Here is a 144179-nt window from a genome sequence, read left to right as displayed (position 1 = left end):
CCCCTTCTCTCTTCTCTCTCAATAATAGTAATAATAATAATACTATTTAGCTGAATTATTACTGAGTTTCTCAGAAGGGGTCTATGACCATCTGGGTGGAGCAAGTCACAATCAAAGCCTGCGAAAGGCTCGGGAGCTGGGCGGAGGCCAAGGCCACGGGCCACCCCAGCAGCTCGGGCCCGGGAGGCAGCGTGAAGCATGCCTCCATGGTCATGTGAGATGGAGGAATGGCCCCCGGGGGGGGGGGGTGAGCCACTGAACTGGCGGAGGGGGACAGAATTTACATGGAGGTTATAAGAAGGTCACTGTCAAAATGTCTGTTCATTTCCTGACCCAAGGCATGAGTCACGAGGAGATAAGACTGTGCGGGGGAACAAGTCAGGAGATATTTACGTCGAATCGGGAGCTGGTCCAGAGAGTAGAAGAAATCTCGTTCCTCTTCCTCCTCCTCCTCCTCCTCCTCCTCCTCCTCCTCCTCCTCCTCCTCCTCCTCCTCCTCCTCCTCCTCCTCCTCCTCCTCCTCCTCCTGCTCCTCCTCCTCCTCCTCCTCCTCCTCCTCTTCCTCCTCCTCTTCCTCCTCCTCCCTCCCCTCCCCCTCCCCTTTCCCTCCTCTCCTCCTCCTCCTCCTCCCCCTCCTCCTCCTCCCCCTCCTCCTCCTCCCCCTCCTCATCCTCCTCTTCCTCCTTCTTCTCTTCCTCCCCGGACTCCTGTTCTCTCTGTCCTTGTCTGTCTTTTTTCAGAGGCGAGCCGGGTGTAGGACAGCTGTGTCATCAAGACCCCTGGGCAGATGTCCTTCCTTTCTCCCATAGACTCCCAAGCTTGTACACAGTTACAGAAAGCAGAGCCTCCTGTCTCCGGCACGGAGTGGACACGGACTGCTGAACTTGGCCCAGGGTGGTGAGAAGCCCACTTCAAGTTCAGCCTGGTCCTAAGCACTCATTTTCTGAACTCAGAGCCTTGTGCTTGCTAGGCAAGAGCTCTCCCACTTGAGCCATGCCGCCAGCCTTTTCTGCTTTAGTCGTGCTGGGTATAGGGCCTCAAGACTTTGTCTTGGGGTATCTCTGGATCTTGATCTTCTTCCTTGCCTCCCACGTGCTGGGGTTATAGGCAGACCCTGCTGTGCCTGACCGCTAAACATGGTTTGTTTTTAGTTATTGATGTTTGATTGAGGTTTGTCAGGGCTTTATGCTTGTCAGCAGGTACGCCAGCAGTTGAGCCACACCCTCAGCCCCTTTTGCTCCGGTTATTTCTGAGACAGAGTCTTGCTCTTCCTGGACCACAGTCCTCTTTTTTTATGATCCATGTGTAAGTAGGATGACAGGCACGGCCATGTGTCAACTGTTGCCTGAGATGGAGTCTAGTGAACTTTTTCATTGGGCAGGACTTGAACCATGATCCTTCCAGTCTCAGAGTCTCTCTCTCTCTCTCTCTCTCTCTCTCTCTCTCTCTCTCTCTCTCTCTCTCTCTCTCTCTCTCTCTCTCAAATAGTGTCATTCCTTAGGAAGGCAAAGGTCAACGAAATAAACACCAGGAAGTGGAGACTTGGAAGGGGTGGGGTGGGGTCAAAGGGGAAGGAGTAGATGAAGGAAGAGGAGAAGAGGGGGAGAATGCAGTCAATTCAATGTATATTCTACAAAATTAAGAAGAGTGAGGGAAGGGATGGGTAGAGCAGGGAGGAGGGAGAATGTTGAAAGGGGTGACATGATCAAGATGTATTATTCATCAATGATTTCATTAAATGGAAACTCCTTTATACAACTACTTAAAGATAATAATAAAAATGGCTTGAAAAAATGACTGTTTCTGGGGCTGGGGATATAGCCTAGTGGCAAGAGTGCCTGCCTCGGATACACAAGGCCCTAGGTTCGATTCCCCAGCACCACATATACAGAAAACGGCCAGAAGTGGCGCTGTGGCTCAAGTGGCAGAGTGCTAGCCTTGAGCAAAAAGAAGCCAGGGACAGTGCTCAGGCCCTGAGTCCAAGGCCCAGGACTGGCAAAAAAAAAAAAAAAAAAAAAAAAGACTGTTTCTACACACACACACACACACACACACACACACACGACTGGTTTCTTCCCCTGGGAATGCTGAATCTCGTAACTGGTACATTGTTCTTTCTGGGCTCCTACAGAACTCCTAAATATCTTCCTTCTATCTCAAGGTCCATTCTGGTACCTGATTTAGGTGAGTGATTTGCTAGTCCTTATTTGAAAAAGTCAAGGATTTCTTAGCCTAGATTTTGAAATTTAGTGTGCTGCATTTATGTGCTATAATGTTTGAACTTCTGACTTACTCTTTTCTGATGTTCATCTGTTGACAGGTAGGCAGCCCTGCTAAGCAGAGCCCTTGAGGACAACTGCTGTTGTGCTCAGCTCCTTTTCACAGGCCCTAGCTGAAATAGCGTGCCTTAAACACTCTTGTGGGTGGATGGAAGACTGGATCATTATTGGTGGTAGGAAGAAAAGACTCAAATCCTGGACTAGAGTGGAGAAAGTTTATACAGCGGCTGCTGCCTTGTGTACTGCTATGCACCTCTTTTGAAGGTCTGAATGGCTTTGTCCCAGGTAAACACAACTACTTACAGTGTTTCATACATTTGCAAGTGCGTGCTAGTCACAGCCTCAAGACAGCCATTCATGGTTAACAGAGCACAGGCTTCTGATGAAACCCAAGCGTTGTTGCATTGGTAGTATAGCCTGGAGCTGTGCTCTGATCAACGGGAGGCCAGGGAAGCTGGGCAGCTGGGTTTTGTTTGGTGTCAGCTTAAAATATTTACTAGTGGTTGGAGACAGATAAGGTACTCTGACTGCTCTCATTTCACACGTTTTAATTAAGAAGAACATAAGAAGGAAGGTGGACTCCATCCTGATCTTCTAGTCTTAACTTGACTGTGTCAATCATTCTTATTCTAGACTTTGAGAGCTTCCAGGGAGGTTAATGTCTCTACCTGCTCTTTACCCACAATCCCTTAAGAAAACAGTCATCAGATTTTCCTTTTTGGAAAAGAAAGTATTGTGTGTGTGGTTTGTTCTTCTTCCCTCTGAATTTGTCTTTGATCTCAAAAGTAATGCTCTAGCATACATAACTTGCATTGTCCATTCAGAAACAAAGCTGAGGTTTCTGTCTTATTTATTTATTTTTCAGTGGTACTAGCCCTCGAACTCAGGGCCTCATGCTTGCCAGACAGATGCTCTGCTACCTGCCAAACTGCCAACCCCCTTTTGCATTCATTATTTTTCAGATAGGATCGTGTGCTTTTACCCAGGCTAGCCAAAAGATCCAAGGCCAGCATCAGTCCATACTCCTCCTCCTCCCTTCAAAGCAGCTGGGCCCACAGGGGTGAACCATCCAGCCCAGTCAAGTTTTATTTCCACACAGTAGATTCTTCTCAATAGCTGAACCATTGTGTTACATAAGAGAAAATCCAAGTACAAAAGGAATGTGACAAAAACTGATTTATGTTCAATTCCTAGGACTTCTTGCCATTGAAAACAATCTCTTTGTCAAAGATGTTGAATAAGAATAGCCATTCTGGGATATTCAGTACGCACAAGGTCTGGCTGTCCTTTACCTACTAGTTCATTATATAAGTCTATTAGACACCAATCTACACGGCACATCTCCATCTGAAGACGCCTTCGGCCTTTCCCGAGCGGTGTCTGATGCCCCCGTGGACTCCACCGCTTTGTCAGGGTCCCTGCCCTGTGGGTAGTTGATCTGCCCTGCAAGGTGCCCCCATCGGAAGCCAGGCACCTCCTCTGCCTCCGCCTCCTCACAGGTAAGTGATGGATCTCTGCTCTTCCTCCTGCCTGTCTCTACCATGTCCCCTTCTTGCTACGCTGACCATCAGCTTAGTTCAGGCTGCCATCCCTACGGCTTCCATTGCCCTCACAGTGCCAGGACCATTTTACACACACAAGTAACAGGCATGCATGTACAGTGACTATTCATTAATTCATAACAAATCACTCTCAAACTTAGCAACTCAAACAACAGTACTTGACTCACCGCTTCAAGTCCTGGAATGACTTAGCTGAGTGGTTCTACCTCAGGATCTCTTCGGAGGTTATTATGGTCCGAGTGTTGACCCGGGCTACTCCTGCTTGGTTAGGGAACCGTTAGCCTCCAACGGTGGGAAGGCTGCTGTCTGGAGACAACAGTCCTTTGCGGTGTGCATCTTTCCCCAGGGAAAGCTCCTGGCATACTTTCAGAGTGAAGGCACAAGGGGAGACCCCGGGACAGGAGCCACGCCTTTCTATGAACTAGTCCCAGAATGACATATCAACACGTCCACCATCTTCTACTCATTAGAAGTAAGTAGGCAAATCCAGCCCACTTCCAAAAGAAGGGGTTCACCTAAGTTGTGACTCTCAGAGGAGAAGGTGATTGCCGGGGTCAACTTAGAGACGATCTCTTATGTAATTTCTTTGGAAACAGTGAGCATCAGCAGTTTCAGAACGTGGTCCCAAAGGCCACATTTCTAGTCCCAGGCATCATACTCTTTCCTCATCTCCTTCTTCAGGTGCACGTGTCAGCCAGGCCTCACCACTGTCTGCTCCTTTGACCTTCCAGACGGAAACACAGATATTTCTAAGAGCTCAGCATCCCGAGACACCGCTGGAAAAACAAAAGCATCTGTTCCTTTACAGGGCTAAGTAGCCATTTTTTCCCACTGCAGTTATAATGAGCTATACAGCCTTGCTAAGCTTGAGTTGTGTTAAATAACCCTTGTAGCAACGGGCACAATAAATATTGGTTACTAAGGAACTATATTTAGAGAGAGTAATCATAGAAAATGTGTGTTTATTACATGTACCCACACATATCAAAATGATATCATTACTGCCTCAATATGTAGGGCAATTTCCCCAATGGAGATTGGTGGTTTCTATCTCTTCATGTTCTTGTCTGACTTCTTTTCAGCTACAAAGTGACTTTAATCTCAGGAGTTCAGATTTTCATTCTAATATATCTCAGATTTCTCCTTTCACAGATGATGGAGAATGAGATGAAGAGTCAGTATTTGGAGAACAATGTGCACCATTTAATCCCCCATCCTCTCTCTCTCTCTCTCTCTCTCTCTCTCTCTCTCTCTCTCTCTCTCTCTCTCTCTCTCTCTCTCTCTCTCTCTCTCTCCCTCTTTTTCAGGGATCTGGAGAAGTTCTCCAGCTGAGAAATGTAGAAACAAATCTTGCTCATAGGCAAAATCTCGCGAAGGCAGCAGACGGTCTACCAGATGACTGGTAGCACAAGGCTCCTATCGACGTCCAGCTCTGATTTCCAGAAACTGGCCCAGTGGCTTCTGTCTCTCTGTCTTCCCCATGCCTCCCGCTTCCTGCATCCTCAAGCTGACTTTCCATGATGCTCTGGATCAGAGCATCTGCTTGTATCAGGCATCTTCTCACAGGAGGAGGGGGAAAGCAAGGACTATAGCCCAGTTCTACTCCTCAGGAATATGAAGACTACAAGAGGGACTGAGAGGAGGGACACAGAGCTCTTGAAGCTCATGCTTCTATAGCAAGCAATGTTAAGTGCCTGAATGAAAGTTCCAGAGACATTGTTTCTATCTTTTATTCTTTAAAAATCACTAAATCCAGCCTTCAGCAAGTTCCTTGCAACCAGAGTTGTGGCTAGTCATTCCTTCAACTTCTCCCCCTGCTCCCCCTCCCCCAGCTTCCAAAACCTCAGAGCTAGTGTATGGGGTATGTTTGATTTGGTTTAAATAGAGCATTACAAATCTTTCCCCTAATCTTTCTTGGCTTTTTGTCTTCTGTTTTCTTCTTGGAACTGCTGGTTCCAACATTCAGAAAACAGCTTATCCCTTTATCAAATACCATGGTTTGTAATTTTCCAAGTCTTCCTTTCAGGATCAACTAAATGCTGGTGTTTGTTAAGAATGATCATACTTCAGGGAATGCTTCACTTTGAGCTATAGGGATGGAGTTCTAGGCTCTGTTTGATCTGATATGAAGCAAAATGGGGGTCACTGTACAGGATATCTGAGATGTAGGAAAGTCTCCTATGATTTGGAAGGGGGATGATTGGAGTCAGTGCATCCTTAGGTTTTGCTATTATTTGAAGAAAGTTAAGGTATAACTTTAGACTTTGTTAATACTTTTTTTTTTTTTTTTTTTGCCAGTCCTGGGGCTTTGACTCAGGGCCTGAGCACTGTTCCTGGCTTCTTTTTGCTCAAGGCTGGCACTCTGCCACTTGAGCCACAGCGCCACTTCTGGCCGTTTTCTATATATATGGTGCTGGGGAATTGAACCCAGGGTTTCATGTATAGGAGGCAAGCACTCTTGCCACTAGGCCATATTCCCAGCTGTTAATACTTTTTTTTTTTTGGCCAGTCCTGGGCCATGAACTCAGGGCCTGAGCACTGTCCCTGGCTTCTTTTTTGCTCAAGGCTAGCACTCTGCCACTTGAGCCACAGCACCACTTCTGGCCATTTTCTGTATATGTGGTGCTGAGGAATCGAACCCAGGGCCTCATGTATACGACCCAAGCACTCTTGCCACTAGGCCATATTCCCAGCTGTTAATACTTTTTATCTCACAAGGTTGCAAAGATGAACTAACTTAATGTATTATAATACATTTAAGAACATGAGTCACCCTGGCATTTGTTAATATATCGTTATATATTTATTTACATACATACTCTTATTACTGTTGTTATTAATGTTGATGCTATTTATAGTAGGCAGCCATTAGAAGAAAACAAAGTATGGGACTTGCAGCTTTGTAAAGGGAAGGAAAAATAAGAAACACAGGACCAAAGAACAAATCCCTATTTGGAAGCGGGCATGTGCGAGCGCGCGCGCGCGCGCGCGCGCGTGTGTGTGTGTGTGTGTGTGTGTGTGTGTGTATGTGTAGCATAGAAATGAGATGGACACGAGGCACAAAGTTGGGAGATGGAGAATAAACCTGTGCCAGCAGTCATCATCAATGACATGCACTTTAATGATACATGCTAGAGACACGAGTATCAATGTCAATCGATGTGCAGCTAGGAACAAATACAAAAACAAGATCAGTATTTGTTACTTATAAAAAAAATACTACTAAAGCTTGAAGAAACGGAGAGACGGAAAAAGAAGATGAAAAAGCTAGAGCCTAGGCTCTATTTCAAAGCCATTAGCTCCCTAGCCACTCCAGCATGGTCCCAGGGGCCCGGTTATTCCCGAGTTGGCCTGGGACCATGGCATCTTATACACTTAGCTGATTTTGCAGGCATGAACAATGTATGGGTTACTGTGTCCTGAAGGCTGCTATGCAGATATCAAAGGAAAGCGTGTGTGTGTGTGTGTGTGTGTGTGTGTGTGTGTGTGTGTGAGAGAGAGAGAGAGAGAGGCAGCTCCCAAGTGGGTGATTCATGAAACTGTGAGCCTGAAGCTTCAGGGAGACCTCAAGAAGTGGGAGACGTCAGGAATGTGCACATGTGTATTGAGGACTGCGACCGGTAGTGGGTTGAGCCAGCTCCAGACAGTGGTCACGTGGGCTGCAGATGGCAAGGCCCTGGGGTCGGGGCCACCCCAAACCCTCTGGAGTTTGCTCAATGCTACCCCATGCCCTGGCATCATGGACAAGAAGCTATAGGACTTTCTATTTGCCCTGCTAGGATTCAGTCTTGCTTTGGTTTACTCATTCCTTCCTATGCCTTTACTGGAACCTTTTTGAAACGGGAAGGTGCTCTGTGCTACTGTGTATCGGAAGTAAGGAATTTGCTTTTTTTTTTTTTTTTTTACAAAGTTGACAGTGGCTCACTGGTAAACGTTTGCCTGGAGTCTCAGAAGAGGATTTGAAGTTGTACTTTTGGAAAATGCCAGTGCTGTTAGGATTGTGGGGACCCTTGGAGAGGAACCAAATGGGGTTTGCAAGGTGAGACAGACTTGAGTTTCAGGAGACCAAGGGTAGAATGTTATGGTGTGAATCTGAAATGTCCCCCAAGGGCTCTGTGCCGAAGGCCTGGCTGTCCGTCGATGGTGCTTTCTGGAAGTGACAGGACCAGAGGAGGCTGACTTCATCAACCACGTGCCTTTGAAGGGCAGGTTGTATCCCCAGCCCCCCTGTGTCTCCCGGCTGCCCTGTGCTGAGCAGCTCTGGTCCATCATACCCACTCTGTTGTGATGCTTTGCCCTGTCTCCAGTCAAAGGCAATGGGGCTTCTCAGTCCAACCACGGACTGAAACCTCTGAAACTATGATCTGCAGCAGTTCTGTTCCTCTTTGTAAACTGTTTCTCTCTGGTGTTGTCATGACAACAGAAAGATGGCTAACATAATGTCTGACAGATGTGCGAGAATTATATGAAGAAATGTTTTCAATATTATGCATGTATGGAAATACCACAGAGAACTCCCCTGTACAACTAATCGATGCTAATTAAAAGACACTGAACACACCCACACACCCACACACACACTCTCTCTCTCTCTCTCTCTCCCTCTCTCTTCATTCTCTCCTTCCTAGCCACCTGAGGTAAGTAGCTCTATTGTAAGCACCAAACATTCTTCACCATGATTTCCTACCTGACACAGGCCCAGAAATAATGAATCCCAATGACAATGAACTAAAATGTGAGACAGAATAAATTCTTCCTCCTTTAAGTTGCTATTCTCAGGGGGCTGTTTTATTTCATATCTTATTTTTACCATAGCTGACCAACAGAGTTTAAAGTCTATATAGTTAATGGTGAGAAGTGGTATGATAACTTTGGGAAATGATTTGGTATTATCATGCCATGAATCTCAATCCTATTAGCAGACTCTGTGGAGCCTTTGGGATTCACACTTCATAAAAACCGCTGGGAATGTAATGTCCCAGAAGCTCAAGGGGATGGACAGTGAAAGGTTTCACAGTCAGTTTCCTCCGTCCCCTCTCCACCCCAGGTTCAGGTCAGCTTGGCACCTGCTGCCCTGAGAGTTGGGGCTACAATGATTCATCATAATCACTTACAAAAACTAGGGCTGGGATTTTTCTCAGCTGTTGGCTAGGCTGGAAATTAATACTGAAATGTGCCATATTCAAACGAAGTGAACGGGCCCAGAAGGCCTTCAAAGGCTGTTGTACATGTGCGCAGGCCAACTTTCAACCGGGAATAATTCAGCAATTGGCAAATGCAGAAACTCATGACTGAGTTCATGAGACCAACTGGTAATAAACATGATTTAGTGAAAAGTGTTTTCTCCAGCCAAAGAGTCATTGAAAAAAAAAATCAAACTAAGAAAGTTAAGCTCAATACCTTGACGTTTTGGTGTCAGGGATACAGTCGGAGCATGTGAGCTCTGCAAAGGGACCCACAGCTAAGGCCAGACCAGAAACAGGCAACAGAGCGAGGCAGCCAGGGGCCTGGGAGTGGAAAGGTCCCCCAGGGCTATGGCTTCTGGGTCTTTCTATCTCAGCTTCTCAGGCTAACGTTCAACCATCTCAACCTCATTCCTGGATGTTGTGACTGGGAAAATGGGCCCATGGCGATGTGGTTAAGAGTGTGGGTTAGGGCTGGGGATATGGCCTAGTGGCAAGAGTGCTCACCTCGTATACATGAAGCCCTGGGTTCGATTCCCCAGCACCACATATACAGAAAATGGCCAGAAGTGGCGCTGTGGCTCAAGTGGCAGAGTGCTAGCCTTGAGCAAAAAGAAGCCAGGGACAGTGCTCAGGCCCTGAGTCCAAGCCCCAGGACTGGCCAAAAAAAACAAAACAAAAAAAAAAAGAGTGTGGGTTGCAGGCAGCTGGACACATTTCTCTGAATTTTCTGCTTCTGTGGCTTTGGAGAAGGCACTTAATCTTTCTGAGCTTTGGTTTCCTCATCTGTAAGATGAGAATAATCAAAGAACCTGCCTCCAGAAGGGAAGGCAGTCGTGAGGATTATTTTTCTTCATTAAAACAGTTAGCACAGGGCCTGATCATACTTGGAGCTTAGTACTGGTTAGCTTATTTTCGTAGTTGCTGACCCATGGAGCAACTTTATGCTTTCCTTCAACTAACATTTCTTCTGGAAAGGTAAACCAAACATTTCTATCTGTACTTGATTAAATCCACAACCGCTACCTTCACCAGTCAGTTTATATGCTTCTTTAGATGTTCCTGTTACTAACTAGAATCTTTTCACTTTAGTTGGAAGAATACCCTTTAGCATTGTTTTAATAAAATAGTGGTATTGAACGCCTTCAGGTTTTGTTTCTCTGGTATTCATCTGTCCTTCCTTTCTAAAGGACAGCTTTGCTGAGTTGTATATTCTTTTTCTTCTTTTTTCTTATAGCACTTTTAACACGTTATCCTTCTCTATCCTGGCCTACAAGGTTTCTGATATTCTCTTCCATGTGATGAGTGTCATTTCTCTGACTCCTTTTAAGCAATTCTTTGGTTATGAGGTGTCTGAATTTATTTATTTGAGAACCTTTAGTTCCACATACCTGGATGTTCCTGCTTCCAGTTAAAGGAATTTTTAAATCATTATTTATTCGAATAAGCTTTTCTCACTATTTTTCTGTGCTATAGCAAAGTACCTGGGCTGTATTCCATTTTGGAACACGAGGTCTCATACATTCTGCCTCTGGTGAACAGATGACATACCATTTAGGAACACGAGGTCTCATACTTTCTGCCTCTGGTGAAGGCTTTCGAACAGATGACATCACAGTGGTAGAAACATGCGAAAGAGTTCTTACAGAAAGGTCGGAAGCCAGAACAATTCCAGGACCTGTCTTGCTATTTTAATGTGCATCCCTGCCTGTGGGAAGTCACCAGGACCACCGCACGGTGCTTTCTAAAGGTAATTCCTCCTTCTCACCTTCCGCCAGACCCCGCCTCTTCAAGGATCTGCCTCTAGTTTATTAATTTTTGAGGAGGAACATACTCATTTCTAAGCCACAGTTAATTTATTTCCCTTAATCCCTGTCTTATTCTTGTTGGAATTTTATGATCTGTGTATTAGATCTCTTGATGTTATCCTGCAAGTTCTGTAGCTGTCTTCACCTTTTTTTCTTTTCTTCTTTTTAATCTTCTAATTTCAAATGATCTGTCTTGGCTTTCACACTGTCTTTGTTCTGCTTGGACTGATCCACTCTTTGCACTATTGCATCATTTCATTTCCTTCACCGAATTCTTTTCTGAATTGTCGGGTTATGATTTCCATCTCTTCATTAAGTCTTTTGTCTTCTTTGCTATTTTTGTGACATTTTTCATTTGTCTTATATGTATTTTTTTCTTGTAGCTTGTTGAGCTCCCTTATAATGACTAAGGCTTTTTGTCATTTTAAAGGAGAAAGCATATGTACTTTCTTTGGGATTGGTTACTGGAAAAGTATTGTGTTTCTTCAGTTTTGTAGCATTAGATCAAGGGAAAGGGAATATCAAAATGGAGAGACAAAGGATAAAAAGACAAACCAATGCCAAAGCAATACATACAAAACTATATGGTGTAAACCAACTGTACAACTCATGGGTAGGGGAGGAAATGGTGAGGGGGGAGGCGGCAGGGGGGAATGAGGGAGGAGGTAACAAGTTGGATAAGAAATGTACTCACTGCCTTATGTACGAAACTGTAACCCCTCTGTACATCACTTTAACGATAAAGAAATGAAAAAAAGAAGTTGCTAAAGGCCTGTGGAAATCCCCGGATATTTCCGGGTTCCCTCGTGCTGAAATCTCCCTGGGGTGTTTGATAAGAATGTCATAGACGGCAAATCGCCAGAGGAAATGTAGCATAGTTGTAGCTCATTGGAGAAGGCTCCTGAGTGAGGAGTGCGGCAGCAGCAGCTAAGTGGGGATGAGGCATAGCCATGCAACTTCCCGAGAGTTCACACGGGACTCCTCCACCCTACGTGAATGACCCGCGAATCAACTACAAGATAAGAACTCAGCAGCACACATTTTTGGGGAGTAACTTCTCTCCTCTGGAATGTTTGGGTGGCCCCAGCTCCCAGATGGCAGTAGCCTCATTTCTCAGCTATCCAAAGCCCCAGTGGACTGTCATGAGAGAGGCAGGCTATCCCATTTAGGCAGACCACGTGACTAATGTTAAAGAGTTTGTCCAGGAACAGAGTAAACACTGTCTCTTGCCATGGAGGATGGTCTTCATAGACATGAGTACTTGGGCTCAGAAGTTTGTGACCATTTAAGGCAATGGAGCTAAGTATTAGAAAGCAATGTTTGCTCTGAATTTTTTCAATGTGTGTTTTTAATACTTTCTGGGTTCCATGATAGGCAGTAAGCCCTGAAAGAATGTAGGTGGGATGAATAAATACATTTTCTAGCTTGGTAATCAGATATTATCTTCGTGACCTGTTGGGAAAATAGAATCCTTGACAGACGGAGTAACTTGTCCAACTCTAAGAGCTAGAAAGAGATAGTATACAAACCTGAACCCATATGTCTGTGTTTCAAACTATGATGCATTAAAAAGATAACTATGATGCTGTTCTAAATCTATAAAACATGCCAGTGAAACGAATTAATGACAGAATTTAAAGACAGCAATTCCACAAAATGCTAGCGGTGAACTTTTGAAAGCCTTCTCTCTTTCCTTCTGAACGAGGCGTAGAAAAGCAGGAACTTCTTGTACCAAGCTCAAGATCACCTAGCACACCAGCCGGTCTGACTGAGTGACTTCCAGGAGCAGAATGGGAGAGAGTAATAAAACTCATGCGCTTTAGAGAACCATCATCAGCTAAGAGTTCCATAATGACCTTGACCACGGCTATGACCTTGGCACAGTACAGAGCTAACCCATCCAATCACTCCATAAACAACTGGAGCTGTGCAGCTGGATAGTCGCCAGATTTCGGCTCCAAATTGACACTGGTAGAGTCGTTCTGGCCTTTCTCACTGTTGTACAAAGAGGCAGAGAGGGGATCAGGAAAGAGGGCTTGATCAGGACAGAGATGGCAGGTTCTGTCAGACTACAGAGTCCCAGCTCTGCTCTCCTCTGTCAGGTACTTGCATCCTCAATCCTGGTCCTGCACACAAGCCCTCTGCAGGCCCACGGTGACAGCGTTCACGCACCTCCACTGTCTCAGTGAACAGACTGTTGGTTTGGGTCCCTCCTCCACAACTTTCCATGGCCTCTCGCTCATCCCTCGTGTTTCTCCAAGACAATGGTGAGCAGGACACAGTGATCAAGTGCCACCTTTGGAGTTACAATATGATCATTTGTGTTTTTATAAGTAACGTAAATGCAATGATTGAAAAGGGTTTTCACCTGGGTGTGGTGGGTGAGGGTGAGAGTCCTGGTAGAGCCAGAAGCTCATGGAAGTTTTAGCACGAAGAGGAGAAGAATGCTTCTTTCAGACCTCATACGACAGCAGAGGTTGGCCAGACCTGAGCAGCTTGGACTATCATTAAATGAGAGACTTTACGAGAGGTGCTTTCAGTAGTCCGAGAGCTTGAAGTGCAGGCACAGAGGAAAGCTGCTGCTCTATTTGAGACACTGGAAGAAGTGTGACTTAAGAAGGACATAGCCGTTGACTTCAATGGCTAGAACTCTTTAAGGTGAGGGTGTGGCTGACACCCCAGTATACAGGACAGCCACCATCTTCCCTCTGGGAGTCACTCCCAGGCCTTCCAGGATGCTCCTGATGAAAGGTTCGCTTTTATGCTTCTATGGTCAAACCCAGGCTCTCTAAGGACAATCTAATGGGCCAGCCACATTTCCAACTGCAACCCAATAAGTGTAATAAACTTTTAAAAGAGTTCATGTCGAAAGGTCTTGTTAAGAAAATTTTAAAAAGACCCCATAAAGAAGCTGTGTTTGTTCTGCCAAGGACAATGGAGAAAGTCTACATTCTTGACACAAGGGAAAGGAAATGTCAGGTCCTGTGGTTCATTTATTTGCAGGTAATTTATTCAGCATTCAATATAAACTATATTTTTTCTTTTAAAATGCTAAGGCTTTGGGTCCAGGCAGGCTCCATGGAGCACCTGACCCTGAGTGGTATTTGGTAACAAAGCAATGGAAGACTCTTCCCTGGATGGTGGAGACTTAATAGGATTCGCTGGCCAGGAATGAGGTGGGAGTGTGGGATGTAGAAAGGTCCTCGCAGACCCCATGGGGGTGGCTAGACTTGGACTTTGGCATCAGATGCCTCCAGACCACCGTGTTCCCTCTGCCCCTGCGAAGGTTATCTTGGCCCTGTGGAGAAGAGCCTGCCCGCAGCACTCGGGCAGACTGGGCAGACCCACCTTCATCCGCTAACTAAGTAGATCTGCCAACAGCATGCCCATCAAAATGCTTATGTTGTCATGTCAACGAGACAGGGGCCAAAATGGCTCCGGGCAACAGATTCAAGCTGGAATTTCAGCGCCCAAGGCTTTGCCAAGGTGGAGAAGAGCCATTTCTTCCATGGAGGAAGGCTAGGAAGGCAGAGCTTCTCAGAGAGAAGCCCCCTGGCTAGTTGTTTACACCAACTCCTGCGCACAGTATGCTCCTGCCTTCCCGTGTGAAGTGAGCTTGCACGAGTGCGTGTCAAATCTGTGAACACAGCGTCATCAACCGGTGGCCAAGCACTGTTTGGTTAATTCGCTCAGTTCATGTGAAGTGGACACCAGTAGCTGTCTTGGCTGGATGGCTTTGCCGGCTACCCAGAACACGCAGGGACTCAGGCGGCTGCTCAGGTCACTAGCAGGGGCCTAACGGAAGGGAGACTGGTCAGCCTCGTGGGTTAGGGGCTCCCTGGGACGGCACTGGCCACCCTGCCTCCTCCCTCCAGCTTGTCGACAACACCTTTTTTCTCCTCTTGGCAGCATTCTGTCTGGCCTTTGGCTTAACGAAGCGGCTCCATCAATTACCTGCCCTGCCCTAGCCATGCTTGTGGAGTAATGGAAGCGATGAGGAGGAGGAGGAGGCTGGGGACCGTGGTTCCTTTGGCTGTGGGAACCTCGTGGTCTGTGTCCCACACTGGGGGAGAATGGGAGGAAGTCTCCGAAGCCAAACCACCTCGTGTGTGGGCCCGAGGCATCTGGGGTTCCTCCCCAGGGAACAAGCTAGAACCCCCAAAGTGAAGGAGCCTGCTCCACCATCTTAATCTGCAGTTTGTGCTGGGACTAGACTACAAAGCCAAAGCTGGCTGCACCAGCAGGGGGGGAGCCATGGCGGAGAGGTCAGCAGTGACCTCAGCTCGTGGCTCTGACTCTCCTGTCTGGGTCACGGGTTCTCGGGGCCTTGACCTGGCCGCCCTGAGCCGCTGAACCCTGGCTCAGGAATCCCCCTGCCCCCCGTCCTGGGCCTCCACGGAGGTCAGAGGTGGAAACTTTATTGACTCACTGTGGGACTTTCCAATTTGGAAGCCAGGATTTTCTTCCCGTATATTGCAATAATAAAAAATAATTACTGCTGCTATTGAATTTTTATGCTAACCACACCAGGTCCAGACATCTGCATTAAACTAAGTTGGAGAACCTTTCATGGAGATTTTTCCACAGCTGTAGGGCTCTGCAGAAACTAAGAAATGGCCAACAGCTGCTGCAGCCACAAAAGTATTACAAGAATGAAGATGTTTCAAATAGGAGAGAAGTGGAGGATTGTGCCTATCTGAAGGTCTGCGCGAATGGCAGTTTCTTTTGGACACCACAGAAATGGCGAATGAGCCCATCCGTGAGAAGGAGGAAGAGGAAAGTTCTCATGAATCACCTTAGCACTTGGGGGAGGTGGGCTGGGAAGGGTGTGTTTCCGGTTTGACCTGGAAGGCCGTGTTTCAATTGAGAGCAGCCTGGGGGCAGCTCGGCCGCCAGCTCCAGTGGAGGAGCACTCGAATCAGCACCCAGTGCGGCCGGGAGAGGCCACAACGACTGCTGGACCAAGCTGCCGTCGTTTTAGTAGCATCGATTAGCTGTACAAGGGCTTCTGGTTTGGATGTGCCCGTTTATGTACGCGGTGCATCTCGATCAGACTCACCGACGCTGTCGTTCTTCCTCCTCCTCCTACCTCCTTCCCCAAACCAGTCTCCGAGAGCTTTCTTGTTCCATTGTCATGCATATTCGTACACTGTTTTGACTCCGTTCCCTTCCTCCCCTTCTCCACTCACCTGTCGGCTTACTAGTGCCTACATCCCCTGACAGAACATGTTTCAGCTTCCTTTTGTCAAGGCCAAGTTGTTTGGTTGTTGGTGTTTTTTTTTTCCCCTGGTCCTGGGTCTTGAACTCAGGGCCAGGGCTTTGTCCCTGAGCCTCTTTGTGCTCAAGGCTAGTGCTCTAGCACTTGAGCCACAGCGCCACTTCCGGCCTTTTCTGTTTATGTGGTACTGAGAAATCGAACCGAAGGCTTCGTGCGCACTAGTCCAGCACTCTACCACTAAGCCACGTTCCCAGCCCAAGGCCAAGCTTTTGAAGAGCTAGCCTACTGTGGTTAGTTCTGCTCGTCACCATGCTCATCCCAGGTCTGGCCCCCATCAGCCCATCCACGCCGCCCTTGACCTGGTGTGTGTCATGGCTGACCTGGTGTGTGTCATGGCTGGGTTGGCAGGAGCTTCCCAGAGATCTAGGCTATTCCGTGAACAACCATGTCATCTCGGGAAGACTATGGCTCGATGTTACCCCAAATTTCCCTTCATCCAGTGAACCTTCCCATCATCTCCATCAGACTGGGATGGCTGGTCAGCCCACTACATAATTCTTACCATGAACACAGGGCCTACCGTACATCTCAGGGACAATCGTTTTCCTGTCGAATGGATTAATCGGTAGTCGTTTCCTAACTGGAACTGAATTTAAAGACGTTCAGAAGTTGCTCTCTATCCTTAGCTTCAAAAGCTTCCATGGTTTAGTTAGACAAGAAGCAATGCATTTTATCTGTGTCTTCTGCCCCAGATTCAATGTGTGCAGAGCGGAAAAGCGTGGGGGTGCCCTCGCCCCTGGCCCCTGGCCCCTCGCTGCCTGCCAGCCTTGCTCGGCAGTCCACATCTGCAGAAGAGGACGCGGCTCTGAGGTCGTCGGAGCCTCGGCAACCTCTTTGGGCCTCAGCTTCCTCGTTCTCCAGTAGAGGAACAAGGTGGCAGAGATCAGATGAGCAAGTGTTTGTGCCGCAAGCACTCTGTGAACTTGACATCACTGACCCATAGAGCACCCTGAGACACACATTAAATGCAGTCGTCCCATGGGTTGAAGACCAGACGCCCATCTGTCTTCGTGAGGCTCCGGGGGGCACCTGACTGGAGGCAGAAGCCGGCTCCTGCAGGACGAGGGCTCTGCTCTGCTACTTAGACCACAGCGGGCGCGAATGGGCGCGCGCGGGAGATGGAAATGGACGGCAGACGAGCAACTTTACAAACATGACCAAGACAAGCCTCCTTCCTCGGGTGAGTGACACACAGAAGTCCATATGGGAACCCCTCATCTGTAGGGGGCGGGCGAGATTCCCCCAAGATAGAAATCCACCCCCAAGGCCCGCCCCAGTCCTGCCTGGCATCAGGAGGAGGGGATCTGAGGGCTGGAGACAGCCGTTCCTTACAGCAAGCCCAGGACAGGAGGGAGCTTGCGAAGCCTCCTCATGAGCTCGGAAGACGGTTTTGCAAGATTCCCAAGCGCAGGAAGTATTTGGTGGGACTGGGTCAGCAAGGAGGAGTGTTGGAGACGTTTTGAAAAGCTGACCGAGCTCTCCTGCAGAGCCCCGGGCATGTTTATTCAGATGAAGATGGTACGAGGAGAAGGGCCAGAATCACTTGCTCTTGGTTCTTAATTAACTACTGAAGAAGGGATCTGGTGACCTTCAAGCTATGAGTGATTCAGAGAGCCCAAGGCTGGGTTAATCTCTTCCTACTCTCGGATTCGCCTTCACTTAAAAATTCTCTGCTATAAAACCCGACTTAATCTGAAACTTGGGGGAACATTGTGCGGTGTACTTCCCACTTCAAACATAATACCTACACCCGAAGTGACTGAAGCCACAGCGTGGTTTTTACGATAGCACAAGCTGCAAAGACAAGCGTCCAAGTTTGTGCTGAAGCCCCGGAACTGCCATCGGGGTAAAGATTCATTTTCCACTCTCTAGGGTATCATTTTTTTTCTTAATGCTTAGGCCTGCTCTTCAATATAGCAAACCAGCTGCCAGAGTTCCAACATCATGGGTAACGTTTGATATAGAAACAGAAAGAAGTCACCACAAAGAGACTTCTTTTTATAACAGCCTACACATGCACACACCACATACATGTATGCATGCACACACAGATTCTCACACACACACATACACACCCTTACTATCACATGACCATCTTTGTGGTAAACAGTCACTTCTAAATAAAAGGAGTCAAGCAAAAAGAAAATGGCCAAGGGAAGGAAAAAAAAAAAAGATCCTAAGTTGGCCAAACCAACGGTGAGTCATTGTCTGGAGCTGGTCACCTTGCCCCTCTCGTAAAATCCCAGTTTTCTTAGCTAGGCAGTAGGATAGAAACGACTTAGCGCACAGACTGTTTTGCCACCACTGCATTATGAAGACTTGAGATTGAAGTTCTGGTGAAGACGTCACTGTTTCCATTTGGCTACCGTTCAACTCAATGTAGGCCTGAGGGTTCCCCTGCGCTGTGACCCTTGGCATAACTGCTACACCGTTGCTAAGTTGTTCAGGCTAATGGGAAGCCCAACGTGGCAATGGCTGTGGCCGCCACAGGCTTCTGCTAGTTGCAGGCAGCAGCAGCCGCCAGTCAGGGGCAGCTGGCGTGGGAGTCCTCGGCTGTTTCTGACGGTCACTTCGGTTTCCTGCCCACCAATACTCTCTGACCTAATTGATGTCCCAGGGTCTTCGGAACCTAACTGGTTCCGAGGGCTGCCCCTGTTTGGCTCCGAGAACTGCCCGTTTCCAGAATTATGAGCCATAGCCAACCAAGATGTTTAAACTCAAGTTGTTGGCATGCTGGCTTTTGGCATGACCAAAAACTGTAAGTCCCAAAGGGCTAACTGATCTTACGAGAACTGACAACTGCGAGGGAAATGAATACTTATGACACTAATAGAGCTGGAAACACGAATAAAGGACATAGGATTGGAGCAATGGACAAACAATCAAAGAGGAATTTAGTAATCTGTGAATCAAGTATTTATCTATCCAGAGCCATGAGTCCAAACGAGTTACCATGTGCATCTCAGTCATTTGCTCCTTGTTCTTTTTATTGGCTGTGGTAACTGCAGTGATGGGCACAGTGTTTTGGACGAGTTTAGCCTCCTTTAGTGTACTTCCTTGGCCTTCTCCCTCTTCTCCCCCCATCCAAACAGGGTCCAGTGGGCTCTGCAGTGCTGTCTCCACACAGGTCTACGTAATATGCATCATCCTCTTCATCCTCATACCCTCCCCCTTTCCTCCTCCCCCCTCCTGCGGATCCACCCAGTCGTCTTTTACACACTGTGCACTGTAAAGAACATTTTAGGCCTAGATTCCACATACAGGTGAAAACACGGTGTATTTAGGTTTTGAGCTTTGGCTTGACAATCTCCAGTTCCACCCATTTTCCTGAAAAACAACATAATATCAGTTCTCCCCTATGGCTCCATAGAGGAGACATACCACACCACATTGGCTTTATCCATTTAGCAATTATTAAGCACTTAGGCTAATTCCACAGCCTGATTATAGAGAACAGTGCTGTGATGATTGTGGGTGTGCAGATATCTCCGGTTTATACTTCAGACGTGTACCCAAGAGGGGTGGAGCAGGGTCATAAAGAAATGTCTGGATACTTTTGCTTCACCGCCACACTGATTCCCACAGTGATTGTGTTAGCTCGTGTTTCCATTGACGGCATAGAAGGGCTTTCCCCTGAGCCTCCTCCCCCTTTGCTGCTGTTTCTGTTTCCAGTGATTGCATTCTGGCTGGGGTGAGATGGAATCTCGGTGCCATTTTATTTGCCCTTCCTGCATGGCTAAGGGTGGCGAACACTTCTTCATGTGCTTATTTTCCATTTGTATTCTTTTTGGGAACTGCCTTTCCAGTTGGGTTATTTATTCTTTTGATATTTAATTTTTTGAGCTCTTACATTCTGGATATCAATCTTTTTTATCCATTGAATAGCTGACAAAGATTTTTGTCACACGAATTCTCAATTAACAACATGGTTGTTTCCTTTGATGTGCAGAGCTTTTTTAGTTTGATATGATCCCTTTGTCAATTCTTGCTCTTATTTCCTTGGCAAGTGGAGTATTATTCTTTGCTTACCATAGTGATAAAAATCCTCTTTAAAATACTTGCTAATCAAATTCACAGCACAGCAAAAAGATTATATGACTGAATGTGTATCATTAGAGGTTTGCAAGGTGGTTCAAAAGTTAATATAGCACCTAAGCAGAATCATTGATCAGAGTTACTTGATCAGAAATTGATGCAGAAAAGGCTTTTTGAGTAAATTCAACATCATTTTATGATACCATCTCTGAAGAAACTACAAATGAAGACATTTATTACCCCATAATAGAGGTTATATATGACAAGCCCATAACCAACATTATAAAAATCTAGGGAAAAACTGACATCATGTCCTGTAAAGTCAAGAACAAGATAAGGAAATCCACTCTCTCTGCACCAATTCATTAAGGTACTAGAATTCCTAACCTGAGCGATAAGCCAAGAGAAAGAAGTAAAATGAATCCAAGTAGGAAAGGAAGAAGCCAAATAACCTCTAGTTTTAGATTATATGCCGTCATACATAAAGGATTCTAAAGGCTCTCACCACGAACTTCCAGATCTGATAAACACTTTCAGCAACATAACAGGACATAAAATGAGCATAAAAATTCAGCACATTTTCTGTATATCGACAATAAATCAATAGACTGAGAAGGAAAGCGAGAGAACAATCTCATATACAATAGCCTCAAAAACTATCTAGGAAAAAAGTAATCACTGAGGTAAAATTCCTGTACAGAAATGCATTGCTTGGAGGCAGCTAATGGTTGGGTCTTGTCAATGTCTTTTTATTGGAAAATTGAGATTATTAACATCCAGTTTAAAATATTGGAAGATGTGGAATTCCTATTATTTCTTCTTTTTATGCGATCTGTTTCTTTTCTAACCTTTATTTGATAAGCTTCTCATCTAATGGGGTTTACTTTTATCTTATTTTCCTGTTTGCTTGTATCTTCCTCTCTGTGAGTAAAATGATCAAGTATATTATATGCACATCATAATATCACAACAAAACCCTTTTGTGCAATTAACTACGATGTAATTTTTATTTTTATTTTTGCCAGTCCTGGGCCTCGAGCTCCGGGCCTGAGCACTGTCCCTGGCTTCTTTTTGCTCAAGGCTAGCACTCTGCTACTTGAGCCCCAGCACCACTTCTGGCTTCTATTTATGTGGTGCTGAGGAATCAAGCCCAGGGCTTCATGCATGCTAGGCAAGCACTCTACTACTAAGCCACAGTCCCAGGCCCCATGTACTTTTAAAAAAGAAATATTTCGCTCCTTTTCTGGCTTTGGCTTACGTGGGACCAACTCCATGGGTATGCAAACGATAGTCAGCCAGAGCCTCACTCTGCAATTCCTAATCGTTCCCATCCAGGGCGTGTTTACATTTGATTTTACACTGGGCTCTGTAAAAAAAAGTCTGTACCTAACCCCAGGTTTATGCGGAGCAACATAATAAAACATCGCACACAATACAGTTCCATAGAGAATTTAAATCTTATCTCCTAAATATCTTAAATCATTTGGTATCTGTTCATTCCTAAAACCCTGGGAAGTCAGATGATTTTTTTTTAAAGTGGAAAAAGTGAAGTCTCCAGATACGACATCCAAGCGTAGCCACAAGCCTAGTGAGGTTAAAATCCCCATTTCCTAAGCCTCGCACTGTATTTCTTCCATTTCTCTCCCCATCTTTCCCTTTTCTTTCCTGGATCATCACTGGGGATGTAACCGTGGCACGCACAGCTCTGATGTCCGTTTTTGTCCCTCATCTGGGTCTTAATCTAAATGTCCATCACCTTGGGACTTAGGTGGCACTGTACAATTGCAATCAGCACTGAGACTGGTCACGGTTCCCACCACGATGGCATATTTCTGCTGCTTCTCTCCTGGTGGTCGAGAACAGGAAGAAAAACAGGATGGACAAGTTGTGTGCATGAGGGGATGTGGCTGGAGAAGCCAGGCCCCCTGACTCTGGCCTGGTGCCCAGCAAGCTGGACCAGGCACCAGTACTCAGGAGCATCCCAGGTGAGACAGCTCGCAGCAGGAAGCTCACCCTGCCTGGCCGCTAGAGACCACAGGCTTCCCAGTGTTATTGTTCGGCCACTGTTTCTGATTATTGTTTGGTTTCTAAGGGCTCCTTTGATTGGCACTCACTGATTGGCAGATCTGTGCCTTGAGAACTCTGGGGATAAAACAAGTTATAGCATGCTGGGAATATGGCCTAGTGGCAAGAGTGCTTGCTTGGTATACATGAAGCCCTGGGTTCAATTCCCCAGCATCACATATATAGAAAACGGCCAGAAGTGGTGCTGTGGCTCAAGTGGCAGAGTGCTAGCCTTGAGCAGAAAGAAGCCAGGGACAGTGCTCAGGCCCTGAGTCCAAGGCCCAGAACTGGCAAAAACAAACAAACAAACAAACAAACAAGTTATAGCTTTCCCCTTCCAAACTTAGGTTAAGTCCTTGGTGGGAGCTGTTCTTCCATGGTGAGCTCCAAGCCCTAAAGCAAACATGAATCTCTAGGAATGAGGGACCAAAGGTGTCTCTAATTTGTGGGACTGGATAGGATTCAACCTATTTTTATCTTGTGTGCGTATTGTGTGTGTGTGTGTGTGTGTGTGTATGAGTGTGTAGATCAGAAGAGGTGCTCACAAAATATTTGCTGGACTAAAATCTATATCTTGATTCATCAGAAACACAGAGTAGCAAACACTGTTCTTGGATGGTTTGAGATAAATGGCCATCTGTTCGACTTAGGTATTATGTTCATCTGTGGCAGGTTTTATGCAGTTGTAACTTCTGACTGGGGAAGGGCTTCTTGTTTTCAAATGTGTGATGGGATTAAACTTGCATGAGCTATGACACGCATGTAGCATAATGATCATTTTAGGTGAACAACAAGGATTCTTATAATAATGCCTATTCTTTCAAGAATAGAACAACGATTTTCCTTTTTTTTCTCTTAATATAGAGCCCACAACTTTATCATACAACCCCCCACCTCAACTGTGAGTTATAACTGTTGTTTAAACATAAAAGGCAACGCATATGCCCAACCTGAAACTAACCCCTTTACATGTTTAATGCCTTAAACTCTGCTTCTTCATTCTCATTCTCAGACTTTGAAAACACTTCACAGATTTTTCATGGACGATGGAAAAATTGAACATTCCCCCCAAAGGGTGTAACCCATTTGTCATTTGCTTCCTACCCCTGCAACAGGAGGTCTGTGTCAGACCCGCAACTCCGGGCTTGTTTATCTTAGTGCAATTCATGGTGAGCTGGAGATCACTCGCTTTTTGGGTTCTGGGGAAGGGGGAAAGTAATGAGACCCACAGAGCAAGCGATGTGTCCTCAAAGGAATAAGTAAAACACTGTTCTGTTGTCTCTTTTCCTCCCCCAGTCTCTTGAAAGTCTGACTTCTTTAGAAAAGTCTTGCTATTATCCCAGGACGCCCCAGGGGAGCAAGCCCCAGAGCCCACTGCCAGTCCCATGCCAACATATGGAAGGCCATTTATTTACAAACAGTGGTAAATTCACAGCTGGCTCTGCCTTGGCCCTGTACCCCCACAGCTAATTAAGCTAGCATGGAAGACTTGTGGGCGTCTACCAAACACACTTTTTGTGAAGCCATTTATTCTCTTGACTGCTATTTGTGATGTCATCCATGGCCCTTTTGTTTTATTCCAGATGTCTAACACTAACACAAAACATTGGCGAACATCACCGTGTTGAGCTCCAAAAACATGAATCCTCTCCTTTCTGTAGCAAGTCTCCCAAATGGCCTGAACTTCTAAAGAAGGAGTTGGCCCCATGTCTAATCTTTAAAACAATATCATCACGGTCTCCAAAGAGTAGAAATGGACTCACCCCATCCTCGGACCCTCCCACCGCTAGACCCCTGAAAATATTATACATGCAAGGGTATGTCACATACTTAAAATAGCAGCTTGTGTAACTGGTATTATAGGTAAGTTAAAGAGCTTTGAAGGAAGTTATGGGATGATGGAGACATTTTCCTGGGCCTAAGATTCAGTGACGTAGGAGCCTCTCCATCACTCCTCCCATCTCCAGTAACCCCAAGAAAGTTAGTGTCTATCTATGCAAGCATCACTTTAGTGCAAGCCTCCTGGATCCTTTTAGCAAGATAGGCATCCCTCCGCTTGTGTTTCTCATGGGAGGAGCACTACACAGGCGTGTTGTTGCATAAGGAATGACCCCCACATGTAGTGGCTTGTGGGTCAGGAATTTAGACGGGGCCCAGCAGGGGTGGCTTCTCTCTGCTGGTGTCCCCTGAAGCAAGATTCTGAGTCAAGGTTTGGAACTCATCAGGAGACTCCCCAGTCGAACGCGTGGCTCATGGCTGGAGGCTCAGCTGAGGTCCTGGGTCAGGAGTCGTCTGCGGGGTCACCTGGGCTTCCTCAAGCGTAGGGGTCACCTGTAGAGAGAGCCCGGTGGAGCTGTGTGCGCGTCCTTCGCGAGCGCACCTTGGAAGTGGTTTCCAAGCTGCTTCGGGGGGCCTCTCGTGTGCCCCCCCTCCGCTCCTCTCCGCGGGCGCCTCCCTTCCGCCGCCCTGAGCCCGAGTCTCCCGTGTGCCTGCCCCCGCCTGGCCGTTCTTCGGGCGAGCCTGGGCCCGGCCTCTGCTGCCCCCGGGGGCAGCGGTCCACGCACTGCCACCTGGCCTGCTTCCAGGGACGTCCTCTCAGACCCGAAGCCCCCTGAGGACAGCTCGGTGTCATCGCTGGACTTCTCCTCCTCTGCCCGGGGTTTGTTCAGCCCCAGGAAGATCACTTGCTGACTGTGCTTTGAGTTCCAATAGGCGAATACCCAGATTCCGCGGAGGAGCCCCGCTGCTCTGCCCAGCAGCCTGGGGGCGGTGACCTCGTCTCAGGGTGACCTTGCTGGGTGACTTTGTGTATCTGTGTCCCCCATGGTTCCCCGGGGACGCTACCAGCCTCTGTGGAGGAAGCACATTCTCAGCACGGCAGGAGGGAGGTGAAGGACCGGGCAGGGGTGCGGCCTGGGGAGGCCTGTGCTCTTCTTGAATGGGGCAGCTGGCTGGGACCAGGCCTGGGGGGGTGGGGTGGGGGAGGGCTGCGGTCTGAAGCAAGCCTCCTGACCCGCCCAGTGTCACATGGGCAAGCAAAGGGGGCCCAGGTCCCCACGGCTGGCCGGCCGGCCTGCCTGCCTTCCCACGCGCCAACCCCGGCTCTGTTATTTCTGAGTTCTCCATCCTAGTCGTTAGCCCAGGCTTTCGCCAGGCCCGGGACTGAGGCGGCTCCACGGGTCACCCGCCAGGAATGTGAATGACTCCGGTCCCAACCAAACCGTGCCTAACCACACGCTCTGCTCTACCAATTCCGGGAGCGCATGTGGGCAGAAGCCCGGTTTTCCTTCTCATCCCTGTGCTGCTTTCTCCAAACAAACCCGGGGGAGACTGCAGCATCAGCAAGCTGACAATCTGCAGCTGGAGAGAGAGAGTGGGGAGCCCGGGGTTTCGCGTCGCCTCTGGCTGAAAGAAGCGAGAACGCTTTGAAGTGAATGGACGCGGGCCTGGCGGTCTCCTCACCCTTTCATTTTGCACAGACTAAGCTCAAGCAAGAAAAATTATTCTTTGACAGGGAGGTTCTGGGTCCTTTAAGATCTCGCACAGCTAGGACTGACCATCCAGGGTAACGTAGGTCCTCCCACCCCACCCGAGTCCACAGGGAGGGGCCCCTGCCTCCTCTTGCTCTTCCTTCCCATCCTGGCTCCACACAGAGTGTCCCACAGCAGCGGGCACCTGTCTCCCACGCTGGGGATGCAGGCAGGTGTGGGCTCACCCCGGGACTCCACCATCCGGGCTCCCTTTCGCCTCTCTGAGGGGTTCAGCGGGGGGCTGGGAGGGCTGACCTTTCTGGTCCGCTCCTGCCTGCGCTCCGTCTGTGTTTCAGAGCTGAATTTTCATCATTCTCTTATGTGGTTATTTTTTTTGTTAGAATTTTTTTTATTAGGAAACAATATTAACATTTTTTAATACAGAATTAGATTCAGATGAAAATATTCGCTTGGGAGGAGAAAAGCAGCAGCCGCGTAGTACGCGTTTGAAGGGCCCGTCGAAGAGCGGCGGTGGCTGCCACACACTGCTGTCCTCCCTGCTGAAGAGAACGGGATCTGACCCTCCTGCTGTCCTCCCTGCTGAAGAGAACGGGATCTGACCCTCCTGCTGTCCTCCCTGCTGAAGAGAACGGGATCTGACCCTCCTGCTGTCCTCCCTGCTGAAGAGAACGGGATCTGACCCTCCTGCTGTCCTCCCTGCTGAAGAGAACGGGATCTGACCCTCCTGCTGTCCTCCCTGCTGAAGAGAACGGGATCTGACCCTCCTGCTGTCCTCCCTGCTGAAGAGAACGGGATCTGACCCTCCTGCTGTCCTCCCTGCTGAAGAGAACGGGATCTGACCCTCCTGCTGTCCTCCCTGCTGAAGAGGCCGGGATCTCACCCGCCTGACAAGGCAGGCAGGAAGGAGGAAGGGGGGAGACTAGTTCTGGTCATTTCTTTGGATTCTTGTTGTTTGTGTTAAACGTGGACCTTGCTCGGGTGATTTGGAGCCGGCACAGGAGTACAAAGAGCGAGCGGCTCACCTGCGTCCCCAACCCTTCTGTGTGGCCCTGCTCTCCACAATGGATTCGGGGCCATTTCTAAAGCGACTCTGCCGCAGAGCTCAGGAAAGGCCGCTCAGCTCACACGATGCAAACATTCATTCATTTATTGTCAGGCGTGGGGCTGGAACTCAGGGCCTAGGCACTGTGTCTGAGCCTTTTTCGCTCAAGGTTAGCTCTATCGCTTTGAGCCTGTACAGCTCCATTTTCGTTTTTCTGGTGGTTAATTGGAGATGAGAGTCTCACAGACTCTCCTGTTCAGGCTGGCTTTGAACACATCCTCCTCAGATCTCAGCTAGGGTCTGAGTAGCTAGGATTACAGGCATGAGCGACCAGAGCCCGATGTGATATTTTAAATCAATAGATGGAAGGAAGAACCTGCCTGAAGAATGTAAACCTCAACTATTTCTACAATGTTGGAACCATTAAAACGTTGGCTGCTGAGAAGTACATGGTCTTATAATTCCACTGTTTTCATTCTTTATCCAGTGACTCGGGGTGTTGGGATTGGGCAAAATATCCAGCTCTGCCTGGCACTCTGGGGTGGCTGGCTGCAGACCAGCTCATGTCCAGCCTGCGGCCAGCCCGTTCCCAGCCTGGCCATTGAAAGATCATGACATAGATGAGGCTCAACCTTCAAACCTCAGGTCCTTCTCTCCCAGGGCCAAGCAAGTTGCTTGGGAAGGAAAGCCATGAAAGGTCCTCGGGGTTCTGTGACTCAATCTTTAGCCTGATGTCTTTGTTTGTAAACGTTCAGCTCCAGCACAAAAGGGAGCCGTCAGTAAATCCTTGTGCCAGCAAGAAGACATAGGTATTTGGCAGAACAGTTAGCCTTGAATGAGACTTGAGGGTTAAAATAGCTGATTCCGCCTCCGCCCATCGGGGCAGAACCACACCTCAGCCCCGGGGAGTGGGGAAAGCATTTGCCACTTAAGAATTTCCAAGCTAGGTGAGGTGGCAGACCCTAGAATACAGAGAACTAGGAAGCGGAGATCCGATCCTGGCTCAAGGCCAGCCCAGGCAAAACGTTCACGAGAGCCCAACAAACAAACTGGACGTGGCGGCCTGCATCTGTGATCTCAGCTACACGGGAGGTACAGGCAGGCAGCCTGAGGCTAGCCCAGAGCGAAAAGCGTGAGGACCTGTCTGAAAACTAACTACAGCTGAACGAGATGGAACTGCAGAAGATGGCCTAGCAAGCAAGCACAAGGCCCTTAGCTCCGAACCAAGGGCCCAAACCCAAAACAAACAAAAACCTCCCAACGCAGAAGATTCCAGAACCCACCCATTCATTTATTTAATGAACATTCATTTGGCATCCATAGCTGTCATCCCCCAGGGACTGGGGATGCAAAGAAAGGAGACGTCCCCTCATGGCTGGTGAGGAGGAAAGCCACGGAGGGTCAGCTCTGGCCAGACTGGGCCGTGCACGTTCAGCTCCAAGCACGTTGTGTTTGGCATACGCAAATTGTGCTACTGTGCTTTTAAAAGCTGCGGCACTCTTGTCAACACTGATAAGTGTAGAACATTCACAACTCCACCAGCCCACAGGTCCCAGAGGCTTTGTGGCCCCTGAGGCCATCTGGCCCGGTGAACTGTGGGTACAGCAGCTGAACGGCACACTCGAAGACCCAGCCTGGTATGCAGGCAACGTGTGCAGAATCATTTCCAACTAGCCACATTGAAAAGCAAACTGAAGGGCTGGGAATATGACCTAGTGGTACAGCGCTCGCCTCATATACATGAAGCCCTGGGTTCGATTCCTCAGCACCACATATATAGAAAAAGCCGGAAGTGGCGCTGTGGCTCAAGTGGTAGAGTGCTAGCCTTGAGCAAAAAAGAAGCCAGGGACAGTGCTCAGGCCCTGAGTTCAAGCCCCAGGACTGGCAAAAAAAAATAAATAAATAAATAAGCAACTGAAAGCAACAAGCACAATGAATTTTGATTATATATTATTACTTTATATATCAAACACATGATACAACGAATATAAGAGCTGTAATGCAATGTTTACTTTCTTAAACCAGAGCTTCAAAAGCGGGTATTTTGCTGTGATAGCATGACTCAGTTTACGCTTGTTTTACTTTTATTTATTTATTCAAGTTTGCTTTATTTTTGTATACCATCATGATCCCAATTTCATCCATTTTTCTGCAAGTGACATGTTTCTGTTCTTCTTATGGCTTCATAATATCTCACTGAGCATGTATGCCATATTCCTTTGATCCACTCACCCACCAATGGTCATTTAGGCTGGTTCCAGGATTTGGCTATTGTGAATAGTGTCATGATAAGCATAAGACATCTCTATTGTACACTATCTTTGATTCCTTTCTGTGCACACCTATGAGTGGCTTAGCTGGATCATATGCTAGTTCTATTGTTAGTTTGATTCTTCTTTTTCTCCTTCTCCTCTTCCTCTTTCCTTTTTCTTTCCCTTCTTTCCTTCCTTCCTTCCTTTTTCTCTCTCTTTCTTTGCTTGCTTGCCTTCCTTCCTTCCTTCCTTTCTTCCTTCCTTCCTTCCTTCCTTCCTTCCTTCCTTCCTTCCTTCCTTCCTTCCTTCCTTCCTTCCCCTCCTCCTCTCTCTCTTCTTTTTTTTCTTCTTTCTTCTCCTTCTGTAGTACTGGAGCCTTTTCTATACAGGGCCACATTTTAGTTTTTAAACAGTTCTTGTGGATAATGAGGACAGGCTCAGCAAGCAGAGGGTGACAGCCGGGCAAAGGTGGAAGTGTACAGAGCAAGGTTAGGATAGACAGGGAATGAGACCAAAGCCTAGTGACTTTTTACACTTCCTTTGGTTGAGAATTAGAGGCCACCAGAGATTCATTTTGGGGCTTCAGTCTTCTGCTTTTAAAGCTCATCATTTTAACTAACATTCTACCCATGACGCTCGAGACCCGTTTACTCGTGTATTGCCACGCTTGTGTGTGGAAGGAGCTTTTGCAAACTACCAAGCTGGCTTAGAGTACCAAGATTCCCAAGTGTGTTCACAGAGGACTGGTGGGTGGGAAACGGGACCTGGGTTGTTGCAATAACAATAGGAAGTCCTGCCCCAGTTTTATGTACAGGGCTGGATTTATAGGTATTTGCCATTTTTACGTGGAGACCCTGAAACACACACCTCCGTAGCCCCCGAGAACTGGTAAAAATAACTGCCTCTGTGCTGGCTGTCTGAGCACTTGGAGAGTTTCCCATCCCCTGCATACATGGCTGTGGATCATTTAATTGCCCATTACCCTGGGTGGCCTGGTAGAAGCTGGGGACTAGGTATGGCTGTACATTGCACAAAAGGGACCTTTTAAAAAATTGTCATGCACAATGCTTTATAAAGCTAAAGGGGTTATTTACTCACTATGTAACTCCAGCAATCTCATGTTTAGTTAGTAATTGTGGATTTGATTGTACGATTATAATCTGTTTTAAATTACTGCTAAGCCCCACTTTTTATTGGAAAAATCAGGACAACATCTTCTGTAGAAACAATTTTTTTGGAAAAGAGGAAATTGACTGTGAAGAAAGAATTTACCCCTCAATCCTCCAACCAAAGTGACCAAGCTTATTCAAGCCCACCCCCAACTCTTTTTGTAAGTTGATCTCTTAGAAAAGAAATAAAGGCTTTCTCCCCCACGACTTCTATGGAACAAGGAGACGCGTCTCTCTGCCTCTAGACTGGGACATCTCTGACTTTCTGGTGGTGTGCGGCTCACTTGTTCCATGTGGTTGAGGATGGAATTTGCTGGAGGAACGTCCTTCTCCACTGCCTGCAGCCTCCTTGGAAGTGTATTTGCCTACACAGCACAGCCGCCTGCCCCCTGTTTTGCCTCCTTCTCTTCGCTTGCTTTCCTTTTCATTGGTAAGTGATCATTCTTTACCTGCCTGGCCACTCCAACCACAACTTCATAGGAGATCTTCAAGTGAATCTGTTCCATAGGAATCTTTTATGCCCAGAAAAAAGTCTGGAACAGACCCACCCCACCCCAAAACCCCAGAAATATTTGCAAAGGAATTCCCCAGGGTGTGTTCAGTTAAAGGGTTGTATTACAGCCTTGTGTGAACTCCATTATATCCGTCTCTCTCGTGTCTGGAAAGGCAAAAAGGGAAGCCAGATGGGCCATAGGGCAGTGGCGGGGGCTGGGAGGGGGGCAGGCTTGAACTCAGAAGACTCTAGATGGGCCAGAGTTCCACAGAGAGGCTCTGCCCCTCAAACCAGCACGTACACACTTGGCCACTCATCCCATTGAGTGCATTGACTACCAAACCCAGGGATTTGAACCCACAGCACCCAGTGCTAGAGAATTCATTCTGGAGCAAAGTATGGGGTGGACGTGCTCACTCGTGCTCATGTGCATGTGTGTGGGCGTGCATGTGTGTGCGTGTGTGCATGTGTGTGTGAGAGTGAGAGACCCATCCACTCCAATCACTTAGCTCTTTTTCAGAAAAGATCTTTTTCCTCCCTCCCTCCCTCCCTCCCTTCTTTCTTTCTCTTTTCTTTCGAGATAGGCTTGAAGCAATTCTACATGACATACAAAAGGAAACCATTTGCACACTTCACTACTTTAATATCAGCCTACCACATTCCTTCCAGATTCTGGCACCTTCTTTCTGCTCTTGGCATTCACCAAGCTCTGTCCTCTCCCAGGACCTTTGCACATGCCAGTCCTTCTGCCAGCTGACTCAACACCTCCCTCGACGGCTGTATTTCCTTTCTGTCTCATAGAGGTGACTCGGTGTTAGGCTTACAGCCTCCTGAACTTCTGTGCGCTCACCGTCATCTGGGGTTTTCCATGGCTTTGTGTGAGCACTGGAGGAATGCTCACTCCTTGTGCCACTCGTGTTTCCCGCCTACCACAGTGCCTGCCCGGAGTCAGCGAAAAGCCTTTACCGAGTGCCACAGGAGTCCAAGAAATCCATCCAAGCGTTCCTCCTGTGCAAGAGCAGTCCTTCCGAAACAAAAAGACCCCAGAAAGCGATACAGTAAAGATGCCTTTATCCTTCCGCCATCCTCTCCCGCCAGACTGGAAAGAATCTGGACGGATTCCAGCGCCTGATTTGTTTACTAAGCGATGAGATTACTAAGCGATGAGAATGTTTATTGTAAGAAGCATTTTCTCATTAATAAAGGAAAAGAGGTCATGAAAAAAGAAGATCTCATCGTTACCATCCCAGGCCTTTGTAAACAAGTGTCACAAGCCATCAGCCTTTTAAGAAGGGAGAGCCTTTTCAACTTCTTCACTGATGCGCGGATTGACTGATGAAAAGCAAATTGTTTGTGGAAAACAGCCAAGAAGTGGAGAATAAGCAACGGCGCTTTAGCTCGGGAACAGAAGTACGGTTTCTGAAAGAGGAACTGGTCTCACATTCAAGGCCCCGCCCCCGGAGGGCAGCGGTCAGTTCAACGCGTTCTGTCTCTGATCAGAGCCTGTGCCGTGGCTCAAAGCCCCCGCCTCCCAGCATGCACTGGGACTGAAGGGCTGGACCAATAACACTGTAGCACTGTTGGGAGGTGCTGCATTATTGTGCAGGTGGGACTTCGTGGCTTAGGCCACTGGAGGCATGCCCTTGGGACATCGTTCTTGGGGGATATTTGTCTTCAGAGAGGTTTTTTCCCCCCTTTTTTTAAATAAGAGAAGTAAGCCTGGCCCCTACCCTTCCTCTTTGCTCAGATCTATAAAACGGAGCGTCCTGGTCATTCAGCATCCCGGGTGCTCGCTGGAACACAGCCCACCCAGGCTCCCGAATCCTCAAAACTGAGAGCCTAATAAATCCCTCTCTCTCTCCCTCTCTCTCTCTCTGTCTGTCTCTCTGTCTCTGTCTCTCTGTCTCTGTCTCTGTCTCTGTCTCTCTCTCTGTTATACATAGCCTATGCTGAGTAAATCCCTCCTTCATTACACATAGCCTGTGAGGGATGGGCGCTTCATTACAGTCCTACCACAAATGTAGGCCAGAGTGCAGTGGGGCCCACTTGACTTGCTGAACTCTCTCCTCTCAAGCCCGCCCTGGCTAACTCTGCGACACCCACCCAGAAGAGCGGCTGTGCGCCGAGGGCTGCCTCACACACTCAGGGAGTGTGTGTGTGTGTGTGTGTGTGTGTGTGTGTGTGTGTGTGTGTGGAAGGTGACGGGGCTCTCCGGGCTGGGCTCCGGCTCGGGGGACGGCCCATGGAAAGATCTGCAACTTCCACCCCCTCTGGACCTGCAAGGTGTTGTTTCTGCTCTCAGATGGGTGGGCTTTCCCCCGCTGCACAGCGAGGAGGACGCCCCTGGAGAGGCCAGGACACTTGGCCACCGCGAGGCTGAAGGGAAGGCCAAGGAGACCAGCTTGCTGACCCCACCACGCCCCACCCTCACGCCTTGTGTCCCGGCACCAGAGAACCCTGCTTCTGATCCCGGAGGTGCTTGACTTTGTCTTCTGTGTGGGGAACAAATGGACCCACCAGGTCCCCCTCTCTGTTCTTTCCTCACCCCAGGAACAATGACCAAGTCTGGTTGGCAGGAGGGAGGGCAGGGGAGGGACAGTGCCTGGCCACGCCTCCTCCCAAACCTTTCTGGCAAATTATGTTCCATGTTTGTTTACGGCTTCCAAAGCCCGAGGTGCCTTCAGACCCGCGGTACGAAGCAAGGCCAGCTTCCAGTCCATCTTCAAGTCTCTGCTTACATTTTCAGATGCTTCCCCCGAGTGCCCTATACAAAGCTAACCGCAGTCACTGCCCGCTATTACTCTCCGACTTCGAACTCTGTTTCAGTTTTCTTCATTGCCTATGTTACCTGCTAACACATATGCGTTCACTTGTTCATTATCTTCTCCCCCCACCCTCCACTAACGTAGTTTCCTTGAGGGATTCACTGTGGAATCTCTGGCATCTAGAACAACACCAAGGATCAGCTCCCAGCAAGTCTTTAATCGACTCCTGAATTAAGGAATTGATTCAAACTTCACAGTCTCTCACTGAAATTGGCTTTCCAATGAAGACCCAACAGGAGCTGGGGAAAATTGCTGTGAAGAGCATGTAGTTTATGCGCATAGCTCTTCCCAAACCCAGCAGTGTGTTCAATCGATGCCCATCACTTTACCACCTCCAGAGGAGATAGCCACGGGGCAACTGGCAGAAATGCAAAGTCAGGGAAACGCACAGAAGATTCCTTCTAGGCCGGGGGTGGAGAAGAAGAGAAATCAGCGATCTAGCAGGAAGCCCGAGGAGGAGTGGAAGGCTGGGATTTACTACTTGTTAGGCAAAGAATCTTTCCCATGCTAGAGCAACGTCTACAAGCCAGCACCAGTGCCAACAGCTTACTCAAGGATTAGCTATCTATTTCCATGGTAAATACAGTAAATACGGAAACAGGACATTCCAATTTGAGTAATAAGAATATTTTCTCACTGTTGATAATGTTTTGCATGGAATAACACGTTGACCTTGCAGAAATGCAAACATGTAGCCTCAGAGCCACTCTTTCAGACTGCAAACATCAAAGAGAAGTATAGATGACATCGAGAAGTGCCCTAATTGACCTCTCAGTGGATCACAATAGCTCAAAAGCTATGTATGTACGCTCATATAAGACTACTGTCGACATACTGTCTATTGTAGACATTACATTTAAAGACCTAGGCGAATTTTCTTTGGCGTAGGCCACGTGGCTACTGTGTATGTTCTTGGTACATTGTGTATTGTATATATGTCTACCTGGCCTAGGGAAGGGAAATTAAAAAAGGTGTAAAATAACACAAGAAATGTACACATTGCCCTACTATGTAACTGTACCCCTTTTGCACAACACCTTGTCAAAAAAATTTTGTTTAATAAATAAATAAATTTTTTTAAAAAGTGCCCTACACCAAGGAAATTGCCCATAGGAAGTCCATTGGTCTACACAGATTCCACCCCCACTTTGATTCTTCTAGGTAATAGCTTAGTGAAGATTCCTAAACAGGAACCTGATATGTTCTTACTTTGTAACCCAAGCTGGCCCCCTTACTCTGCCTCTGTGTTCGCTTCTGGATTTGACTTTCCATAGTTTTTCTCTGACTTTGGTTTAATGGTACTGGGTAAGGTAGTGTGTGCAATAACTATGGTATACAGATTTTGGACATAGGAACAGAAGTCTTCCAGTTGGAGACTAGTCTCTCAGGGTCCAGGTGAGGTCCCCTGGTCGTGTTTGGACCCATATGTGTAGGAAATTGGTGAGAGTAGAGAAAGAGGTAAGAAGCAAACTGGAGACCCAGAGTGGACTCTGGAAGCCTTTCCAGTGTGGACCAACCCTCTGCCCTGCCCTGCCCTCCTCCCACAAGCTCAGGAAGGCTTCCACATGCGGCTAGCAGGTCGTGCTTTGCCAGCCATGTCCTAAGGAGAAAAAAAGCTAGAATTCTACTTCCTAAAACTCTGCAGATCATGGGATTTGACTGCTCTTTTGCTGCAATAGACCTTTATGAGCCATAAATGGCCAGAGGCTCCTTGGAGAAAAAAAATCCTTCTAAACTTCATCTTATATACTTCTCCTTTGTGCAAACTCTTCATTCTGATCACATTGGACCACAGGGAGGCATGTAAATGCTTCTTTTAACATGAGGTAGGGGTATAATAATTTATTATTAAACTAGTATGCATTTATTCTAATATATGGTTTACATCAGTGGAGTTGGCAACCAAATAAAGTTTGTAGCAAATGGTTATTGGTGGTCTCACCAGTCAATTCAAGCTCCAGCACAGTTAGGAAAGATGTTGAGATTAATATGAAATAAACATGGCTACTTCTACAGGTTGCAAATCCCTCGCTAGACAGTATATGTCAGTAAGTGTGGATACACAAATATGACTTAGCTTTTATTTACCCATCTTATGGTTCATTTATTTTGAATAATTTAGCAAAAAGAAGTGGATACAGTTGCTATATTCTCATTAGTACAACTCCTAGGAAATAATATTTAATAATTGAATTATTGGTAGACTTGAAGTTCTCTTGCAACTCAGAAATTTTTTTGGCCAATGCTATAAATGTGTGGTGAGCAAAGTAGTCTAGTCAAAAAATTCTTCCATTCAAATAGGCTCCACAGTTTAGTTCATCATTTCATACCATGAAAATGGGTTCTTTGGGCACCAAGACTTTGAAGAATTCTCAGGTATGGTTAGCAATTAAAGAAAGGTTTGGAGGTTGGGAGGTGAGAAAGTCATCCAAAATAGTCTAATGTAATACTAGAAAGATGACTTGGCATCTCTGTTGTCTACTTTGTCGTGTAACAGAGTGGGAGGAGCTTGTTACCTCGGCTTTCTTCCTGAAATGCTTTCCCTAACGTCTTAAAGACGCACTACGTTCACCAAGTTTTCTTGACTGTAAAGAGAGACATCTACAATACCTCATCCTCTCCTCATGATTTGACTTACAGAAAAACAGTGTTTGTTGGAAAAGGAAATGCAGATGCTGCTCCCAGAGGTCAAGGAGGGGCCCAGCTCCCTGTCAAAGAAAAGGAAGAAGATTGGACTTTGGGGAAAAAGACAAGCCCAGCACAGGAGTAGCTGTTCCTCAGCCTTGGGTTATTTTAACCCAACCCCACCATTCCAAGATTAAGATTTGAGCTGGAAGACTTTCCTCTATTTTCTATTTCCTTTCGCTAATTTCTGTGTCCCAGTCTACCAGCAGAATAGCAAGCAGAATGAACCCACAGGTTCTAGAATTTTCTGATACAGATCAACTCAATGCAATTACAGTAGTAGTAGTGGTGGTGGTGGTGGTGGTGGTGGTGGTAGTGTGTACATAAAGAACAGTTAGGGTCTTTGAAAAGGGAATCTGTCAGCTTTGAAACTGAAGCATAAAGCATACATGGAAATGCACATAAATATAGAACTCAGGAGGTCATTGTAAAGACGCATCTGACTTCCAAATACATCTCTCTGTTGCTTCCCAAATGAAGTTCTCAGCTTCCGCAACAAGCAGCAAGCAGGGAGGATGGAAATCATTAAATGTGAGATTGAGCTGAATCTGTACTTTTGCATGACATCTATTTCTCAACATTATTTCCCCAAATCCCAGAGCCTTCTTGGATACAGCTGAAATTTCTTGAGTATCTTCTGCCAAAAACGGGATGAAAATGGGTGCCGCTGTCATTGGCAGCAAGGGTTTGTCTGAACTTCTCTCACCCTTTCAAATGGAGCAAAGAAAATTGTTCCTTTGGTCAGATCTGTGAACAGTAACACCTGTTATCTGTCACCTGGCTGGACACTTAAGATTCCCACTGTAAGTCAAAGGAAAAAGAACTTTTTATTTTTAACCTGTCCACCTTCCTGTTGGAACCGAATGTACCCTGAGAAGCCTCTATTTCAGACCAAAAAAATGTATATTGACCTTGAGGACAGGACCAGCTTTCTTTGTGGAGGGGGTGGCCTCTAGATCTGTGGCCCTTGGAGTGTGTGGCTGACTAGCTGAGGTAAGAGACTCAAGGTCTTCCTTCCCCATCTCTTGAGTAACCATTGGCATCCATCCCTATGCCTGGCCCTTCTCTATTCTTTGTCTTCTGGATGTGTTCCTGGGCTTCATTCACTCTCATGAAGAAAAGAGCTCAATGCCTTGGGCTACAGCACGGCTCCCGGCCAGTAACCAAAGGGCACTCCCTCTAAGCCCTCACAGACTTCCATTTCTTTGTCCCTTTGGAACAGGGATTAGCCTGGCCAACTTGTAACTTGCCAGCCCCTAATGTGATTCTGGTACCACTCACAGGACTGAAGACTGCCTCCGGGGGAGAAGGAAATGTGTTGAGATCTCGGCCCAGCTGCCGAGATCCCTGGTTCCCTCCTGAAGTTTGCAGGACTTCACGAGTGACCATTAAGATTCCGGTTCCAAACTCCATAGGCTGGACAAATAAATGGTCCTGGCTCTGGGCCTCTCCTGAGTTTCCACGCGGCTAAGGTTGCTCAAACTGCAGTGACAATTTAGGGATTTGTCTTTTTCCAAGTGCATTGTAAAACAGAAAGATGGCTTCCCTGGCTGTTTTAAACCCTGGCTGAGGACACAGCAGTAAGAACTCAGTACCAGCAAAGCCAGGCAGGGCGACTCGTGTGTATTCGACCCCAGGCTGTGTAAGAACAGTGTGGGAAGTGCTGCTGCTGGGTTCCGTTCCCCTGGGGGGGCCCTTTCCGGGACATTCGGCGCACCCCCCGCTGCAGGCTGGGGACATCTCAGAGTATAGGGGCGGCTCTCCTCAGCTTCCTCTGTGGCCATCCAGAGTCCTCATTACTCTAGTTATCCATCAACTCTCTTCTGCCTGCAGCCCAGAGAAGAGTGTGTGTCTTTGCTTGTTTGTGTGAGATCCTTTCCAAACGGCCCCTTTCCTGTTCACACTAAAAACATAATGACAAAGAAATAAGTGTAACATATTCAAATATTTTTCAAAGAAAGAAAACCTGACTTTTTCAATGTCTTAAACGGTGAAGGTAAAAATCGGGATGCCCCCTCTCTTGGTTCACGCATCGCGCAGGACCGCAGGACGTCAGTGGGAGGGAGTGGGGGGAGGGGGAGAGGCGTGTCCCAGTCACAGCAGTGACAGATGAGAACAGAGCTGCGTGGGGACTTGTCTGCAGGGCACCAAGCGGCAGTGCCCCCGCCCTGGGCCCCCGGGCGACCTCTCCCATCTGCAGTCCAATCCATCCTCCTCCACGTGCAGCCTCGTGTTGACCACCAGAAGCCCACGGAGTGTCAGTCTGCTACCTCTGAGCCTGGACCTCACTCAGGAGCCCTCTCCTCCCCTCCCCTCCCCTCCCCCCATCCAGGCTACCTTGAGGGGTGAGTGCTCACATGGGAAGAGGGGGGCTAGCGGGGTGAGGACGGAGAGCGGCAGCCAAGACCACGTGGAGGGAAGATGAGCCACCAGCCCAGGACTGCAGGGAAGACGACCGTGCAGTCACAGCCACTACATGCCGGGGCGTGGTGCCACAAGTCACTAAAGCAGCAACGACAGTAGCCGATAGGACGTGTTGTTCCACTGGGATGCCCATGTGGATTGTGACCATCCCTGACCCTCCAGCGCCGGCTGGCCTGTGCTTCCAGCTCTCCGCTTTCCGGCTGTATGAGGAGCACCCCATCTTATTAATGGGGTGAAGTGCCATCTTATTAATGGCACCCCTCAGGCAGGTGCATGGGAGGAGGAATCAGTCCAGGCTCCGGAACCCGGGTGCAGGTCTCTGCTCCTCACTGCGCTGCTTCCAGACCGGCTTCAGCAGGAGCACGGGCTTCCTTGGTTCACTGGTGAAAGGGCCTTCGGCGCATCTGTGAGCTGCTCACGGCCCAGCTTTCAAACCCTAGACCCAGGGCACCGGCTGAGCGAGCTCCGGGGTCTTCACACTGTGACCCCAGATTGTGGACAGGCCGTGCACCCAGAGGTGGCCCTTGGCATCTTCCAGGGGCCTGGCCAGAGTCGGCTGTCCTTGAAAGTGGTTTGAGTCATGGGATTCAATGAGACCTTTTTTGAGGCTAGGATTCAGCTGATCAGGACACACTTGAGAACCACTAGGGGTCTGTTCTTCTGCAGTCTGATTGGCCGAGCCTCAGATCCCACCCCCTTTATCTCCTGCCCATGCCCAGCTGGGCGCGGCCAAGAACATGGGGCTGCTCCTCAGCAACTTTGAATCTTAACATGGTCTTGGCTGCAGCTCTCTGTCCTAATAACTATCTTTTCTGGAAAGTTCCCTCGTTATTGACTTGCCTTTCCTCTTCAGGAAACTGCCTTGGCAGCTTTGCTGCAAAACGACCTAGCTCCTCAGGGACTATAGTGAGAGGGGTCTCAAGGCACCAGCTGAGAGAGGAGTCAGCCATGGAAGTGAGCTGTGTTTCATGGGAAAGATGGTGGACACTGCATTTCCTGGAGAGGAAACCCAGCTAGGACAGGGCAAGGCAGCAGCACAGGGCCCTTACGTTTCTCAGGATTTTTTCTATGGGCGAAAGGCCCAACACCCCGAGGTCCGTGTCTGTGAGTTGAACATGCTTATCTGGGAGAAGTAAGAGTCTGTAAAGTTTGTGTTGGAATCTGGTGTCAGGATACATGTTCTTTATGGCAGGGCAGCAACACGGAAGTGCAGTAGGTGTAACCAAGACCCTGCTGAGCAGCAGAAGCCAGAACCTGGACTGACCACTGAGCTCATCATTCAGCACCTGCTTACTACTTCTGAGCAGAAGCCCACAGATCTGAGAGCTGTTGGAAGGTCATTTTTCTGCTGCCCTTGTCCTCATTGAAGTGGTTGTCAGCAGGGAAGATCAGCCTTTGAGAGCCTTGGGATACACTTCAGGAGAGGCTGGGTAGGAAGCTGGCCCCCATCCCTGGAGCCAATTGGGGAAGGAATTAATGCATTTTTGTTGCATACAGGTTAATTATATCATGTTGTGCAGAGTCGTGTCATTGTCGTTATTTGGTGAGTCATTATGGCTGGGTGCCAAGCTGACAAAGACTGGGCTGATGATAATTGATTTTTTTTTTTTTTTGGCCAGTCCTGGGGCTTGGACTCAGGGCCTGAGCACTGTCCCTGGCTTCTTTTTGCTCAAGGCTAGCACTCTGCCACTTGAGCCACAGCGCCACTTCTGGCTGTTTTCTGAATATGTGGTACTGGGGAATTGAACCCAGGGCCTCATGTGTACGAGGCAGGCACTCTTGCCACTAGGCCATATTCCCAGCCCCATGATAATTGATCTTGATTGTAAACTTGACTGGATTGAGAGAGATATCCAGGGGGATTAGTAAAGCCCATCTCTGGGTGTGTGTGTGTAGTAGGGCATTTACTGGGAAGATAAGAATGTGAGGGGATCCAGCAAAGGTTGTATTACACACCTGTAATTCCAGAGCTCAGGAGGCTGAGGCAAATGGGCTGTGAACTGAACGATGGGCTGGTCTCCAAAAACAACAAAACCAAAACAAAACCCTCAAAACAAAATAAAATCAAAATAAAAGAACATGAAGGCTCTGGCTTAAGCGGTGGTTTTGTTCAATGATAAATGAAAATTTGAATAACTTATTGGGAGGTGACGGAAGTTTGAAAGCTGGGGCCACTGAAGGCATTCCTCTGAAGGGTGACGTGGGCTCCGGCCCTTCCTTGCTATTCTGCTATTGCTGTCTAGCTACCATGATGTAAGCAGCCTGTATCCCCAGGCCCTTCTACCATGATGCTCTGCCTAAATCCAGGCCTAGAGACCATGGAGTTCTTGGCCAAAGTAGGTCATAAGACTGTGGGAAACAAAAAAAAAAAGAGAGAGATCTTTGTTCAGAGAAATGATAGGAAGCAGGAAAGCCATAGCTCTGAGCTGTCTGAGAACTCCCTTGCATGTTGCCTGCCATATGGCCCAGATTTCCAGTCCAATTTCCTTTGTTGTTGGAATTAGACATGTAAACACTTTGTCTCCAAGGGTGTTCCAACTGCTCAGAATATTAGTTTGATTTAACAAGGCACTGGGGTTCCACTACCTTCCAACTCAGCCTTCCACAGAGCATGGTTTTCATGCCACCAATCTGGATCATTTGCTTCGAATCTGGACATAAGAGAGAGGCTCAAACAGCAGATGGGCCTCAGAGGGGTCCTTGTATAAAGACAGGAATATTTTTCCATTGGGAAAACACTTCCTGTTAGCCTGCTGTTTAACAATATCCAACATAGCCTTCTTTCCTCGCCCACAGTGTATCAGGGTCTGGAAGCTTACACTCCTGAAGGCTCATCCCAAAGAGCTCGCTGTGGAACTCTCCGAGAGCGGCGTGCTGGATGGATGCTTTTCCTTTAAATCTAAAGAGAAAGCATGATGCATGAACATTAACATAATCACAAGTTTTGAGAAAACATATATCTAAGGTGTGTGTGTGTGTGTGTGTGTGTGTGTGTGTGTGTGTGTGTGATTCTTAGAGCAGTGTCTTTATGATTGTATTGCTTGGTACTAGCAGAACGTGTTTTCCACTGAAGTTGTGACTGGTGACTTTGCATGGCTCTATACTTGAACCTTCTTGAGCAAGTCTAATTAGATTTGTCATGGCTTAGCTCTGACACCTTGCTTCCTCGGTCCTGCTTTTGCTGCTCAATGCTGTGGTTGCTTGATCAATGGGTTACCATCCTGATCCAGACCACAGTCATGCCACCTCAAATGCTCTCAGTAAAGGGACTTTGTGTCAACAAATGCATGAGCATGGTAAATAAGTTAACTCACTTAATGAACAAACCTATGTGGATACCATTAGGAGGACCTATACTTTGAGATTGCTTATCAGTTATATCAGCATGTAATCCCCATTGCTACTAAAGTAACAGATTTATTTAAATCTGGCAGAGAGGGATGGAAGTAGTGGACAGGAGAAAACATAAATCAATATCAAGTGAACACAGACCTCATAGAAGTGTCACTGAAAAGTCAACCACGGGATGCAACAGAGACATACTGATTCTCGGTGTGTTTTTGAAAATGGTGTGACAAGGAAGACCCCATTTGGGAGTGTCCTCTGTGTGCTATTAGAATAGAAGCTTCTTTCTAAAGACAGGGCTCTTACCAGCCCATCTGTGCTTAAGCCAAAATCCTTAACTGGACTTCCAGGTCCCAGCTGCCCACAGCTCCCCCGAGCCTCAGCCCGAGGCCCAGGCGGAGCGCCGAGTGATGCCCTTATCCCCCCTCAGACTTTACCTTCCAGGTCCTGCTCCATGCACACCACCCACTGCTGCAGCTCTGCATTCTGGGAGGCTTTGTTCTAACAGGATCCTCTACTGACTAGGAGCACGATCTGAGGACTCACACCCTGGTGGAATGCGCACGCACACACACACACACACACACACACACACACGGAAACTAAGCCGATGCCAGACAGGTGCAGGCCACGGCTGGAACGCTCCCCCGGCACCCCAGAGACATTCGTCTTCACTCCGTGTTGATCTGCTTTCCAGCCCCAGAGCAAGGCCTCTGAAGATCTGAGCGATCAGCAGGACAGAGCTTCTTTCTGGTGGGGAGGGTAACAAGAACATCACATCGCTGTGATTGATTCAAGACAGGCTGCCCAGCAGCTCCAGGCCACAGATGGAGCTCCGCAAAGCTCAGTCATGGCAGCCGCAGGGGCCCCTCCCCTGGGAACTGTGTCCCGCAGAGCCACCCGAGCGAGCCCGCGGGGTTCCTACCACGCCACCCTCTCTCATGCCCTCACCTCCGCAGGAAAACCCTGAAAAAGAAGGGGAGCTAGTATGCAAAATGTCAGCCAAAGTAAGAGGGCTGCAGAGGCAATGATTTAAGAGGTCTTCCCAAGTTATGAGCACCGAATCCTTTGTCACCAAGGGTGTAAGCAGGCACCGGGAATGAGTGGCCCCCGGGGGACACCGTGCGGGAAGGGCAGGGGATAGCATCTTGCACAGAGCAGTCAGCCATCTCTTCTCGGGGGGCCTTCCCTGCCCGCGGCTCCCTTCCCCTTTGCTGGGCCCACCCATGGCCCTCCCTGGTTCACCGTGCCGATGGGCCGTCAGCCAAGGCCCAGCTACCACACTTGGACTTGGGTCTGGGCCTGCTCCTCACCCAGGCCACAGTCGTCCAGCGCTCGCCAGACCGTCTAGCGAGCGGGGTAACGGAAACTCGTCGGATGAGTGAAGGGTTTCCAAAATAAATTTCCCCTTTCTCACCACAATTTTATGGGGCTTTGCAAAAGATGCATATCAGCATTTCTGCGAGCCGGGCCGGGTTGAAAGGAAGCAAGCCCACGGAAGCTCTAGGCTTTCATGCTGTTGTTTTCAAAGGTTTGATGAAATACCAAGCACGGAGTGTCCCTGAAACCCCATCCTAGGCCATCAGAAGAGGGTCAGAAGCAAGGCTTTAGGAAAATTTGTTTGCCACAGCAGCCAGTTTTATGTAAGTCCTAATACGTCATTTTCTCTTCGTTCTCAGGTACTGACCTGCTTGGCTACCCTGGTAACTCATTACCATGTTTTGTTGTTCTTTTTTTCCTGGCAGTTCTTGAGTTTGAACTCAGGGCCTTGTGCTTGTTTAGCAGGTGCTCTTCTACTTGGACCACACTCCAGACCTTTTCAATTTAGTCGTTTTTGAGGCATGGTCTCACATTTATGCCTGGACTGGCCCGGACTTGGCCCTCCTATTTGTGCTGCTTATGTAGCCAAGCATGCCCCAGTGCTCAGCTTTTCTTTTTACTTGATGGAGATAAGAGCCATATGAACTTCTTGCCATGGCTGGACTTGAACTGTGATACTCCCAGTCCCCACTTTTAGAGTAGCGAAGGTTATGGGGTCAACCACTATGCCTAGCTACCGTATTCCTTCCTATGATGGAGTATATTTACATTCTGGCAACAGAAGCAGTGTTTTCCTACAGCACCTTTGGCGCTATGTTAACACTGAGTCCTCGCCATGGAGAAACTGTCTTGTAGAGCTGACTTTGCTCCTATACACTAGAACTGAAGCAAAAAAAAAAAAAATTCCCCAAACCCCCTCATTAACAAAGCAACAACTTTGTGTAGAAGTATAAAGAGCACTAAGGAATTCTAAAAGTATTCCATAAGCTCTTTATCTCACCAGGCCCTATCTTGCAAAGCAGATTTACTGTGCAATTTCTTTTTCCTTAAATTAAAAAAAAATTACCTTTAGGTAGCTGTATACAGGAGTTCTAATTCAACATCAGTTTGGGAGTACAATGCATCTTGATCAATATCACCCCTTCCATCGTTCAATTCTTCCTTGTACTTCATAGGCAGAAACTTGGAGTCCACGGGAGCAAATTGGTTTTATTGGCTTGATCCTGGTCCTTCAAGGTGAATTGAACAACGGCAAGTGTCAGTTATACAATTCGGAATCCACACTGGGAATTCCTCTAGTTTACTTTTTTCCCTGTTATGTGCTCAAAGGAAAACTAGACAAGGGTGATTATTTTTATCTAGAGGTTTGAATCGTCTTAAACAATTTGAACTAGTTTAAAGGCAATTCTGCAATACATAAATAAGTGTTAACACTTCTGCTCATCTCCTGAATCTCAGGTTAAAGTTGGCCACTGTGATCCAACTTTTTCAGCCTTCTCGGGCTGAGAAAATTTATTGTGAGAATTGAACCCAAAAGGACCATTCCAAAGTTCCACTTCATTACTCAGGGAGTGAGCAAGCAGAAATGTGTTAAGTGATTTAATTTGCCTTTTTATTGGGGGTGGGGGGGTGTTGTAGTATGGGGTTTGAAGTCAGAGTCTCACTCAGCTGCTGCTCTACAGCTTGAGACATGACTCCAAGCCAGGCTTTTGGCTGGTTATTTTGGAGGCTAAGTGTTATAGACATTTTTATCCAGACTGGCCTTGACCAGCAATCCTTTAGGTCTCGGCCTCCTGAGTAGTTAGAATTGCAGGCATGAGTCACTGCCCAGTTGCTTTGCTCTTTTGGGGTACATGACTCCAACAGGACTGGATCTGAGGATGGTCTGGGGGAGTAACCTGTGAGGTCTCCAGGACCCCCAGTCTGTCAGCAAGGCCCATCCCCCTCCAGAGGCCAGACGCCAGTGCCCGGTCCCTAGACACCAGCCCTGCTATCGTTGGAGTACGCCTCAGCTTCTCTTTGATTAAAAACCATTGTGCCTTCCATGAACCACATTGAAATAAATGCCGGGAGACAGTTCTAGAAGCTCTAACTCTGAGCTCCATGGCTCACTGGAACACACAGTTTCCTAAGTCTATTTGATGGTAGCATAATAAACTCAAGCTTGAAAGGCTTCTAATGTGTTGTTGAACTGGTGTCAAGAAGAAAATGCCAAAATGCCAGAAGCAGACGAAGTTGCAAACCTGGCCTCTGAAGCCCTTCGAAGTTTATTCATTCCTCTCATTTTATGCACACAGAGCCATCTCACGTTGACACAAGGCCGTGAGAGAGAAGTCATTGGAAAGTGGATTTCACAAGAAGGAAATCCAAGTCGATTTCACATCCATTCCCAAAGCAGGACCTCGTGAGCAAGCGCAGGAGTGAGGAGCCCTAAGAGGGCGGTGGATCCCGCCTTCTCCCCATCGCAGGAATTCCCGTGCTTGTTCCTACTGCTTTATTATCTTTAGTTGTTTCTTACTGGATGCATGCCCGTATGTATGTTGTGTGTGTGCGTGTGAGTATGCGTGTGTACATGTGTCTGTACACATGCCTTGTGCGAATGTAGCTGAGCAAATCTAGTCTCCCTGACTTATGTCCACTAGGAGAAGAGCACCCAAAGAATCTCGCATCTAGAGATTTTCTAAATGTGGTTCTCGATTGGCTGATACTTCTTGTAGACGTTCCAGAGACTTCCATAAGACTGAGAAAGGGTTAATAAGGGCAATGCTATGCAGAGCCAGGTTATTTTTAAATTTTTTTTGTTTTCTTTTGGTATTTGCTTTCTGAATCTGGATCTTTCTGGGGGAAAAAATACTTTGAAAGATGTTACCGGCCCTCTTTACCACTATGATGAAGTTCAAATGTACAGGATGGTTGAGAATTGCCAAGATCACATGATTAGTTAGTGGCAAAATACTGTGGAGTCTTTGTTTTTCTGGTCTCAAGCATGTTTGCAGATTTATCTCAGATTCAGATTTTGAAACTCTCTAATTAATCTCCAGTGATTTTTTTTTTTAGTCAGTTGTGGGTTTTGAACTCGGGGCCTGGGCACTATTCCTGAGCCTCCCTGACAGGCTAGTGCTCTGTTACTTGAACTACAGCACCACTTCTGGTTTTTGAGTCGTTAATTGGAGATAAGACTCTCATAGGGACTTTTCTGCCCAAGTTGGCTTCAAACTGCAATCCTCAGGTCTCAGTCTTCTGAGTAGCTGGGATTACAGGCGTGAGCCACCAGTGCCTGGCTCTCCAATGGTTCTTCACACTAGTATATGAATTTAGACTGTGAGTCTAAAATGGAAGATTCAGGTTGCTTGAATTCATTTTTAACCAACAGATCCTTGTCACTACCAAGCCACTTTATTTTCTTAAGCACAAAGCGTAATTACAGGCACAAATTCAAACAAAACTCTCCAATTTGGACTCCTCTGAGTGATTGCACAATTTATTCCACAGATAGATAAGAGGCTTAGTTAGCATGCCAACATTGGTCAAGGGGTAGTAACTGATGAGGGAGATCTTCAGACCATGCCTGGCCACAGATTGTGCAGCAATGATTAGTCATGTTTGTTAAGAACGTGTGTACAGGGGTGGGAATGGTGTATTTACCCCATTGTTGCCAGCCTTGGCCTCTCCTAAGCTCTACAGTTTGGCTCACAAATGACCTTGGACTTGTTCCATTGTCCTGATTAGACTACTAGCTTCCAAGGTTAGGGACCATGACTAAAATGCACAGCAAATTGTTATATATCAACGTCAGTGCTAATAACTATGAATGATGATAGTGGAATTGAGCTAAGTCAAACGGAATCAAATAGAATCAAGCAGAATTAAATGGTTTATCTCTAGAGGAGCAGCAAAACAAATACTTGGCCAAGAATTTACACCTGCCCAGAGAACAAAACTATTTTTTAGCGATACTTTAAATTTTTAACTTTGCATACTTTCTATTTCCTTGAGAGGCTGGGGAAACAAAGTGCAGGGCCTTGGACAACATGTTGAACAAAGCATAGCACTGAGCTATAGCCACAGCTTCAGAAATATTTTAAAATTAAAAAAATATATATTCCAGATTCATTGGAGACTTTCCCAACACTGTAATTGAAATTAGCATGATTTCCAAAACAAGTTTTAGCATATGATTTCCAAAACAGGGTCTTAGAACAAAATTAAATGTATTTTGCTATTGTGTAAGAAGAAAGCAGGACCTGGTGGATTGCTGAGAGAGATTCCTTTCTTGCCTCTCTGGAACGATGGAGGTGAGGAGACCCCACTGAGGCAGGAGATGGAGGTGTGATGTCACACGGGTATAAGAAGCCATGTATATCCCTCTCCTCCTCCTGATGGGGCCAAGCTGTAGGCCTGGCATTCCTTCCTGGGCCATCTTACGCACATCCGTGTGAGGCCAAAACTTGTTGGCGTGTTGGATTGCAGGCGCATTGCATTTGCTTAACTCTTCTCTAGGACAGGTTTCTAGTACAGAAGTTCTCAAGAAATATTTGCACACAGTGAATGCGAATTTCAGTCCGCCCTGTGAAGTCACGTTACCACTGCAGTGGTGGCAAAAGGGAACTTCATTGCATTAGCTTCTTCATCTCTGTTTTCTGGGGCTGTGGCCAAGCTCTGTGAGACATCTTCCATCACAAGCTACTGTGCATGCGGGAGGAATGCAGGGGATATTTCCCTAGTGTATGTCTGTGGATAGCAATCCATTCAAGTTCCTGGGCCTAGATACTTTATATGTTGGGGACCCAGAACGACTCTGCTCCTAGAACTTAGGAAACTTGATAAGATTGTATGTACACTTACTGTTCCCTTCTCAGGGTCACACGGAGATCCTCAGAGATTTTTCCAGTGCACATCAGATATGGCCGTTTTCCAAGATGGAGGGTGACTAGCCATTCCACCCAGGGCAGGAGAAAGAAGAGCGTGGGCTGCACTCTGGTCAACTTTCTGCCACAAATTATTTTGTTCCATTAGTTGTTTGTTTTAAAATGTATTGAACTCTGTCCCCTCCCCACTAGAGATTCTGGAAATAATAGGACCAGAGAGAGGGTTCTATTGTCACAGTCCAACAAATAACGTTTAACTACTTAGAGCTCCAGGCTCTAAGGAAAGAGGATCCGGACTCACAGCGTAGTGAGGACATCAGCCATGAACAGATACCCAACTGGAAAATGTACTGAGCGTGATTTACAAGTACCAGAAGATGACAGGGGTGCCGAGGTCCCTTCCCAGCTCCCAACTTCCGTGATTTCATAGTTGCTTCTGCTGTTTCCCAGCCGAGGGTCCCACGTTTGGACAGCAGGCTCTTTGTAGGGAGTTGTGAGCCCTACAAACCCATGAAGAGATTCTGCAGCTCAGCACCCTCTCATCCTCTCCCCACCAATGCACCTCATCAGCAGTTCTTCTCAGTCCCCTTACCAGAAACCCCCGAGTCTGTACTTAGGTTGCACTTACATGTCCTGGATGAGAAAATGGGTTTCTCATGAGCACTTTCCCCCTAGAATTCCTCCTGAGATCTCTTCTCAATCATTTCAGTCACGCGTGAAGCATCCGCTGCTGCTTGGGTCTCTCAAGGTGGAGATCCCCTGACCACTGCCTGCTGACATGGTCCACTCATGGTTCTCTAAACCAGTGTCTGTTCCTACCTGGTCTTCTCTTCTACAGAGATGCACCCAGGTCTGGAAAAAGAACTTCATATTTTTGTCTTCACCTCTTTCTTTTGACTCTTTCGTTTGTAAAGAGTCTCACCAAGAAAACTGACCATAAACTTTTAACTGTCTTTTCTGCCTCTGTGCCTTTGGGCACACATATTTCTTGTTTTTTCTTCATCTCAAGTAACATTTACATTAGTTGGATTGGCGTTCACTTAAATCATGGGTAGCCTGCTCTCTGGCCCTGTCAGCTCTAAGTCTCTGGGGTAATTAGTGCCTGAGTAAATCATCATTTAGCTGTAAAGCTATGCAAAATTTTGCCTTCAGAAAATAAATCCAAATCAGTCAAGGTAACAAACACAAAGGACCTTTGTTCATCCCTGACTTCATTATGAAGTACAATTTTCATGCTTTCTGGAAAGAGTTTCTGAATCACATAGAGTCCTTTTGTTTACTTTATTTAAAAATGAAATTACACTCAAAAGTTAGCTATTTTATAAATTTTCTATGTATTATTTCCTAATACTTTAATATTTTTCTCATAATCTTAATACTGGACAAAACTAAGTAAGTAGACAGCTTTGAAGACTTCTTGAGACAAAAGAAAAGTTATAAATGGATGAATTACAATTGAGAAGAAAAAAAAAAAAAGAGTTTCACTTTAAGCAGTCAGTAAAAACTGAGCTTTTCAAATAGACCAACAGGGCTGGGGATATAGCCTAGTGGCAAGAGTGCCTGCCTCGGATACACGAGGCCCTAGGTTCGATTCCCCAGCACCACATATACAGAAAACGGCCAGAAGCGGCGCTGTGGCTCAAGTGGCAGAGTGCTAGCCTTGAGCGGGAAGAAGCCAGAGACAGTGATCAGGCCCTGAGTCCAAGGCCCAGGACTGGCCAAAAAAACAAAAAAAACAAACAAACAAAAACAAATAGACCAACAATGTACAAGCCTAGAAAGTTGTGTGGCTTAGAAATAGAGCACTATCACACCCAAGGAACCCAACTGAAGTGCTCAATGTGACTAGAAGGGCTTCCTTCATTGTCTGACTCCTCTTTAAGTCAGAAGAGAAGATCCAAACACATGGGCTCAGACTCTAGAATCACTGGCTAAGCCCTCTACCCATCCCCCATCCCCACTCCCTACCCTCAGCTCCCACGCCCCAACTCGCTTCCCCAACCTACTGACCACTGCCTCTTCCCCTATCTGCTCCCCAAGTCATTCAGCACTCCTCCTCAGTTCCACCTCTTTTTACAGAACTCCTTTAGTCAGACTCTAAAAGATGGGTAAGTATGGCTAGACATGGTGACGCCTACCTGTAATCCTAGGCACTGGAGAAGCAGAGAGAGGAAGGATCATGGTTCAAGACCAATCCAAGCAAAGAGTGAAGGATACCGTCTCTTAACCAATAAAGCTGAGCATGATGGTATGCAGTTGTTAGCACAGCTACAGTAGAACGGAAAATAAGATGATCATGGTCTAACTGGCCAGGCAAAACCACAAGACCTTATTTGAAAAAAAAAAAGTCATATCAGCCAAGAGCTTGCTGATAAGATTTCTTGGGTGATGGCTTTGTGATATACAGGAGAATTGTCAGAGGGCCTTTGAGGATATGGCCATAAACTTCACCCTGGAAGAATGGGATTTGTTTAATTCTTCCCAAAGAAACTCTACAAGGTGTGACTTTGGAAACATTCAGGACCAGGGCCCCTCTAGAACTGCCATGGTAGAGAGAATGTGTGCTGACATGTGAAGAGAAGAAGGTATTCTTTGGATAGACCATCATACCATACTGTGAACAGGGAATTTCTTCCCAGAGTAATATCATGTGAAAAATGTGCATGTGGAGAAATCACAAGTCATTTCCCTATAAATATGCCACTCAAAGTTCATTTTAGACACAAAATCTGTGAGTATGAGGAATATGTAAAGAGGCCTTAAAATTCTAAGAAAGTGAGCAAGTCTTCACTTCTTCCTAAGAGAGAGAACCTGAAGAGGCTCATCCAGCCATGCGATCATATATTGAGATGTGGCACCCAGAGTTTATCATTTCTCACCAAGATCATGAGAACACTGAATTTAAACATCATACATGTAATCAGTGTTGAAAGGGTTCAGGAGCTACAGTGAAACTGAAATATATAAGAGAATTCACATTGGAGAAAAACTATTTACATGTACAAAATGGGGAGAAGGCTTCAGACATCCCATTTTATTTCCCAGAATTCAAAAATTTCAAGCACTGGGGGAAAGCCTTCACTCTTTCCAGAGCCTTTCCAAGTCATGAAAGGACTCCCAGCGAGCAAGGACTGTATGGTTGCACAATGTGAGAATTGCTTCGCTTGTTTCAGTGACCTTCAAACACATGGAAGAACTCATAGTAGAGAAACCCCATGGTTTTCAAAGCCTTCACATGCTCCACTGTCCTTCGAAAGCAAGGGGTATCTCACACTGGAGAAAAACACCAATGTATGTATGCAATGTAGGAAAGCATTTGCTAGCCACTTTCACCTTTATTTGTCCCAGAGACAAATACATTTTCTCTTGGAGAGAAACTTTACTGATGTAAACAATATGGGAAAACATTCACTTTTTCCCAATACACTTTGAATATATGAAAGAACTCACACTGGAAAGAAATTCTATCCGTGGAAACAATATGAGAGTCATTCGTTTATTCTAGTAGACTTTGAAGACATGGAAGGACTCACACTGGTGTTCTGATGGATGTAAGCAATGTGGGAAGGTCTTTACTTTTTCCAGTCATCTTCAAAAGCATGAGAGAATTCATGCTGGAGAGAAATACCATGGATGTAAACAACCTTGCAAAGCATTTGCTTCTTCCACTACCCTTGGAAGACATAAAAGAATTTACCCGGGTGAGAGACCTTATGGAGGTAAGCAATGTGGAAAAGCACTCTTTCGTTCTGGCGACCTTCAAATACATGCAACAACTCACACTGGAGAGAAACCCTATGGATGTAAGCTTTACAGGAAAGCGTTAATTTGTTCCAGTGGCCTCTGAAGACATGTAAGAACTCACACTAGAGAGAAAGTCTATGAATATAATGAATACCTAAAAACATTCCCTTCTCCAGTGCCTCTCAAAGGCTTGGAGATGGCATACTGGAGAGAAGGTCTCTGGATGTAAGCAATGTAGGGACAGCCTTCTCTAACTCCAAGTCATGTAAAGACATTAAAGAACTCACATGGGAGAGAAGCGTTTGGGATATAAGCAATGTAATAAAGCATTCCCTTGTTCTGATAACCTCTGATTGCACGAGCGAACTCACACTGGAAATTCTATGCATGCAAACAATGTGGGAAAGCTTTCACTTGTTCCAGTGCACTTCTCAAACACAAATGTATTCACCCTGGAGAGAAATTCCATAGATGTTAGCAGTGTGGGAAAGCCTTCACATTTTCCACTGCACTTCGAATGCACAAAAGGACTGACTCTGGAGAGAAACTCTACAGAGATAAGCATTGTGGGAAAGCATTCATTGGTTTGGGATAAGGACCCCAGAATCTTTTGGGGTGTTGACTACTTCCATGCTGGTAAAGGACACCAGGCACTGTCTTCCCTACAACTGCGCCTGGGATCCTGGTGGACCATCCCGAGGCCTCCAGAGGGTCACACCCTGCATGGCCAAGGAAATTTCATGGGAATCCCAAAGGCTGCCCTCGGAATCCTGGGGGCCTCCATCCTGGAAGAGATAAACTTAGCAAGATGAAAAGGCAGGATCTGAACATGAGTGCCGTAAGAAGCTTTGTGCAGGGGCCCACCGGAGGCATTAACTTAGATGCCTACTTCCGGAGGCGTTAACTTAGATGCCTACTTCCGGAGGCGTTAACTTAGATGCCTACTTCCGGAGGCGTTAACTTAGATGCCTACTTCCGGAGGCGTTAACTTAGATGCCTACTTCCGGAGGCGTTAACTTAGATGCCTACTTCCGGAGGCGTTAACTTAGATGTCTACTTGCAAAGTTTAAAGTTTCCAAGAATTGGGGAGCTGTGAAATGAGAGGTGCCCTGCCTGTTGACGTGTTTTTCCCGCCTTGCTCTTCCCTCGGACCCAACAAGGTGGTGGATTCCAAGCTAGAGTTGGAAATGAGCATCAAGGCTGGCAGAAGGGCCAGGGGCCAGGGCAGAGGGGCTATCTGGAATGTTCTCTATTTTAATTTTAGAGATAGTCCTATGACTGCATGCATTTGGAAATCTGTATATTAAAAAAGAATGAATTTTACTGTGCATATTTTTTTTTCAAAAACTAGGTAAAAGCAAACAATGAGTAAGTCTGTACTGAGAAGGCTCTCTGGTACTGAGTAGGTACTGCTTTAAAAAGCATTTTCAACCCAGTAATTACAATTTAACTAAGAGTTAATATCCTGAGTTCAGATGAAACCCCAGAAAATCTCCTGGACTGGCCAACAAGTTTTGTACCTCTCAGACCACATTTGTTTCTCATCAACTGAAGCATTCCCAGTGGATAAACGGCATTTTCCAACTCCACATCAAAACCAGAAAGAAGCTGTGGTCACCAAATAAATATTTCCTACATAACAAGACAACCCAAAAACATTGTTTAAAAAAAACACACACATTAAAGTAGAGAGCCTCACAGCAGCTACACCTCCTGTGGAGAGAGAGAAACTGAGGACAGCAACACAAAGAAGAAGAATCCAAGAACAGCCATCACGTACATAGGATTTCCCCACGTTTATACAAAAGCTAGTAAGTCCCCCTTTCTGGCTGTTTTATTTTAGTGTGTCACATAGCAGGCTCTGCGACGGCTGGACGAGCTGTGTGTGTGTCTCACTCATGGGGCCCTTGCTACCTGCCGTGTGCTCAGAGCTCCCTGATTTGAAGAGAGAACGGGGGGAACGCTGAACAGTGAAGAAGGCCGATGGTTTGAGAAAGCCACAGCAGGAGGGAAGAAATTCAGTTGTAGTCCTCGTCCAGGACGAATAGGTGGCAGTGGGGAAAATGGACTTGGGTGTCGCATGGAGGGAGGGGGAGAGGGAGAAGGAAGCATGGCGTCCTCCAGACTCAAGGAAAGGACTGCAGAGGCGGAGAGCAAGGGAAAGCCTGGTCAGCGAGATGGGGAAAGAACGACGCCGCCGAGTTTAAAATGAGCTCTTTTCTCTCTTACAGAAGGACAGAATTTTTTTTTTTTTTTGTAACACAAAAATTGCAGAGGTGTGCCATTTCTCTGTGGAACCAACTGTAAATAGGCTAGATAAGCTCTTTACCCAGGTCCATTGGCACAGATGGTTTTGTCCCCTAAGTCTGATTAAACTGTTTTTGATCACCCAGAGTACAGCTAGACCACGCTGCATATACAGTACATATACAACTACTTGATAGATGACACTGAGTACCGAATGCTGAAGGAAGTCAGAATTGGACGTTGTAAACTAAAGTTGGGAATCCGTTGGGGGCAAAATACAAACTTAACTTATCCTCCCTGCGCTAGATCCTTCCTGAGGGTAGAAGCGTCATTTTTATTAGACATCAAAACAGAGATCCAGGGGCTGGGAGTATGGCCTAGTGGTAGAGTGCTTGCCTTGTATACATGAAGCCTGGGTTCGATTCTCAGCACCACATACATGGAAAAAGCCGGAAATGGCGCTGTGGCTCAAGTGGTAGAGTTGCTAGCCTTGAGCAAAAAGAAGCCAGGGACAGTGCTCAGGCCCAGAGTTCAGTCCCCAGGACTGGCAAAACAAAACAAAACAAAACAGAGACCCATTTGCATTGATTGAGGTGATAGAAAAGGCAACCGCCTGTAGAGATGGCAAATGGACTTGAACTTGACCTCTGGTGCTACTGCCCTGAAAGAACCTCACAGTCAGGTGATGGCCAGGCTGTCACCAAATACAGGTCCCATGGGAGAAAACGCCCAGCGCGATGAGACATGTGCTAGGGGTCAAGGGGTGTGGCAGCCAGCCCTGGGATGGTAGAAAGAGCTAGGTTCTGAAGGTCTCCTCCCAGGCCAATAACCAGCCAGTGACCTTGCCAGGTTATTTCGTTCTCTGAGCTCAGCTTTGTTAAATACATGCACGATTACTCAATGGATTGTGCGTTGTTTCTACCAATCTCCAGATTGAAAAGGGAGTTTGGAGGTCTTTTCTTTTAGATGTGTTATCTAAAAAAAAAAAAAAAAAAAAAAAAGGGGTCCTGAACTCACGTATGCTTTTGATATGATGTGGCAAAAAGTAATCCGTGAGTGTGGAAAATGCGCATTCAGTTTGTCCCTGCAGCTCTGCTCTCTTCCCGGTGCTGCGAGGCTGAGCTGTGTCAACCTCATGGACAAGTTCCTGGCCTCCAGATGGGCTTGGCAATGGGGAGCTCTGGCAGGAAGTAGGAGGGTGGGGAGGGGGGGCGGGGAAGAGGAACCCCAGGTTTCCCTCCCTACCGCCTGCCTCCAGCTGGCATTGTCCTTGAGTGACACCATCATTGATCTGAAACTGGACTTTTCTCCAAGACCCCTCCTTCTAGATTCTGCCCACCATTTGTGGTGCTTTTTTCTTTTTTAATCTCCAGTAGCAACAGTTCACTGATGTAGTGCTTCCCCCATCCACATACATGGTCCCTTTATTAAATCTCCTTGAGTCATCTTACTTTGAATGTGATGGCTGCTTACTATTGGGCTATGGAGCAACCTTCACCATACCTTTTGAAAAGTTAAGAAATAAGGAGGGTTTGCTTAATTAATGAAGGATGTACAAGGTCTACATGTGTTTAGATAGAGCTATCATCTTTGCAGAAGTCTGAGGAAACGTTATGGGAAACAAGGGTTGGAAAGAATTTTGAATAGTAACTGAGTTTTCTATATAAGGCTAAACATCCCAGGACCAAAGGAAAAAGATGTCTACTCACAGCTCAGCTGGGGCCTCACTGCTCTCTCTTGCTCCCTCAAAATAACTGTGAATGTTCTAGTGGGTGTTTCTTGATGATGGATGGATGGATGCATGGATGGATGGATGGATGGAGGGGAGGGTAAATAGGTGGGTGGGAAGGTGAGCTGGTGGAGAGGCAGGTGGACGGGCTGATGGGAGTATAGATGGATGGATGGATGGCAGAATTTTTCCTTCTCATTATCTATTTCATTCACCTCACAGAGAGTCTAGTGGACTGAATTGTTTCCCTCTTTTATTCAAGTTTCTCACTATAGGCCAAGCCTTGTGCATGACGGTAGTGTTTTGTTTCTCCCTTTTCCCGTTGCTGCCTGGAGCTTGAAGGAGATGCTAGCTGGATGGTAAAATGTGGGTTGGGGTCACTCCTTGAGTGGAACATCACCCAGACTCCTTCAAGGGACTCAAACTTCCCGAGACTTGAAGACTAGTTCCACTGAGATCCAGGGCAGGAGATAAGCATTGTTTAATTCACACTTTCCAAAGCCAAGCCTGAAATCTCACCTGGAAGCCTTTAACCTTGGTCCTCCTTCAGGCTTCTTGGCCTCGAGGGCAGTAGTGAGGGGGGCAGTGTGTAGAGTTTGAGGACAGCGGGGATATTTGAAGACCTGCGAGGAACTGGGAGCTGGAGACGCATACCCTGCTTCACTGACCTTTTAGGTGGAAACTCTTGGTCTTTAAGCCACTTTCGGTCTTGGTCCTACATGTACCCATTTGATAAATATTTTTCGAGGGCCTGCTCCGTGATTGGCTGGTGCCCAGTGAGGGAGGAGGGAGGGCAGATGTAGGTGGACTGCAAAACAACTGCAGCTTCTGGAGACAATGTTCAAGTATCAACACACCAATGAAATTCCAGAAACCTGAGCTGACGGTGCGTGGAACATCTGTGAAATTATGCATAATGACTACGATTTTTTTTTCCCCAGCCCATCTGATGTCATTTCTCCTCATACCCTCAAGTTCCCCGTCCACTGGAAGTGGCTTACATAGGTGGTTTCAGCAGGCCAAAGGAGAAAACTAAGCCAGAAGCTCATGTAGCAAATCCTGAAAATTATTTTTAGCCAAATGGTTACATAAATATTAAATATACATGAACTGCCCGACAACACAAGCACAGGGCCTGCAAAGCCAGGAGCTCAGGCATGGAGGACCTAACCACGAAGTGCAGAGTTCAGGCTTGAGGCGCAAGGAAGCAATGGCCAAAAATACAAATAATTCGAGTAAGACAGAAGAGAGGAAACAACTATTGAGCAACATGTACTTGTTTGAAAATTAGAGGTTAATTTAAGCCTTCTTTAAATCTCAAGAAAGATTAACGGTGTAAACATTTTCTTAAAGGAAGAGATTGTAAATATTTTGGGCTTCGTGAACCACCTATGGCCTCTATTCCATGCTATTTTCTTTTTTTTTTTGGCCAGTCCTGGGGCTTGGACTCCGGGCCTGAGCACTGTCCCTGGCTTCTTCCCGCTCAAGGCTAGCACTCCGCCACTTGAGCCACAGCGCCACTTCTGGCCGTTTTCTGTATATGTGGTGCTGGGGAATCGAACCTAGGGCCTCGTGTATCCGAGGCAGGCACTCTTGCCACTAGGCTATATCCCCAGCCCCCATGCTATTTTCTTAATATGCCTAGTTTGCATTGTTCGCAGCACTTGGTGTAGAAACCATTCTGGTCTCATAGAGTAAAGAGGTAGAACCTTGAGCTGTGTGGCCTAGGCATTCCCTGATATATTTACAATTTCTCAGGGATGGACACCTCGCCATTTCCCAATGGAGCTCATTTTGATGGTTCTTTGTCACTCAGAATTACTCCTGTAATCCTAGGTAGATCTGCTTCTGACTTCCGTAGGGTGGAAAGTTCTGTCCTGCTCAGCTTTGTGAGAGGTAAAGTATCTCATCTTTCGCAAAACCTTCTCATCAAAGTCATTCAAACCTAGCATGAAATTGTTTTCACACCCTTTACATCCAATCTCACTTTGCTGCTAATGGCCTACATAAAGCACACCTGCCAGAATTTAGCAGTTCTGAAAATTTGACTGGAACACGAGATACATTTGAACAGAATGCTGCCTTAATTTCCGTTGTAAACTTGAGTGGAGTAAGGGTTACCTGGAAAATAGGCAGTGATTATACAGACATGTCTGTAGCAAGGGTTCTCAGAGGAAGGGGGTAGCAGCTGGTGGGCCGAGGCCATTTTAATCAGCTAGACTCCAGCTAGAACCCAACTAGATGAAAGAAAAATCTTCCTTCTCCTGAAGCCGGGATGTATCAGAACCCCAGGATCTCTGGCATTTGGACCGTAGGACTTAAACCAGTAGTATCCCAGGTGCCACAATCCTAAAGCCTTCGGATTTGAACCTAGCTGTACTGCCAGCATCCCAGTATCTCCAGTTTCCAGACATTCTATGATGGGACATAATTCAGCTTCCTTAATGTTGACCATCGATTCTAATGATCTTTTCCTATTCATTATCCATCTATCTATCTATCATATTGGTTAAGTATTCCCTCAGAGCCTTAATTCACCATCCAAACAAAAAAATGTTTAGTTGTTACTTTTGTTTTTATTACTTTTTATCAATATGCACTCATAGTGTGAGGGTGTTTCGTTGTGATAATCTCATAGATGCATCATAGAATGACTTTGAACAAGTTCACCCCCTCTACTATATTCCCTGAATTCCTCACACTCTTCTTGTGCTTTTATTTCCAGTGTTTGGCTGACTTAATTAATCCTAGCTTCACATATATGTTATATAAGGATATACATCATGATTATGTATGTATATTATATATATATATCTCCATATATGTGTGTATAAATACATATATACATATACTATACCTCAATACTCCTCATTCCTGCCTATTACTTGCTCCCTCTCCCCCGGTCCTGTTGATCCCCCACCCAGGAAGTCCCTCATTTACACTCATCTTTTATTACTATCATTATCATCATCATTACCATCATTATCAGCTTTTTATCATCATTTTAGATCTAGATTCCACATATGAATGTAAACATGAGATACTTGGCTTTTTGAGTTTGGTTTATCTTGTTCATGATGAAATAAGTTCCATCCATTCTTGCAAAGGATATTAATTTCATTCTTCTTTATAGCTGAATACGACTCCATGTTGTTTCTATGCCACATTTTAAGAATTCATTCATTAGTTTTTGGGTACCTGGGCAGTTTCCACAGTGTGGTTACTGTGAACAATACTGTGATAAACATGGATGTGTGGGTATTTCTTGCATGCTGATTTATCTTCTTTCAGATATTTGCCCAAGAGTGCCAATGGATACAGGTAGGTTTGCTTTTTGAAGAATCTCCACACTGACTTCCATAGTGGTTGAGCTAACTTCTACTCTCACCAAGTGTAGGAGGGTTCCTTTTCCCCTGCCTGTTCACAAGCATTTCTTTGTTGCAAACACCTTATCCTGCTGCCTCATCCAGGAGCAAGGCAATGTTGGAAACGACCATGAAACTGGTTTCAGGGTACCAGGGGGCCTGTGCCTCTCACCAGCGACAGCCAAGGCCTCTGTTTTAACAGGGTTTTATTGATCATCCAACAGGGTAATATATGCAGAAGGCAAGGTAGCAATCTCTTAGAAGTTATGGACACCAGAATGGGGGGAACAATCCTAGGATTAGTGACTTTCTCATTTTAGAAGGTACAGATGAGCAGCAAACAACCACAATTTGTATAGGCCTTTACCTGACTCCAAGGTCTAGGAAAGTTTGGATGCCGATTAACTCATATTTAGGGTAGAATCAGGGGTAATGCTAGGAGCAATTGATCTTTCTTGAGTCACTCCCAGCTTTCTGAGAGTGAGAGAATGGCATTCCAATTCTCTCTTTGGCAGACCTCATGGCTCAGCATTTACAGGTTCCCACATTTCTTGTGGCTTGTTTCCTTAATGACTGCCTTTCTGACTGAAGTGAAATGGAACCCTATGGTGTTTTGATGTGTATTTATTTCCTTTATGGCTTAGGATGTTGAGGATTTCCTCAGATACGTATTAGACATTTGTACTTTTTCTTCTGAGAACTGTTCAATTCACTTACTGATTTACAAACTGGATTATTTATGCTTTTGATGTTTGTTATTTGAGCTCTTTGTATATTCTATGTGTTTTTCTCTTAGCAGCTCTGTCATCTGAGGATTATGGTAATTTTCATCTAAAACTGTGAGTAGTTTAACCAGAAGTACAGATTTCTGTAATTGAATTTAACCTAAAGATTTTTCAGTTAGTGCCCAGAAACATTGCTTCAATAAAGGCCAGTTTAAACATTTCATCTGTCTATGGAATGACTGTACGTACTTTGAGTACAAAATCTAGGTCCTTTGCCTGTGAATGGCATGGAAGAGCAGTTTATATCTCCTAATACCCCCAAGGATCTATCAAAGCTCACCTCTTGAGCACTTAATTTATTTCTACCCAAAACATTTTCAGGAAGTCACAGTGTTCTCTGTTCATCAGGCAATACTCTGGCCCCTTTCTCTGCCCTCAACAGAAGGCTACCAGAGAGATGTTAAGGGGAGAGGGGAGTAAAGAAAGTAAGTCAGCCATATGCGTATTAGGAAAATCCAATTCTACTTGTAGATTTTCTCTTTGGCTTGTCATCATGTGAAGCACATTTGAATGTTGAGGTGGTTGATGGGTGTGGAAAATACAGCATCTCCTTCTTAGTTTCCCTTTTGTGTACAAAAGCCTCCAGTCGTTTAAGGATTCCTACTTGTTCTGCAAACTAAAAATGGGAGTAAACAGACAATCTATCTCTCCAAGGAGTTCTAATATTTTCCTGAGCTGTCAGAACACTTGTATGCTCTTTGCTGTTGCTTACTGTAGAAAGGAGATGGTAGAATTTGAATAAAATCTCAGCTATCTCAGCTCCATCACAAAGACCCTGCAAAGTTCACTGTTTTCTTGTAAATTTTTCCTTCCAGATGAGCAGGAACATGATGCTCCACCTTTACCCAGTAATGGTATGGAAACTAACCAGCCCCAGATCGCTGAAGTACACCTCCCATGGGTGTGAAGTACACCTCCACACTGGGTGTGGCCCATGGCCCAGCAGAGTGCTTTTGTCCAGCTCATTTCCACCATTCCACTTCTCAGGTTCAAGGCCTGCCAGCCTCCACAAGGCTCTCTGAGGAACATGGCAGGCCTAACCCATGGGAGACAGCATGGTTTGAAAAGCACATCTCAAGCAATCCTCTCAGGCTGCAGCCCAGGAAGACAAGACGTCTATATTTCCGGTAATGGAAATGGGGATAGGGAAGAAGGGAACAGGAATTTTTATAAACAGGATTTTAAGTCACTGGGGATCTAAGATCTAATACATCTGGAAACATACTAGATATGCCTCAGAAGAGGCCAGAAAGTTATTTTCCTCATGAGATAAGGAAAGACTATCTCTCTAAGGAGGAAATACTTGAGTGGGAGGCTAGCTCACCAGCCATATCTCAAGTTTCTCCATCATTGTCAGAGTCCAACAGCTCCACGGGGAGAGTGTGAACCCTTGTTCTGATGCTACGTAATACGGAGTGTCTAACACCTGCACAATTCCAAAAAACATTAAAAACTACCTTTGTCCAAAAAGCTGGACATACTTTCATCAAGTGGACAAGTAAAAATTCAGCACTTTTAATCAGTATTCTTGCAGAGAAGTGTGGATATGTATATGCATATATACATACATATATATATATATCAAAGTTGAGAATTTACAAATCAAACCTGATGCATTTAGTCTGACAGTGAGAAAGTTCATAGAATGTTGATATTATGTAGCGTCTTTGATGATATTTTCAGTAATTTAATTCGACTGCATATAGAGATTGAGTTTGAAGCTCAAATTCAGCTGATTTTGGAGGATTTGGAAATGAGAAACATAGGTAGTGCTCAATGAAGCAAGCCCAGCACGCTCATCCTGCTCCTTGAAGATGCTCGCATGCCGGAGTTCCGGGTCTGGAGTCTGGTCTTCACACAGGACCGATCAGCAGCGGGTGTCTGATGATTCTGTATTATGCTATTGCAGACAAACAACTGTAGGGAAAGAAAAACTGTGGAAAAGCAACATTTCAGCAACACCGAATCTTGTTTGCAGTTCAGACCATGAAGTGGGACTGAGTTCCAGACAGAAGATGACGGGATGTCCAGCGAGCATCTGCGGGGTGGGCTCCTGAGATGGGGACCAGCAGGGCTGGGGACACTGTCTTTCTCCTGCTTAGGGCCCCAAGTGCAAAAGAGTCCACATGGCTGTGTGGGCCAACTCGCAGTGGGACAGTCCAGTGATCACCACTTTCCTGGGATGGAGACCCCACACTCGTACCAGCCCACATAGTAGTAGGGGGTTCCAAAACCAATGTGGCCAAAGCTGACAGGCTCCTGGCGATACTGGCGATAGTATCCTGGAAGGTAATGGGAACGAGAAGGGAAGGAGATGCATCCAAGTCAACCAAATCTACAGGACAAAGAGTCTCATCCTCACAATCTCCCTTCAGACCAAAGCCCTCAGGCAAATTGTTCTTACTTCTGAATAAACTGAGCCCCTGTGTGGTCGGGGCTCACCAAAGGCTGAGGTTTATCTCAGGCCACATCTGCCAGGGGTGATCCAATGGTTCTGTGTCTCTCCCCTCACAAAACCAGCTAGCCTAAGCCAATCACCAGTGCACACTGAGCTCTGTAAATAAAACTGAGCAGGATTCGCACTTGCTCCTCGCTGAGCTTAAGGCCTCCAACTTACCAGAACCTCAAAACCCTGTGCTTTGGTTATAAGGACCTGGGTTGGACTTTTAGATGGTTCAAGGAAATTTCTCACAGGCAATAATCCTGTGCCATTAATACCACTTCACTGCTGAAATAGACATGATGCTCCAACCTACCCAAAATGTGTTGGGAGACTCAGCAACTGCTCTCAGGCTTGGCCCTATTTAGTCTTGCCAAATAGATGGCTCCCTGCTACATTACCAGTAAGTCTACTGAGTAAGCAGCTTCTACGACCAAGGCCATGATCACAGCACAGAACCACAGCGGGGTACAGATAATTCAGGCATGTACCGGTAGCCCAAGGTGCCTGTAAGAGCTGGATATTTGCTGTGATGGCCAAGTGGGCTAGGTTAGATATCTGATTCAATATTATTCTGATTTTTTTTCTGATTTTTCTGATTTTTTTTTCTGATTTTTTTTATTTTTTAAGGATCTAAAGCATTGCCAGTGTCCATCTTCAAATGACAAAACAAAGAGATGCTACAATGCATCCTGCCCTTCTGTTATTCCTCCTCGTCTATACTCTGCATAACAGAGCCCGCAGGTGTCCGCATTACCTTGGATATTGGGGAGTGCTTCTATATAGGACTGAGGCCCTGTTCTTCCATCAAGGTGTGAATCCACAAATTGGCAGTGGTCCTCCCCCCTGCCCCAGCGGTCACCAATGCTGTAGAATGTGTCTACGAAAAGGAAGATGACAGCAAATGACTAGTTGACGACGTCGCTCGCAACTGGCTTAGAAGCTGGAATGAGCTTTGAGGACTATTAGAATCAGGCACATTATTTAAGTAGCATGTTTCACACAGTAAAAAAAAAATGGTAAAATGGTACAACATCATTAAGCATTGTAAGGATTCAGCAAGGTGGTGTACACTAAGATTTAATCAAAGGTCAGAAGGGAGAAACCATGAATGATACGTTGGCAGTTCTATAGGTGAAGGACTTGTTCCTTAGTTTTGCAAAAGGAATGGAGAAAACTGGGAGAAGAATATATATTATGAAATAATTGTGAGAAGCAAATTGATAGGTCTATACAAATAGAAAAGGAATACCCTTTTTTTTGAAGTGGGTGATTGTATTATGTTCATTTTCAATTTAAGTTTTGAATCAGCATACATTTATACTACGAGGGAGTTTCGTTGTAATAAATCCACAGATGTATATTTTATACATAGGAGGGTATAAATCTGCAGCAGAGGGTGCTGTCCGAGGTCCTGAACCACCATAGCGCAGGAAGGCACAATGATGTCTCCCACCTTGGCCACCAGAGCGGATGGGTGACCCCACTTTGTGACGCTGAAGCAGAAGGACATGGTGGAAGATGGAACAGCAGAGAGAAAAGTCCAGAAGTTTGGAGAAAAGGCAGATTCGTAGAAATTGCTAGAGCAAGAAAGGGGAGGGGAGACAGTATTTTGACCTTGTTTCTAAATGACCCTTATTAGGGTCCCTACTAAAATGAGTTTTAGGAGAGAAAGAAAATATAAAAGATTATATACTAAAAAATGAAAAGTTGTTTTAAATTTTGAAATATGAAACAAGATGGAGCTGGACTTCAGTGGCTCGCTCCTGTAATCTTAGCTACTCAGGAGGCTGACACCTGAGAATCATGATTTAAAGCCAGTCTAGGCAAATAAGCCCTTGAAATTCTTACCTCCAGTGAGCCTATAAAAGTCAGAACTGGAGTAGTAGCTCAAATGGTAGTGCACCAACCATGAGTAAAAAGAGCCAAGTGAATTCGAGATGAAGACCCTAAGTCCAATCCCCAGTACGAGCCCCAAACTAACCAACCAAAAACAAATTGAAAGAGATGAGTTAAAGCCAGTTGGGTAGAAAATGAATTTTGAAGTGTTAGCAGTCCAAGGTTCTTTTTTCTTTCTTTCTTTGAATCCTCAACGATGCTGGAAAAAAAAAGTGATTTTAATTCTGATAGAGCAAGCAGCATTGATGACATTCGTTCACCATCTGCATTTTTTCTTTGTTAAGTGGTGATGGTGGTGGTGATGGAGGGGGAAAGTTTCCTCTGTTCTTCTAGTGGAAACTCATGTCTTTTTACTGAATAGATAACAAATAAAATAGTCCTTTCAGTTTCTAACAGTTTAGGCTTCCCACCTAAAATAAGTGGATTTAAATATGTATGTGTGTGTGTGTGTGTGTGTGTGTGTGTGTGTGTGTGTGTGTGTATGTAGAAGAGAGAGAGGGGAGAGAGAGAGAGAATGTACCAAGGTTAGAAGCAGCAACCTTACAGCAGAGCTTGTGAAACTGGTTAGTGTTTGAGTTATGACACAGGTCCAGGCTTCAGATAAATACAGATATACCTTTTCTGCAAGCTTGTGCCTGATAAAAGCAGACTTTTCCATACCACTGTGGCCACCATCGTCACGCACCTACCTTTCAGGTTGTCACTGAGGTAGATCTTATATCTCAGTGAATTGCAAAGAACGACTCCCACAAACTTTTTATACCATGTCCGTTTCACGTATTGCCGACCATGGCAGTCTGTGTAGCTGGGGTCGTGTTTGAAAGCAAATGGAATCCAGATGGGTTCGCCGCCTTGACAAGAAAAAATACAGCTCTAGGTTACGGAGCCTCTCGAAGCTTATCTTGGACACTTGATTCATCTTGCCATTGTTCCACCAATTTAGACTATTCTCAAGGCACATAAATGTCTATTTTATGCATGTTGACTACCCCCATTATGGGTTTTCACTAATATTATCCACTATAGTCCTATTACATTTCCAAGTCATTTTTGTTCCATAGATCAAGATGGAGGGGAGATGGAGAATGTGGAGAAATTATCAAATTATGAAAAAAATTTTTTTAAATGGCCCAGAATTTCTGCTTGTGAGTAATCACAGCAACGTCACCTCCCACATTCAAGCTGATAAACCAGGATGCCCAAATCCCCAGGGAGATTCACTCACCTGGAGGCCTCACCACAAGCAGAGGATTGTCTGTGAAATGAAAAGAATAAAGAATTATGCACACATGGAAGAAAGAATAAAAGTGAGGCCTATTTCTTAGATGCCAAAGATTTTCCTTAGTTTAAACATTTCTTTGAGGAATACGTCTTTCTAGCTAGCTGCCTTATTGACATAAAAGCTATGGGATTCTGAAAACCATAAAGTTGTGATAGTGGATGCTACAAAAGAGTTTGATACTCTTTCCTTGTTCATAAACTCTATGTTTTAAGAGCAGTTTGCTATCTTCGTAAAAGAGTGCAGATCATCCACTATCATGTAGAAATGATAGTATCTTTATCTTAGAAATGATTACTAACTTTGTAAGAGTCATAAAGTAGAAATGGCAGCAATCATCCTGACAGGTGGTAATAATAAAAGAGAATGAACTATTGATACACAGGACGATACAGACAAATCTCTAAATGGTTCTGCTCTAGGAAGCCAGTCAGTGGGGTGCGTGCAGATGACAGGTGATATTCTAGAAGGTAAGAACTACTCTCCAGTGACAGAACAGAGAAATGGCTGCCGCTGCCAGGCTTGGACTGGCCTTGCAATCCTCCTCGTGTCTCTCACATGGTTGGGCTTGCAGGTGTTGAGCTAGCATATCTGGATTCACTTTGATCACTCTTCAGTCTTGTGGTGTTAGGGATCAAACCCAGAGCTCTGCACATGTGTGGTGAGTGCTTTGCCGTTTGGCTACGTCATTACTCAAATATGAGTTTCTTGAGAGCTCTTGGATGACAACTATTTTTTTTTTTTTTTGGCCAGTCACTGAGCTTGAACTCAGAGCCAAGGCACTGTCCCTAAGCTTTTCTGCTGAAAGCTATCATTCTACCACTTGAGCCAGAACCCCACTTCTGGCCTCTTTGATGATTAATCGCAGATAAGAGTCTCCGGGACTTTCCTGCATAGGCTGGCTTTGAACTGTAATCCTCCTGGGTAGCTAGATTACAGGTGTGAGCCACTAGCACCTTGCTTGGATAGGTATCGTTTTATAAACACTCATCACACAACCGTGGTCACCAGAGTTTCCACCAGTCTTCCAAATGTCCTTCAGGAACGGCATCAAGAAACACACAGCTATTCGTCCACACCCCGTGTCCTCAGGTCTTCACTCCGTGTGGAATTAACTGTGTTGATCTGGCCAGATTTGCTGATGCTCGCATTCTGCTCAAGAAGCCACTGGGGTTTGTCATGGCGTCACCTGCTCTTCCAGTTGCTCTGAGACTGGAGGGTGCGGGGATATCACAGGTCCAGGGCTCTTCTCCAGGAACGCGGGCCATGCTGCAACAGCACACATAGGCCATGCACAGCAAATGTCTCCCGGAGTAAAGGGAGGGTGAGGCCATGGAGATTCGTCTTCTTTACACGTTTCAGTGGAATCGTACCACAGCACACTGTGGCTGCTGACCTCAAGAGGATTTGGAAATCCAGTCATGGGGCGAATGCTGCTCCAGAAGAAAGTCGATCCGTGAGCTGGGCAGTCAACGAGCGAGCCACATCCAAGTGATGCCCAGAGGGTCTAGAATCCAGGTTCTGGGGCCACCCTCGACCACTCCAGAGCGCTGGGACATCTACCTCAGCACTGGAGGAACTGGCTGAAGTGACTGTTACGGTTTCTCACCCCAGGAGTCCAGGAGTGACATAGGTCCCTCGCTGGGCTATAATCAAGCCCTGGGTCAAAGCTAGGTTCTCGTGTAAGGCTGGGCTGGAGAAGGCTCAGCTCCCGCGCTCCCGCCATCGGCAGCATTCTGTCCCCCGCGGGCTGCCAGGCCGAGGGCCTCCACCCGCTGTGGATGTCTCACTGTGTGCCCAGGACGCTGTCTGCAGGGCAGTTCCCAGCATAGAGACGGGATTCGTCAGAGCTCCCGGGAACATGAACGCGAGCTAAGGGACCACGAGGCTCCTTTCTGGAGCAGCCATTTCACCTGGACTGGGGATACGGCAGCGAGGCTCAGGTCTTTTTGCTGTGTCACCTACCATGTGCCAGTTGGACTCACCACCCCTCCTTGTTCCTGTGTACCCTGGCACACGTGACAACAGTCACAACAAACTTTAACTAGAAAGAAAAGAATGTTTGCCTCATGAAGAGAAGCCTTGATAAAACAAACTCCTCACATGGAGAAGAAAAGAATTCACTGAGTTTCCTCTCCGCTGTGATGACTATTTTGGATTCCTGATCTTATTCTTCAGAGAAGTTAAACGAAGAAGAAATCACTCATACCTGATTCAGTAACGAATGAGACCGAAGGACTGACTGGTCCATAGCCATGAGGATTTTTGGCTTGAACTTTAAAGTAATATCTGAAATTGGAAGAAAACACCTTTTGAAAAAGAAATGTATTTGATTGTATGTATGGGGCAGCCCTCAAGCTACTGACCACTTAAACTCTGTGGTGTGCTTAGACCCTAATTCATTTTAATTGCTAGTGATCTTTGCATTCTTTCTGCGCTTCCTCATCTTTAATAACTTCTTGAGCTGATACAGTTACAGCACAGATGCGGGGCTGGGGATATGGCCTAGTGGCAAGAGTGCTTGCCTCGTATACAGCACAGATACATGGGAATGGCAGCAGAATGGGAACACGAGACAAACAGGCTGGTCATCAGGTTGGCCCCTGATCTGTCTGGGTGTCTCCCCTCTGCTGACTTCTGATGACACCTGCTCTTGCTCCAGCTTAAGACTCAGGTCCCCTGAGCTCTACAGCCCGGCAGAGAGAAGATAGATCAATACAATATGGAGTCGAATTTAAATTGTAACCTAATCCTCACATCAGTGGAGTCCATGCAGAAAAGCAGAATGTTGGCTCCTACAATGGTAGAATTCACGCGTGGTAGGCAGAGGGTGGACCTAGCCCAACGTTGGCATCTTCACTGGGACTGATAAGACAAGGATGTCTTGAGCTTCCTTGAGAAGTGCTGTGCTTTTACTCTGGAGCCTAGAATGGATGCCCTTCAAGTCACTGGGGTTTGAGCTTCTGCTCCTCAAGGGATGAAAGGGAGTAATGGAAGAGTGCTTGAGAGAGAGAGAAAGAGAGGGAGAGAGAGACAGACAGACAGACAGACTTTGCTGGGAGAAGCCATTTTGGAGCAGAGGATGCTCTGGGCAGCACACTGTCTGAATGAGCTAGCTCCTCTGGAGGGAGATGGGGTCTCAAAGTGGCTGTGCAGTGCTGGTCAGGGAAGTACAGGGACCCGGCAGTGAGCTTTAACGCACTGTGATTTCGTCACCCCTGGATTCTAGATGTCATGCCTCTCCTAGGACGCCCTTTTGTAAGCAAAGAAGAGATAAAAATCCCTGTGCATGGTGGCTCTCCATACTGCAGAGGCTTTTCCTCTGGCTTTGTGAGGAAGAGCGTCATGCTTCCACATCCCAAGGCTCTTTATCTGGTGAAGTCAGGCACCCAGTTACATGCATTAATGAAAACGGGGGGCGGGGGGAAGGTTGTTCTGACTTTCTGGGCCCAGAACCGGGACACCGTGGAGTCAGGAGATCTCCAGGGTCACCCCTGGCCTCGCAGAGAGCAGATATTTTCCCGGGACTTTGATTAATTGGCAAAGAAAATGCATTTGGTAAAGTTACTCTTCATAAAGTCATTCCTGTCTTGTTTATGAGTGTTCGTTTTTAAATTTCAAATCTTTCTAATAGATACCCACAATTAAGAACATCTGTGTATCCAAACCTTAACAATGTGTGCTTCCTAATTACTCATTTTGTTGTGTGTGTGCTTGCCCTGGCGCTTGAACTCAGGGCGGGGTCATTTGTCCCTTGGCATTTTTGCTCAAGGCTGGCGCTCCTACCCCTTGAGTCACATCTCCACTTCCAGCTTGTGTTCCTGAAAGTCTAACAGACTTTCCTGCCTGGGGAGGCGCCTTTGAACTGCAATCCTCAGATCTCAGCCTCCCGAGTAGCTAGGATTTTAAGTGTGAGCCACTGGTGCCCGGCAGTTATTATAACTTAATCGGGTTGTGAGGTGATTCAACCCAAAAGTTCAAGCATTGTGCTTGGCACATGTCAACAACCCTGGTCAAAATTTAAAGCCACTTTTTTTTTTCATTAAAGAAAGGGAAACTGAATCCTAATATTCAGAAGCTCCATGGAGGCGTTTCTGCTGACTAGTTAGCTCCTTAAGCCCTTGCGAGACCTGTTTTAATCCTTCGTCCCAGATCCACAGAAGCCCTCCTGGGTTACTTTGGGACAGGCTGAGGGGCCTTGGGGATGGATTTCTTTTGTCACTGACACCCAAGAGTTTGCCCTGTGGACACAAGATACCAGCTCTTCAGAGAGCCCACCCACGCCCAGTCCTCAGACTCCTGTCCATGAGAACCGCATCTACCATGCCGAAGTCAATGTAAGTATGCCGAGTGGACAGGAGAGCAACACAAAACAGTGAAAATGGCGTTCTTACAGCAAAAAACCTAGAATAGCCAAAGCAATTCTAGGCAAAAAAAAGCAGTGCAGGAGGTATCACAATACCAGACTTCAAGCTCTACTACAAGGCCATCATAACAAAAACAGCATGGTATTGGTATAAAAACAGATCGGAAGACCAATGGATTAGAACTGAAGACCCAGAAATAAAACCGCACTCTTACAGCCAACTGATATTCGACAAAGGAGCTAAAGACATACAATGGAATAAACATAGCCTCTTCAACTACTGGTGCTGGGAGAACTGGGCAGCCATATGCAGAAAACTCAAAGTAGACCCAAGCCTATCACCATGCACCAAGATCAACTCAAAATGGATCAAGGACCTCAACATCAGACCTGAATCCTTGAAACTACTGAAGGACAGAGTAGGAAAGACACTAGAACTTATAGGCACAGGAAGGAACTTCCTGAATAGAGTCCCAGGGGCACAACAAATAGGGGAAAGACTCGACAAATGGGACTACTACAAATTAAAAAGTTTCTGCACAGCTAAGGACATAGCCACCAAAATAGAAAGACAGCCAATGATATGGGAAAGGATATTTACCAGCACAGCAACAGACAAAGGCCTGATATCGGTCATCTACAGAGAACTCAAAAAAACTAAGCCCCTCCAAGCCCAATAAACCTATTAGGAAATGGGCAAAAGAGCTAAAGAGAGACTTCACAAGAGAAGAAATAAAAATGGCAAAGAAACATATGAGGAAATGCTCAACATCCCTGCTAGTAAAGGAAATGCAAATAAAAACAACCCTGAGATACCACCTCACCCCAGTTAGAATGGCCTATACTCTGAACTCAGGAAACAACAAATGCTGAAGGGGCTGTGGGGAAAGAGGAACCCTTCTCCATTGTTGGTGGGAGTGCAAATTAGTACAACCACTTTGGAGAACAGTATGGAGGTTTCTCAAAAAGCTCAATATAGACCTACCCTATGACCCAGCCATACCACTCCTAGGCATCTATCCTAAACAGCAAACCCCAAGATATCAAAAAGGCATTTGTACTTCCATGTTTATCGCGGCACAATTCACAATAGCCAAAATATGGAAACAACCCAGATGCCCCTCCACAGACTAATGGATCCAAAAAATATGGTACTTATACATAATGGAATACTACATAGCGATTAGGAATGGTGAAATACTGTTATTCGCAGGGAAATGGTCAGAACTTGAACAAATAATGTTGAGCGAGACAAGCCTAGAACACAGAAAACAAAGGGGCATGATCTCCCTGATATATGACTGTTAACAAAGGGAGACGGAGAGACAGTAGAGACCAAGTCTGTGAATACTGTATACGTTCTTGATACATTGTATATTGCATATATGTCAACCTGACCTAGACAAGGGATAGAAAAACAGGTCGTAAGATATCACAAGAAATGTACACACTGCCCTACTATGTAACTGCACCCTCTTTGCACAACACCTTGTAAAAAAATTTATGTCCAATTAATAAAAAATAAAAAAAGAAAATGGAGTTCTTAAATTTTTACCATCACCTAAAATAACACTTTTCGTACTGAGAATAAAGTCTGTCTCATGCAAGCCACAAGTCCAGTGCACGGCCCGCCTTCTCATGTAAGCTGTTGAATAGTCTCAGAGGCAAGAAATCCTGTACTAGAAGCATGGACTTAGCGCACGCAGCCCCCAAAGACCCATCGGGCTGAGCTGAGTGAATAAAGCAGATCTAGTTCAAGTCAAAAACAAGATGCAATCATAAACCACCAAAGCCCATCCTTATGCACTGGCTTCTACGCTACCTAGACTGACTGACTTCTTCTCTCTCCTACTGGCTGCCAGGCTGGGCTGCCGGGCTCTGGGGTGGGCCAGTGGGAAAATGCTTCCTCAGCAAGAGGCACATGTGCAGTCAGGTAACACAGGAATAGGCAATGCTCTCGAAACACACCCATGTCACAACATGGGCAGCCACTGTCACAAGGATTTTGAGGAGATGGGAGTAGGAGAAGCCACCCGCTGTGTCCTGGCCTGCCCTCCAGGGAGAAGCAGATCTGGGGAGCAATCTGTCCTTGGGAAGCTGAGGATGGTGGCGGTAAAAGCCTGCACTATCGTCCAGCCTCGCTCACTCTAGCCCCTCATCTTTTGAAACTTTTTTTCTTCCTGTGCCTTCTCGGAAGAAGTTGACCTTACGTCGCATGCCTTCTCTCCAGCTTCACTGTCTCTTTTTTTCTTCTTTGTCAGTTGTGGGACTTGAACTCAGGCCCTGGGCGCTGTCCCTGAGCTATTTTCATCTAAGGCTAGCACTCTACCACTTGGAGCCACAGTGCCCCTTCCTATTTTCTGGTGGGCAATTGGAGATAAGAGTCTTATGGACTTTCCTGCCTGGGCTGGTTTCAGACAGTGATCCTCAGATCCCAGCCTCGGGAGTAGCCGGGACTACAGGCCCGAGCCACCGGCGCCCAGTAGCTTCACTGTTTCTTATGTTTTAAATCAAACCCACCCACCCCCCCCCCCCACCCTGCTCCCAGGAAGTTCTCCTCACTTCCTCTTCTACTCCAGGCTCAAGCAAAAACAACAACAAAAGCTAGAGTATTCAGTTCCAGTATTCTCCTGTGTTTCCTACTGATACTGACCAGTGGGCATAGACATATTTATGTTTTTTTTTTCTATTTAATCTGTCTTCTCTGCCAGCCAGTAGGCTCTTGGGGACAGTACTATAATAAGCTCATGAGGTCAGGACTGTAAACTCAAAAGGACAGAACTGTAAGCTCATGAGGTCAGGACTGTAAACTTATGAGGGCCATGAGTATTCCATTTTGCATTCTTAAATGGTGTCTGGTCCAATGTTAACACTCGGAAAGAGTTTAGTGAATTAAGACTGAAACCAATGCCGCTGACAAGGACAAATAAGCCATCACTGCAAGTTAAAAACTGCTTAATTTTCTTCAAAAATTAACTTCCTTCTGTAGAAGGCACGCTTTTATTAGGGGAGGGGTCAGGAGAGTGGGATTCCAATTGTGTCACAAGTGATTGTGACACAGTTCTGAGAGCATCTTCGGCTACTGAAGCAGTGGGTAGCTGGGCTATAGCAGCTCTGCCATTCTGCAACCCTCCCCCCCCCAAAAAAAACCCCAAAACAAAAAAAAAACAGTTGCTAACTCTGCCTCTGCCATTGTACTGGTTTTGTTTTCTCTAATCAATTCTCCATTGCTATCAGGGAAAAGGAAAGGAAAGTGCTTTTTCAACTTTGTGTTTTGATTCTCATTTGCCAAATCTGAAGTGGCAAACCGTTTATGATGGCTCCATTCTAGTGAGCCTAAACAGCACACTGCAGCGTCCTGAGAGTTTTCAGGGCATTCTCAGAAATCTCTCAGCGCTGGGGGCCATGGCGAGATTCTCTGCTCTGCAGCAAATGTCTGGGACAATTTTGTGCCAGGCTTCTCCACGTTCCTCTGCCTTGGTAAAAGAAGCTGGACCACAGACCCACCCTCGTGCCACTTGGAGATCTTTGCCAAGCATGCCCGCTGGGTCTGTGCCCCATGCTGGCGTACGGCCATCCGCAGTCTATACAGGCATTCTGTAGGACCTTTGGCAGCTTGAAATTAACTGTGGTAGAGTAGTTACATAACAGGAATTGGAAAATACTATAAACCAGAGATTTCTATTTTTCCGGAGAGCCAGAGAACAGGCACCTGCCTGCTCACACATGTGAAAGGTACTTGAGGGTCGCCACTCCCCAAGCCAGGAATAATTGCTCATCCTCTTTGTACCCATAGGAATGAGTTGTGCCTATTTCTCATGGAATGCTACTAACTCTAGCTACCATGGTGATGTGCTGACCAGCCAGCCACTGCTCAGTTTATGAAAACAAGCTTGTCACTTTGGGGTGTGGGGTACTGAGGTTTCAACTCAGGGCCTCATACTTGCTAGTCAGGTGCTATGCCACTGTAGCCACATTCCCACCTTTTTTATTGTAATTTTTTCAGGTGAGGTCTCACAGATTTCCTGAGCCAGCTTCAGAACATTATCCTCCTACCTATGACCGCCTGTGTGGTTGGAATCACAAGTACACACAATTATGCCTGGTTTCTTGATTGAAACGGGGGCGGTGGGGGGGTGTCTCCTTATTTGTTTTCTGCTCTGGCTGGCCTTAGACTACAGTCCTCCTGATCTCTGATCTCTGCCTCCTGAGTAGCTAGGGTTACCTATAGGAATCACTGCTATGCAACCCTTATTCATGTGTGAAATGCACCTTTCTAGAATGGTCTCAACTTCCACACCATTCTACTTAAGATGTTTAGCAACTGCTGCTCCAATAACATTTCATCTCCCCAATGTGCCCCTCACACTGGTGACTCAACCTTCAACACTTTTTTTTTCCTTGATGGTAGGAAGTATTTAGCAAAATAAGGAACAAGATATAACCACAATAACTTAACATTACAACCTATATAGTAATTTCTCCTAAGTAAAAATGGCACATATTTAGCGTTCGTTGACATTCCCTAAGAACCATGCAGGGGATGTAAGGAAACCATAAAAAATGTGTGGGTTAACTTGCTTTCAAGCAAAGGGTATCTGGGAGCATGAGCAAAGATCCCTTCTTCTGTTTGCAGAATGACTGGCATCCATACCTTGTGTTCGGCTTCAGGTTCTCAATGGGCAAATGGGTGACTGATGCAGTCTGAGTGGACCACTTGTTTCTAATGAAGTCTTCATAGGACGCACTGTAGACCAGGTACCCTGGAAATGGGAAGAGGAAAGAACACTGGGCATCAAGGAACCAAACGGCACCAGAGGTGGGACAGGGAGGGGGCAGCAGCGAGCACTGGCAGCTCTGGGGACAGCAGTGAGAGCAAGTTGTGCGAACCTCATTCAGACACATGAGAAAGCTTCGTCTTACACCAGGTGACATGCCTTGTCTGAGTTCCCACCCACTACCTCACTCAATCTGCCACGCGACTGCTGCTTGTCGGACATGGCACTGAGTGCGGGAGGTAAGAGAATCACCAAGAAGTCAAGAGAAGTGGGGCTCCTTCTGGAATAGTCCATAGGGCCTCCAGGGGGAGTGTAGGAGGAGCTAACCTATGTGAAAGATATGATGCACCACTAAAGTCAAGAAGGGGAAAGAGATCCATGCCATTCAATACATCTGACAGGCAGCTCTTTCCCTGGCAACCAACATCAGCAGCTAGTGAGTAAGGATGTTAGAACCAGAACGCGGGCAAACGAGGCTCTGAAGCCCTCCCTCCCCACACTGTTTCCTGAAGGAGAGTCTTCGTTGTGGCCATTCAGTGAATACGTTCATTGCCATTCAATTAACTGTTCCTGCTGTGGCTTTGGAGACAGTATTCCCCTCAGCCCCCCACCTGAAAGGCAGCTTTTGTCAGAGCTTTGTTCCCAGGGTGGCGTTCCTGGGAGTGATGGAGTCTTCAGCAGACAGACAGTAATGAGAGGTCCTTCTGTCATTGGGGGTATGCCCTCAAAGGGACTCTGGGCCCACCCCCCCACCCCCCACTTTCTCTTCTTTGCTCCCTGAACATTAGATGTGCGGTGTTGCTGCTCCACACACTCCTCACCATTACCATCTGGAGCCCCGATCCGAGGCCTAGAGAAATGAGCCCACAAAGTCTTGGACTTGAAAGTCCAAAACTAGAACTAGGGGCTAAAGCAAGTTTCAGGGTCAAAGCAAGGCTTAACCCAACTGCTGCTCCCTCCATAAAATACTTCTTCCTCTGATGACCTCCGGCTTCCGTTAGAATCATGCACTTTCCACGTGGGGTACCGGTGCATCTGCTGGGTTTTGAACTAACAAACATCTCATAAGCCAAGACCTGGAGGCTCAGTCTTTGGCATTTCTCCATCACATTCAGTTCCCCCCATAAGGAACTGGGGAGTACTCAGGCTGGTTTCAAAGCATCCAGCAGGATGGAATGAGGGGGAGAGGAAGAGTCGGGATTCAGCAGGAGCTCCTTCGTGATCCTTTCAGATGGCTTCCTAGCCATTTTCAGAGTTGCAGGATGTGAGAGATGGAATTATAATTTATTTGCCAGTCCTGGGCCTTGGACTCAGGGCCTGAGCACTGTCCCTGGCTTCTTTTTGCTCAAGGCTAGCACTCTGCCACTTGAGCCACAGCGCCATTTCTGGCTTTTTCTATGTATGTGGTGCTAAGGAATCAAAACCAGGGCTTTAAGCATGTTAGGCAAGCACTCTACCGCTAAGCCACATTCCCAGCCCTGAATTGTATTTTTCATATGAGAAAACCAAGGCCCAGGGAGATAAAGTAGTCAACTCCAAGTCAGATCAACCAATCTGGGACTAGGATTCGGGACTCTCACTTCCATCCGGTGCTCTTTCTATACCACTCTCAGGCTTACCAATATTCCATCCCACTGGAAGAAGACATCTGCCCTTTCCACCAAACACACCCATCTGGGAACCCATCTATTCATCCATCCATCCCTGACTGTCTATACTTCCTACCTGTGTATCAGTGGGAACTGTGAGCATCTCCCAAGACACACCTGTTACCACATCCCCAGGGGTGGCTTTGTCCCAGTCCACGATGACAAACGAGTGGCAGCCTTCCATCGCGACCACGGTGATGTTGCGAGGAGCTTGCTGGGGAGGCAGGTCGTTCTTCCTTAGATCATTTGGAATGATCTCGTGCAGGCTCTCCACTTGGAAATGATCCAGAGCATCCGTCAGAGAGCACGGGGCCAAGGGATCTTTACTTAGGTACGTCACATACGGAGCTAGAAAGAACCGAGGCATTCAAGTCAGGTTGCTGATGGATTCTAGAGACAGAATCACGGCATCTGCCCCAAGAAGTCTGACCTTGCAGCATTTCCCCATCCCTAGGCCCAAACATTTGGAAAACTGTGAGTCAGGAAAGGTGTATGTTAGAGTGAGGCAGTCATCCAACAGTTAGCTGGCATTCTCTCACAACAATGCTTTCCCCAAGCATCGTGGGACCAGAAGGCAACATCCACGAAGCAAGATGACATTTCGAGCTTCAGCCCGAAGTGGCCTTCCCTAGGGCTCCGTGAATCCACAGCCACCTGGGTTATCTGTGCATAAGGCCTGGCCCAAGCGCCTCTCTACAACACCCATCCCTTCCCGCAACTGTTCGTGGGTGTGCTGTAGCTCTGGGATCTCAGTCATTTCAAGGGGTCTGAGGATGAGGCAAGGTGAGAGCTGGCGGCACTGTAGACCCCAGCCTCTTGGCGCAGACAGCACGCACACATTTAAAGGCTCCAAAGGCAAATCTGCCCCCAACCCACAAGCTAGAAGCTTGTAAGCTAGAAATGCCAAGAAACTGAGGCTGGGCTTCGCACACATGGAATATGCGTGTGTTTTCGCATCGCAATTCTAGTAATTCCTAGAGTCCGTTGCACCTTTGGCTGCTAAGTTCTCATTCTTAGGAGCTGTTGGGATTGAATACAAATTCTTAGCACTTCCATTTTCCAATTATGAGTATGAAACTAGGCCTACAAGGATTATTTGTGGATCTCCTCAGAAAGTTTTGGGAAGTAAGCTATTATGCCTTATAGGGAAGTTATAGTCATAAGAAAAACAGCCAGACCATGATAAGCCTATCAGTGTTTGGAAGTGCTCAGTAGGACAGCTAATCATAGTGCTGAATCCTTTCTCACTTCTGCCGTGGAACTATAAGAACAGAGAGAGCACTTGGTGGACTCAGCTGGCTATCGGCACCCCCTGGGCAAGCACCGGCATTGACTCAGGAATGCTACCTCAGAGCAATATTCCTGTTCCTCAAGAACGTGAGGTTTAGACACTCCATCCATTACTGCATCTTGGCTGGAAGACTTCCCTGCTTATGGCAGGGTATTTGTTTTGGAAACAGAAAAGTGTGATATTAATTTAAGCTGTTGCTTGTCTCTACTTGCTAACATATTAATCCAACTGTCTCATCAGTGAAGTTCACTCAGGGCATGGGAAAAAGAAGACTTGGAAAGAGAATGAAATACAGTTTAGCTACAGAAAATTTCCTACTTAAATTGGTTTAATTACTGAGATAGAGGAGAAACATGAGTTTCTGGAGGAACTTCCAGGAAACAACTGGAGAAACCCAGCTTTGTTTCTGTTTATTTCCACGCTAGAGGTTCTTGGTGACACCCCTCCACATGCCGTTAACCCTTTGGGGAGAATTTAACAAACCACGTGTGGATAGGGCCTGGTAATAAAGCTTACCATAGGGAAACTGTTGTCGATAGACTGACAGAGGTCCATGATGGCACTGCTTTTTGTTTCTGGCTCTTAGACTACAAGGGCAGCCTCTTTAAACTCTCCTCTGTCAGACACCAACTGTCCTTGAGATCCTCCCCTCTTCTGACTTTTGCAGAAAGTAAATCCCTTTGCATCTAAACAAGACCAACTCCCTAAATTACCCCAAATGGAAACTTCACCCTGCCTGGGCAATGTCTTGGCCAAGGAATTAGTTACACTCTTCTTCAAAAGGGGAAAGTTAAACAGCATGTTTATCCAATTAAGAGAGTTATATTTACCAACAAATCGCTTCTTTCCTGCCAGATCAAACTCTTGCTCAGGGAAAGAGCTGATGGTACCTTCCTCGTGAATGACATTCGGTGTGGTGGAGGGCGTGGTGGTATCTGGTACTGGTGGCCGGGTAGTCTCAAATTCATAATCTGAAAGGAGAGGAAAGCTTGGTAATGGGGCCTTTCCAGGAGAAGGGCACCATTTGAAGTCAAAAGATTCAACTGTGGCCACTCCCCCAAAGAATCTACACATAATTTTGTTTCTTGTAATATACCATTTCTCTCCACTTCTGTCCCTGTAGAAAAATGGCCGCAGATAATAAGAGCGGAAGATAAATAAGAAACTATATGCCCACAAAAACAGGGTTTTAAGGTGAGAGTTGTGCGGACCCTTGAAAGTTAGAACCTTTAGAACTTGTGGGGCCCCAAGAAGACTAACAGCATCGGTTGTCAGTAACCCATGTTACCGACCCAATGTTCTTTCCCTTTTAGAGCCATGAAAGGTCATGTTAGTAAATAAACTTGAATTTAAAAGAAAATCTGAGTACAGTCTATTTTTCCTCTGCTGGAGAGAAAGGTAAGATTAAAGATCTAAAGAAAACTGAGGTTTTGGTTTTTTTTTTTAACATTTAAAAAGACAATAATACCGTGCTTCAACCGTCCAAAGACTGAGTGTTTTTCAAAGTGCCAAGAAATCCTCCTTAGCTTCCTGACGTCTGTTGTTTTTCTAAATCAAGTTTTCTTTGAATACTGTGGTGGATTAAGTCACTACATCAAATCTGATTAGACATAAATACAGCATTAAAGGTGACATTATTCACACAGCTGTAGTTTAAAACAAGGCTGGTGGCGGGAGGAGGGTGAGGGGTGTGTGTGTGCAAATTCTGAGCTCATCCTGAGTTCAGGTGTCAAAGTCCTCACCAGGTGGGGCCAAGATCCCATATGAACTTTTGAACTACAGAGACAACGTGCAGAACACTCAAGGAATTCTCCAGGCCCCAAGAATAATCACAGCGTCAGTTGTCATTTCTTGAGAGGCTATTCCAATTGCTGCCAAAGGCACTTCAGAGGTGTGTGTGTGTGTGTGTGTGTGTGTGTGTGTGTGTGTGTGTGTGTGTGTGTACACATGGGCATGTGCATGCACAATGCTGGGGTTTACAAATCAGTGCTTTATGCTTTGTAGGAAGGTACTGTGCCACTTGAACCATACTTCATAGCTTTTTTGGAAAAAAGGATGGAATGAAAGGATTTCATTATTTTTTAATAGGATCTGAAGAGATGGCCTATGCTTTCCTCTTCCATCTTAATCTTCCCACATAGCTGGGGTGACAGGCATGTACCAACACACCCAGGGGGCTTCTGAACTTTCCGAAAGGTCTAGTCTCTAACTGAGATCCTCCAGATCTCCACTTCCCAAGTAGCTAAGAATACAGAAGTGAGCCACCATACCATTCCTGGCCCATTTAATATTCCTGAACTTACTATACTCGAAAAGATACTATTATAAGAAACAACACATCTAGAAGCATCCTATTTTGTATGTAATTATAAAAGGGGAAGAAAGAAAAAAGGTGTGAGAAAGAGTCAAGGAAGGAAGTCCAGATGATAGTTAAACCATATGGTTTGGCAAGTGGAGGTGGGGCAGAGAGCCAGGACAGTAGCAGTTTCAGTATTCTTCACCAGTAAGAGAGCCGGGAGGGACTTGATGAGGAGTTGCATTTGCTTGTGAAGTGTGTGGCTTTCCTTTAGATCAAAGGTGAATTCAACAGGGACCCCTGAAGGGGCGTGATGGTTTTCACGACCACTTCAAGGCAGCCCAAAGGAAATTATGTTGGAAATCATCCACCTAAAATCAGATCCTTGGGGAGAGAAAGAAAAATATACAAATGGCTTAGAATCCACTCGTACCTTCATCGTACACAACATAAGCCTCTTCTGTAGGTATTATGTCTGTCTCCAGGCCCGAGAAGTCATCTGGGGAGGGAGAGAAAGGATGATTTATCCCGTGGTTCTTCCCAGTACTTTCTGAGTTGGGCCTCAGGACACAACATAACAATTATCCACCTGAGTGGCTCATGGAACTAAGCCGGGGACACCAGCACCTCCTCACCTATCCAGAGTCCAGCAGAACTCCAGAGTGGTGCTCTCTCCCTCTGGGACTCAGAAAGGAACAATGCAAATGTCCCTTGGCCAGAGGCTAACACCTCTCGGTTCCTGGGGATCCCTCTGCCAACTCAGCCCACCCACCCTCTTCTCAGCAGGGGTGCCGGGTTCTCAGAGGCCTATCATGCTCCTTGACTCGCAGCCTGAGGGAGTGACAGAATCTGAACTTAAGACCCTTGGCTTCAAAGCCTATGCGCTTTATAAAACTGCTTCTGCTTTCAGAAGTTGAACCAACCAAGTTGTTTGCAGACGTGTCACAGTGCTACGTTAGAAGCACCACTCCACACTGGGATGAGATGAGGCAGAACGTGTATCAACTCCTCTTACAAAAAAGAAAATACCATACGCCCCAGGCTGACATATTTTTATTGTTAGGTAATTATCCATCACTACTCAGAAATGTTCCAGTGTAATGAGTCTATTCCTCTTTTTGGACCCTGGTTTGATTAATATCATGGGTGTTAGTCAGGCACTGGTGACCAAGGCCTGTAATCTTAGCTCATCAGGAGGCTGAGTTCTGAGGTTCATGGTTCAAAGCTAGCCCAGGAAGGAAAATATATGAGGCTCTGATCTCCAATAAGCCACCCAAAAGCCAGAGGTGGAGCTAGGACTCATGATGAGAGCATGAGCCTTGAGTAAAATAGCCATGCAGAAGTGTAAGGCCCTGAGTTCAAGCCCAATACTGGCACAGAAAGTGTTAATGTGCTAAAACAGACGGCTGTTGCACAGGGCAGTGGCACATGGAGAGTCGGCTGTCCAGCCCTTCAGGAGATGAGGACAGGAAGCCCCGGCAGCCGTTGAGAAGCGCCAGCACCTGCCACACCCTTGCGGCGTTACCAGCCCCATCCTGGCCTGTCGGGCGGGACCAGTGAATGTTTACAAGTCCCTGGCCTTCAGGGACAGGTGGGCCATTCATGAAAAACCCATTAGACACAATTGGATGTTTCCATGGGTCATGCCAAGGTCAACATGCCCAAATCCAAGACCAATTACTTCTGAGCTGTCACAAAGTAGTTTTCAGGTTCCCACGCCCTGAAGTGTGGAGTTCTTTTGCCGTTGACTCCCGGCCTACTGTTTTCTTCCTCTGTCAACTTAACTTGTAGGAACTTTAGGAACTTTTGACTTTTAGTATTACTTTTCCTGGTTATCATTGTATTATCCGGGTCAAAAATGAATAAATTGTGCGATTTTTACATCCCGGGATGAGCAGGAAGAGGAAAAGTGTATTGTTCCCTTCACAGGTTCCTGGCATTGATGTTAATTCCTTGTGGTGCTAAAATACGTGCTTCATGCAGCAGTTCACAGAAAGACACTTGAAAGCTGAGATCATTTCTTGAGATGAGTGACAGTTATGGCCTCTGTAATAAATGAACATCCTATTGAACAACTTAATACTTTTTTATCTAAAGACCAAGTCAACACAGGCAAAAATTTTCCAACTCAGTATCTTGATTTTGAGAAAAGATAACTTCCAGATGTAATGAAGTCTATTCACAATTGTTTTCGAAAGCTTGATTTTGTTCTACCTGGAACTACCCAGAACTATTTGGAACCACACAGAACTGGACATATTATGACATTCATGCCACCAGCTGGAACCTCTCCATGTAAATGTAGCTGTCAGTTCATTAACCATAGTAGGGTAGTTTTTATTCTCTTCAGTAGCTTACTCGTGGTCATGAAAATGGGTGAAAAATTAAAAAAATCTGAGCTCTACAGAGAAACAGAAATATGAGAAAAGGTTGACTGTTCATAGTTGAGATGGAGACGTGAAATAACAACCCTTGGAATCCAGGCATATTTTCAGCCTTGACGGCGTCCAGCTCAAGAGGATTTCAATTATTCTCTCTGTATTCTCTGTCGGGAGAACAAGTCAGGCAAGGTGGAACTGTTTTCTATTGTGGCTGATTTTTTGTTGTTGTTGTTGTTTTTGCTCCATGCAATAAGGCATGTTACAACCTCTTGACTATTCATCAGGCTCAGAACATTTCCAAGTACACATGGCTTGTCAATGAGCTGTAGAAAGGACCTGAAAAACAAAGACCAGTGCTTTTACTTCCCAAGTAGAAAACAGTCAAGACCTCTATCTATCTCATAGTGTTTAGATGCTCAGTGATGGCTGTGCACCTTGAGGAATTGCAGATGGAGCAAAGCTGCTCTCTCAGGTACCCTAGGAGTGTGTTATCTAATAGAAAACTCAGGTCAAGCAAAAAAAGAAACAACAGCAACAAAAAAACAGTGTGTGTGTGTGTGTGTGTGTGTGTGTGTGTGTGTGTGTGTGTGTGAAGAGAGAAGTAAATGAAATGATTCAGAGGAAACAAGCATATAAAACGCATCTGTGCCTGCAGAGACAGACGGCATCTGAGGAAGGACCCAGAAATACAGCTTGAATGACTGCATGACTGGGTGGCCCAAATACATTCTAGAACATTATTTGTGAGCAGTATTTTCAAGGAAAGGAGGGGGGCATGACTTAACAAGGAGAGCCAAGAATCTCAGATTTGGGAAGATGCTTTGGAAACTGGAGAGCTATAAAGAAAATGTTAGGGCTCTGCAAGTGGAAGGGGTTGTCAGACGATCGCCCCAAGGAGGGCGGAGGGGGCGGGGTTCCCCGTTGCCCTTCCCTGATGCTCCTCAGTGACCACTAATGCAGGTAGGTACCAAGTCATCATCACTACAGCAATCAACACTGCTGGAAAGATAAAAAGCCATGGCCACCATGTTGCTGAGCAAAGATCAGTGTATACACCACACGGAGCCCAGCCAGCGTTCACAGAGGACATGGCAGACTGGACTCTACTCAGCCCAATGGAGGAGCGGCAGAGCTGGGGTAGGCTGAGACACTGGTGGCTCTGCAGAGGTCTCCCCAGAGGGGCCCTCCTTCTGACATCGCACCTCTCCACTCCAAGTGTGGGTGCAGAAGTCAGGGAACACACTTGTGCGTGCTGTGGCCATGGGACATGCAATGTATTTTGTAGAGGGCGCATAGGCTTTTCTGGAGCCCTTTGACTCACTGTGTTCAAACCTCAAGCCATCTCTGGAACCACATACTTCCTCTGTCTCTTTCTCTCCTGAGTGTTTGGCTGATGGGGTCGGCTTAGAGATGGAGAGAAAGAGGCGACTCCAAGAAATGAGATGGAGGAAAAGAGGAAGGAGGAACAAGAGAGATGGGAGGGGGGCACTTTGGGAAGGGATGGGTACCCATGTCCTGGTGGTGGTGGGGTTCTCAGGACTACATTCTCGTCCCTAAACTCAGCAAGTGGTAGCCACTGAGCATGTGCAGCAATTCGTGTATTAACAAAAGTGACCTGGAAGGACAGAGATAACTACAATTTGCACACATGCAACGAAGAAATGTGTGAGCTGCTAGTGACACAGGAGTCATTTTAAAATAAAAGGCCACTCAAGAGTATTTTTTTAAATGATAACATGTACTATGTTAAAATATTGTATAAAGGTATGTTGTTCTCCCAAACTTGAATCCCCCCGCCCCCTCGAGATTTTGGATTTGTTCTAGTTTTCAAAATTCTGCCTATGAGTAGATCATTCTTTGGCTTGAGCTAGGGAATTTGAAGAATGCATCTAAGTAAAGTAACATATATGTAAATATGACTTACAGAGAAAAGAAGAGACACAAATTTTCATGCTAAATTAAAGCTAAAAGAAAAAGCATGTGAAAATAATATGCTATAAGACCTTTAAAGAGCAAAATAAAATGCATGTAATTATAATCAGACTCTAATCACTCTTGCTTACAACCAATTTTAACGCATTTATCTGTTTTAATTAAACTTCTGTTTAAAAACAAACACATTGGAGAGAGGAAGATGGTGCTGCCACAGTAGGGAGGCACCCCGACTTGCTCCAACTGAATAGCGAGCTGGGAACTCCAGCACCCAACATCCCATCAACAATCCAGCAAAACCAGCAGCCAGAAGCAGTGGAGAAACGCAGGAAAACAAAAAGGAGTAAAAAAGAAGAGCTGAAAACCTACACGGAGCCAGAGAATCTCCAGGGCACCCTCTCCCCACCAGTAGACCCTGGCACGAACAGGGCCAGGCTGGGAAAGGGGAACCCGGCGATTGGCAGACAGGCTGCCAGGAGCGCAGAGTCCAGACAGCGGGACCCCACGGTCACTAGGGAGAGTGCGGACCAAGACATACGGCCACAGCGGTGACGGGAAGTTCGGGTCCACACCGGGAACGGACGGACGTAAGCGGCTGGGGAACCCAGCGGTGCAGGAGAGAGCCGGGGACGCCACCACGACCTTTCACCACACCTGAAGGACCAATGGCGGCGCGGGACACACACACAATCCAGGACCAGTGAGTCCCCCATTACCCCCTCCCCCAACGGGAGACCAGCTATCAGAGACCCAGGCGCTACAAAGAAGCTAGCTCTCCCTCCCCCTCCCCCTCCCCACCCCAAGGGAACAAAGAACCCCCAAATCAGGCGGGAAGGCCCCATCAGGCTCTGGGAAGACACAGGAGTTTAGCAGGTGAAGGGTGGAGCAGCCCCAAGGCCGCCCAAGATCCTGAATGGGCCGAATAGGCCCCGCCCCCTTCCCAACAGGGGCCGGGGGATGGCTGGCAGTACAAGCCCCACCCGAGGTGCCTGGACCTCGAAACTTTTACAACTAAAATCACAGGCGCTGGTGGGCAATACCAGCACAGCAGGGACACCTGGGCCCGATCACGTCCCTCCTTGCAGCGGAGGCGAGGTCTGAGGGCGCTAACCCGCGCACGGACAGTTGATCCCACTGGGCCCCACACATACCGCCCCCCACAGCGGACTCACGGGAGGGCACAAGCACAACCCAACAACCCGGGGCTCGCTGTGGTAGGTGTACCCCGCTCAGGTGGATGGGGCCGCAGCGGCAGCACACAGGTGGGCGGGGCCACAGCAGCAGCGCCCGCTCTGGTAGGCATGTCTACACAGGAGGGCAGAGCTGTCCATCGGCCCGTGCCCACTCAGTTTGGTGCATTCCGCACAAGTGGGTGGGCCGCCCCTCAACAACACCAGCCCCAGAGCAGCCCACACAGGAGGGCGAACTGCCTGAGAGGTGAGCTCCTCTGACCAAGATACAGAGTGGAAAAAAGAACCAAAGAAGAGATAAGCCTCTATGCCACGCTGAATCAGCAACCAGCAACCAGCAACCAGCAAACCAGCAAACCACCAGGGGCACACTAGGGTCAGCACAGCACAGCGGCAGGACACTGTCCCGCAGAGAAAGACACAGAACCTACCAGCCCCCAAGAGCAGGGAAAGTGACCACCTCAGCAACAACCGAGAAGGTCACGCTCACCCACTGGGAAGCAAGGTTCAAAGCCAAACCCAAACCCAGAGCCAGGACACCAGGGCACAAGGCTCCCACCAGCGGACCAGCGGGAAACAACACAAAACCAACCAGAGAAGCCACCCACAGATCCCCAGATGTGCAAATCACAAAGAAATATAACACAGTTCATCAAAAAGCAAGCCAACTTGCCAGCTCCAAAAAAGCAGCACGACTGAAGAGGAGATGGAGAATAAAAAAGCAAATGAGGCCATGTTAACAGAAATAAGGGAAATCGTCAGAATTGAAATCAGAAAACAATTCCAGGAGTTTAGAGGGGAAGTCCTGAAGGACATCCAGGAAGCCAAGAAAGAAATGGAAGCAAAAATGGATACAATGCAAACCTCCTTTAAAGAAGACCTTAACATCCTGAGAAGTGAAATGCATGAAAAAATAGATTTAAAATACAACTCTTTTTTTTTTTTTTTGGCCAGTCCTGGGGCTTGGACTCAGGGCCTGAGCACTGTCCCTGGCTTCTTTTTGCTCAAGGCTAGCACTCTGCCACTTGAGCCACAGCGCCACTTCTGGCCGTTTTCTATATATGTGGTGCTGGAGAATCGAACCCAGGGCTTCATGTATACAAGGTGAGCTCTCTTGCCACTAGGCCATATTCCCAGCCCAAACTACAACTCTTTAAAGGAAGAAATTTCCACGATCCGAGCTGATCTGACAACCATAAATAGCTCTCTGACATTCATGAACTCCGCAATTGAATCCACAGCACAAAGAATCGACCATATGGAATCCAGAATCTCTCGCTTGGACGATGAAGCAGCCAACAACAACCAGAAAATTACCACACTCCAAGAAACGGTGAAGCTTCAGGGAAGACTAATCCAGGAACTAATGGACAAAGACAAGAGATATAATCTGCGCATAATTGGAATAGAAGAAGGAGCCGAATACCAGAGCAGAGGGCTTCATCATATTTTCAAAAAAGTTATTGCAGAAAACTTCCCCAATCTCACAAGGGACCCCATCCAGGTAACCAAAGCCTATAGGCACCTGGCAGGCCAGACCCCAGGAAAGCCAGCCCAAGGCACATAATATTCAAGACTTCAGATCTCAAGAATAAAGAGCAAATTCTGAATTCAGCCAAAGCGAAGAAAGAAATTTTCTACAATGGGAAGAGGATTCGAATAACAGCAGACCTCTCCACACAAACCTACCAAGTGCGAAGTGAGTAGAAGAACACCATCCAAGTACTACAGGCTAACAATATGCAACCTCGGATCAAATATCTAGCGAAATTGGAGTTGACATTCGAAGGGAAAACCAGATCTTTCCATACCAAAGAGGATCTAAAGGAGTATGTGAATAAAAAACCAGCCCTACAGTGAATTCTAAGAGGGGAAACCCACCTAACAGAGATCGTACAAGAGACACATACAGAAACAGAAAGAAACTACAATAGCCAAAGCCCAACAGAAAGAACAGCTCACTAAAGACAAGGAAAAAAAAAAGAGGAAAAACAGCCCAACAAGAAAATGGAAGGAGAAAAAACACTCTTATCCTTGATCTCTTTGAATATAAATGGTTTAAACTCTCCGATAAAGAGGAGCAGACTGGCAGAATGGATTCGCAAACAAAAAGTTGACATCTGTTGTCTACAAGAGACACACCTTACAGCAAGGGACAAAAACAGGCTCCAAATGAAAGGATGGAGCAAGATCTTCCAAGCAAACGCACCTACCAAAACGGCAGGTGTAGCCATTCTGATCTCAAACAAGCTGGACTTTTCATTAAAATCAACTCAAAAAGACAAAGAAGGACACTACATTTTAATACAAGGAAAAATCCAGAATCAAGACATCACAGTGATAAATGTATACTCACCGAACAAAAGAGGCCCTACATATGTCAAGCAAATTCTCACAGAATTACAGAACAAGATAGATGCAAACACAATTATAGTGGGTGACTTTAATACCCCACTCTCTCCAAGAGACAGATCCAATACCCAGAGGATCAGCCAGGGAGCTGAGGACCTAAGTAACACCATATCCCAAATGGATCTGACAGATCTATACAGAATCTTCCACCCTACAGAGACCCAATACACCTTCTTCTCAGCAGCCCATGGATCATACTCCAAAACAGACCATGTCATAGCCCACACAAAGAACCTCAGCAAATACAAAAGTATTGACGTCATCCCATGTATTATATCTGATCACAGTGGATTAAAGGTAACCCTCAATAACAACAGTTGCCACAGAGGCTATACACATTCTTGGAGGCTAAACCCCACACTGTTATCCAACACTTGGGCCACAGACCAAATTAAAGATGAAATCAACGAATTCATAAGCCACAATGACAATGAAAATACATCACAAAGAAACCTATGGGACACAGCTAAGGCAATACTGAGGGGCAAGATCATTGCCCTCAGCACTCACATTAAAAGAATGGAAGCAGAGCAGGTGAATAACCTCACGATGAAACTAAAACAACTGGAGAAACAAGAAATGACAGAACCTAAATCGACTAGGAGGAGAGAGATCAAAGAGATTAAAGAAGAGAAAAATCTTATTGAAAATAGAAAGACCATTCAACAAATAAATAAGACTAAAAGCTGGTTCTTTGAGAAAATAAATAAAATTGACAGACCCCTCACAAGACTTACAAAAAAAAGAAGAGAAGAGACTCATATACGTAAAATCAGGGACTCCACCGGAAAAATTACAACAAGTACACACGATATTCAAACAATCATAAGGAGCTATTTCCAGAACCTCTACTCAGTAAAAAACAATAATTTTACAGAAATGGATCAATTCTTAGAGAAGTATAAACTGCCCAAACTGAACCAAGAAGAAATAAATCAACTAAATAAACCAATAACTTATGGTGAGATACAGGAGGTAATCGAGAACCTCCCAACAAAGAAAAGCCCAGGCCCAGATGGATTCACCAACGAATTCTACAAAACCTTTAGTGAGGAGCTAATACCAATACTCCTCAAACTCTTCCGCGAAATAGAAACAGAGGGAGAAATTCCAAACTCATTCTATGAAGCTAATATCATACTCATTCCCAAACCAGGCAAAGACCCAACAAAAATAGAGAACTACAGACCAATATCACTAATGAACACATATGCAAAGCTCCTCAATAAAATATTAGCTAACAGGATCCAGAAACTGATCAAGAAAATTATACATCATGACAAAGTAGGCTTCATCCCATAGTCACAAGGATGGTTCAACATCTGTAAATCAATCAACGTAATTCACCACATAAACAGAACAAAAATCAAGAATCACATTGTTATCTCAGGCGATGCCCAAAAATCCTTTGACAAAATACAACATCCATACTTATTAAAAGCTTTGGAGAGAACAGGAATAGATGGAACATTCCTCAAAACAATAAAAGCCATATACAACAGACCAACTGCTAACATCATATTAAATGGAGAGAAACTTAAATCATTCCCCCTAAACTCAGGAACAAGACAAGGATGCCCACTCTCCCCACTTCTTTTCAACATAGTCCTGGAATCCCTAGCCATAGCAATAATGCAAGAGAAGGACATCAAAGGGATCCACATAGGCAAGGAAGAAATCAAGTTATCCCTATTCGCAGACAACATGATCTTATATCTGAAGGACCCAAAAAACTCAGTCCCCAAACTCCTACACCTAATAAACCATTTTGGCAAAGTAGCAGGATAAAAAGCAATCCACAGGGCTGGGAATATGGCCTAGTGGCAAGAGTGCTTGCCTCCTACACATGAAGCTCTTGGTTCAATTCCCCAGCACCACATATATGGAAAACAGCCAGAAGGGGCGCTGTGGCTCAGGTGGCAGAGTGTTAGCCTTGAGCAGGAAGAAGCCAGGGATGGTGCTCAGGCCCTGAGTCCAAGGCCCAGGACTGGCCAAAAAAAAAAAAAATCAATCCACAAAAGTCAGCAGCTTTTCTGTACACCAACAATATACAAACAGAAAAGGAAATTATGGAAACAATTCCATTTACAGTAGCCAAAAAAAGAATAAAGTACCTAGGGATCAACTTAACCAAGGACATGACGAACCTATTTCATGAAAACTATAAAAATCTAATAAAGGAAATCAAAGAAGACACAAGGAGATGGAAAGACCTCCCATGCTCATGGGTAGGCAGAATCAATATAGTGAAAATGGCCACATTGCCCAAATTGTTATACAAATTCAATGCAATCCCTATCAAAATCCCAGCCACATTCTTCACTGAAATAGAGAAAGCAATCCATAAATTCATATGGAACAGCAAAAGACCTAGAATAGCCAAAGCAATTCTAGGCAAAAAAAGCAGTGCAGGAGGTATTACAATACCAGACTTCAAGCTCTACTACAGGGCCATCATAACAAAAACAGCCTGGTATTGGTATAAAAACAGATCGGAAGACCAATAGATTAGAATTGAAGATCCAGAAATAAAATCGCACTCTTACAGTCAGCTGATATTCGACAAAGGAGCTAAAGACATACAATGCAATAAACATAGCCTCTTCAACTACTGGTGCTGGGAGAACTGGGCAGCCATATGCAGAAAACTCAAAGTAGACCCAAGCCTATCACCATGCACCAAGATCAACTCAAAATGGATCAAGGACCTCAACATCAGACCTGAAACCCTGAAACTACTGAAGGACAGAGTAGGAAAGACACTAGAACTTTAGGGACAGGAAGGAACTTCCTGAATAGAGTCCCAGGGGCACAACAAATAGGGGAGAGACTCGACAAATGGGACTACTACAAATTAAAAAGTTTCTGCACAGCTAAGGACATAGCCACCAAAACAGAAAGACAGCCAACCACATGGGAAAGGATATTTACCAGCACAGCAATAGACAAAGGCCTAATATCTGTCATCTACAGAGAACTCAAAAAACTAAGCCCCTCCAAGCCCAATAAACCAATTAGGAAATGGGCAAAGGAGCTAAAGAGAGACTTCACAAGAGAAGAAATAAAAATGGCAAAGAAACATGAGGAAATGTTCAACATCCCTGGTAGTAAAAGAAATGCAAATAAAAAGAACCCTGAGATACCACCTCACCCCAGTTAGAATGGCCTATACTCTGAACTCAGGCAACAACAAATGCTGGAGGGGGTGCAGGGAAAGAGGAACCCTTCTCCATTGTTGGTGGGAGTACAAATTAGTACAACCACTTTGGAGAACAATATGGAGGTTTCTCAAAAAGCTCAATATAGACCTACCCTATGACCCCACCATACCACTCCTAGGCATCTATCCTAAACAGCAAACCCCAAGATATCAAAAAGACATTTGTACTTCCATGTTTATCACGGCACAATTCACAATAGCCAAAATATGGAAACAACCCAGATGCCCCTCCACAGACGAATGGATCCAAAAAATATGGTACCTATACACAATGGAATACTACATAGCAATTAGGAATGGTGAAATATTGGTATTCGCAGGGAAATGGTCAGAACTCGAACAAATAATGTTGAGCGAGACAAGCCTAGAACACAGAAAACAAAGGGGCATGATCTCCCTGATATATGACTGTTAACAAAGGGAGACAAAGAGACAGTAGAGACCAACTCTGTGAAACCAAAAACTGCTTGTCAAATGGTATTTCCCACAGGATTGGGGCAGCGACCCAACAGTATGTAACTAAAACCAAACAATTACTCAACATATAAAGGTCAAAAATTGACCTCTCAGGGGAATACAATAGCTCAAAATCTATGTATGTATGTTCATATAAGACTACTGTCGACATATTGTCTAATATCGACATTGCATTTAAAGCCCTAGGCGAATTTTCTTGGGCGCGGCCACGTGGCTACTGTATATGTTCTTGATACATTGTATACTGTATATATGTCTACCTGACCTAGAGAAGGGAAAGAAAAACCGGGCGTAAGATATCACAAGAAATGTACACACTGCCCTACTATGTAACTGTAGCCTTTTTGCACAACACCTTGTCAAAAAAATTGTGTTCAATTAATAAATAAATTAAAATTTAAAAAAAACCCATCCTCATAAGCAGCAGAAGAAGTCACTACTAGAAATTCAAAGGTAGATTCAGATGGGTACTCACCGGATCAACAGCAGAAGGACTTCCTTCCTCCCCAACTGCACCGTTCCTCTTCCTCGTTCCTCTGGGTGAATTTGATGTTAATTTTCCCTCTTTCTTTCGCACTCTTCCATGAAAAGAATGACTTCAAACAGCATCTTCATGTTGGCTACAGCATTTGTGGCATATCAACGGAGCTGCTCATGCTCAGCAAGGATTCTGAGCGTGGAAATGATCCCTGCGAGGAAAGAAGGGTCTCCAGGCCGCCCTGGCCTAGAAAGATGAGCTCACAGCAGACACCGGAACTCATCTCACTGCGGGAGGAACAGGAATTTATCTCTGCTGTGTCTGAGGCCAATGCTGGCCGGCTCCATCCAAAGCAGTTTGAACGGTGGCCTGAACAGAAAGGACGGTGACCTGCACTCCACTGCAGCCTGGCCCATCGAATCCTAGCTCCCTTCCTCCACGCAAAGACAGGGAGGCACGAAGAACTGTCGCGATCACGTGTGGCGAGGCTGGGAAGGTTCATCCTCACGCAATGGGAAGCTTGCAGCTCCATAAGAAGCCTACCCAAGTGAGGATTCTCATTTTCCAAAGGGAAGGCTGGTTGGTGTCAGCTGCCAGCCTCACTGGAGAAACTCGACATCCCGTACAGATTCACAAGGAAACTGATCATTCAATGTCCAAATGGTGCACCATGGCCAAATCTCACAGATAATCACAAGCCTGCCTGCCTGCCTCTCTTCCTTCCCTCCCTCCCTCCCTCCTTCTTTCCTTTTCTTTCTTTTCCTGTAACAACTACGAATCTACTGACGTCCCAGAAATCACTTAAAGAAACACCAGTTTAAACTAACGTCATAGATTTCCGATTCATTTCTGACTTGGATTGTCGCAAAGGTCACCAAACTAAATACGTCAAGACTGAATTTTAGATACACAATGACTGACATTTTTGTACGGCATGTCCCGTGCAGAACGCCTTGGTTCACCCCGCCTGACAACTCTCACTGAGCCCCAGGACCGTCAACAGTCCTTGGACTACAGCTGGCCCTCGTCAGTGTCCTGCTGCGCTCATTACTTACCGCTCCCCGCAGGCTTTGCCACCCTGGACGCACAGCCTTCGGGTTCAGGGGGGCTGGGTTACCACTAGGAGGAAGCTGGTTACCTTCAGGGTAGCACTCGGGGATCCCATCGGCACCCAGGATCAAGTTGCCATCCTCGTCATGCTGCTCCAGGGTCCCGGGGGGACAGGTGGGGGTGGGAGTGGTGGGTTCAGGGGTGGTGGTGGTGGTGGTGGTTGTCCGAGTAGTGGTCCGGAGTGTGGTTGTTGGGCGCATGGTAGTGGTGGTGCGGCGTGGGGGGAACACGCGGCGGGTGGCAGCTGTGGGTCTTCGGCTGGTGGTGGCTGCCGTGGTGGTGGTGGTGGTGGTGCTGGCAGCCGTGGTGGTGGTGGTGGTGGTGGTGGTGGCAGCCGTGGTGGTGGTGGCAGCCGTGGTGGTGGTGGTGGTGGTGGTGGGCACCGCGGTTGTGGTTGTGGTTGTGGTAGGCCTCATGGTCGTGGTGGGAGGATGGGTGGTCGTTTTGATGACCTCCAAGCCCACCAGGGGCTTCCCTCCGAGACTCAGGATGGGCTTCTCCTGGGCACTAGCCAGGGGTTTGCCGTGTCGCCCCTGCCCAAAGAGGGGGAGACCATCAGGACTCACCACAGGGGTTCCTCCCCGATCTGAAATGAAATCAACCGGAGGGAATGATCCAGAGGAAACCAAAAGTAAGTAGAAAGGGTCTCTCAGCGTTCCTGTATTCTATTTTAATCAGCAAGAGGTAATGGAATAACTAGCAGCGTAACAGCCTAGGAGGCAACATCTGCCGTGCAGACATGAGCAGCCGATTGCAGCTTCACCGCTCTGCATTCCCTGTACCAATGCACACATCCTTCCACTGTCATGTCCCGCCACGCGTTCCTGAGAAGACTCAGTATCTCCCTCCTCTACTACGCCGAGGGAGGAAAAGGTTACTTTGGACCAGGGATAGCAAGTTTTCTGTACGGAAGCAGAGAGCCAATATTTTCATGCGTACAGGCCAGATGTTCTCTAGCACAACTATTTGACTCAGTCCTTACACAGTACTTAGCAAACGTGTTCGATGAAATAAATGCTTCTTGATCCCAATAAGACTTTGTGCATAGATACTGAACTGTTAATTTCATGTAATTACCACATGCTCCAAAATCATCAATATCATCTCTGGGGTTTTTTGCAATCATTTAAAATCCGAAACGCTATTCTGAATTCACAGGTCTTACAGAAACGTGCACTGGATAATGGGTCGTAGATCTCAGCCCTCTGCCCTCTGGCTAATTTCCTATACAGTACCACACTCTTACATGTCTAGGGGTGGAGTTCGCAGGAAACAGTTAACTAATACTGTTCCAGGGAGAGTCCCGCCTATTCCTCCCACATGGCTGAAAGGAACTGGCTAAGGGCAACCACTGAAAATGAGGGAGAAGGAAGGCAGAAGTTATTCTACATCTAATCCAGTACACTTCTGTTTTTTAGCAACATGTTCATGGATAAGACGTGACCGGGCCCTGAGTTCGGTCTCCGGTAGTAATTAATTTAAGTAAAATGAAAAGGAAGCCGTTCTCACGCACCCACGATAGTGCGGCCATCTCCTCCCAGTCTGACCCGAAGGGGGTTGCCTTGCGAATCTTGGAGGTATCTCCCTTCCGCATTCAACACCAGCCCGCGATCCAGATCCACGACCTACACCCATGCACAGAGCGGAGAATACACCGACACTTGAAAATGTTCACGTTGATCCAACTTCCTGTGCATATGCTAGAAGCTTCCATGGGCAGGGGGAGGGAAGCCATTACTTGAATGGGTAAAAATGCTTCTTATCATTCCCAAGACTTAAAAAACAAAAACCTGAGGAGGTAACAGATAGTACAAGAAATGTACCCACGGCCTAACGTATGAAACTATAACCCCTCTGTACGTCACTTTGACAATAAGTAATTATTTTTTTAAGAAAACCTAGATATAAAGTGACATTTCACATCCTATTTACCCATGTTCTACATAAACTACATTTTTCAAAAATACAAAGATGTTCCAAGTATCGTTACCACACAGTACATTGCACTGAACGCCAAAAAAAGTAGAAAACAGCTTAAGGATCCATCAACTGAGGAAGGAAATTAAATTACAGCCCATAGGAAGCCAATTAAAAGGAATAAGGGATTTCTCTGTCTATTCATCTATACTAATGTGTACTCAGAATCCAAAACTGATTAACTGCAAAAAATAAAAACTGTATTCATTTCATTGCTACCTGTAGGGGCACAATCATAGCTAGTCTGGAGGCTGAGTTAGGGAGGACCACGGTTTGAAGCCAGCCAAGGCCAAAAAACCCCTGCAAGACCTCTTCTCAACCTGTGTACAGTGATGGACACCTGTGTCCTAGATGTGGCAGGAAGTGTAAAGTAAGAGGACTGAAGCCAGCCCCAGCCCAGGCACACATCAAGATCCTATCTGAAAATAACCAGCATAGAGAAGGGCTAGAGGTATGGCTCAGTGGTAAGAGTACCTACCTAGCAAGTGTAAGGCCCTGAGTTCAAGTCCTAATATTGCCTCTAATAATTGTGTTAATTATTGTATGTAAAACTTCAGAGACAACAATTGTGGAAAGACTGAACTGTGGATAGTGGTTATCTTGGAGAAGAGGTTTAGAGTAGGGAATACTTAGTTTTTTTCTCAGATATTTCTAAATTACTTTAACTTCTTGCTATGAACACATATTCCTTGTGCTTAAAACATAAAACGTTGCCACTGTACTGCTTATATTAAAACTTACATTAAAATTTAATTTACAATTATATGGCTTAGGATAGAATGCATGGCAAAAGTGTTATAGGCTAAGACACTGTAAAAATGTGGAAGAATTAACATCTCTGTGAAGGAATAAACTCACATTCTGCACTGTTGTGTCCTCAAGCCTGTTGTTGGGCTGCCATTCTCCTCTCTACCCTCACACCACCAGGCCTCTTGTCAGACACACAAAGGGCAAGTCCTACCTTAGGCATGGACTGGACCAGCCCACCAGTGACCCCAGGCTGACGATATTTGAGACCTAGCCCTCCACATCACCATGTCAGAGAGGAAATCCCATAAACAGGCCACTTTATTGGATGTCATTTTGGTCACTAAAAATAAGATTGATTTATTTAAATCCAACTTTCCAAATCTACTCCAGGGGCTGAGAGAATATGGCCTAGTGGCAAGAGTGCTTGCCTCCTATACATGAAGCCCTAGGTTCAATTCCCCAGCACCACATATATAGAAAACAGCCAGAGGTGGCGCTGTGGCTCAAGTGGCAGAGTGCTAGCCTTGAGCAAAAAGAAGCCAGGGACAGTGCTCAGACCTTGAGTTCAAGCCCCAGGACTGGCAAAAAAAAAAAAAGAAAATTAAAAAAAAATCCACTCCATTCTGTTTTCATTCAAAACTGCTTTCAGTGATGGTATGGTCTAATTTGCACTGTTTATTATAAATTTCTATTCTTTTGAAAAAAAATGACACAATGTAACATGTGATCATCTAGGATTAAAATTTTCACAAAAACCTTGAATTCCTGAACATTTCATTACAAATGAAAGGTTTTGACTGGGAATTCCACAATGAATTCTTTTTTACTCTTTCAAAGAATATGATTTCTTGAACATTACATTCTATTCCTTATTTTCAACCCATAAAAATCCCCTAAACATTTATTTTAACCCCAGAAGAAGTTTTTAAAAGTTTCTTGGTAGACATAAAGTATCAGTCCATAGTTTTTAATTTTATTCAACCAAGTATTCAATGATTGCAAAACTAAACTGATTTAAATTACCTATTTGATTTAGGGTTGTTTGTTTTAACCCTGCTTCCTTTTTACAAATGAGATGAGACAAGTAGAAGAAAAAAACGCTTAATCATAGAGAAAACTAAGAATGAGAAATCAATGCAGCTGAGAAGGCAGGGAAAACATAGCACATTCAAGAGCCCATTCTTCAGGCCTCGTGTGACCCCTGTGACCAGATCACACATTTGTTTAATTTCCTATCAGTCAAAACAAAAAAAGGAAAAGAGGGGGCTGGGGATATGGCCTAGTGGCAAGAGCGCTTGCCTTGTATACATAAAGCCCTGGGTTCAATTCCCCAGCACCACATATACAGAAAACGGCCAGAAGGGGCGCTGTGGCTCAAGCGGCAGAGTGCTAGCCTTGAGCAAAAAGAAGCCAGGGACAGTGCTAAGGCCCTGAGTTCAAAGCCCAGGACTGGCCAGAAAAGAAAAGAAAAAAAAAAGGAAAAGAGGCTCAACAGTCCTAATCTATCAGCTGCGTGAGAAACAAAGTGGTTACTCAGGCAAATCCAAGATTTTCTAAACACTGACAGAAACTATATTCAAGTATCTTCATGTAGAAACAATCACAAATAGAGAAGAAAAAGAATAAGAATGTTTCTGAAGCACAGTGGATATCATGTTGACTTAATGCATGAAAGGTTCCTAGTAGAAATGGGTTCCTTTTCCTTTCCTGAACTCTTAGTTTTATTTCTTTATTTTTGTGCGTTGGTTCTGGGGCTTGAGCTCAGGGCCTGGGTGCTCTTCTTGAGTCTTTTTTTGTTCAAGGCTATCTCTCTGCCACTTGACTCATAATTCCACTTCCAGCTTTCTTGATGCTTAATTGGAGATAGGAGTCTTGTGTACCTCACTCCCAAGGCTGGTTTAGAACCATGATCCTCAGATCTCAGACTCCTGAGTAGCTGGGATTACAGGCGTGAACCACCAGCACTCTGAACTCCTAAACTTTGAGCTCAACCTGGCAGTGCATACCGGTAATCCCAGCACTTGGAAGCCTGAGTCAGGAGACTCAAGAAGTCAAAGCCAACACAGGCTACATACCAAGACCCTGTTTCAAAGGGAAAAAATAGGGAAGGCTACTTCATTCATTGGTACACTGTGTCCACAAGTTTTCCTGTTTGGTTTTGTTTTTGTTTGCTTGCTTTCATGTGTGTGTACGTGCTGGTACTGGGGCTTGAACTCAGGGCTTGGGTGCTGTCCCTTACTTTTTTGATAAGACTGGTGCTCCACCACTTGAGCAACACCTCCACTTCTAACTTTTGGGTGGTTAATTGGAGATAAGATTAGAGATAAGGGTCTCAGGGACTTTCCTGCCTGGACTGGCTTTGAACAGATCTCAGCCTCCGGAATAGGTAGGATTAGGGGGGTGGTGGGCTATCAGCACCCAGCTAGTGCCTATGAGGTCTTTCCCAACAGCACGTGAACAACCAGAATGTCTAAAGAAGTTTACCCTACCCACTTGGTTCCTTGAGGGCCATTGATAATTCTTTGTCCATTCGGTTTCCCATTACTGCCAGAAGAGACATTTTCTTCCACATTCCGTCTGCCATTATAACCTAGATAGTGCAACAACCAACACACAAATAATAAAGCCCAGCAAACTCAGTATTTCTGACCCATTGGCTTCATACGGAACTCTAAGTTATAACAGCATTTCAAACACAAAAAAGCATTTTAAACTCACAGCTCCTATGTGGCAGGTGACAATAGTCACACATGTGACCTCACATGACAAGAATGGTTACCAAAGTACAGCACAGTCCATTTTCTGACAAGACCGGGAGAGTGCGGACGTGACACCTAAGTGAAATTTCTTCCTAGAGCTTCTGGCCTTGGTGGCTCTCAATGAATTGTAGCCACTCAGAGGGCACAGGATGATTAGGACAAGCCCATACGTAGCTCTCAGGGTCCTCCTGCTATTCCCTCAAGCAGAAGAGCTGGGGTGGGCTCTCTGGCGCCCACCCTCAGTTGCCCTCTGTGAAGGTGCAGCGCAGTCTCTTTCTCTGAAGGTGGCTCAACTCTAGAGATGGCACGGGGAGAAGCACAGAAGCCGCCCTGGGTTTTGTCTGCTGACTTGGGGGGCCCACACCGTCTCTTCTTGAGAACAGTGGGCCTGAGGTCTCACCAGGAGTGAGGCAGGCGGCAGCCTAAGAGCTCTGGTTACCAGGAGAGCCGGCATGAAGCTCATCACAAGATCACCTTCTCTGTTCTTCAGGTTAGCAAATGGCTGGGTGCAGGTGGCTCATGTCTACCCCTAGCTGCTCAGGAGGCTGAGCTCTGGAGGATCTCAGTTACCAAGACGGCCCAGGCAGGAAAGTCCATGAGACCCTCACCTCCCGATAACTAGCACAAAGCCAGAAGGGGAGTTGTGGCTCAAGTGGAATTGTGTATTGTGTGTTGGTTCTGGGGCTTGAGCTCAGGGCTCTTATTGGGTCTTTTTTGTTCAAGGCTAGCTCTCTGCCACTTGACTCATAATTCTACTTCCAGCTTTCTTGATGCTTAATTGGAGATAAGAGTCTTGTGTACCTCACTCCCCAGGCTGGTTTAGAACCATGATCCTCAGATCTCAGACTCCTGAGTAGCTGGGATTACAGGCGTGAACCACCAGCACTCAGAACTCCTTAATTTTTTAGCTCAACCTGGTAGTGCACACCGGTAATCCCAGCCCTTGGAAGCCCGAGCCAGGAGACTCAGGAAGTCAAAGCGAGCACAGGCGACATACCGAGACCCTGTTTCAAAGGGGGAAAAATAGGGAAGGCTATTCGAGCGGAGAAGCCAAGGGGCAGCGTGCAAGTCTGGAGTTCAAGGCTGAGCACCGGCCTACCCAGAACGGACCGCGAGCCGGGGCCAAGGGCGCTTACCTTGCGCCATGGCGAGCCTGGCGGGCGGGCGGGCGACGGGCGTGCGGAACCGGCGCTGCATCCGCTGGCGCAGGGACAGCATGGGCGTGGTGGACGCCGGGCCGGCCGGGGCGCGGGTGGGGGGCGGCGGCCGGGATCGCGGGCTGGCCGGGGGGCCTGGCGTGGCGGGGGTGCCGGGGGACGGGGAGGCCCTCGGGGGGCTGCCCGGAGGCGGGGCTCGCTTTCCGGGAGGGGCGTCCTCCTCGTGCGCGGTGCCAGCCTCGCCCTCGGCGCGCGGGCCGCCCCCCCGGGGGCTGGAGGGCGCCAGGGGGTGCTCCTGCCTTGCGCCCTTCCAAAGCCCGTCCCGGTCCTCCTCGTCCTCGTCCTCGTCGGTGGAGACCGACTGCTGGGATCTGGACGGCAGGGGACGCTTGGACGGCGGCGCGTGGCTCGCGGCCTTGCCGGCCACGCGGGCGCCGGGCTGCGGCCGGGGCGCGGGGTCCCTGCTGCCTGCGGCCGCCGGGCGCGGCTCGGGGCGGGCCGGGGCCGCGTCCTCCTCGTCCCGGCTGCTGTCCTCCGAGCTGCTCGCCGAGGAGGAGTCCCGGCCCCGGCTCCGGGGGGCCCAGGGGCCGCCGTCGCCCCCCGAGGACGTGGGGTGCAGACGCCCCGCGTGGGCCAGCGCGAGCTGGGGCTGCGAGAGCGACCGGCCCGCGTCCCCGTGCGGGGCGGCCCGAGCGGGCGCGGCGGGCACGGGGGGCTGCGGGCGGAGGGGCGCGGGCAGGCGGGGCGGCCTTTCCGGGAGCCGGCCCGGGGCCAGCCTCCTGGGGACCGGGGCCCCCGGGGGGGGCTGCGGGCTGGCTCCTCGCGGGGGGCTCCTCCCTAGGGGGTCCCGGCCCCCCGACACGGGCTGCCCGGAGGAGGGGGACGCCTGGCCGCTGGCCGTGGTGGCCCACAGCGGCTTCTCGTCCTGCTCGCCGCCGTGGGTACCGGAGGCGACTCGGGGGGCCCCCGGGGCGGGTGGGGGGCCCCAGCCGCCGCCGGGCCCGGCCGGCATCCTGCCCTTGGCCGGGAAGGGCTTGCTCCTGGGCGGGCTGGAGTCCTCGGGGCGCGCGTCCTCCCCGTCGGGGGCCTCCGTCCGCGCCTGGCCCGAGGGGGTCCGAGCGGGCCCGTGGGGGCTGGGGCCGCCCTTCCAGCCCCGGGCGAGCGCGGCCCCCGGGGGCGGGCTGGAGGACCCCCTGCGGGGTGGAGAAAGCCTGGACGGCGGGACCTCCTCCCCCTCCTCCTCCTCCTCCCCCTCCGGCGTGGGGCGCCCGTGGGGCGCAGGCCGGGGCCCGCGCGCGGGGCTCCTGTCTCTGGGGAAGTGGGGGGCGGCCGGGCGGCCGGGGGGCAGCGCGGGCCGGGCCGCATGGGGGCTCCGGGGAGAGGCGGCCTTGGGGCGGTGGGAAGCGGCCGCGCGCTCCTCCTCGCGCTTCCCCTCCCGGGCCGCCCCGTCGTCGCCATCCTCGTCGTCCGTGGTCGCGCTGGGGTGCGGGGAGGGGGGCGGGGCGGGGCCCCGCGAGTCCACGCCCTCCTTCCGGGGCTGCACCTGCGGGCGCGCCCGGGCTGGGGTCCGCGCAGGGCCCCCGGGGCCCGGTCGCCGCCTCGGGTCTCGGGCCTCCGCGGGGAAGGGGCGCGGGTCCTCCTCCTCCTCCTCCTCGTCCGTGACCTCCGTGGACTGCAGGTCCGCCTCTCCGGCCTTCTTGGGGCTCCTGGGCGCCCCGCCACCGGCCAGGATCCTGCTCTTCACGTCGAGGAGGGGGTCCTTGGCGTTGGTCCGCGGGGGAGAGGCGGGAGGCCGCGGCTCCTCGGACTTCCAGGCCTTGTCCCTGTCCTGCTGGGCAGCCAGCTTGCTGGCAGCGGCTGCAACAGAGGTGGCAGGAGAGCCAGCATTAAAGAAAGAAAGAAACCGACTCAGAGAGAGGGGTGAGAGAGTAAAATGACACCCAGGTGGTCCATCAGTCTTCATGACGCCCTGGAAACACGCCCGCAATTACAGTAGCAGGCCTCTAGGAAGGTTTGCTTTAAGGAGGAAACACAGCCCAGCAGATGGGGGTGAACTGCACCTGTATCTGTTCTCTGGCTCCTTCCCCCAAATCACACCGAAAGACAATCACTGACATGGCGTTTCCAGTGCCTTTGACACTGCAAAGGAACTAGCGATCATTTAATGGGATCATTTAATGGGTACGAGGGAATGTGCATAGTGCTATTCCAATGTGCCTAGGTGCTATTCCAATTCTACTCTTTTATGTATGAAGCGTGAGCTCCTTTGGGGTCTTGGCATACTTAAAGGTCCTAGGACCAGTTTCCTGAAATCTGGAACAGTGATGAAGTCATTGGCTTTGGGGTAAGTACAAAATCTTATGTTGGGAGCTAAAAAAAAAAAATAGTATTTTTAAAATGCATTATAGCTGTTCTTTCTCTTTTGCATGATGAATGGTGCTCTACCAAACATCATCTTTAGTAGAGAAAATGGACAGAATAATTTTATGAAATGAAAAAGGCAAATGATACGTATTCCCCTTTTTGCCTTCACCATCCTTCAATAAAGGATTTAGGCCCCTTATAGTTACATATGTATATGTGTATGCCAGTTATTGGGGCTCAGGTTTACTCCAACACGTTTTTACTTGCTTCCCCCATGCCTGAAATTCCTTCCATAACAGATACATTTGCGGTTCCAAAATAAGGCTTACAATGAGAAGACCCCTGGTATAGGCAAATAGTCTATGAAATCTGCCTTGGCTGGAGCGCAGAATTGACTGGGGAAGGAAGGCTGTTGGGGGGAGGGGCCACACAGCAATGGGGGCCAGAGGGAGCGAATTCCATGTCTTCAACGGATTCCTCCAGGACAAATCTGTTTCCCACTGCAGCATTGGTGGGGGCCCTCACAGCACATAGAGTGGGTGTAGAGCTCCTTATTGCTGGAAAAAAAAATATGGAGAAGCAGGAGAGAAGACACAGTCCCCAAACAGCCATCTCCATGGTTGGTTTTGATACCATATAAACCAGACAACTGGAAATTCTTCTGAGTAGAGTTATACTCCAAAATAATGGAATAAAAATGTAAAAAGTTTAAAAAAAAAGTCCCAGTGCATGGGTAAAAATGCTCTCTCCCTATTAATTAAACTTAACACCTCCCCCGTCATTACACTTTGATATAAGTCATGGCAGAACAAGCATATCCATAGTCCTGGAATGATGACTCATGACTCACACTAGCAGTTGTAGTCTTTGGGAAGATCAATTCCTAAAAGCATCACAGACACACCTTAGGAACCAGTACGGAAACTGGGTCCCAGGAACTCACCCGCCAAGAAGCTTTAAACCAAAGAGCAGGATTCAAAGTCACACAAAACACACGACAAATGGAGAGAGTTGGGAGACACAGCCACGGATGCAGCGCTTACTTGTTGGGATAGCGACAATGAAGGCTTTGGAGTGCGGCCCGGGACCTCTCCTGTTGGTAGCCCGGATTTTGAACAGATAGCGTTCCCCAGGCTGCAGACCGTCCACCAGGGCGGAGGTAGTGTGTCCAGGGTAGGTGAGAGACTTGGCTCCGAACGGCTTGAGAGCCGGGGCGTAGGAAAGAATGTATTCTGAAATGATTTGGCAGAAGGTTGGAAGGAGGGAATGGAAAACAGTCCTGGGCCCAGCAGACAGACTGGATGGGCAACATGAATTAGAACTCGCAACACAAAAATGAAACACACTAGCAGGGCGCGCCAAGTCCACACCTGGAGCAGGAAGGGCAGAGGTGAACTCTCTCATTCAGACACCAGACAGGCTTCAAAGGTCATGGACAGGCAATTTGCTGTTTTAAGATGCTTAAGCATATGAAACCCAGGAGGCCACTCTTTAGATAATCCACAAAAATACGTACACATATTTATAGACAAAAAGACAATATCTAAGAATTGATTTTAAATAAACGCTCACATCTTCAAGAGCTTCAGTTTATGAGGCTTAGTTCTTTCTATTAGCAAACTGAGCCAGAAGAAAATATTTATTTGGAATATAATTTCACTTTTGTAAGAATTATAAAAGTTCTTACTCCACAATGTTGATAAGGATGTTTCACAAAATTATGTGTGTGCATGTGCGTGCGTGTGTGTGTGTGTGTGTGTGTGTGTGTGTGTGTGTGTGTGCAGTTGCTGAAGGCTTGAATACAGGGCCTTATGTTCTCATTTGTTTTTTTGGTGTTTTTTTTTTTTGGCCAGTCCTGGGCCTTGGACTCAGGGCCTGAGCACTGTCCCTGGCTTCTTCCCGCTCAAGGCTAGCACTCTGCCACTTGAGCCACAGCGCCGCTTCTGGCCGTTTTCTGTATGTGTGGTGCTGGTGAATCGAACCTAGGGCCTCGTGTATCCGAGGCAGGCACTCTTGCCACTAGGCTATATCCCCAGCCCTGTTTTTTTGGTTTTTTGGTCAAGTATTGTGCCTACCACTTGAGCCACACCTCCCCTTTTGTGCTAGCTAATTAAAAGAGTCTCATGGACTTTACTTGCCTGGGCTGGCTTCAAACCCTCAGATCTCAGCCTCCTCAGTAGCTAGGAGTATAGTCATGAGCCACCAGCACCTGATATTCAACAGAATTTAAAACTGTAGTGGGCTGGGAATATGGCCTAGTGGTAGAGTGCTCGCCTCATATACATGAAGCCCTGGGTTCAATTCCTCAGCACCACATATATAGAAAACTGTAAAGTTGCTACGCAATATACTTATGTGATCTCCAAGGTTTCCACATTTAACTAGCCCTACCTATAAGTATATTATTTCCTTGAATTTCAAAAACCATAGAAAATTCAGTCCAGGGAATTAAAATTCCTCTTCAATTGCGTAGAAATACTGTAATAGTCATATTTTAAAGCATCATTTTAGCCCTCAACTAAAAACTATCCCTCTTATTTTCCTCTCAGAGAACCCAAGATTTGCAAAGCTTAGCAACTCAGTAAGAGAACAACTTATTTTAGAAAATAACCACAGAGAATCACAGAGAAATCAACCAATTAGAAGGAAGATGAGGGCTCTCTTATTTTAACTTCCAATCTTTCAAAAGAACATTAATCTTAAAACTTTCTACCAAATGGTCTTGCAGCATTTATCCACAAAACAAAACGTTCTTTTCTCATGGAAAAATGAGTGAGCTAGTCATTTGTGGTGGTCAAAAGTAAGAACTGAGAGAACCCATTCTCTAAGTGTGTAATTCTGATTTTTTAAGGGATTCTATTCATCTGGAAAAAGTATTCAACCATGTAAAGCATGTACTCTTCTACTATGTTTTATATTTCTTATGTGTGGAAAATGCCCCAACAAATTATGTTTCAGCCCACTACTATACCTTTGTGAAAACTAAGCAGAGATAGGACATATGCGTTTTCATGTATGGAAACTCAATTTGCTGGGTGTGGTGCCTTATGCCTGTAATCTCTGCTAGCTGGAAGGCAGGGATCAGGAGGACTGAGGTTCAAGGCCAGCCCAGGTAAAGCATTAGTGAAAACCCTCTTAACTGAGCAAGTCGGGATGTGAGGGTACACACCTGTAACCCAGACTATGTAAGAGAAATGGGTACAAAAGCTGAAGTTCGGAGCTAGTTTTGTGTAAAAGTGAGACTCTGAAACATAATTAAAAGTCAAAAGGGCTTGGGGAATGGCTCAGGAAGTAGAGCATTTGCTTGAGTCCAAACCCCAATACTTTCAAAAAGGTCTTTTAAAAAATACTCAGTAGCTCTCGTTATTTCTAGAAATATTTACTTGGTGATTAGGAGCTCCTTTTAGCAAAGAGCTATAAATACAAACTAAGATGTAGGCAAGAAAAAGGCCAAATCAGGAGTAGGTGATACATGGACTAGAGCAGTAATAACTGTCTTTTTTAAGACTAAAACTATCATCAGCTAAAAGAAAGCCTTTATTCCATTGACAGCCCCAGTAGCCAATGCTCAGACTGTCATCGCAATAACTCTCTAAAAGGACCGACTACGTCTTTCTTCTCTTCCTTGGCTTCTGACTCATTCCAGCGGGGGGGGGGGGGGGGGTGACAAGCAAGAGGAGCAGTGTCAATGCAAAAACAAAAACCGTTCATTGATATTTCCAGTTAAGAAATTTTCAAAGGAGACTGGCAGTGATGTTCTAGATTTCTTGAAGCTTATACAAACTGTCCTGGATGCATTAGACTAAAGTTGTCTGTCAATCCCTAATAACAATAAAAGAATACTCAGTCTTCATTATTTTCTTACTCCAAGAGGGTTTTTGTATAGGAATGATCTGACTCCTCAGGATGTCTTCAGACTTCTGAAAGTTACTGGAATGCTTTTACATTGCAGTGAAAAGATTTCTGGGTTTATTTAGTGTTCTCAATAGACTGCTTTAATTTAACTAGTTGTGAAGACTATGATATTTTTATTCCTTGAAAGCTCTGATATTCTTTACTACTTTAGCGTTATGCTTTCTTCAACCTCAGTAAATAAATACAGATGACAAACAGGAAATAAATCCATTTTCTGGAAATTATTATTACTTGAGTGTCTCAAGCCCATTAAAAGTATTTATGGTCTCATTAAAGGTATTTACGGCCCCGTGGGGTTCCCGCTGACTTCTAGTTCCCCGATCTTTCCTGGCACACTGAAAAGCTCAGAGCCTGAAGCTAGGATGGTGAAGGCGCGGTTCAACCATGTCATTCAGAGCATCCCTGGAGATGAGAGCACCTGCGTCTCAGACAATGAAAACCCCGCCCGAGAGGCCCGGGCCCTGCACTTAGCACGTCCTCCCCGGACACCTGAGCTGTGTACAGAGCAGGGGGCATCACAGTGGGTACCATGGAGGGCTTACGCAGGGGGCGCCTACCTTTCACTCGGCCCTCTGTCTCGGGCAGTGGGTCCCAGGATGCCTTGACCACGGTAGGCTTGCCGCTGACTGGCCAGACGTTCAAGTTTTCGGGAGCTGTGGTGGGAGCTGCAAGGCGACCAGGAGTGGAACGTTTTACGGTGCTCTCGTGGGCAGCCTGGCCGGCACAGGCACGCAGGCCCAGAGCCTGCACTGGCCACCGGAGAGCCCCTGTCTTCACTGGATAGCGCCAGAGAGCAAATTTTGCACTTGCTCTTTGAGGAGGAGAGTGATGGATGTCACTTCTGCCCGTTTAGGCAGGGAGTCTAGACAGAGCTAGGGAAAGGCCTTTAGGAATCCAGGATTTCTCCTCATGACTAAGTAATGAAATAGATAAAGATTATGAATAAGAAATCCACTACTAAGAAATTTCACTACAGCTTGTAAGGACACAATGTATACGACATCACAGCCCTGGCTACAAAGAAAAATCTCCCCAGACGCAGATAGAACTTCAGCCCCAGGAAAGAAATAGATGGCTTCTGGCTTTGAGACATATGTAATTCACCACAAGGACCCCCATATATGACAAAGACTTGCATATCTACCCCCCGAGTCCCAATGGATCCACATGTCAGATCCACAAGATAGCAAAAGTCCAGCAGAAGGATAAACATGGACACAAGACAAGGTCCCCAACTCCTCTGCATGTATTTATCATCTTAAAAGTTTAATTTCTTTTCATGCCTACCTAACTCTAATCCTAGCTGCTGGGGGATGGGGGAGCAGCAGAGAGATCCAGAGGATTCTGTGGATCTCAGAAAACCCAGGAGGGAAGTCCAGGGAGACCCAGTCTTGGCCAATCAAATGGTGGGCATGGTAAAACATATTTGTATCTCGGGCTACATGGGAGGTAAAAGCAAACACATATATAGGAGAATCACAGCCTAGATCAACTAGGGCAAAACCCAAGACTACTCAAAAACATCACTAAACCAAGAAAGAGCTGGAGTGTGGCTCAAACTAGTCGAGAGGCTGCTTGGCAAGATGAAGGCTTAAATCTTAGTACTGCCAGGAAAATAAAAAAAATATACTAAGAAATACTACCAAAATCCAGGTTTCATGTGATTTTTTTTTTAAAAGCACTTATGCTAGCCTTGGTCACTGCTCACTTCTTAAGCTGCATTGCAGGAGTGATTCCCAGACTGGAACCCCACCAGCCCAGCCCAAATACAGACCCGACTCTGGCGTTCTTTGGAAGACGGACGTGCTCCACTTGCCCTCTCTTTCCCCCTGGGAAATACGGACTGCAAACTCGTACACGGTGTCTGGAATCAGGTTTTCGATCAACACACGTCGGTGGGCGATTTGCTTGTAGTCCCACCTGGCTGATTCCCCCTTTTCTCGATAGCGCACAGTGTACTGTCTACAAGAAAACACAACACAGCCATGGAGCCTGCTGACAAATCCTCTGCGGGTGAACCCCATGGCCCTGCCCCGTCCTGCCCTGGACGTAATGGACAGCTACTGCAGGGAGCAACCAGAGCAAAGAGGTGCAAAGCCAACGCTTTCCATGACGTGACAGAGAAGCTGCTTAAGTTCCAGGGTCTAAAACAACCCAGGAAGTATGACGGATTGAGTCTTTTAACAGCAAAAATTATCTCATCATTCAAAAGACCAAGCACAGATCACAAAAGGAAGAAGCAAACTGGGAATTAATTTTTATGTGGGACTGTCTCATAGATGGTGTGTGTGTGTGTGTGTGTGTGTGTGTGTGTGTGTGTGTGTGTGTGTGACTGTCTGTCTTCCTGTCTGTCTGTCTACCTGTCTTGCAGGTAGCTGTGGAAAGGACAATAGTAAGGATCAAAACTGAAGTTCAAGGTATTCTGCAAAAAAAAGACACAAAAGGATGCAATTCAGAAAAATCAGATACAATTTCCACAGACCCGGGAGGAAAAGAAACATGTGGTTTTGAGTAGATTCATGACTATGAAGTGGAGTAAAATGTGTGTAATCAATGGAACGGGATAGAGGAGGTGATAAAACAGTCCAGTGTGTGACTTTCAGGGAGATAGACTGAGTGCGACCAAACATGGTAATACGCAGAACCCCAGGCAGCAAACATCCGCGACTCTTTAAGAGTTGCAAATGCTGTTTACTAGATTCTTGTTCAATGAATTTTTTTCCTCATAGCATCTTTGCAAGAGAAAGTATTTGGTGCATTAAATATGTGCTACTTATTATATTTAATAAAACGGGAGAAGACTTCAGTAGAAGACTTGGCACAGCAATTAACAGCGGAGTTCCAAGAAAACTCAAGCCTTTGCTGGTTCTCAGAAAGATGTCAAGCCCCAGTGGTGATATCGAACACTTTGGCCTGGCGGAAGCTATATGTATGGCTACAGGACCGCTGTGATTCTTCTGAGGTATTTCAAAAAAGAAGACATAGGTTGTGTGTAATATGATAAGCGCTATATATACACACATATACAAGTTTACACACTTTCACACATTCTGAGCATGATATTCCATTAATTTCAGATTCCCCTTTCCAGGCTGTAGATACATTCAAAGTTTCACTCATACTAAGTAGACTACCCTCCCTTGTTTATATAAACTATTTGCTCAGTGATTAGACAAGGGAACTTTTGATTGACATATTTACCGGTAACCTTTTAGCATAAAAATTAGTTTAACCAGCCTAGTAGCCACAGCTCATGCCTGTAATCCTAGCTACTCAAAAGGCTGAGATCTGAGAATTGAAGCCAGCATGCACAACCCAATCCAAGAGATTTATTTCCAATTAACCAGTTAAAAAGTCAGAAGTAGAGGTGTGGCTCAAGTGGTAGAGCGCCAGCTTTGAACGAAAAAACTAAGCAAGAGTGAGAGACCCTAAGATCAAGCCTTAAGACAAGCACACACATGCACATATACACACACAGTAGACTACATACACACACGCACACTACACGCACCATATACACACTAGCATGCACACACACTAGCATACAAATTAGTTTAGCCTTATGATTTATTTGTCTTTAATTGCTATTGCCGATGAATATAAAAGCTAGACTAGCATGAGATTATGGTCTAACAGAAACTAAGGTGTATTTTCTAGACATCTGCTAGAAATGAGCTAAGTATGAGCTAGACAGAATGTTTTGCAGTTGTTGGTGTATGAGGCACTGGACAAATGGCCACATTAAAGAATGGCTACATAAAATTCCACCCTGCTGCTGTCCTTCAATAAGACACCTCCCGGTGTAGGTGCCACGCCCAAACAGGACACCAAGGAGACAAAATTAAATGGTAAGCAGGACAAGGAAGAGATGGAATCCAGGACATTCCCAGCAAGTGAGTAAGGAAGATGTGAGGTCCTACCGTGTACGCCATCCGTCCGCGAGAACTAGCGTGAGCTAGGACAGCGTGTGCACTGTTGAGCTGCAGAAGGCTCAGCACTCAAATAAGAACTAGGATCATTATGTATACATTACTCCTAGACCAGAAAAGCCCCGCTGCTCACACACAAGGGTGAGGGAATGAACCCAAGTACCTGGATGCAACAGCTTTCTTCTGCTTTTCCAAAATCGGATCCACCCAGGCCACCAGCACAGACTGAGACGACATGACGCGCACAGTGATGTCTTTGGGCACATCAAGTTCCTCCTCTTCTGAAATGACATTGGAAGACCCGAGTCTCTAATGACAGGCTTTGCCCTGACTTCCTCCGGCTCTATGAGTCCTTATTCACCCTGTATCATATTTAGATGGCTTGTATTCTATGTGAATCTGATGAAATAAATAGGAAGCTGAGCGATTATTTGGTCAGCGTGGAAAATCAAACTCTCCTGTAAGGAATGAACAGTACACTGCCTGACCCAATCAACACATAGACCAGTGCAAAGATACAGCCACGCTGGGGTATAAGCAACTCCGGGGTTTGCTCAATAGACACTGTAAGGTTCTGAGAAGCAAAACTTTTATGGAAAGCAAACATACAGAGGGGCTGGGTGCCAGTATCTCAGGCCTATGATCCTAGCTCTTTAGGAGGCTGAAGTCTGAGGATCGTAGTTCAGTCCAGCTCAGACAGAAAAGCCCATGAGGCTCTTAGCTCCAATTAGCCACAGAAAAAGCTGGAAGTGGTGCTGTGGCTCAAGTGCCCAGGCCCAGAGTTCAAGCCCCAGTACTTGTTTTGTTTTTTGTTTTTTTTTTTGGCCAGTCCTGGGCCTTGGACTCAGGGCCTGAGCACTGTCCCTGGCTTCTTCCCGCTCAAGGCTAGCACTCTGCCACTTGAGCCACAGCGCCGCTTCTGGCCGTTTTCTGTATATGTGGTGCTGGGGAATCGAACCTAGGGCCTCGTGTATCCGAGGCAGGCACTCTTGCCACTAGGCTATATCCCCAGCCCCAAGCCCCAGGACTTGTTTAAAAAAAAAAATAGATGGGGCTGGGAATATGGCCTAGTGGCAAGAGTGCTTGCCTTGTATACATGAGGCCCTGGGTTCGATTCCCCAGCACCACATATACAGAAAATGGCCAGAAGTGGCACTGTGGCTCAAGTGGCAGAATGCTAGCCTTGAGCAAAAAAGAAGCCAGGGACAGTGCTCAGGCCCTGAGTCCAAGGCCCAGGACTGGCCAAAAAAAAAAAAAAATAGAGGAAGACAAATTCATTTTGTATTTCTTTGGTGATTATAACATGGGATAAAAATTCTGGTTTAAAGAAATATAAGAACCACAAAAGTATTTAATGTCCTCACATTTCAGAATCTGTGATTACCAGGCAGGGTCAAATTCATATTCAGATATAAAATAAAATAACAATTTGCCAATTTCTTACCAGGATTTATCTTTATCAACAGAAGGCACTGTCACGAAGCTTAGAATTTTAGTTCAAAGCCCTAAAATACTAAGATTCACAAGTTGTCTTCAACCCTGCCTTGTAAGTCTACTGGGTTTTTAAAAAATATTGTGTTGGCTCTGTTTATTTTTGTTTGTTACATTTTGCAGGGACCATATTTCAAAAGGGTGAAGATTTTACTTAAAAAGGCTAAGGTGAAGCCGGGCACCGATGGCTCTTACCTATACTCCTAGCCACTCAAGAAGCTAAGATCTGAGGATAGTGGTTCAAAGCCAGGCCAGACAGGAAAGTCTGTGAAACTCCTATTTCCAAGTAACTACCAAAAAATCCAGACATGGAGCTGCAGCGTAAGTGGTAGAGCACTAGTCTTGAGCATAAAAGCTCAGGGACAGTACCCAGGCCCTGAGTTCAAGACCCACAAGCAACAAAAAGGAAAAATAATGCTGTAGTGCTTTCTTCTGCCTCTTGTGGCAGAGCTACTGCACGATGAAGCCAACTCAAGTACGGTGCGACATGAATCCCATCACAAAGAACACGGCAGCCTCGGAGTACAGAAGAAAGAAGTGTGTACCCAAAATGTGACCGGCTCTGGCCTCTTGCCTCCTCCGTCCCCATGGGGCTCGGGGCTGGGGGACGTACCTGCAATCTTGCGTTTGGTGAGGGCAGCCCTGTAGACTGGCTGGCTCTGCCCCTGGGAGTTCATGGACTGCAGGGAGACCACATACACCGACTCCGAGGCTGTGGACCAAAGAAGGAATGAGACCCTGCCCCAAGGCCTCATCTTTCGGTTAGTTACTCCTCCCTCCCCCACAGAGGTCGATCCTACTACTCTCCAATTGAATCAAAATTGCATTTGGAAAAAAAAACAAAACAAACATTCCAATACCAGAATGAAACTTGCACCCGTAAGGACTGTGGAATTGTGACACCCCGGTGGGTTCACAATCTGAGGCACTGCGGAGAGTCATGAAGGGTTGGCTACGGGGCCTACTTAGAAGAGGGAGGCCGCTGGGAGCCTGTTCCTGGGTTTCTATCTTGTCCTGGCCCCTTCCGATCAACCCTCTCTGAGTGGCTAGAGGGAAGTGGGGCACACCATTGACCTTGCCTCCGGACGCTCGGAAGCCCCAGCCTGAGAGGTAAGGAGCGCCCTCTCGGAAAGTAGCCTGCGTGCCATGGAGGCCTGGCGATCAAGACAGCCAGCAAAGGCCAGACAGCCCAGACTGGACCACGCACAGGAGGCCTCCGGGTCTCAGCAAATGTCCTCGTTGGCATTCCACGTCAATGCTTCCTCTCCCCAACCAGGGGCTCAGGAAGGGAGGAGCAAGGCCTGCTTTGAAGCTTCACGCAGTTGCCACAATGACTCCTCTCACTGGGATTCAAGGTCCAGGGCCCCAGAATCCAAAGACAGAGCCTCGAACAATACGACGATGAAAGCAAAGCCAAGAGAGGGAAGCGTCAGTCCCCTCTTACATCTGGAAAAATAATCTGATTTAGACAGCAGCCTTGTCCTGTCACTAATTACAACTTAAAGTGATGGAGGCCACGGCAGACTAGAACAAAAAAAACATAATCTTGGATAATTGTCATTTCTGCAAAATGACTAATACATCTCAGATCGTGTTCTTTCGTAAGTGAGCTCTAAATACCAAAATGATCGCCAAGCTCACCAAAGAACTGTATACCCAACCATCTTAAACTCACCTAGCTTTTTAATCTCGTGTGTCCGCTCATCTCTGGTGAGTGGAACGTAATTCATCTTCCGGCCACTTTCTCCATAGCCCAGAAGAAACCCACGAGACCTGCGTGGACTCTTGGCTCCGGACAGGCGAGGTGCCTTCCACGCCACAGACAGCCTGTCCTCGGAAGACCGGACGCGCACGCGCAAGGGCTTGTTGGGCGCTTCCTTTTCTTAAAGAGGACAGGACACAGACACCATCAAACAGTATACCGCGTGGGGTTTAGCCCTCGTGTACACCAAGTCCATGCAAACAACCAGCCTCAACAATTAGCTGCTAGCTTTAGCATCCATTTTCGGTAACCAGTCCCAGTAGGATCATTTTCCCCCAGGGTATCTTCCCCATCTTACAACCAATAGGTCTCAAGAACGTAAAATGAAAACACACCATGTGGTAAGGCTGCCAGACAGAAATCTTGGATGCTTCACAATGTCTCTTTTCATCTATTTCCTTTTGCCCCTCCCCCCAGCACTTAGTCCCAAACTATACATTCTCTGGCAACAGCTAAATGTGGATATAAAAATACAACAGAGACCCATTATGGGCTATTTTTATCTCTCCTTCAAAGGGCTTTATCACTGCAGTGTTGGAAAACACAGGCTCTCCTTACCTTTACAATAAACTATCAAGAGCTAGGTACTGACTTCTGTGTGGGGTCTGAACTTCTCTTCGGTGTGCAAGCCGTACCTCTCCTTCAGGCAAACCCTGGCCATACCACCATGGATGCTATCCTCAGTGTTTCTTGTTTTCTTCTTGGTGAATCAACAAGAAATCCTTTGGCCAACCTGGCTCAAGAAATTGCTCCCATTGATTGCTAGGTTTCTCTTAGCAGTGTGCTCTGGTGGCCATTGCCTAGTGTTTACAGATCTATATTAGCATCTAGCAAGAGCAGATGTGTTTGAGAACAACTATTACAGAGTACTGATACTACCTTGCCTTTTTCTAGCAGTGATATATATTCTAGCTCTTGTTTGAGAAGGCCACTGGATGAACGAATATCTCTCTAGTTGTGTAAGTCAGTTGCTTCCCAAATATTCTTCCTTGACCAAGTACATTAACTCCATTATCATTTCTGACTAATTCCATCAGACTAGAAAAATTCCCAGCTAAGCTAAATAAGACATCAAAACAAAAATGAATGGCACAAGCAAGTGTGAACTTCAGTAACACATAAATAATTCGCCACTGAAGTTGCTTTACCGGAAGTGTCAGACACCTAGTCCCCATGTCATGAATCTAACCAAAGAACCATCATCCTTCCATGGGTCAGTTGGAATTCTCCCATCAGTTATTGGGCACCTCATTCCCAAGTGCTGCTGGGAGAATAGTATCTGAGCTTCAACATATGATACAATGGAATAGTTCAGCAAAATGAAGTACACACGAGCCCAGGTGAGTCCAGAAGATAAACTGCTGCGCAGGAATGTCCTGCTCTGTCTACAGTTCAGCATCATCTCCATGGCCTCTCCCGGCAAGCATCGGGGAGGGCATACAGTGCACCCAGGACCCTCTGTCACTGCCAGGCCTTCAGTAAATTGTGGGATCAAAGTGGAGATTCACTCAAAGACCCTGGATACCGCCCCCCTCCCTTGTGGAGATGAGATCACTGAGGAAGAAGTGAGTCCCAAGGGTGAGGAACCTCATCACAGACTGCTGAGGTATCTCGCTGGGACTCTGGGCAGAGGCACACTAGGTCTGCCAGACGGCAGGAGCACAGCCCAATGGCAGAACAGCAGCTGTCCCAATGGACTGCACGCCTCCCACCACCCTCAGGCGCCAGCTCGTGTCCAGCCACTCCACCCTGGAGCTGCAGAATGGGCCAGGCCCACTGCACAGCTGCAGGGAAGAGGCAAGCTACCGCTGACAACGCAGCATAAAGCCTCTTCTAGAAAGAATGGGCTGTTGTCCTCCCAGCAGCTCAAGGCAAGGAGGAAATGGTTCCTCATCCCCCTCACTCAGAAGTGCAGGAGGAACCTGAATGCAACTATTCTGCTGCCCAATGTGCAGCTCCCATTTGGACCGACCCCTCATCCCTTATGCCCTCCCACCGGCCACCCAGACTCTCCTACTCAACAAGAATCTGGGTCTGGACATGCTTCCTGCAGAGTGTGAACTCTGCCCTGCCCAGCAGGCACTAAGCAGAATGAACCAGATGGTTTCCTCAGCGGGCAGAAAACAGATGAGAGGAGGACTCTGCTCAAAGGCTGCTCTCGTGACCACATCAAGTTCACTGTCTGGGTGAAGCCACAGAGCCAAGCGAGAATGGCATCGTTCGAACACAATCACTTCTCTCTCTCTCTCTCTCTCTCTCTCTCTCTCTCTCTCTCTCTCTCTCTCTCTCTCTTCAGATTGAGAAAGGCCAACCACATTTTTCCTTTCTTCTAAATTCTGGGTTATACACGCCACCAGGCATCTTTTTCAGATAATTTTTTATGATTCCCCCTTTCAGCTGATGTTCACTTAAGCAAACTCTCCATATGGCTCAAATTCATTTGCAATTAAGCCGTTGAAGTATTTTCTCGAAGCTGTATGTGACTGCTTCACCAAAGCCTTCCAAAACTTTCTAGTAAACCTCTGTACGTCTTTTATCTTGAAAACCGGAAGTCACAACTGCCAAGAACAGTCAAGCTCCCATCCACCAGTGCTGAGTGTATTGCAAATTTGGCAGAACACATCGCCTTGTTACTTCTTGGTGCGACAGAACTAGGTAAGGCATCCTCAGAGCTGGTGGGCAGCCGAAGATCTGTAGCAACTGTCACTCATCATCCACCGGGCAGGGCGGCAGGTAAAACAATCACCACCTGATCGAGGTAGACCAGGAAGCCACTCAGGATGAGGGGGATGCTCCTCCCGATTCACTAGCCTCGCAAATTATCAAACACTCTGAAGCTCTATGGAATCAAAATCTGTTCTTTACACCAAAGCAAACATTCTGCATGATGTTCTGCCTCTTTATGATTCTGTTAGTTAAATGTGAACATGTTTAAGTTGATCTTACTCAGAATCTAAATTCAGAGTCTATATCCAATCTACTGTGCTATGTTGGCTTATACCATTCTCCATGAACCTCTGTTTCTTCTAGACAAGAGTATGTCACGTATCAGGTTTGAGAATGTACTCCAGGTGGAGCGTCTAGTATCTCTAGTTGTGTTTGTGGTAGCCACAGTTTAGATGCTAAGGGCCCCCCAGAAGTCCATATGGTAAGGGATTTGTCCCTAGTGTGTTATTGGTAGGTGTGAAAGCTGCAAGAAGTGGCACCGAGGGGAGGTTTTTAGGACTCAGAAGTCTTGCCGATAAAGGGGCTGGTGACACCCCGGTTTCTTCTTTTTTTCCCCTGGGTGTCCTCAACCATGAAGAGAGAAGTTCTCCTCTGCCACAGGCTCCCATCACGATGTCCTCCCTTGCCACAGGTTCAAAGCCACAGGGCCAACCCAACATGGAATGCAGCCTTTCACACCGAGAGCCTTCTCCTTCCTTCATAACCTGATCATCTGGTGGCCGTTAGTGATGGAAAGCTAACACAGCGGTCATGACAAAAATGGAATCCCATGCTAATTGAAATGAACTCCATGTTATGGAAACAAGTGATATATCACAGTTGTAACCACTTTCAACGTCCTATGTGTATGTGTAGTTTCTATTATAGATAATGTTTTGTATCACCTTCCTATGTTTGTACCTACACTATCTCTGTAATCTTATCTGAGTATATTGGAAACCGTGTTTACTGGTATTGGAAGTAGGAAATTCAAAGGGAATACCAAATTTGAGAGACACAGGGTAAAAAAAGAGAAATAACTACAAAAGCAATACTTGCAAAACTGTTTGGTGTAAGTGAACTGAACACCAGGGGGGAGGAGGGAAAGGGGGGGAGGGAGGGGGGCATGAGGGACAAGGCAACAAACAGTACAAGAAATGTATCCAATGCCCAACGTATGATACTGTAACCTCTCTGTACGTCAGTTTGATAATAAAAATTTGAGAAAAAAAAATGGAATCCCTCTTCCATCAGACCTCTGACCCAAGTGGGAAGCTCCCTTTGGAACGTTTGAGTGTCCAGTACGCAGGGCCACTGAAAACCAGGTAAGAGCAAGAGAGGAATTATTACCCAAAATGCCCTTGCAGGTGTAAAGTGGTCTGTATCGGCATGATTGTTTTGGGCACCATGAGCTGGGAGTGTTATTTCTCATCTCAGAATATCTATTGGGATCCATTGCTCTAGGGTCCCCTCAAGGACTCACTGCTGCTGTCTGCTGGCCTCTTCCTGTGGCCCAGGCTGTGGCTAGCAGGAGGCTTCCATTCTCCAGAAGACTAAAAGGTGTACTCAGTGCATGGCACTGAAGTGTTCATGGGTCGTCCCAGCCTGAGGGCCCACCACAGGGGCCACAAAGCTTCCCACTGGGGGCCCCTACCCCATCTTCACAGGCTGCAAGACCAGGTCTTTGTGCTCACAGGCCTTGGTGCTCATTCTGTGCCGCAAGCAGCTACCCAATGTCCCCAACATGAAAAAAAAAAAAGAGGCTCTTTCATGCAATGACGTGGAGAAAGTAAGGAACAGAATCTAGATTTCTTTCTGCGCCTGCATCTGGTGTCGTCACGCTTGAGAAAAGCACAAAGAGCTAGAACTTTAGATAACCATGAAAATAGATGTGAACACACTCAGAACCAGAGTCTACTATGATTTTCGAGAAGACATTTTGGCAAAGGCAGGATAGCCGGATCAGTTGAGACTGTGGGTTCATGTTCCTGTGCAGGCCTAGGGCCTGACTCTGCTCAACTAAGCTACTCAAGACCTGCCCTCCTCCCCCCCAAAAATAAAATAAAAGTTAAAACAGCTAGCAGAAGTCCGCAGAAATGCTAGGTGAAATGGTAGCATGCCAATAAGTGAAGAGACTGGAACAGAACAGGAGGGTGCAGGCTTACACCCCAAGGATAAAAGCCAGGGATCCCCCACCGACACAAAGACTTTCCGACAGGGATAGATGAGCCACAGACAGGCGAGGAAGCCATGACTTCTGCCCTGGGCTTGCATTTGTTGCTTAGCGTATCGTTTCCGGATCCAGGGTTCTTGTTTTGCAGTCTCTTTCCTCCTGACCTCTAGGGTCCTGGCATGTTTTCCTTGGCGTGCTTCATCGCTGTCAGGACGGACCAGCTACCCACATCACAGTGCATGTCAGATTTCAAATCATCTGTGGTTATGTCCTCAGGTTAATTGTGGTCACACAAAATTTCACATGCTGAAGTGTTCCTCCTTGTGTCTCAAGATGGGGCTTTGGGCGAGGGTCTTTAAAGAGGTAGTTAAGTAGCTGGGTGCTGGTAGCTCACGCCTGTAATCCTAGCTACTCAGGAGGCTGAGATCTGAGGATCACGGTTCGAAGCCTGTCCGGGCAAGAAAGTGCGTGAGACTCTTATCTCGAATAAACTACTCAGAAAGGCACTGTAGCTCCAGAGGTAGAGCTCTAGCCTTGAACAAAAGAAGCTTAGGGAAAGCACCCAGGCCCAGAGTTCAAGACCCAGGACTGGTTAAAAAAAAAAAAAAAAAAAAAGGTACCGAAGTTTAAATGAAGAGAACGAGTCCTGAGCTAATTAACAGATGTCGTTATAGGAAGAGGAAATGTGGACACCCAGAGACGCCCCATCACTATCCCTGTCTTGTGTGAGATGCAGCCAGCGCAGTGGGCGGGGGACAAGGAGGGAGGCCTCCGGAGGCCCGAACTGCTGACCACTGAAGTGCCAGACTTTGAAGTCAGGCCCCACTTTACCACGTGAACCCCACTTTACCATGTGAACCTGAGATAAGCAGGCCCTGTGAGCAAACCCAGGACAAGCCCATTAGGGCCCAGTCGGTCTAGAACTCTAACCGCTGGGAATGCTTAACTCTGACCACCCCTAGAATGCCTCGAGCCCTGAGCCAATCAGATTTGTACCTGTGTCCTAATCTTGCTTGAACACCTGATTGCTGTAACTTTGTTTTTTGCCTTTATAAGCCCTGTGGAATCGTAGCTCGGGGCTCCCTCCTAACCTCCGCTGTGTCGGTGGGTAGGACGAGGCCCGAGTTGCAGCTCACTTGAATAAAGCCTTGCCTTGCTTTTGCATTTCGGAACATCTGAGTCTCAGTGGCCTTCTTGGTGGTCGTTTCGCAACTTGGCACAACACCACGAGAAATACTCCTCCCTGCCCCCTACCATGTGGTATCTTGTGATGGAAGCCCTAGCAAACTCGCAGGCGATGCGCCATCTTCCTTGCTTTCTGTGTAACTGGTTTTCTGGCCTGTTAGAATGGCAAGTTTCATTCGGGTGGGTTCCTGCCTGTAAGTTCCCCCAGTATCCGGGCACAAGTCCCCGTGGACTGAAGGAATGAAATACATAACTGAGATTCTATTTTTAGGTAAAGAAAATTGGTTCCAAATAGGTCAAAGCCAAGGAAAGGAGGCCTTGTGGAATCTGAATGGGCACCATTGTTTTCAGCAGAATGAATGAATTCTCCCTGGTTTCAAAGAAATCCCTGGCAGAACAAGAGCTGCCGTCAGCGGAGGCCAGGTACCAGTGCTGATGCTGCAGTTTCTAGGGTAAATCCCTTCCCGGGAAAGGAGGTATGCAATTCTGAATAGTTCTTTTGTTTAACAAAATTGTCTATTTAACCATTTCTCAGAACAAGAATCCAAGTTTTAAAAAAAGGCACAGGTGCATGCAGATCGGTGGGTAAAGATACATGTTACACTGATAATTTCTGATACATTGTTACTATTCTCATTCATAATGAAATGTAATACTTTTTTTCCTTACCCAGAGCACTTTAATCAAATCTATACATGTTCATGAGTTGTTGTTTTTTTTCATTCATTTATTTATTTACCACTTTGAGCCATGGTGTCACTTCTGGTTTCCCAGTGGTTAATTGGAGATAAGTGTCTCTCAAACTTTCCTGCCCTGGCTGGCTTTGAACTGCCATCCTCAGATCTCAGCCTCTTGAGTAGCTAGGATTACAGATGTGAGCCACCAGTGCCTGGCTTGTTTTATTTTTTAAGTTCTGACTGATATCATATGCTGCTAGCATTTTCTTCTAGTGTAATTTTTGAATCGTGATAGGGGCAAATGGAGCTTCATGCATTCCTACAGAGTGCCTTAGCAAGCAGTGCCAACAAAAGAGGTTAAATAACCTCCTAGTACATAAACCCAGTAATGAGCTGGGACATGACTCTTTCCAACTCCCAAACAACATTTCCGTAAGTTTTCCTATTGAAAGAGATCACACATACACATGTGTGCCCACACACAGGTGTGCAAGGTATATACACCCAAGCTATTCTATTTTATTACTATTTATTGCTATTGATCTCTTGTATCTATTTTGTAAGTGAAAAAAAATGCCCCACGTATATGTGTATATGTATAGGGAAAAGATGGTATATAGAGAATTCAGTATTACCTGCAGTTTCCAATAAGCAGGTCTTGGAGAATACTCTACAGATTAAGGAGCATTACTGCACTTAACTGTGTTTTCTTGGTTTGATCCTTGGCCTCTCTCTCTCTCTCTCTGTCTCTCTCTCTCTCTCTCTCTCTCACATCCTTATTACTCATTCACTCTCTGTACTTCAAATGACTCCTAAATCATGTCTACATCTTTCTCTCTTCCCCAACTTCCACTGCTTCAACTCCAATCACCTACACTGACCCCACATCCAACATGCTGAGCGCATCTGACCTCTCGCCACTCCCAGTTTCTTTTGTGGACTGCTTTCTTCTTCCAGTCCTGTCATACAGAGCCAAACTCATTTCAGAAGCCTGTTACAGTCATTCACCAACATACTCACCTTCCTTTAACAAGAACACCTGGTAGATGTGTTCAGTCACATGGTATGTTGAAATAAATCATAGCTCCCCGCCATATTGCATTGGGGACATTGTCCAACCACATTCTGAATTGAGTGCATTCACTAGGCATTGTTGTTTCTTTTTTTACCATCAATTAAACATGTCCAAGAAACTACACGCCAGAAATGTCTATAAGTAAAACAATATGACCAGACACGTCACACAATAAAACACATACATGTACAAATATGGAGCCAAGATGGAAAGCAAGTTACCTAATGTGTCATAAAACATCCTGAGGTGATCAGAAAAGAGAACGAGACTGAGGCAACATAGTAGCCAATGCCAGCCACAGTGTGAGGAGTCCCGTGCATTTATGCCACTCACAGGGAAAGGCCAGTAGGACCACCTCGATCACCATACTTGCCTATCCGCAGGTGACAGTGCCCCAAGATGTACACACAGATGCTCCCTCCCTCACGACCACCCTGCCGTGGCACAAAAGAACATCAAACAACAAGCAACACTGGCTGCATTCTGGGCTGTGGGGTGCGGAGCCGACGGACTGAGACCGGATGGTACGTGTGTTAATTCAGCGATGGGGATGAGATGAAGGTTTGTGAGCACATGTGTGTGACAGAAGCACAACCCTCTTGTGAGCCGTTGCTTCAGTGAAGACACGAACCAACGAGCAAGTAGTACCTGTGCGGGTCTCATTAAACGGTCCTGGACCCTTAAGGGGAAAATCATCAATCTTGATCCATTCACCTCCTGAATTAGGGAAATGCAACTGCATAGTTAGAAACATGGCCTACTGGGGTTTCTGTATTTCACTACATCCGTAATGAATACATCAAGGTTCTTTTCGACAATCTTCAAAACGACTTCTTTGGGGCTGGGAACATGGCTTAGCAGTAGAGTGCTTATCTAACATGTATGAAGCCCTGGGTTCGATTCCTCAGCACCACGTAAACAGAAAAGGCCAGAAGTGGTGCTGTGGCTCAAGTGGCAGAGTGCTAGCCTTGAGCAAAAGGAATCCAGGGACAGTGCTCAGGCCCTGAGCTTAAGCCCCAGGACTGGCAAACAAAAACAAAACAAACAAAAAAAGATTCCTCCAGCCACAGCTGTGACTCCATACCTAGACTGTAAGGACAACATATACTTGGAGTTTATTTTTTTATCTGCAAGTTTGGAAAAAATATGGACTAAATTCTAACAAAACTACTGGGTTTTGTGGTTGTTGCTTTGTTTTGCTTTTTAAAAGCAAGTAAGTCTTCCAGTTTTCCATATATAGCTTGCTATAGAAGACTAAAAGGATTCTTATTCAGGAATCCTCTAATAATTCTAAATTTACAGTAGTGACAGGAAGGAGCAAGGATGGCGGGGGTCTCTCCTAACCTGAGTAGTCTGAAATTCTAGGTCAGACTTACCGGGCGGGCTTTCAGCTCTGTAAACAGGTCGGCTCACTCCACTGTGGTTTTCTGCAGTAACCAGCACAAAGTATACTACCCCCGGCTCTGAAACACACGGTTCATGTCAAACCACCATTGCACATCTCCCAGAATGACACACTTCCAGTCACTCACTACCTCTCCTAGATCAGTCATAACCAAATAATCCTGAATTAGGTGACAAGTCGAATGGCCGCCTATGTGACTTTCATGAAAATCCTCTACCACCTTCTTATGTACCTGAAATGAACCCAATCCAAAGAATCCCATAGTTAGCACAAGTACAGGCCATGTGAAATAATAAATCTGGAATCATATGCAGTCCATAAAAGGGGCTTTTAAAGCTTTTAATATAAGATCAATGTAGGAATTAGGAAGTCACAGTCTACTAATTGGTATCTGGAATAACAGTGTCTGAAACGACAAGTATTTCCACATGGAAATCTCTGAGAGCAGGGGATGAAGGCAATTTCAAACATAGCACATGGGAAATCTTGGTTATACTACATCAAGCTTCATGAAAATTCTTATTCACAGTAAAATGTTTCCTAAGCTCTGTCTACATATTGGTTTTGACCACTTCAACACAAAGCTAGAAAACAATAGTTCCTAGAGTCTTGAGAATGCTAATCTGGAAATAACGCGGCCTTTTTACTTCATGACTTTGGTCCCAGGGTCAAGTCCAATAGCAGGTGCCTCAGGCTGAACTCCTGAAGTGGTTGGGCTACACGGTCAGCCAAGAGACCATGCTACAAAGAGGATGCGCCCGGGTGACTGAGGGCTGGCGCGGGCAGAGGCTGCTCTGCCAGGGAAGCGCGTGGCCGTGGCAGGTCACAAAGCCAGGAGCACCTCTTTAACAAGATCTCATCCCGTGCTCAGCCAGCCTTGTGCTGGGACAGCCACTGAGCAGCCGTCCCCCGGGGAAGCCACCGGCCTGAAGACCGGTGTGACTTCTCTCTGAGAAGCAAAGGCCTGGCGGTACTTGGGGTTTGGCACACCCTGCCCCACTCGCGGAAAAATGCTCCAGGTTCTGATGGAAGGCTCACGCTCACCTCCCCAGGCACTGGCAGAACTCTGAGCTAGCTTGTGTTTCCAGGGAATGTGGTGCGCGTGTCTCTGAGTCCCCTCGTTAACTCGTAGTCACTTGGGAGGTACTATTTAGTTTGTGGTGAATGTGTGGCTCTTCCACGTGTTTTTTCCTCTCTGCAGCAGGCATAGCAACCCCAAATTAGAGCAAATATGGACGGTGTGCAGGCCTTCAGTCTGCTAGGATCGCCCTCTAACCTCCCAGCTGGACTTTGTGGGACCATAGTGGCACAGAGGAGGTTTAGCTGAATCTGGAAGGGAGGCAGTCTCGGCCTCTTCCCCTCCCTCTGGTGCACTTTGTGCTCTTGTACTCAGAAAACATAATCTCCCATTATAGGAGATGAAAGAAGTCGGGGGTGGGGGCTAAGCTGGAGCTACGAGCTCATTACGATCTGCTCCAGGATCAGAAGGCAAACTTGACCCAGGAAACACCCGGTTTTCTCTATGCTGGCTAGATAGATCCCTTTGGGTTACATTTGATCCGTGTGCAGTTAGATCCTGAAGGTCACACCCATGGAGTGCCAGGCTCCGCGCCAAAGCCCACCACCACCTGCAGCTGCCCTTAAAAGATAGACATTGAGGCAGATTTTAAAAAGCTCCCAACCCCCAGCATCAAATTCAACTGAAATTGAAATCAGTGAAAATGTGACACGTCATGGCTAACCATGACCTTCTAGATACATTTTTTTTTTTTTTGGTGTGCCAGTGATGGGGCTTGAACCTAGGAACTGAGTACTGTGCTCAAGACTCATGCGCTACCACTTGAGCCACAGCTCTACTTCTGGCCTTTTTTGAGTGCTTAATTGAAGTTAAGAGTCTCACGGACTTTCCCTGTTCAGGCTGGCTCTGAATCACATTCTTCAGATTTCAGCCTCCTGAGTAGCTGGGATTACAGGCGTGAGCCACCAATGCCCAGCTTGGACATAGACTTTGATGGGGTCTATTAAAGTTGGCCTTTGAGTAAAAGGGCATTAGAGGCTCGTGCAATTAAAAGAAAATCTGCATATCATTTATGCCTCTTAAGTACTAAAAGCCTGCCGTTATCCAGAAGCTTTACCGACACATAAGCAGTCCAATAACACATAGTTGTGTGCTGTGCACATGTATAGGGTAAAAGAGAAATGAGAACTAGGAGATATCACTCTGTGTGCGTGTGTGTGTGTGTGTGTGTGTGTGTGTGTAAGAGAGAGATGGTACGGCTGGGGCTTGAACTCAGAGCTTGAGCACTATCCTTTCGCTTTTTCACTCAAGTCTGATGCTTTACCACTTCTGGTAGTTTATTGGTTCATTGGAGATGTGAGCCTCTCAGATTTGTGTGCTGGGGCTGGCTTTGAACCAGGATCTCCAGATTTTAGCCTCCCGAGCGGCTGGGATTACAGGCTTGAACCGGGCTGGGAGCTCACTCTTCACTGGCACAGAGTTTCCTAGGGAGATGCACTGTAGAACTGAAAGAACCCACAGCGGCCTTGTATGTGGGTGTTCACAGCGCTGGCATTTGCTCACCAGTGTGGCGGCGGGTAGCTACAGCGTTACGCCGTGCAGAGTCACTGCTGTGACGTCTCTACAGTCAGGGTTGAAGGCTCAGTCTCTAATGTGGTTTATGTCTTGCTCTACTGAAAAGGTTCATGTATGGCTCATAAGCATTTGCACATAATGGTTTGACAAAATGTAACTTTTTATAATAGATTTGAGTATATTTTAGGTAGCAAATGTTAACTTTAAACTATTATCCACATATACTTTGTGGAATCATAATATATGCAACATTTTTTGTGTGTGTGTGCCAGAAGTTGGGCTTGAACTCAGGGCCTCATGATCTTACTTAGCATTTCCTGCTCAAGGCAAGCACTCCATCACTTGAGCTACACGTTCACTTCTGACTTTTTGTTAGTCAATTGGAGATTCGAGTCTCTTATATTTGTCTGCTCAGGCTGGCTTTGAATCAAGATTCTCGCATCTCAGGAATAAGCAAACCAGCACCCTGCTATATGCAACTTTAAAAAAAATCACTTTTTGAAGTCCCTGGGCTTTGCAGTTCTATAAGTTTATTTCAAATGTTGAAAATCTAAAAAAAAAATCCACACATAAATGGGCCTGTAAGTTACACACTAGAAATTTCCAGACTGAGATACTAAATTATCTAATAGTCAAGCTCTTATAGGCAAAAAAAAAAAGGGGGGGGGATCAACCTATTTTACCCGGAAAATCAGAATTCCTTGGCATTCCGGTTTGGAGAGAGGGATGACTGCGTTTGTACGCGTGCAGGGGAAGGAGAGACAAACGCATGGAGGGACAGGGGGACATCTGCTTGACAATGGCCTCGTGAGGAAAGCCTCAGAACTTGACCTCTCATTCCCAGAGAGCGCCAGGGGCCCTGAGCTGGCCCCCCAGGAGCGGCTACCCGGGGCAGGGGACAGGGGCTTGACGTCACTTACCCACATCCTCAATAAGGAAGGAGTATGTCTCCGCATTCACCTTGACGTACTTAAGACTTTTCAGGGACTCCCCATAGGCAATGTTGTACTGCTCCACGGCTCTGCCGGTGGCATCTTTGGGCGGGTCCCACGTGACTTTCAGACCCATTTTAGTGGACAGCAGTTTCACGTGTCTTGGCTTCAGTGGGTGGTCAACTATGCAAACAGTGCAACTATCAACTTACGGTAATGGCAGGGGTGGGGGAGGCGTCTTTGCATGTTCCCTGATATGGTTAGCGCAAACCCCAAAAAGCAAATGACATTTAATCTGTCTGCAGTCATGTTTGCACATCGGTACAGTATGAGAACAAAACAAATAGACAGAACCCACAAATGTTGTGTATTTTGGATAACCGTGGGTGGCAAATTTAAACCAAACGGGAAGCAAATCAAAACAAACTCTCCTTCTCCTCTGCCTCTGCCTCTGATAGGGCAGGGCTAGGAGACAAAGTCCTGATCTCACGTAGTCTCCAGAGTCATTTGAATATTCAGTGAGTACTAAGCATTTTTCATGATAAATGGAGTACTGAGCACTTTGCGTGGTAAGTTGGACAATCTACACACGTCGGAGGAGAATAGCCTACATGTCAGGATAAGGAAGAACAGCCCTGCATCCACAGGTCTGAGATAAGCAGATGTGCTCATTTCTATAAAGAAAGCAAGCCAGGAACACAACCATCATAAATGTTGGGGAAGTGGACCTCTGGTCTTAGTCTCATAAATTGATTGAAATGTTTCCATATTTTACACCAAAGGAAAACAAATAAACAATTGTTACACCTTCAGTTGTATAATCTTCTATCATGAGGTTCTAAAAAAATTCTTAACTTGCAAAATTAAAGGTGATACATAATAATGTTTCAGACAAGACGTGTCAACCAGCCATGCAACAGATAGGGTCAGGTGAGATATTCAGACAACCACAGACACGTTCAGCCAATTTGATCTGCAAATGACTATTCAAGGATGTGAAGCACAGTTAGGAAAGAACAAAAAAGTAGCCTAAAAGAGAAAGAAAGAGAAACCTTGCACTTAATATCACTAAAGAAAAAGACATGTGGAGCGCATTTCCCATGGAAGAAGGGGAGGAACCGCTTCACGAGGAGCCGGTGGTTCGCACGTGGCTTTCCTACCGCATGCCAATTCTGAATGGAATACACACAGGTAGGGCCAGGCCGCTGCTTTTGTGTCCCCATAGCATGCGACATGGGGAAACGAGCTACCACTGCCGCAGGGGGACTGAGTTTGTAAGACTTTCCCGTCTGTTCCTCCTCCATCTCCCCGGTGCTAGGCTATGTTTGGATGGAGACAGATGGTGAGGTACTCCAGACACAAGCAGCAGCCCAGCCAGGACTCAAGGGATTTCCAAGTCAGTTGCCATAGTTTGGACAATTAAAAAAAAATATTCTGCCAGGTACCAAGTGGTAAAATTATATTTGGGTGATCTTCCAGATGCCCAGCCTAGGTACTGCTGTGTCACACTCTCAGGGGAGATCTACCTGCTGGTTTGCTTGGCAATGGAAAATAAGGAGAGAGCCAGTGCCCAGACTCCTTACCTCGACCCAACACCACATTCCAGGGCTTCCCCAGGAGAGCCCTTAGAGGCCAGGGTGGCCCAGGGTCAGCGTGGGGATCTGCAACTGCTCAGGGACAGACTCTCCATTCTAACACCAGTAATACTTGCCCGTGGAGGGCCTCCATCGCCCAGTGATGGAGCTCGCAAAGGTCTCCAGGCCTGAGGAAGGTCCTCAGAGCCTGAGTCAAGAGCGACGTCCTCGGGCCCAGCCTGAGCAGCGTGCACAAGGCCCATGCTTGAGTGGACGGCACGCCTCACCTGCCCCTTCCTTACCTTTCTACCCCGCTATCTCGACATCGTTGCCCATCACGCAACTCAAGGCTTAAAGAGCTTGAAAGAAAGGATGCCAGACAAGGAGAAGAACGAACGTGGGCCACAAGGATGGCGCAAGTACGTGCCTTCCGTGGAAAGGGGAGGTGCGTGCTGAATTCACAAGCTGGTGCGTGGATCTGTGGACCAAGGGAACGCAGGTCCCAGATTGGCAGCTGCTCTCTGTTTGTTTTTTGGGGTTTTTTTCCCCGTAAGATGGTAGAAATTCTGATTTAGAGGTGAAATCGCCCACGTTTGTATTGATGGGCAATTAATTCCACCTTTCCAAAATACCATGTGGAGAAACACCCCCCCACACACAATCAACTTGGGAGAAATCTTCCACTGCGAGCGCAGACAAGGCGCCCCGTGCTCTTTCCGGCCCAGAGACTCCTCGGTGAATCTGGTGCCAAAGCACCTGGGTGCCTGAAAGTAAAGGTGAGAGGCTGCAGAAGATATCAGTGAAAACCCCAGCGCCTGGAGGAAGGGGTACACATCTGCCCAAGAGGCTATATTCTACTCTCAGCCTTCCAGAAGACCCGGCAGCCCTGGGCTGGGTTTGGGGAGAAGCAGGCAGGATGTGACGCAGGCTTTGAGCCCAGCCACGCTGATGACTATTTTTTTGGCCTCATCATCCCAGGCTAATGCTCCCCACACCTACATGACAGTCTCATGCAAGTTCCCAACTGGAATTCAAGATCTGACCTCCCAGGGCCTTAGCACACAGATATTACAAGTCAGCTACCCAAGGTGGATGCCTAGAGCCACCCTTAGGTATACAGGCAACTCTACCTTGGATCTGAAAAGGAAAAGTTGGGCTGGGGATATGGCCTAGTGGCAAGAGTGCTTGCCTTATATACATGAAGCCCTGGGTTTGATTCACCAGCACCACATATACAGAAAACGGCCAGAAGTGGTGCTGTGGCTCAAGAGGCAGAGTTGCTAGCCTTGAGCAAAAAGAAGCCAAGGAAAATGTTTCTCCTGCTTGGTACACTTACTTTGAATCTGCTCCACTGTAATTTGGAATCACATCAGATCTTGAAGCCTAAAAACATGGCTCTAGGAAAGCTCAGTAATAAAATGCTGACTGGGTAGAATCAAATATTTTCTGAAGCAATTACTGATTCTGCCGTGGTAGGAAAAACAGAAGTCATTTCTCCCTGTTTTTTAAACCAAATTTTTACTGAGTAAACCAAAATGTTAGTTTGATTGTATTTGAAGACGGAGTGTGTTCTTATATCTCTAGATATAAGAACTCAACAGTCACACTGCACGACTCATTCTTTGAACCCTGCCCTACATTCCCATGTACCTTAAATAGAGAACAGGATATTTTGAACAAGCAAAGGGCTTATGTGTTTATACTGGACCAGTAACTAACAAATCACATATCAGTTTTCTTTCACCTGATATGTGCGTGAAGTCTGCTTGCTTGAAGTTGAAGCATGGAACATAAAAGTGCTTATTATGAACATTTGGGTTCAACACCAAGTTGAGAAAATGGATGAATATGTAAGGAATCAAAACACTGCTGGGCACTGCTGGCTCAGGCCTGTAATCCCAGCCACTCGGGAGCCTGAGTTCTAAGGGTTGAGGTTCAAAGCCAGCCCAGGCAGGAAAGTCTATGAGACTCTTGTCTCCAATAATCAGCCAAAAAAAAAAAATCTGGAAATATAGCTGTGGCTCAAGTGATAGAGTACTTGGTCTTGAGCAAAAAAAGCTCAGGGACAGTGCCTCGTCCCTGAGTTCAAGTTCTAGGACTGACACACATGCACATGCACACGCACACACACACACACACACACACACACACACACACACCAAAATAAACAAACAACACGTCATCAGACAACCTGGCAGGGAGGCTTTCTGCTTCCACAGCCCCCATCTCCAATCCTGGACCAGCAGTGGAACCGGGAAGAATTGTGTTAAGTGAAATAAGCCAGATCCAGAGAGACAAAAGATGCGTGCGTAAACCGGATCTAAGATACCAACACGCGTGATGGCATGTGCAGTGTCAGGAAGATGGTACCTGGATGTGTGGGAGGGAGATGAAGGGGAGAGAGTCGAAAAATCAAAGTCACATTTCCTTAGGTGCTTTGCTCCAGCTTGGATCCCTTTCTATTTGTTGTTTGTAAAGGGCCTACTCTGGGAATTTAAGTTTGACAACATCAATGCTTTCTTTGACTTGAGTAAGCACATCGGTCCCAAAAACGATGTAGCCTGAAATTAGAGTACAAACCACGGAGCTGGCAAGATTTGATCATTAGAGTCTGAGCTTTTAGGACACTTGGTTATTTTATTTAACAACTAAAGTTAGCTAAAGTTACCCTTCCATCTATATCATCAGATTTCCAGAATGGTTTAGAACGACAAGCTGGAGGGAATCCATGGCTTTTTTTTTTTTTTAAATATAAGTATCCTAAGAAAATGAGAGCCTTCACTTCAAAAGGAGCTAAGAAGGGGATACAGAACTGAAGCTTGCGGCTGAAGGCATCAGAAACCCAACCATAAACCAGGACGTTTCCAGGTTCCTGTGGGATCTTTTGCACATTCTTCAAATTCAGTTCGTCACCAAGAAATCATTTCCTAAAGACTTGCCATTGTTTTCTGGGTCAGCGTCAGCTCAGCACACTATGAACTGCTCGAGAGTTGTGCGGAAGGGACGCAGAGCTACACCCCTAAAGCAATGTGTGCCACCTCTCTGTGCTTGGAGACTTTATAGACACAAAATAAATCGCATCCACTGGTCTCCTCCTTAATCCAGCTCCTGCGTCGCTCCACAGGGAAGTCCCTCAGACAGGGCACTGAACTTCACCCCCGGCCCCAAAGCCAGCACCCAGCACTCTCGACCGTCCAGGGCTCCCCTCGACTGTCAACTCCACCGGGGCCCAAAGGAATGCACAAGACTCACGCATTCCACGCGCGGACTCCCCAAAGTCGGGATCGGAAAGCCCTTCCTCGCGTCTCGCGCACTCCTCTCCTTTTGCAAATAAGAAAAACCGAGGCCAGGAGACGTATGACCTGCCAAAGTCCTGTGGCACCGAGTCAGGACTTAGAAACCGAAGTTGGAGACACGAGACTCCATAAACCGGCCCCTGAAAACAAAGCCAGCGCCCTTCCTCCAACAAATCCCAAAGACCTGAGCGCTGCTTGTCCTCACCTCGCCCCGTCTGAGCAAGCCAGAGCGCTGTCATCACGACTGACCAGCGAGCGACATGCCGGCACACTCCCTTGACTTAGTAGTCCCCAGTTGTGTGTTTTAAGTGAGTTTTAGCACCAGGTATGGCACTGGGGGGGGGGGCGGGTAACTCCTGGCAGCTTCAGAGCTGGGATGTTCATGGAGAACGAGGCATCTCCGGGGAGCGCTGAGTTTCAGTGGCTCAGACAACACGATGCTGGCCTCGAGGAGCTGCGTCTGGCAAATGTGAGGGAGCCCTGGCTGGGGGCGGGGGGGGACGGGGGGGGGGTGTGCGGCCCACGGCAGGGCCTTGCTCCTGGCCACACAGCACACCTGTGTTGTCAGGGGGAAGAGGTTGGCTGCAGCTACACCTCCCCTTAATCCCAGCTGGGGTTGAACAAGTGGGTGAGGGACAGGACCGTTTCTCAACAGCCAGCAGGGGTGTCGCTAGGATGGATGTGGGGCACTCGTGCCCACCCAGCCGCACAAAGACGTCACGGGGGCTCAGGACATGCGCAGGCCCAGTGGAGCCCAGGCAGCCCTCGGGGGGGGGGGGGGGGGCGAGCTAAACTGTAGGATGTTGGGAAGGTCAGGTTCCAAGGTCAAGGCCAGCATCTGCTACACCATGGCCTTCGGGAGAGCCTGGTGATCTTAACGACACAGAAGCCAGTTCCGGGAGAGACAGGAGATCGCCGAGGGCGTAAGGGGACCGTGGGAAGCAGATGTGAGGAGACGCGGGGGAAATGTAAACTCCATAGCACGCCCACCGCTGAACGACCAGCCAGGCCCAGGGCAGAGGGGAGAGAGAGGAACCCACCTGCCCTGCCCGCAGTAACCAAGCCCCCCCCTTCCCCGGTCCCCCTGTCCTCCCACCTTCTGGTGGCTGCCGCTTTGGCCTGGGCCTGTCCGAGAGACCCCAGAGCTCACAGGCTGCACACTGCACTTCCAGGGTTAGGCTCCATTCAAACCCCGTTCCTACTGAGGCTGGCGACAAAAATGGCTGACACGGTCACGAGTGATTGTTTTTCTCCTTCCCAATGTAACAGCCACAGGAAACTGAGGGGGAAACAAAACCAATCACCGGGCTGACTGGGCACAGAGCTCTTTCTCTTCTTTCTTTTTTGCCAGTCCTGGGGCTTGAACTCAGGGCCTGGGCACTGTCCCTGGCTTCTTTTTGCTCAAGGCTAGCTAGCACTCTGCCCCTTGAGCCACAGCGCCACTTCTGGCTTTTTCTACAGATGTGGTGCCACAGAAATCGAACCCAGGGCTTCCTGCATGCTAGGCAAGCCCTCTCTCTGCCAGGAAGCCACATTTTCTTCCCTCCAAGCGCGGGCTGCTGTCTAGGCATGGAGGGCCTGCGGGTCGGGAACGCTTCCAGAAGGCCGGGAGCGCCCTCTAAGGGCCGCAGAGCGCAAGCGCCGGCAGCCAGCACCCAGGGAGGACGATGCCAAGCCTCACCCAGGCAGACAAACCTCGTACCCATCTCCTCACGCCGGCAAACAAATGCAAGCACATGCATGTTCTTTTCTGACCCTTACTTTGATCGTGGTAAATGCTCACCTGTACATTTTCTGAGAAATCAAGGCTCTGATGGCAGAGGTTGAAGAATGACCTGTCCCCTGGCTCTATAGGGAATAATGAGATCTCCGAGGACAGCCTGAGAAATTGACACATTCCCGCCATTATCAGGGGGTGGGCCTGTAAGTCTTTCCTTGTAGGTAGGTACGAGAGGTCTTAGTAGGAAGTCTCGATAATGCTCTGGGACTTACGAGCCCTATTACAACTCTAACTCCAGGCTCCTGCATCTCACACTCAGAGGAGGAACCGGGCGGGCCTTCCACCTGCCAGGCTCCAATACAAGATCACGGAAGAGCGCATTCACAACCCGCCTGCAAAGAAGACAGCCATGGAGGGAAGCCCAGCCCTGAGGAGCCGGGGGCAGGAGGGGCCACAGGAAAGCCCCCAAAACTCTGAAGGAGAGAAGACCCGCTATTCACTGGGCCTGCTGCTGAGGGAGCACTGACTGCCCAGAACCAGCGGCAAATCCGTGAAAATGCACAGATTCAACGCAGCCTTCCACCTGCTTTCCTCTGCACACCAGGTGCTCTCGAGCTTCGGGGCTTTGGGGTTTTCTTTATCCTCCTCAGAGTATGAGGATTCCCTCCGAGGTTATGCTTATTTGAGTCTTTGTCCTTGTCTACTAGACTAAAAGTAAAACCAAGAAAAATATTAAAACATGTTGGGCTGAGGTGTAGCTCCAAGGAAGCAGTTCCAAGGTGTAAGGCCATGGGTTCAATCCCCAGCACCACAGAAAGAAGTCAAATCAAAAATGTGTTTGTTTTCCTAGGATAATAATAATAAGAAAGCCTTACGTGTTGGTACAAACATGTACTTAAAAAACTAACTTTCCCAAGACAAGTACAGTGAGCAGAGCAGCATTGTTCTATTTTCTCAGATCCCTTTAGCTGAAGGTCACTGGAGTTCAGCTCTGCTTGTTCATTCAGTCTGAGTTACTTTGCTTCGAGAAATCTGGCCTCAGATAGGTGGGCATTTGGCGAAATATTTTAACAGGATAAGGTTATTTGATAACTTTGCACAATCTTGGACATTACACCAAAACTCATCGAGGTTAATTAAAAGTTAATTGCAATGCAGAATCTGAAACCATGTAAAGAAAATTTCAACTATTCTTCCACTGAAGTCTATTGGAATTGGGCACTGGTAGCTCATGTGTGTAATACTTGTGACTGAGGAGGCTGAGATCTAAGCACCAGGGTTCAAAGCCGGCCTGCCCAATTGGAGACTCTTGTTTCCAATTAACTACCCCCCCCCAAAAAAAGCCACAAGTAGCACTATGGCTCAAATGATAGAGTGCTAGCCTTGAGCAAAGAAGTTCAGGGACAGTGCCCAGGCCCCTAGTTGAAGCCCGAGGACCAGCATAAAACAAAACAGAAAGAAACACCTCAATAATTGAAGTCTCTAAAAAATAACGTTAAAAGCTGAGCACCAGTGGCTCACTCCTGTAAGCTCAGCTACTCAGGAGGCTGAGATCTGAGGATCAGGATTCAAAGTCAGCACTGGCAGGAAAGTCCATGAGGCTCTTATCTCTAATTAGCCACCCTAAAGCCAGAAGTGGAGCTGTGGCTCAAGTGGTAGAGCATTAGCTTTGAGGGGAAAAAAAAGCTCAGGGACAGTGCTCAGGTCCTGAGTTCAAGCCCCAGGACTGACTCAATAAATAAATAATAAAATATCTACTGTAAATGTATGCACACCGCTACATGCGTTAGATAAATATACCTTATCAATCAGGAAAGGTCCATCTAGCTGTAATGTTTGCACAGCAGCTTTTTATAGGGAGGGTTGTGGGGAAGGAGGGGATAGACGCAGCGTGCTTATTTGTATGTGTTGTTAACTGACCCTCAGTTGCCGGCTTTGTTGAGATTTCCGGCGTGCATTATGATGGCATCCACTATAAGGAAAGACCCTCTGGAGTTACAGTGGTCTGCCATTGTTCAGGGGACTGTGGGTCACTTCCTCACAGAGGTTTGGGCCCCAGTGGGGGAGGGGGGCTCACAGCAGCTTGCTGGATGCATGCATTCATTCACCCAAAGAGAGGGAGCAACTGCACTTGGTCTTGCCGCAGACCTGGAACACAAAACCAGACCAGCGACTGCAGCTGTGGACGGCAAGACAGACGGGAAGCCTTCCCAAGGCCTGATGGGAGCAATTACGTGGCCTGGGATTTCTCTCTCCACCCGGGCCTCTCACACGGGTTGGTGTGCCTGCTACTTCCCTGGTAGTATTTGATTGAAATGTGGTAGGGATTCATTTTGAAATCTGCTTGTCTCCTCTGTCCATTTCTAGTCGGGTCATCATTTTCCTGCAAATCCCACGTCAACACAGTGCCGAGAAGTGCCAACACGCCTTCCAGCCGGAGCATTCCACTGCGCGGTGATTTACAGAGCAGAGGCGAAAGAAGCAAGAGAGCACAAGAGGCTGGATTCCGGAATGCAAGTGAACGGCCTGCATGCACACACACACGCACGCGCACACGCGCACACACACTCCAGGACGTGCTGAGGGGCAGGGGAATCTACAGGGAATCAACCACAATCACCACAGAGCCCATTTAATTAGCCCTGTGTCCCAATTTCCCACTGTTTTCTGGAACCAAAACTCTTTCAACCTTCAGAAAAAACTTTGCTTAGGAAACTGAAAGTGTGGAGGGTGGGTGGGAGCCGGGAGATCTCTATAAACAGCTTTATTCTGATGAACAGCTGTCCAAAACACGTGGTGGAGGCTTCCCCCGACATCCCTGGTGGGGGACACTCCACCGCTGGGCCTCAAAGGTGGCATCTGGAGTCGGTACTTGGCATAAACTGGACCCACGCAGTAGTGCACGCTACAACTCCCCCAAAGGCGCAAAACGATGGGGTCCCAGCTTCTCTCCCTTTGTGCCTCTAGTAAGAAGGTGATGCAGACACCAAAGAACACATAGCTCCCCTCAGAAGAGCGCGTGAGGGGCAGGCACTGGGGGGCTCACACCTGGAATCCTAGTTACCCCCGAGGCTGAGATCGGAGGACGAGGGTTCAACACCAGCCCAGGTCGGTAAATCTGAGGGACTAGGCTCTCCAATTAGCCAACAACAACAACAACAACAAAGGCTGGAAGTGGAGCTCAAGTGGCTCAAGTGGTAGAGCACCACCCTTGAGTAAAAAAAAAAAAAAAATCAACAACTCAGGGATAGCACCCAAGCCCTGAGTTCAAGCCCCAGTACCAGCACCCACACCAACCCTCAAAATAAAACAAAATAAAATGAGCGTGTGCATTTTTACAACCTTGCTGGGGGCGAACAGAACCAACACGAATGTTCACTGCTCGGATTTCTGCAAGCTGAACACGTAAGTAGAAGCCAGATGGGTTCCGTGTGAGCTTGCACGCGTAGGGGGCGACGACCAGGGCGACCGAGGACTTCGGGTGGTGACCCCCCCCCCGCCCGCGGCGCGGATCCCCAAGCCGGCCTGGGTCCGGCCGCTTCGCCGGAGGGAGAGGCGCCCGCCCCGCGCCCGCCCGCGCCCGCCCGCGCCCGCTCCCCGCTTCCTAGCGGGGCTCCCGGCCGCCGCGCAGCTCAGCCTTTCCTGGACCCCGGGAGCGCAGGGTGCCCGTCCCCGTCCCGTCCCCTGGTGGCCCCCCCGACAGACGGCATCCTGCCCGGAGACAGGTGAACCCAGGGCGGGACGCCGCCCCACACCCGCCTGCCCCCCCCTCCCCCCGCTCTCCGCCGCGTCGACGGCTGCCGTGGCCGAGGAGCCCCGCGCGCTCGCGGGCGCGGCTGGCAGGGGGAGCCCCGCCGCGTCCTCGGCCCCCGGCGGCGAGGAGGGCGATCGCGCCGCGCCCGGGGCGGGCCGCGTCCCCGCGGGGCTGCGCCTACCTGGGGCCCCCGCCGAGGCGCCGACGGGGAGCAGCGCGGCCAGGAGCAGCAGCGCCGCCCAGGGCAGCGGGCGCCGGGGCGCGCGGGCCGGGGGCGCCATCGGGGCCCGGGGGAGGGGGGCGCGCGCCGGGGGCGGGCGGGGGTCCGGGGGGCGTCGGTCCGCACGCGCTCGGCCCAGACAGCTGCGCGGCGGCCCGGGGCGACCTCGCTCCCGGCCGCGCTCCGACCTCTGCGGCCGCCCGCCGCCCGCCGCGCCTTTTAGCCGCGCGCGCGCGCCCCCTGCCGGGGCCGGGGCCCGCGGGGCGGGCGGGCGGGGCGCGGGGCCGGCGACCCGGGGGGCGTCCGCACCACGGACCCCACCTGCCGCTCCGGAAGCCCCGGCGCCCCGCGCCCGGCCAAGCCCGGGAAGCGCCTCGGCGCGTCGGACGCGTCCCGGCGCGGAGCGGCCGCGGCGTCCGGTCCCCGCCGAGCCCACGGGCGGGCGGGCGCGCTCGGTCCCCTCCACGGGAGCCGCCGCCGGGCCCGGCCTCCGCCTCCGCCCGCCCGCCGGGGAGCGTGCCCACCGCCCGCGCCACCGCCGCGCTCCGCCCGGCCGGCTGGGTAGGAAGGAAGCCCGGCCCCAGCCTGGCCTGGGCGTCCCGGGGCCGGGGACGCCGTCTGGGGCCTCCCCGCTGGCTTACAGCGCCCCGAGGCGCCCCGGACTCCAGGGCGGGAAAGCCCGCGCCCTGCGCCCTGCGCCCCGCGCCCTGGGCTCCTAGCAGTCCTAAACTGGCTGAGATTGACCGTCCAACCAGAGGACCCCAAACCTAACCCGACTGCGGTCATCCCACAGAGAGAGAGGAAGACAACTGTGAAGTGGTTTGAGATTGGTGTGTGTGCAGGCGTGCATATGTAGATCTGTGCGTACATGTGTGCATGTGTGTGTATGTGTGTGTGCATGTGTGTACGTGTATGTGTATAGGTGCACAGTGAATCCACAGAATCTCTTTTCCAGAATAAAAGGACAGACCATCACTTCCTCAGGTGAAGAGGCCGGCGCTCTGGCCTGAGGGCGTCCCCGAGTGAGGGCACAAAGCCTCAGCCTTCCTTTCGGGGACCCCCCCCCTCCATCCTGACGCAGCTGGCAAGCTCGGAGCCCCCAGTGCTTCTTGGGCAGGCAATCTTATGTTCAGATATTTCTTAACTTGCCATCCCACCAGGCTCTGGCTTCCGTCCAGCCCCACTCTGCCCCAGCCACGTTCCACGCCCCCTCTCCCAGCCCTCCGCCCTCTCCAGTGTCCCTCCTTCCAACTGCTCCAGGACTGCAGGGTCCAGGCAGGGACCGCAGAGGCGGGACTTCCGTAACCCAGTCTCCACTGAAGAGCAGCCACCATGGTTGGCGAAAACAGCCCTCCCCCTCCTCCAAGACAGGCATACACCCATGGGTGCTACCTGTTAAGGAGAAGGGTTGTGATCAAATTAAGCATTTTGAGATGAAAGGATTATCCTGAGTTATCAGGGCAGGTTCTAAGTACAACTGTGCCTGTCTTTATAAGAAAGGAAGATTTGGTGCACATAGAAGGTGAGAGCAATAGACTGCAAGATGTGCATGAAATGATGCAGCCAAAAGCCAAAGGATGCTGGCAGCTGCAAGAACCTGGAAGAGGTAAAGAACCATTCCCTCCTCGAGCCCTCGGCCCAGCAGAACTGAGTTTGGACTCCCAGCCTCCAGAACGGACAGAACCTATTTCCATTGCTTAAGCCACAAAGCATGTAGTACTTTGCTGCAGTAGCCAACAGAGGCGAATAAAACAGCCAAGATGAGCCACAACTGTTTCCAGCCTCAAGGAACACCAGTCCAAAAGAATAAAGATTCCTCTGGAAAGCAGGCAAACAGAGAGAGAGAGAGAGAGTGTGTCCTGGGCACCAGAGCTGTGGTCCAAGGGAAGCCAGTCGGGAGGCTTCCACAGGCCAGGGGGGAGCGGCGGGGGCCTGGGAACTGATGGCACGCCGGGAACATCTTCCAGGGACAGCTAGGATGACTTCCCAACTCACTGGATGCAGAGCTAAAGGGAGGTGACAATGTGCAATGGCACACTGTCCCTGCCACTCCACTGACCCCGCTTAGGACTTTAGCCATTTCATGGTTTCACTCCTCAATTTAGGTTTAATTAGATTATCCCATTGACAGCAGCTTCCTCGAAGACGGGTTTCCTTCCCTGTGCATTCTTCTCCCGCCTCCAGTGTGACTTATCAGAGTGACTTTCTTCTTCAGACACTTTTGAGTGCAACACAACTCAATGGACATCCAAATTCAGAGTTTTGATGACTAGTTCAGAACAAACAGCCGTGGGCTATTAGATACTGGGTGAAATTACTGACTTTTACTGTCCCAATCCCGATTCTCATTTGATTACAGACTTGAGAGTACACATTGATTTTTTTTTTAAAATCCTAAAGGAGACGTCTAAGATCACTAGTACTAGTTTTAATAGACATAAGACCAAAAAAAAAAAAAAAAACTGGCCCAAGAGGCAACTATCTCTCTTCAAGATAATCCTCACAAAAATGCCCACTGAGCCTGCTGGTGCCTTAGGCCTGTAATCCTAGCTACTCAGGAGGCTGAGATCTGAGGTTAGAGATTCAAATCCAGCCCAGACAGAGACGTCTTTGAGACTCTTCAATTAAGCAACAAAAAGCTGGAAGTGGAGGTGTGGCTTAAGTGCTGGCTTTGAGCTAAACATCCAAGTGAGAATTTGTGGCCCTGAGTTCAAACCCCAGGATGGGTACATATTCTCTCACACATGTGTGTCCTCTCTCTCTCTCTCTCTCTCTCTCTCTCTCACACACACACACATACACACTTCTCACTGGAGTTTTCTTGCATCTAGTTTGTGTGGTAGACACTCTGACACTGTTATTATTGTATTGATTGGTTTTTACTTTTTAACCCATAATTTACAAAACTCCTGGTTGTTGCTTCATATTGCTCTCATCAAAGCAAATCAGAGAGGTGGTCACTCCAAAGCAAACTAGAGGGATTGCCAGTCAACTATCCATGGGACCTGTGCTAGTCTGGTTTATCTGTAGCTCTACAAGCCAGGCTGCATGCACACACGACCTCTGGTTCTAGTTATTTTTCTTAAACGACCACACATCAAAAGAGTTCAACACTCTCCGCACACATGGTCATGGCATTCCTATGTGATAGAGTAGATTGCAATACCGTTCTCACGTTCTCTGTGGATACATGGAGGCATGGTCAATGGCCAACAGTACAGACTCAAGGACAGTCTTGAAGGTTTTATGTCTCCTCCTGGTCTTCTGCCATCCAGTCTTGTGCTGTGTGGGGTTTGGCTCCCGGGGCTTTGGGATTCCTTTGCAAGTGCCACATTTGAATATAGATCATGACAGCAGCTGATCATTGCACAATACCCACCCCACAGCAGGAATGTGCACACACATTTTTAAAAGACAACAGATATCATGGGCCTATGGTCCCTGGCGTGACTGGGAAGAGCAATAGTTCAGAAATGACAGACGAGAAGGACAGTGGCATCAACAGGGAGGGGCGAGAGGAACGAGAAGTGGCCCAGTCAGATTATCTGTCTCAACCCACATTGACACACATGCGAGAAAGGAGATCGAAACGGTTTTTCACCGGCCACAGGACAGGAGCACGGCCCATCTCTCCTTGAACGGTATCTGCTCTCTTCAAAGCACCTGCCTTTACGAGGAGGAGACCCCGGGCCACGCCGTCTTCCGGCTCATGGAGCCACGCAGTACCACAGAGGCCACGGCGGGAGCAGGTCTCGCCCCACGCCGCCGTGACCCCTCAGAACACCCCCTCTAACCAACTTTCCAGAAATCTGGATCGAGGCACAGGGTGAAAATACAAGCCTGCCCCTGTTCAACTCAGATTTATCAAAACCCACTTTGTCAGTATCCGTGAGCACCGATTCCCCACAGCGAAGACTCCCACGCGACCCCGGTGCCCATCGGGGGCCCTCTCGGGGTGGAAAGGCGCAGAGAGCAAACGCTGCTCATGCATCAGTAAGCCCTCCTGGGGCTCCACGCGAGCCAGGAGCACACCTTCCATGCACAGTGCCAACGTGCCGCATTTCCAGGCAGGGCCAAGGTGGTTGATCACCTTCTTTTACACAGATATGCTGGGAATCAGTATACACCCCAAAGGACCAAGACGTGACACTCCCAGCCTCGAGTCTGCCTTCCTGAGCCTTCTCGCTGGACGGCTTCTGAGGGGGTTCTGTGCTGCTCTCCAATGACCGGGTCAAATAAGGCAAACGGGCACCAAAAGGAAGCTGCTGGTCCAACTCGCTCATCTACTCCCCCCCCCACCCCCCATGCGCATGAGGTTTGAAATGTGATCAAGGGAAACCGTTCATCTGTCCCCACCTTTGTATCACCTGTGCTCAACACCTATTTTCCTTCCAAGTAACGAGATCGGATCTGAGCCCACAAATGTCACGGAACCACAGACAGCCCTTGCCTCAAACCATTCCAGGTGGAATGTAATACCCCAGCCGGGGAGCCAAAAGCACATTGCAACCCTAGGTGACAAGACACTCAGGGAACTGCCCTCCGCATTCCCCACCCCTCCCTTCACACACCCGCCCCCCCTCCCCCCACCGGAGGGGTTAACCGTGGGTGAGCACACCGCAGGCAGACGCTGCCTGGCGCTCCCTCGGGTCCCCAGGAAATACAGAGAGCACAGTGTGGAAGGAAGATTGGCAAGGGTGGGAGGAGCAAGAGATGGAATTGTACGTGTATGGTCCTCACGTGGCGGTTGATGGCTTTGAAAGTTGGCCCAGACACGGTGCTAGGAAAACATATGTCTGGCCCCTTTCCCAGGCTGTGTCTCCCCGACGCCTGGCCCCTGGTTGAGAGCACATAGCACTGAGAAGCGAGCCGTGCCACAGAGCCGCCCGCTGCCCCCTCGCTGCCCTTCCCAGGTGCCCCTAGGTCTGAGACAAGAAAGCAGACAGGCACTTGCTCTCAGAATGGGCAACCCGAACCCTTGGTGGTCATTGGGATGAGTTTCACTGTGTACCAGCCCGGGAATGGGGAACAGCCCTGGGGTCGTCTATTAAAGGCCATCTGGCAGGTAACCAGGGCTCTGCCTTCAAGCAGCCCGGTGAGCTGGTCTCTGGCAAGCCATGGAAAAAGCCAGAAAGACCCTGGAGTCCCATCAGGATCCTTGTCTCCCAAAGATACGGTCTCCCCTGCTAGGAAGGAGCATTCTCCCCAGCATGCTCGGCCTGGGAGGAGGTGCTGAAGACCCCGCATAGTGACAGTGGCCCCTTTCCTCCCGGCTGGCTCCTCCCTCTCCTCACGTACAGGGGCACACGTTACTCTAGCACACATCACGCCTGTACACTCTACATCCAACCTCCTCTTTCTGGGAGACTTCGCACATTCCCCTCTGTACGTACGCGCTGCTCCTTCATCCTCAACAACCATCAAGAACCCAGCCCGGCACCAGTGGCTCACGCCTGTAACCCGAGCTTCTCGAGAGGCTGAGATCTGAGGACTGCAGTTCAAAACAAGAGCAGGCAGGAAAGTCCCTGAGACTCTTCTCTCCAGCCAGAAGGAGAGGTGTGGCCCAAGTACTAGAGCATCAGCTTTTAAAAAAGCTAAGGGACAGTGCCCAGGCCCTGAGTTCAAGCCCCAGTACTGGTACCAAAAACCAAATCATCTTACTGAACTGAAAACTCCAGGGATATTGCACGGGCTGATGGATGATTGCATTCTGGCAAGCGTGGTTCTTAATTGTCAAAGATGAGCACACGGACAGCTCCCTTCCCAAGCGCTGTCCCTCGCTGCACTGGTGGCCTTGGCAGGGGACCCCTCGCGACCCCCGGGGACTTGGCAATTTCTCCTGCTGTCAGTTTCAGGGCTTGGCACACAAAAGGCAATCTTTTCATGTATCATAGTAACAACACAACACAACTTTATTTACTTAAGTCATCTTCCTTTCAGAAACCCTACAAAACACATGCCAGTCGCTGATCTAACTTCGTTTTCCATATTCATTTACAGTCTCACCACAGCTATCAAGCACTCTGCATCACATCTTTGCTCTCGTGCAAGACGGTGCAAAGGCCTCATTCCAACACGCCCCATCTCTCTCCTCCAGACATTTTCCACTTTTATTTAAATTTCTCAACAAAAGTAGATGGAGCGTGAAAGAGAGATATGAGTGGTCCTTGCATGAATTGTTTCAAGAAGTTGGTTGTGGGCGGGGTTTCATTTCTGTATACTCTGCCTAGCAGTCACAATTCTTGGTGACAGTGCTTGCTACAGCTCATCTTCACCAATGGTGGCTGCTTTATTCACATAAAACAAAGATGCGTTGCTCAAGAAACATTGTACTCATAAATTGATATGTTAGTTTGAAATTCCTTTGTGCAATTCTTTTTCTTTCTTTTTTTTTTTTTTTTTGGCCAGTCTTGGGCCTTGGACTCAGGGCCTGAGCACTGTCCCTGGCTTCTTCCCGCTCAAGGCTAGCACTCTGCCACTTGAGCCACAGCGCCGCTTCTGGCCGTTTTCTGTATATGTGGTGCTGGGGAATCGAACCTAGGGCCTCATGTATCCGAGGCAGGCACTCTTGCCACTAGGCTATATCCCCAGCCCTGTACAATTCTTTAAAGATAATTAAAAACTATTTTAATCAAGACAAGAATCCCTACGTAAGAAATATCTTGTTTAATGATGTTGCCGACCCTCTGAATTGTTTTTGTATGCCTCCATTTCTAACCACAAATTGTTCAACTTCTGAGCTGGTTTCTTAAAAGATGAATTTAAAGACATTGGCAGACAGCGTATTAGTTGAAGGAACTTTTTATATCATGCCTTGGCCATTCTTTTTGCTGGAACTGAGGGTTATGTCATTATTTGCCGTTGCTATGGTGATGGTGTAAGAACGCTCAGTTTGAGAATGCTTGATGTCCAAGTTTGTACTTGCATGCTGGTGAACCAGCCTATTAATTGACAACATTAATTTGACACTAGATCATTCCATCTACTATGCCATACCACTCTGGTGATACAAACCAGTTATATTCTAGAAATGACAATAACTGGGTTGTTTGTTAGCTACTACACAGCAGCAAACAGTATCTGACTTAGAAATAAACAATACACTCTATCAAACAGTCAAAGCGCTATTGTGTTAGAAAAGCTGGACAAAAAAAAAAAGACTTCATGACACTATGGAAGCAATTAGACTAAGTCAAACTTTAAAAGCTCAGACACTTACAACCATTGGTGGAAGTATCAATTGGAGGGCGATTCTAGCTATTGGTCAAAATCTTGAAGGGAACATTAAATCTTCTTGTCTTTGGCAAAGAATAGAGACAGGCTGTGGTTAAGTTTGTTTTCTTTTAAGTGTTAGATCAAAGAAAATATGGATTGAAGAAAAAGTGTTGGGGAAGAAAAGGACCCAGGGTTGCTGCATGTCAGAAACGTCCATCCAGCCTCTCTAAGTCACCTGGTTCTGCTCTAAATGCCTTCTCCCGTGGCGTGCCATTCCCATGTCAGTCTTTGCAAGGTTTATGGTCCCAGGAAGGAGCTTCGACTGGATTAATTGGAGCCTGTGACTCCCTTCTCTACAA

General features: G+C 47.3%; 1 protein-coding gene across 1 annotated transcript; it reads right to left on the bottom strand.

Moving 5' to 3' along the window:
• Positions 1–61492: 61492 nt before the first annotated feature.
• Positions 61493–126247, bottom strand: Fndc1 (fibronectin type III domain containing 1). Its single transcript, XM_048354558.1, is given in 25 exon segments — positions 61493–62275; positions 63191–63313; positions 65022–65183; positions 65558–65587; positions 67821–67900; positions 74632–74740; positions 76522–76752; positions 78526–78666; positions 80425–80490; positions 93220–93455; positions 93546–93777; positions 94705–94816; positions 98408–98508; positions 99814–100522; positions 100563–100629; positions 100632–101691; positions 103242–103430; positions 106671–106778; positions 107888–108075; positions 110206–110323; positions 112147–112245; positions 113209–113415; positions 121760–121828; positions 122488–122574; positions 126030–126247. Coding segments are annotated over 25 exon segments (4788 nt in total). The 5' UTR covers positions 126178–126247; the 3' UTR covers positions 61493–62159.
• Positions 126248–144179: the final 17932 nt, after the last annotated feature.

The sequence above is a fragment of the Perognathus longimembris genome, chromosome 9 (genome assembly GCF_023159225.1).
Source record: "Perognathus longimembris pacificus isolate PPM17 chromosome 9, ASM2315922v1, whole genome shotgun sequence".
In the NCBI taxonomy this organism is placed as follows: domain Eukaryota; kingdom Metazoa; phylum Chordata; class Mammalia; order Rodentia; family Heteromyidae; genus Perognathus; species Perognathus longimembris.
The sequence above is the reverse complement of the archived record's forward strand: the minus strand, read 5'-3'. Positions and strand labels throughout refer to the sequence as shown.